At 41.4% G+C, this 140,978-nt stretch overlaps 10 protein-coding genes and 3 long non-coding RNA genes across 25 annotated transcripts; 6 read left to right on the forward strand and 7 right to left on the reverse strand.

Moving 5' to 3' along the window:
• The first annotated feature begins 3,356 nt into the window (after window positions 1-3,356).
• LOC116695147 (uncharacterized) lies at window positions 3,357-11,476 on the forward strand. Its single transcript, XR_004333363.1, has 3 exons — window positions 3,357-3,447; window positions 7,082-7,084; window positions 11,449-11,476. It is a non-coding gene; the product is annotated as an uncharacterized LOC116695147 (long non-coding RNA).
• On the reverse strand, window positions 3,705-9,979 carry lpla (lipoprotein lipase a). Its single transcript, XM_032525212.1, has 10 exons — window positions 9,727-9,979; window positions 8,609-8,814; window positions 7,872-8,051; window positions 7,143-7,254; window positions 6,143-6,385; window positions 5,391-5,633; window positions 4,595-4,715; window positions 4,144-4,326; window positions 3,919-4,026; window positions 3,705-3,801 (listed from the first exon to the last, which is right to left on the reverse strand). Exons 1-10 carry the CDS (start codon window positions 9,824-9,826, stop codon window positions 3,750-3,752), a joined length of 1,548 nt encoding a protein of 515 aa, XP_032381103.1. The 5' UTR covers window positions 9,827-9,979; the 3' UTR covers window positions 3,705-3,749.
• An 8,022-nt stretch (window positions 11,477-19,498) lies between the features above and the next one.
• safb (scaffold attachment factor B) lies at window positions 19,499-31,231 on the reverse strand. Its single transcript, XM_032525205.1, is given in 22 exon segments — window positions 19,499-20,231; window positions 20,385-20,439; window positions 20,698-20,756; window positions 20,860-20,939; window positions 21,203-21,380; window positions 21,613-21,809; window positions 22,059-22,167; window positions 23,791-23,933; window positions 24,147-24,226; window positions 24,342-24,382; window positions 24,637-24,725; window positions 25,418-25,567; window positions 25,732-25,838; window positions 25,930-25,973; window positions 26,333-26,771; window positions 27,586-27,625; window positions 27,720-27,779; window positions 29,036-29,110; window positions 29,112-29,243; window positions 29,400-29,464; window positions 30,522-30,618; window positions 30,931-31,231. Coding segments are annotated over 22 exon segments (2,511 nt in total). The 5' UTR covers window positions 31,084-31,231; the 3' UTR covers window positions 19,499-20,113.
• Window positions 31,232-31,513: 282 nt separating this feature from the next.
• Window positions 31,514-41,240, reverse strand: malt2 (MALT paracaspase 2). 2 transcript variants are annotated; one of them, XM_032525206.1, is made up of 17 exons: window positions 40,992-41,240; window positions 40,376-40,546; window positions 39,939-40,105; window positions 38,102-38,232; window positions 37,860-38,016; window positions 37,580-37,767; window positions 37,188-37,284; window positions 36,352-36,402; window positions 35,890-35,982; window positions 35,567-35,770; window positions 35,070-35,247; window positions 34,884-34,958; window positions 34,634-34,761; window positions 33,151-33,300; window positions 32,859-33,016; window positions 32,521-32,658; window positions 31,514-32,257 (listed from the first exon to the last, which is right to left on the reverse strand). In XM_032525206.1, the coding sequence occupies exons 2-17, from the start codon at window positions 40,516-40,518 to the stop codon at window positions 31,826-31,828; spliced, it is 2,490 nt and encodes an 829-aa protein (XP_032381097.1). In that variant the 5' UTR covers window positions 40,519-40,546; window positions 40,992-41,240; the 3' UTR covers window positions 31,514-31,825. The 2 variants fall into 2 exon arrangements, with proteins under 2 accessions (XP_032381097.1, XP_032381098.1); XM_032525207.1 differs by having other exon boundaries at window positions 31,826-32,257; window positions 38,102-38,226.
• LOC116695150 (uncharacterized) lies at window positions 38,963-39,930 on the reverse strand. Its single transcript, XR_004333366.1, has 2 exons — window positions 39,518-39,930; window positions 38,963-39,438 (listed from the first exon to the last, which is right to left on the reverse strand). It is a non-coding gene; the product is annotated as an uncharacterized LOC116695150 (long non-coding RNA).
• A 145-nt stretch (window positions 41,241-41,385) lies between the features above and the next one.
• Window positions 41,386-43,538, reverse strand: mrpl54 (mitochondrial ribosomal protein L54). Its single transcript, XM_032525230.1, has 3 exons — window positions 43,288-43,538; window positions 42,821-42,977; window positions 41,386-42,210 (listed from the first exon to the last, which is right to left on the reverse strand). Exons 1-3 carry the CDS (start codon window positions 43,412-43,414, stop codon window positions 42,078-42,080), a joined length of 417 nt encoding a protein of 138 aa, XP_032381121.1. The 5' UTR covers window positions 43,415-43,538; the 3' UTR covers window positions 41,386-42,077.
• Window positions 43,517-46,241, forward strand: fam32a (family with sequence similarity 32 member A). 2 transcript variants are annotated; one of them, XM_032525235.1, is made up of 4 exons: window positions 43,517-43,763; window positions 44,225-44,366; window positions 45,801-45,854; window positions 46,014-46,241. In XM_032525235.1, the coding sequence occupies exons 1-4, from the start codon at window positions 43,690-43,692 to the stop codon at window positions 46,080-46,082; spliced, it is 339 nt and encodes a 112-aa protein (XP_032381126.1). In that variant the 5' UTR covers window positions 43,517-43,689; the 3' UTR covers window positions 46,083-46,241. The 2 variants fall into 2 exon arrangements, with proteins under 2 accessions (XP_032381126.1, XP_032381127.1); XM_032525236.1 differs by having other exon boundaries at window positions 43,621-43,764; window positions 44,229-44,366.
• Window positions 46,242-46,344: 103 nt separating this feature from the next.
• fh (fumarate hydratase) lies at window positions 46,345-48,471 on the reverse strand. Its single transcript, XM_032525214.1, has one exon. It carries the CDS (start codon window positions 48,405-48,407, stop codon window positions 46,908-46,910), a length of 1,500 nt encoding a protein of 499 aa, XP_032381105.1. The 5' UTR covers window positions 48,408-48,471; the 3' UTR covers window positions 46,345-46,907.
• A 903-nt stretch (window positions 48,472-49,374) lies between these two features.
• On the forward strand, window positions 49,375-58,209 carry hdgfl2 (HDGF like 2). Of its 3 annotated transcripts, none has more exons than XM_032525217.1 (17): window positions 49,375-49,642; window positions 50,134-50,210; window positions 51,156-51,297; window positions 51,576-51,611; window positions 51,770-51,949; window positions 52,767-52,889; window positions 53,597-53,665; window positions 53,788-53,968; window positions 54,118-54,202; window positions 54,537-54,825; window positions 54,947-55,092; window positions 55,324-55,378; window positions 55,565-55,635; window positions 55,738-55,839; window positions 56,444-56,600; window positions 56,700-56,817; window positions 57,048-58,209. In XM_032525217.1, the coding sequence occupies exons 1-11, from the start codon at window positions 49,571-49,573 to the stop codon at window positions 55,082-55,084; spliced, it is 1,392 nt and encodes a 463-aa protein (XP_032381108.1). In that variant the 5' UTR covers window positions 49,375-49,570; the 3' UTR covers window positions 55,085-55,092; window positions 55,324-55,378; window positions 55,565-55,635; window positions 55,738-55,839; window positions 56,444-56,600; window positions 56,700-56,817; window positions 57,048-58,209. The 3 variants fall into 3 exon arrangements, with proteins under 3 accessions (XP_032381108.1, XP_032381107.1, XP_032381109.1); XM_032525216.1 differs by having other exon boundaries at window positions 54,947-55,080; window positions 55,320-55,378; XM_032525218.1 differs by lacking the exon at window positions 51,576-51,611 and having other exon boundaries at window positions 54,947-55,080; window positions 55,320-55,378.
• A 395-nt stretch (window positions 58,210-58,604) lies between these two features.
• Window positions 58,605-93,081, forward strand: ap3d1 (adaptor related protein complex 3 subunit delta 1). 9 transcript variants are annotated; one of them, XM_032525196.1, is made up of 35 exons: window positions 58,605-58,939; window positions 62,089-62,184; window positions 62,931-63,011; window positions 63,382-63,462; window positions 63,588-63,695; window positions 63,910-64,039; window positions 64,605-64,744; window positions 65,465-65,538; window positions 65,662-65,711; window positions 65,892-65,941; window positions 66,319-66,391; window positions 67,811-67,956; window positions 68,748-68,896; window positions 69,013-69,243; window positions 70,247-70,478; window positions 70,665-70,810; window positions 71,015-71,156; window positions 71,862-71,933; window positions 72,669-72,744; window positions 73,000-73,214; window positions 73,642-73,715; window positions 74,024-74,047; window positions 75,415-75,583; window positions 75,830-75,979; window positions 76,420-76,473; window positions 78,515-78,625; window positions 78,886-79,041; window positions 79,388-79,435; window positions 79,917-79,937; window positions 80,318-80,507; window positions 80,734-80,822; window positions 89,202-89,287; window positions 89,767-89,888; window positions 90,118-90,197; window positions 90,403-93,081. In XM_032525196.1, exons 1-35 carry the CDS (start codon window positions 58,844-58,846, stop codon window positions 90,496-90,498), a joined length of 3,858 nt encoding a protein of 1,285 aa, XP_032381087.1. In that variant the 5' UTR covers window positions 58,605-58,843; the 3' UTR covers window positions 90,499-93,081. The 9 variants fall into 9 exon arrangements, with proteins under 9 accessions (XP_032381087.1, XP_032381088.1, XP_032381090.1 ...); XM_032525197.1 differs by having other exon boundaries at window positions 73,015-73,214; XM_032525199.1 differs by having other exon boundaries at window positions 66,319-66,367.
• Window positions 93,082-94,047: 966 nt separating this feature from the next.
• cdc34a (cell division cycle 34 homolog (S. cerevisiae) a) lies at window positions 94,048-110,221 on the forward strand. Its single transcript, XM_032525227.1, has 5 exons — window positions 94,048-94,519; window positions 104,138-104,224; window positions 105,031-105,128; window positions 108,451-108,585; window positions 108,724-110,221. Exons 1-5 carry the CDS (start codon window positions 94,337-94,339, stop codon window positions 108,944-108,946), a joined length of 726 nt encoding a protein of 241 aa, XP_032381118.1. The 5' UTR covers window positions 94,048-94,336; the 3' UTR covers window positions 108,947-110,221.
• A 7,852-nt stretch (window positions 110,222-118,073) lies between these two features.
• Window positions 118,074-139,258, reverse strand: LOC116695148 (uncharacterized). Its single transcript, XR_004333364.1, has 3 exons — window positions 139,207-139,258; window positions 137,357-137,358; window positions 118,074-118,153 (listed from the first exon to the last, which is right to left on the reverse strand). It is a non-coding gene; the product is annotated as an uncharacterized LOC116695148 (long non-coding RNA).
• LOC116695134 (C2 calcium-dependent domain-containing protein 4C) lies at window positions 118,796-123,937 on the forward strand. The gene is made up of 2 exons (XM_032525220.1): window positions 118,796-118,933; window positions 119,915-123,937. The coding sequence occupies exon 2, from the start codon at window positions 119,971-119,973 to the stop codon at window positions 121,213-121,215; it is 1,245 nt and encodes a 414-aa protein (XP_032381111.1). The 5' UTR covers window positions 118,796-118,933; window positions 119,915-119,970; the 3' UTR covers window positions 121,216-123,937.
• Window positions 139,259-140,978: the final 1,720 nt, after the last annotated feature.

A 140,978-nucleotide genomic window follows, 5' to 3' on the forward strand; every position in this document is an offset into this window, starting at 1 on the left:
CTACTATTAAACTTAGACTTGGACTTAGAAAACCTTAATGTCCCCGACTGGCAATTTGTTGTACAGTGCAGGCATATTGACACATAATCCACAACACAAACATTGAACCAGATATCAACAGCACCATTTATCTCTTACATAACATACACACATCAATAAATAGAATAGAGTAAAAGGAGTATATTGCACAATGTCATAAATAAATAAAACTATGATGTATGTGGGCTTAAAGTGGATTCAGATGTTGGCTGATAATATATAATAATATATAATACATTACATTACATGTCATTTAGCAGACTCTTTTATCCAAAGCGACTTACAATTGCTACATATCAGAGGTTGCACGCCTCTGGAGCAACTAGGAGGTAAGTGTCTTGCTCAGGGACACATTGGTTATATAATAATAATACAGATATCCCTGTAAGTATAGTTACACATACGAGCAATGTATCCTCTGCATTTAACCCATCTTAACTTGCAGTGGGCAGCAGTGCTAACCACTGCGCCTGGTTGACAATAACCTTTGTGTTTGACGAGCACAACTTTTAGTACAGGCCATGAGGGACAGGTAGTACAATATCAACAGCAACTTATTTAAAGACACGCTGTTGGTCTTTTTATCACTTGTGGCCCACAAGTGGTAAAAAGGCCAACAGTGTAATGCACAAGTTGTGGCATTGCAGAGTGATAGTTTGATTAGCGGCCTTCCTATATTGTTGGTACAGACTAGTACACAGTGTGCACACAAGCTGCGTAGTGAAAGCAGCACATCAGCAGATTGTCTAACTGCTGTTGTAGTTAAGGGCGGTCCTACTAAGCAGTGTCTGAACGTGATGCGTTTAGGCCCAAAATGCAGGTCACTCATGTTCAAACTCAGAGCCCAATACACAACTGTTGTGGTTATACACTTTGGGTGCAGCTATGTGCATCAAGTGCGAGTGAAACATGAGCTGCCTGTGTAAACAGCTGTTTTGATTGAAATAAAAACAAATCCGTTCCATCACACGTGTGTGAGATGTGTAGACAAGCAGTCACATGTAAAAAACAGTAACATGCAACTGTTACCACGTCACTGTTCTGTGGTAGCTCAATGTCAAAGTATGAACTGGTCATTAGTTTTAAGATTATATTTGAGGCGCTGCAACTAACAACACATCCTTAGTCATTGAGATTCATCCCTTAAGGATGGGGGATCTGTGACACAAATGAATTAGGATAGCATCCAATTGGTGGATTAAAATTCTCACTGCAACCAACTGACACTGCCAGCCTTTAAACCATGACAATGGTGTGGCTAAAGAATAATGGCAAGAAATGCATTAAACAAGTTTCTCAGACCTTAAAGATACATTCTCTAGTGCACTGTGTGAAAATGTTGGTTCACAATAAAAACTTTACACGTCGTACCTTTAACTTAAGATGCTCAGTGTGGTTTTTTAGTTGTGTGTGATTTTATTTGTGCTTTCTTTTGTTTTTGAGATAATTCATGCATGTACAATTTCAGAACAAGACTCTTGTATAGTAACATCTAATAAAACTCTCTAGGTGCACACCTGGTGCAAATAAACTCTACGCCATTTAAAACAGAATCATAATAAAACAAATGGGCCTGCAGTGTACTGTTTATAAATGTTATTGTAAATAGACTGTATTTATATAGTGCTTTTCTAGTCTTAACAACTACTCAGGAACCATTCACCATTCACACACATTCATACACTGTGGCCAAGGCTGCCGTATGAGGTGCCACCTGCTCATCAGATAAACATTCACACACATTTACACTCCGATGGCGCAGCATCGGGAGCCATTTGGGGTTCAGTGTCTTGCCCAAGGACACTTCGGCATTGAACTGCAAGGCCAACTTTCCAATTGGTAGGCGACCGCTCTTACTACCTGAGCCACACCTGCTCAGGCGGTAAGAGTGTGTATTTACTGCGATTAATTCAAGGCATACGAGGCAACCATGCAGTTTGCATTGACACCGATTGAAGTAGAGTGAATTTTTGCATCAATAAACATACAATACTTTTTTTGATTACCAAAATTGGCATCATATGGTGTATTGTTTAATATTAAGCACATTAAAAGCTTTTTTTATTGATGTTTTATTTTTTCACGTTACCCTTCGGTAGATTTACCACTTTGTCAGTCTGAATCAAGGTGGATCCTTCAGAGGGATCAGCGGTCATCACTAATATTTAAATATATTTTCACCTGCTCTTTAAATCAATAACCTGCTACCACGCAGATGTTTTTTTATATCTGATTGACATTAGAGAGAGATACATGTGCAAGTTTATGGCCATGTTTATGTATGTTCCAGGTAGAGTGACACCCTTATCAATGCGGGTCCACAATCCTTTGACGATTTAATGATTTAGCTAGTCTCTAAAAGGAACTGAAGCAGTCAGGATAATAGGAATGTGTGGTTTATCTCTTTATTGAACCTTCCAGGGCTCTTTGTTTATACATTGCACTGCAGTTCAGTTCATAAAAGTAAAAGCACTGAAGTTGGTATGGAGACCAATTTGATTGATCTTTCCAGAGCTGTGTGCATAAAATCACATAACGCTTCATTTAGTTAAAAAAAATTAAAAAAAATACAGACGAAAATGGAAGCCTTTCAAAATATATTACAACTTACTATACAAATATATAAATGTACGTTCAATAAATACAATATAAAGTATTCTTGAGCTGTATTATGGCTATCATGTAGGCCAGTCTATCACAAATTACCAAGGCCTGCATGATTATTTTTAGTAATTTTGTAATCTTTGACCTTTCAAAATAAGGGCATGTTGGAGCTTAATCAATGAGGTAAACTGTTGCAGGTAATCCACTTCGACCCATTCATGAACTGATAAAAGGAGCACCTAGCCATTACTGGATTTACAAGTGACTTCAGTTCACTTTCATGAAATAAAATCCCCAAGCTAAACAATGCATATCCCTGTTGGATCTCAATCTCAACATCTAAATGGCTGCAGGGGACAGGGAGTCTTTTAAAGTGACCAGTGGCACAATAACCAAAATACAATACAAGAACAAGCAAGGCTTCAAGAGATCAGATATTAACACATTACTCATGTTCAAAAACATATATATAATACTGATTATAAAAGGTATTTACAAAGACCGCTGTGATTCTCCGTACAGTAGACAGTTAATACTTCTTTGGTCCCTGTCGATTGTTAGCTTTTAGTGGTTCGGTAAAGACAAGCATTAGCAACAAAATAATAATTGTGCACATTTGAAACAAAGAAGAAAACAAGAAGATGTGCCTAAATTATTATTATTATCACTCTGAATCTTTTATCCATCAACAATAATCCAAGTTCACGCACCACTTCAGGGGTTCAAAATACATCAGAATCAGTACAAACAGTACATGTGGGCTACAAGAGCATAAACAAATGATTATATAGACATGCAGCAAAAGTTAAATGTGAGAACATCATCACAAAGAAAAACTGCAACATTTTTCAATGGCAGATTATGCGGAGAGACAGGAGAGAGCTAGTGAGCAGACTAATTTCCAGCACTGTGGATGAGGTTGTGTTGGTTGCACTGAAAGTTGAAGTGATGAAACACAACAGAAGGAAAATCAGAAAAACAAAAACAGCATTGAGTACATGTCCAGTTACTTGCAAAGGCTTTCCCAGTGTTGCTGTGTACTGTCCATCTTTGGCTATGTATGTAGAGATGGATGCTGTGTGCATGATGTGTATTCAAGTGCAACTTCAAGCACTGTTCTGCCCAAAAAGACTGCCCTGCATTTTCATCTTGTGCATCCTGTCGAAAAGAAGACAACAGTGAACAGGAGAGCTTCTGCTTCTGATGAAACAGGATTTCCAAATGCATCAATTAATAATTGACAATAAATAAAAAGGAAGCTTCGCCTCAACTTACAATTTCTCTTTACGGTTCATTTTGTCTTCTTTTGACTTGACAAAGACTCCATCTTCTCCTCCCCTGACGAGGTAGGCAAACTCTCCATCCTTTGCGCTGAAGACCACCCTGGAATCACACACACAGAAAAAAAGTCAAAAAATATTCCCAGTCTTAAGTGTCACGGGATCTCTTCCAAGTTTATTCTAGATAATCATATGTGTTTGATGGTGACCAAGAACGTACTTGGACTGGGTCTCCCCGGACTTAATGCGCAGCTTTCGGATATGGAACTTGGTATTGCCCCACCAGTCTGACCAGCTGAGGATTGTGTCCTTCTCCCAGCGCAGCTTCACAATCATCAAGTCTCCAATGTCCACATCGGTGGTGATGAGGAAGGACAAAGTGGCGTTACCGTTCAGGACCGGCCTGGGAAGAAAAGGGGAGAGCAACGGTCAAAGGTCAGCAGCATATAGAGTTGTCTGTCTTCAACATGAACGCAATGAAGATATCTGTGGTATGTGTGGTTGTGTGTGTTCATGCGTGTCACAAGTGCCTTTATGGTCTTTTTTTAGAGTCAGGAAATAACTGTTGCTGGCCATGTGTTGACTTTTTCTTATAATTTCCACATGCATGTCTGTGTTTTCTTTAGGTATTCACATGATGATAAAGAAATTGTACTGTTTAATTTGCGTACAGGACAAAGGAAATGTCCTCCTTCTCTCCATGGGTTCCATACAGAGAAATCTTCATTGGCTGCTCGGTAAAGCTCAGTGGTTCCTTGCTGAAGAAATGCACCTTCACTTGATAGTGGAAAACTACGAGAGAAGAAACAGACAGTTTACACTTTAAACACTCTCTCACAACTATACAAAACTTACTTACAGTTAGTTTAATAGAGTAAAAGCCCTTTTGTAACCTGCGACTGTGCTGCATCTAAAGATGGATTTGTGATAAATCCTGGTCGGTTACACCATCGCATAGCAAAGTTATTTCTATGGAACTATTTATTAAACATGCTGACTTGGTCCAAATTGTAATTCTTAAATAAATGTTTCCATTGACATCCCAAGCAGCGGTGTCGCATTACATTAGCATTCCCCAAGGAACTAAAATACCCATGACGTCTTCTTCCTGTGACTTCCTGAACGCTTGCTACTTTTTGTACACATTTTCAAGTGTGAGAGAACTCTGTGTGGTGTGTGTTTAGTGTATTTGTACCAGCACTGACTGTAATAATATTAACTCCAGCTCTAAGCAGCCATATCCACACTAAGTACACTCAACAGCAGTAGCTCACACGCTAAGGATTACTCCAATGAAGGTATGTGCATCAATTCTCAACCCCCACTAATCCTCAGTAAAGAACATAAACCCAGTCTAAACCCAGTCTTTTCTAAAGTAGTGTGTAGGTGTTTCTTATATTTTCTTGCACTGCACATGAAACAAAACCTACAAAAGCTTCTGTATGTGTTCTTCCTCTGTGTGTTTACCTTTGTAAGGCATCATTTCACGAGTCTTAAGGTACATCTTGACGCTGCGGGTCATGCGGACTTTGTTGATGTTGTAGCCCAGCTTGTTGCAGCGGTTCTTCCTGCAGCTGAGGCACAGACCCTTGTTGAAGGCCTCTCTGGAGTTGCAGCGGTAGGCCAAGCTCTGCTGCTGGGTGTTCAGCAGAGAGTCGATGAACAGATGGATCGAGCGCTCGTGGGAACATTTGACAAGCTGGTCCATATCTGCAGGACACAGAGTACAGAAGCTGTGAAACCTCCACATTGTCAGAGAAAATGTCTTCCTTGTGTAGCTTTTATGGCTCTAGGGTCAGTGTTGACCCAGATGGCATTTCTCACTCAGCTCTGCCATGCTCAGTTAAAACACTTCTGGTATGACTGGAAGCAAACCCTAACCTTAACCCATTTTAATTGAAAGCTTTGATAGACTCAAAATGTTTGTTGACACCGTGTAAAATTACACAAGCCTATCCTAGCGTTAAAAATCTTCTACCTAAATTTGAGCTATCATCACTTACACAAAAATGTTTGCACATTCCACGACACATGAGATAAATCCAAGGGCATGCATTGTCTATGAAAAAACACTCAGGGTGACTTACTGGCCACTGGAGTCTAATAATAAGGGTATATGCATGCTAACATGTGACAAGGTCATCTACTTTAGTTTAGAGTGTATGTATACATATAGGTATAGTAAGAAACAAACAATGAGAAGTATTTGGAGTACATACTTTGGAGGCCCTTGATGCCTTCCAATGCGATCCCCATCAATGTATTTGAGATATCGCAACCTGGCTGGAAAGTGCCTCCGTTGGGGTAAATGTCGATGTCGCCCACGGCTCTCTGGATGCCGATGCTGCGGCCCGGAGAGCCCCTGGTGTTGGTGTGTAGGACGTCCACAAACTGGGCATCGTCTCGGGATAGGGTGTTCTGGTTGTCTGCGTTCTCAAAGGTGGGACCAGCGGGATCCAGACCTAGAAAAAAAAGAGTGAGACAAAGGCCATTTCAGTGACACTTCAACTGTTGTGAATTAATTTTGTGCTGATTGCGTACAGTCCTCTGTAATGAAAGAGTGTTTAGATAATAATAGACACACATGAAAGCAGAAATAAATGTCTCTTGATTGATAATTATCTATGGATTGATTAAAAAACATTTATTGTGAAACAAGTGTTTCATTTGGGGTCTTTTCTCCGTGTGCAGCTCTGCACAATGTGAAGCCGTGATTGTGGACTCATAATGGGCTCCTGCTTCAGATCACAGTAAACAGATCATTGTTCTAAACAGGTCAGAGTGATTTCAAAGCTGTATAAACTCCATAGTGACAAATTGGGGGATAGGACTGGCTACATGCACACATACAATACGGGCCTGGAATGCAATGGCCGGGAGAATATGCTTCTGTGTGCTGTGTTGTTTTTTACAAGTAGGGCTTTTATTTTACGGTACATAACAGTACAGTACTAATTGGTTCATAGACTACATTTGGAGTGTGTATCAAATAAGAGAAAATGTGTTTAGCAACAACACTATAGGCTACACATCTTTGTAAATTTATTCATGGGATTTGAAAAAAAAGAAAAAGAAAACGATGTTACACACTTTACAGAAGGCAGATGAAAAATCCAACTACACAGACTCAAATTCCAGTTAAATATAATTATGCACAGGCTGTTTATCTGAGTGTAAAGTGAGCAGATGATGATCCATTGGTTAAGTTAACATTCTCACCTGTGATCCTGCTGATTTTATGTTCTGTAAGGTCTCCGGCAACTCCAGCCACATGTGCTCCCAGACTGTATCCGAGGAGATGAATCCTCTCCCAGGGCAGCTGCAGCTCTTTCTGAAAGGGAGGAGATGGATGAGATGTTGACATGCCTTAAAACAGTTTAAAATGAATCCTGCAGACTTGCTGGAGGGAGTAATACTAATACAATAGTAGGCTGTACCTGGAAAAGCACTGCAGCCCTCTGTTCAAATCTTAATGGAGTTTGGGACATAATCCAAGACAAGGATTCAGTCATGTAATTTTTATTCTAAGACAAAACTTGGAAACTTGGAAGTCACGCAAAGGACAAACAAATGAAAATATTTATGCCAAAAAAACCTTTCTGCCTTGATGTAACTCAAACAAAGTCTGCACTCCACTTAAATACTGAGTCTTGTTACTAATAATGTCGTGCTGTGAGCCACAGTCACAACACAACTTCTTAGGGCGTTTCAAATTATAACCAAAAGGAAAACATTTCAGCAGCAGCACCGCTGGATTCAAAAAGATTACATCATCACACACAAATTTGTCACAGATTCTCCGGCTGCTCTAATTTCTTTGCTGCCAGTTTAAGATTCTGGTGGATTCAATAGCAGTGGGACAAATCCACTAGAGAGGATATGGAGAATATGATCAAGCTGCTAGCAATTTGTTAGCCAGCTTGTATACTGTTTAATGAAAACACTCACTTGTATCCATGTAACAAACTTGGCCACGTCGCGGCCAACTAGTTTAGTGTAGGCTGCAGAGGTTGGGTAATGCTGGTTGGCACGGGTCAGCCAGTCCACCACGATCACATTGGCACTGGGCTCACGCTCATAGAGAGCCGACACCAGTTTGGGCACCCAGCTCTCAAACATCCCGGTCACCTATAGTAACACACACACATACATAGTCACACACATTTCAGGTCAGCTCCTGGATGGTGTGATTCATTCATGGCCATTCATGGCCTTAGCCCTCATTCTGTGTCCTGTGGTTGGAGAGACACCAAAGTGTCATTCGGTTTAATTCTTGTTGCATGCCTGGCCCTAAATGACTTTATAGGAAGAGAGAGCCGGCTCACTGCTGTCAGTCTGCCAGCTCTGAAATTTGCATTTATTGTTATTCATCTCACAATGGATGCTCATCAGTTTGGACTTGGCTCAACATTAATGATCAGTTTGTTGTCTATTTTTCATGCAACATTCCATTAAATGGCAAATTTTATGACTGGTATGTGTGGTATATCTCACTGCATCAGTATCAAAGCCATAGGGGCATTAAAAAAAACAAAATCTCAAAGACGGCCAAAACAAAACAGTGCCCATACACGTTGCACAAATAGGTACTTAATTAACAAATGATTCTTCCATAAGAATATCTGTGATTTTTAATATGATTTTCTTAAGTAACCTACGCTGGTGACAACTTTAGTTTAACATACCGTCCAGCCATGTATCACAATGAAGCTCTGTGTTTCTGTGTTGAATTCACACTCTTTGATTGTTTCTGGCCTGCCGGGCTCAATGTAGCACATGTCCTCATCTGGGATGTCCACAGTGCGCAGGGAGAACTTGGACACAATGTCAGTGTAGTCTGTGATCCATTCAGTAGTGGTCGGGAGGGGAGAAGCGGTGACTGTGGCGTTTACTGTCACAAGAAACACATATGCAGTATGCAGTAGATTAATGGTATGACAGAAATGTAGAGAACTGCATAAGGCACAAATCAGCCATTCTGACGAGAAAAAATGTAAATGTACGACATTATTATTACACTTTTCGGTTCTATGCATCTATGCAACAATCAGGCAGCAATTAAACAACAAAAAAAAGAGTTTTCATCACGAATTGATTTGCAGAAGACAAAATAAAAACACCAAAAATAACAAACTTGATCATGCCATTTACGGAACGTTGCTGCTGTTCTAATCCTATTGTGAACACCAATTACACTAGTGTGAGCCAGTGACCCGGTAGAGACATAGAGCATGGCAGTGTCGCCCCCTTTTGTCTCCACTGCATTTCTACCAGCATGAAAATAGCCTAATTTAAACCTCAAAGTGTTGTTAAGAGCCTGGGTTTTCTTAAGGGATTCCGTTCCATTGGTTAAAACTGGGGTAAAAACCTCTAAACTAATTACGTTCTTCCACTAAGTATAGTTTTGTAGTTTAATAATAATAAAAAAAAATGAAATGGTTTTAATTAGAGAAAGGTCATACAAAACCGTTCTAATTAAACAATAAATACTAGTATGTTTTTGTATTTTAACTTCGAATATAATGCAATTTCATTATATTTCAAAATACTGTCTTTTTTTTCTCTCTGTTCTTTGTCCAAACAAAAGGCCTGTAGCAGCCGCTTTTGATCATGCACACATGGACCTGAATGGTATGAAATCTGATGCAGACCTAGGCTGTGAAAGCGGGTTACTCCCGGTCAACACGGAGCAGCATGCATTAATTAACCTGCTTAATGATCGCTTCATTACAGATGCGGATAAATCATCAAAATCCTGTCCTGCCAAACACGGTATACTAACAAGTTGATGGGCTGCTCTTACCAAACCCAGTGGTGGTGAGTTCAGGGTCAGAAGAAAAAGTTGCAAAGATGTTTCCCAAACTTATCCAAACAGACAAAAAGCAGATATTATTTTTTCCCATATTATTGAGAATTTTTTTCTTTCTAAAATATCCTGAAAAAAAAGTTCTTTGGATGTCGTTGTATATCCAAGCGTAGGCTATATTGTAAAACACAGAATTGTATGGAGTTGCGGTTAAGGCGTAAAGTTTCTTACGGTCTGTTACTGTTGCCGCTCCAAGTCATCTTTATGGGTGGCTCATTTGAATATTCAAACATGATTGGCTGAAAGTTAGAGGGCGGAGTTTAAACTTTGCCCACTGTGATTCACTGAAGGGAAATTACTCACAAACTTATTCACAGAAAAGCTGACGTCCTGCAGCCCACAGGACTGGATCATTAGCATGCATTTAAACGATGTCATTATGTCAATTAGAAACTCAAATTAGAAACTCAAATTATCTTGTTAGATGTTTAAGAAATTGCAGGAGAGTTGCCTCAGATTTTAAGAAAGATTGTCATTGTGAAAATGTTTTGTTTTTTTCACAACTCATAACAAGCAAGAATTGATGTGGAAAAATAGTTTGCCAATAAGACAAAAGTAATAGCCCTCAATTGAAAATGTTACTCAATCAAAAATACGCAAGTATCATCACTGGAAAAACAGAAAAATGTCCCCTGTGATTGATATACTGTTACATATTGATGTGAAAGGGGCATTTTGATGTTGAAGTTTGTTATGGTGCTAATTTAGTTCTGTAGGGTAATATATGCCAATGCAACACATTTTTATAGGCTAATCATATTTTTCTGTGTAAAATCTTGATTTGTAAATAACAAGTTGCCTCTGTCAAAGTAGGCTAATGCAACAAAAAGTCAAATATGTTCCTTTAAGTTGTGAAGTAGACGGATAAAGTGGCACTGAAGGGAAATTCTCAAGTAAAGTGCAAGTACCTCATATTTGTGCTTAAGTATACAAGAATTAAGAAGTGAGTAATTAAGAATTCATGGTCCAGTTTACCTTATTTCACCCAAGGTCATTCAGTCAGTATCACTTCTCTCCAGGAGTCCTGGGTATATCAGACACAAACAGTAATAACACACAGTAATAACAGCACAGCTAATGAACGAAGTCTTGTAAATAATCAGTTAATTGATGTCATTGTGTGGCCAGTCAGAGGCCACTGATGCCAAGTCAGATGTGAGCATCTGAAACAGATGTTCTGAACAGTGTGGGTATGTTACAAAGCCCCCTCTTCCATTGGAGTCTGCAATTCAAAAACAATGACAAAGCCCAACTGGGTAACAAATGACACCACAATTTCTTGCCCCGTGTTGTCCGATTGGAAGCAAAAAGGAAGCTAGAATAATTCAAAATACAATAAATTGAGAAAAGCACATTCCTGTCTTACATCATGTCATGCTAAATGAAAACAAGATGTTAAGACACTGTGCATTCTTCATGGTGGCAATTAAACTGCCTTTGCAGCACTTTGAGGTACCAAAGAAACTCCAAAACTCCAGAAAAATCAAAGACACATGTAGGTTAAGAACAAGCAGAAATACGTCCGAGCCCACGTGTCTGAGTTTTATGAGAAATTTCATGCCCAAACACCTGCGTGAGAATGTTTTACACCTCTGTTTTATCTCAAAACTGAGGGCAACAAAAACAGGTCAACCTATAGCCTATATACTTTATTATCAGGATGAAATGTTCATGTTTTTAAATGTGATATACTTCATTTTCAGTTAATCAGTTCCCTCCCCCCCACCCTACCCCACCACCACCACCACCACCACCACTACCATTGTATTGTTTAATCTTCAGAGCTATTATTCTTCTAAAACCAGTAGAGAGAAACTCAATGAGATTTGGATTATGTTTCCACGTGCGGCGCGTGATTCAGAGTGAGGGCCACGTTGTTGAATGTATTCTGTGTTGCCTTAAAAAAAAAAAAAAAGCCTCCCCTGATAGGAATTTACTGTGCACAAAATATAGCTTCAACTGTGTAAGAAGCAAGAGAGGAGTTTATAAAAAAAAATCAAAAATCAAATGCAAATATCTTTTTCAAGTTGATTAAATATTGGCAAGCATGCTTTTTTGTGGATGTTAACTAGGGCCCAGGGTCTCCAAGAGCCCAAACAGAACATCAAGTTTAATGCTAAGTTTGGGTGGATAAAAAAAAAAAAACTGATTCACTTTCCTTCACGAATATTTTCTGCACTATTGCATCGTGTTGTCGTTAGTAATCAACTGCTGCTCTATATTTTGCTTCTCTAAATATAGCCCTCTGTTTCTTTTATCTTACATGTAGTGTGTATGTATGTTTAGTGTTTGTATGTATGTGAATGCCGGTGATTGTTAGGAAGGTGATGCTTAGGGCCGGACCAACAGGCCCAACCCAGTGATTACAGAGAAGAGCAACGCCTATCCCCGAGCCTGTGATCTCTGCATTCACTCAGTTACAGTATCTTGCCCCAAGGGAGACCCGCAGAGATAAACGACAGGGCAGAAATGTAATATCCTGTATGAGACACGCCCTGGCATGTTTTACATGTAATTATCAGCAAAAAGAGGATGAAGTGATGTAGAAGGAACACAGAGACGAAGGATGAGAGCAGGGGGCTGATCAGAGACAAAATGCAACAGTTTACAGCAATGACAGGTACACTGTGCAGCTGACAGCTGTTTTGGCTTCCAACCAGATCTGATATGGCCTAGTTCAATGTCATTCAGTCACTTTGAGCTCAAACTAATTTGTTTTTTATTCATTTATTCCTTTTTTATTTGTTAGGGACCACGTATGTGTTGCCGTTCCATGCATTGTACCAGAGTTAGCCTTAGTCTCATTTACATCTGCAGTCCCTAGGCAGGTCCCTGGCTTTGACATTGAGGAAATTAAAAGAATCACTGCAGAGAGAACATGTATTTCCTGCTAGTAATGAATTCCTTCACTTTCCTGTTGTGGCTTTTTCTTCTGGAGCCTTGCAAATCTAAATGACTGATTTGTTTCACATTCCTCTGTTGGCACTTCTAAGAGATTATGAGCTGAGCAGCGTTGAGCCACGCTGTGACTGTGACTTTGTAAATCTGCTGAAGGTTTGAGGTGGTGTTTACACTCCATCTGTTTCTTTATTTGTCTCTTTTTCTTTCTATTGCCTCCAGCAAGTTACATGTGTTTATTAATAGAGTAAACCACTGTAACAAACACAGGTGTGACTTAAATCTCACATAACAACAACACACAGTCAGTCAGGCTCACACGAAATACTTAGAAGGGGAATCTCATAAATGTGCATTTATGCAGTTGAGCACACACACACACTGGCTGACTTTTATGTTTACTGAGTGTTTCATGGTGAAATGAATACTTATGGGGCTTCATTTTGATATGGGGGCCAACTTCCATCTTTTCCTCTGTTCCTTAAACTGTATCATTCTCACATTGCACCCTGCGCAAGGCCAACCTGTCATTGGTTATCCTGACTTCAATGACCCTCATCACATCTTGTTCCTCTTCATCTTTGCACTCTTTGATAACCATTGTTGTCCAGACAACAGGAGTAAAAAAAACTCAGGGATTTGTTTTACATTTGTTGCATGAAAGCTAAAGAGAACGCTCTAATTAGCTAACACCAGAGTGCATTTTAGCTTTACTGCTGCCCATTCAAAATCCATTAGACGAGGGAAAAGATTTGCTGGGCAGGACAGACGGAAAGAAAGAAAGGCTCCTCAATGGGAGTTCAGTCTTTTATGAGCCTCCTACTAAAGACACATAAAGGTCATTAAAGAGCCACAGAAAGATTTGAATGTGTGAGGAAAGCAGTATTTTATTCCTCTATTCAAGGGTGACTTAAAGAGGTTGTGCTTGTGCCGGCAGTTTAACGAGGAAACTAGGGAGGGGAGGGGAGGGAGTGTTTGTACATGACGTTTGGGTGTTTAAATCTAACATACACAGAGAGAGTATCTTATTTGTATCCTGTGTACACTGTAAACTGTGTATGCCCTTATATGAACCTTTCAGTCCTCACTCCAGTAACTGAACCAGCTAGAACACTCTCCAGGGGAAATAATGTTTGTCAAAATGTAGAATTTAGGAGATCATAGATTATTAATATTACAGACTTTAAAAATGAAACATGTACACAAAGGTCCAAACTAACCAGTATTTTTGTTTTATTGGACATGCAAGAGTCTTGAATATTGAAAAAGCAGATAAAATCACTTCTGCGGCCTTGCTGTGAGCCATTTTTCTTTTTTTAGAGATAATGCCCATGAGAAGCCAAAAACATCAGCCTCCTCCTATATATAATGTTTGACATTTATAGTAATTTATTTAGATATATGAACCCTATGTCCATGTACAGATTCCAAACAAACTGATGATGGTATAGGGATGCAAGGCAATGCTTTGTGGGGCACTCTTTTGAAGAGAATTGCCTAAGCTTACGTCTCAAAATGAGAGACACTTTTCTTTTGCAGGGCCTTTTTTCCTCTATCAAACCCAGGGAAGTGATCTCAGTGAGGAGACTATAGTGCAGGGATCTTCAACAGGGGGTTCAGGACTCCTAGGGGGTCCTCAGAGTCAATGCAGGTGGGCCTCCAAATTATTGTTAATTTTCTAAAGTAGTTTTCAAAAGTCTTAACATAAATCCAACATATTATTAGCAAATATAAATCTCCACTGCTTACTGGCTTGTAGGTAAAATAGTCACTTAGGCCATCCACAGATGTGTGCCACATGTATGTTAAACATTAAAACATTATTTATAAAATCATGCCAACAATATTAGGCTATTCAAATAGCTTACTATTCTATGCAAAAAGGGTATGTATAAAGGTTTTAGGCCACCCTACAAGTTATTGTAGGTCCAGTTTAATATGCAACTTTACTTCATACAATATGTGTAATAGTGATAAATATACTATAATAGTGCTTAAAAAATGTTGAAGAACCCTGCTATAGTGTATCTGACTCTAGAAACACTACAGTACATGAAGGCTGGATGTATGGTAGGGTGACCTTATGGGATTGGCAGGAAGCCTTCTCCTTATATGGGGTTTGACATACATAATGTATATTTAGATATGAAACCTAAGTCCGTATGCAGATGCAAAACCCTAAGATGGCACAGTAACTTATCTAGTAACATTTTTGTTTGCCAGTTCAATAAGACACGCGCATGTTCGTACACCTTCAGCGTATGCATGTGCATGTAAGTACAGTATGTGCAGAGGGATAAGTACAAATAGCAACAAACCAATGCTCGTGCACACACACACACACACACAAGTTTCCTTCCTTTACTCTATTTTGCCAGTACACAAAAGGCTACATGCATGTGTGTGTGTGCAGTTCAGGACTGTGTGTAAACTAACAAAGTGTGGACACAGAGTGTAAATTGTAATTTCCCCATAGGGGATCAATAAACAGATTAAAATTAAAATTAAAATTAAAATTAAATCCATTGGTCATGGATGTATGTAAGTGTCCTTACAGTGATACGCACACATGAAGAAGGCATGCATTTATCAAGGTGGTGCAGGAGATGCACATCTAGTAGTTCTGGTTTCTCACTCACAGTTTCATGCCTGTAGATTACATAAGGGCTTTTGTACATGTGTGTTGGTGGTTTTATCTGTATGTTATGAGTGGAATGCAGCAGACCCAAAGCCTAAGTGAGTTCTATAGTTCATCCATGAAGGCAGCTGGTCATGCTGGCTTGTGTAAAGGGAGACGACTCGGAACACTGTTTGTGCAGAAGTGAGCACCAGTCTAGTCAGAACAGACTTTCTCAACTCACTGATGTCCCAACTCACAAAAAAAGAGATTTCATAAGTATTGGATTTCAACTGCTCCAGAAGAGGCCTGCGTCTGGCCTGTAGGCGCTGAGAGGGGGTTGCACGGTTCAATTTGTGCTGACTTTCCTGTTTAAATTATTTGAATCATTTTACAACCTTATCTTATCTGAAAATCAACTTCAAAATAAACATGCATTAATTATTGCACATCAAATACTGGGTAGGTAGTTATGTACTGTATTTGTGATATTACATGGGATTGGTCAATGAGTAAACTGATTTATGAAATCATCATTAAGTCATGTATTTTGTTAAAGAAAAAACCCAAATGAAAGACTGAGAGGACCAAACAAGATTTTTTTAAGGTCAGAAACATCAGAACATTTGGTGGCAGACTTTGCCCACAGGGTTTAGCATCCCTCTTACCTTATGTCTGACTCTCTTGACTCTGACAGGTCTTTGACAGCGATGAGCCATCTTGGCTCGGGTTTGGCCTTCGCTCACTTTTCATCAGTCTGTCTACCGTCTGAGCCTAATGTCTTTGGCAGGCAGGAAGCAGAGTTTGCATCATTCCTCTGGTGCCACTGCCCAGCAGTCTGGCACCATGTCTGGACAAATGATTGTGAGATGAAGGATTTCACCCATTATTTACTGTATATTTGTTTATATATTTGCATGACAAATAATTTCTCAAAACGTTTGTTGACAGAAACAGGGCAAACTAACAGAACTTAGATCCCACATATATATACTCCACTGGTGTTCTTAACTGCTTCTCTTTCTGCATTTATCTGGCCCACAACACTGAATCTCTGCAGACCTCCTTCTCCTCCCTGCAGCTCTTGCTGTTAATCGGAGCTTCAGTTCTGTTGAAAGATAATAAAGATGTTGTCTCAGCTTTGTTTTCCCTCAGCTGTCCAAGGAAGCTCCTGGTGGAGCCACCTGTGGTGGTCTCAGGTCTGGTGCCTTGCAGACTAACATATATGAGGAGTGTATGCACGTGAGTGCTTCATCAAATGCAAACAAGCAAGCCGAACATTACAACCCTGCCTCAGCTCCCCAGCTTGCAGTGTCTCACGTTCACATGCACTGCCTCTGACTCAGAGACTTGAACCAATGGAAGCGATGAAACACTGCAGAGCATCTTACTGAAAACCTGCTGTGTGATTTGATGTCACGTCCATCATGTTTGTCTGTAGGTGAGGCTCTGGCCCCTGCTGTAGTCATCACCTTCCCTGCCACCATAGCTCCACATATCACACAATTACATTACATTTCTTAAGATTAACCCTGTGATTATTTCTCTTATTCAATTTCTAAAACATCTCTGCTACATATTTGCAGCTATAGGCAATACGCGTGTGTTTCTGTGTAATAGATATACAGAGGAAGAAAGACGCTTTGCATGCGTGTGTGTGTGTGTGTGTGTGTGTGTGTGCATTCCTTTCACATTGACCTCATACACTTATAGCTGCCTTTAAGTGTATGTGTGTCCAGGGTGTGTGCCTTCTATAGCTCAGATCTTGTGTGCTCCTCTCCCCTGTAGCCATAGTCATGTTGATTTAAGCTGCTCATTCTACATCTGGTGGACAATTTGCAGTGCTAGTCACTGGCAAATGTCCTCATTCGTTTTCAGTTGTAGCACTATGCATGCAGTGACTGCAACCCTCAGTCCTCATGGTTGCTTGTAGTGTAGCATTTTGGTATTTCAACCGATTCTACAGTTACTGTCAATTAATACCATCTACATAATGCCCAAAGTGTAATTAGAAATGGCCAGTTCTGGCTTCTATTTATGGTTATATAACACCCTCTAGTGGGCAAAAAACAAAATGACGGAGGAGAATAGGGCAGACTTTAGAATCAAGAGTTTTATGAACCGATATCAAGATTGTATTCACCTCATGTTGTGACTGTGTTTCCACATTAAACAGCAAGATGGAGTGGACAGGTGTTCGACCAAGGTGTCAGTCAATGTTGCAAACTGACAGATGCACACATCTGAACCATGCTGCATAAAATATGTAAGGAGTATGCAGCAATAGCATTCCCCTACAGACACGTTTTCAGAGTTTGATCAAATTTACCATTATTTCTGAGGCTTAAATTAACACCCAAGTTTACAACCTGCTGTTGAATATTTCCCCAGTAATACATACACATTATGAGCAATCATTAACGCTTCATGACACATGAGCTGCAGTGTGCTGAAGGAGGAAAGTATCTGAGTGGAAAAGAGGAACTTCATTCATAGAAAAGGAACTTGGATCCAGTAATAGATAAGAACCAATGAAGTTAGAGTGAAGAAGGAGCTATATCTGGAAATCCAATTTAAGCCAACACTGACAGTTGGTCTACTCATGACTTATGAGTGTTATGTACAGAGGTCAAAATGACATCCTACAGTCAAGATCTTTTCCTGTTGCAAATGAACACCTGATATGCAATCCTAGACATGGTGCTCTTCTGCAAAGTTATAAGCAACACTGACACTTATTGAGGTGACTGTCCAGAGATGACGTTGTTAGACTCCAATCAGTTCCTCCAGCAGGCCACCCACAGGGTTTTCTGTTGCAGCCACTGGCTTTTCACCTCATTTCTTCAGTCTAGGCTGGAGGTCTACAAGTCATGCGAAATACATCCATCATCAGTGGACTTCCAAGTTGAGTAACTCTCCGTCTGCCATTTGGAAAGGTTTCAGGGCCCCAGAACAGCAGTCTGACTGCAAATGCCTGTATGTGGTCCTGGAAAAGGTAACAGAGTCAAAGCAGTGAGGTGGTTTCATTATTATTCTGTTTTAGTCAGAGGGAAACACCCTGTTATGTGTATCAGTCAGCAACAATATTCCTCATCTTGCACACTTTTAATCAGGTTTGAAACACACTATACACAGTAACTCATCCCTGGCCATGGCTACTTCTTTCTTTTGCAAGGTGTACACTAGGATCTCGGACCTGCGGAATGGGTCAACTATTGTTGCATTTCCATTTCAATGGAACTAGTTTTGACTGGGTCGTTAGTTGTTGAGTAACTGCATTTGTTGCTGTTTTACAAGTTACATTTTCATATTGCTGTATGCTCTTAAAAGTTATCTAAGTTGAAATGAAGGTTGTTAATTAGGGCTTGTTTGATCCAGGATCATTTGATTATTCCCAAAATCTCAATGCAGACATGTTTTGTAATTAATCTGTCCTCAAACAGCCCAAAATGGATTTGGTGAACAATTTTCCAAAGTATAAACAGAGTTTGAGTTGATCCGTTTGTACCAACTTGTTCAGATAGATTATTGAAGTCTCAGTTAACCACCAACTTGGGCTAAATTCTAAATATCATACTTTTAGTATGTACTGCAGTTGCCCTTATACATTTCGTACTGTTGCATGTGAGGATTGTGGACCAGAAATAGTCAGAAAAACAAACTGGCTTGCATACTGCAAAATCAGACTGGAGTAGGACAGCCTGGTATTTTTGGCATGCTGTATTTGACATAATATGTACAGAACTACTAAACCTTTTAACGACATATTAAATAGTATGCTAGTATAAGAATTAGAACTCAGGGAACCAAGTCAATAGAGCTCAGTGCATGTGCCAAGAATATAAAGTGTCCAACTTCTACACTGCATTTTTACAATAACTAAACTGTAATATATCTAGAAGCTCTAAAGGAAGGGTTGAAAATTAAATGGTTGCTTTAATGATTCATATCAGCGTATATACTTTAAAGTTAAGTTTTTGTGCACAATGTGAGCACCTGAAATTGACTTTTGAAAAATTGTTATGGCAATTTAAAACAAGCGTAAGGCAGGATTTGTTTCTGTAGCAAAAAGATTAATATTGACCCAGTGTATTTTACTACTGAGCTCCACTAGCTATTAGCAGCTGACATTCTCTGCTACGGACCAGAGGATGGCTTTGAAATGAACCAAACACAATCATCAAAAGAACAAAATTAAATACAACACTTTATGAACAAAAAAAAAAAAGACATTTGAGTTACAGATAATATAGGCTGAAACTTCATACATTAACTTTGAGATTTAGATTTTATAATCAATAGATTGTGAACACATACACACTCCTGGGGCATTTATTACCACTATCAACAATCACACAAGTCAAAAACTATAAACAAAAAAGCACCGGTTGAAATATAAAAAAAAAAGTCTAACAAGCATGGATAATCAGAATGTGACATTTACCTTAAAAACTGTTTCAGACACAAACTGAATACAGAGACTGATGTTAGGTCCATCAACCCAGATGTCTTTAAAACATCTGAATTCACAACACAGAACTCTGATGTGACTCTCCACCACAGACCAACATGCATTTACAACACATTCTTGGCAAGCAGTGTTATATAAACAAGGTAGGTTGGTCTGAATGATAAATGCAAGGTAGGAGATCACTACATCACACACAAAAAACAAACAAGAGAAGCGACCAGAAAAATAAGATTGGAGTTGTCAAAAAAGAATTCCTATTATTTTTAATTATTATTTACAAAACAAGATGGTCACATCCTTCCTGATACGACAGTTCCACTATTGTCTTCAGAGAGACATCAGTAGCGTCTGCCAAAAGCTCCACCCTGCAGCCCGCTGCCCTGCATCAGCTGGTTCTGTCTGTTGAGAGCTCCGGACAGGGACTGAGACGTTCCTGCATTCATGTAGCTTCCACGGCTGGGGACAACAACAAAAAACAGACACACGATGATGACAATATTGTTCCAACAAATAGAGCTGGCTGCTCTTGTGAGGTGAAAGTTTAAAAAAAAAAAAAAAAGGGAGAACATCAAAAATATGGCATAAATCCAGTCAATATTCACTACTCACCTTGCCATTCCTCCACGCGCCATGTGGCTCTGGCCGGGGATGGCACCGTCTCTACCTGGAACAAAAAAAGAAACTCAAAAAATTAGGTGCGTGGACCAGAGCAGCTCTACGTCTATATTGCCATTAAGTAGGATACCAACTAATTCCTGGACTTGTATTCCTGCTACTATAATTGTACAATCTGCCAGTCCAATCCTCAGAAGGTGAAACTACTTTACTTCAAAATGTACATAATGGTACCACGAAAAGAGTCGGGGTGACTAGTAGCGGTCATTACAAACTAACAATAAAGCACAAGTAACAACACACGTACTTTGCCATGTTCTGTCTCCATCTAGCTTCCGGCTAGAGTCCCAGTCTCGACCTCCTTCCCTAAAAGAAAAACATTAACTTTTTCCCCTTCTTTCAGAAAAAATGTCAGCTCTGGACACTATTTAGAAAACTGAAGCCAGTTCCAGCTCAGTAAGGTGCTCACCTGGGGTTAATGCGTTTGTCATAGCTCCCACTCCAGTCGCGGCCCTCTCTGCCATGTCTGTCTGATCGGTCTGAGAAGTGCTGAAAGAAAAAACACAAGAAAGTTAAAATTCACTCGTTCTGTGTTCCTGGACAGTTTATACATTGTTACTACGTAAATGTGGCAACCCAGTGAGTATTTATCCTTTCCATGTGCACTGGTATACGACTCAGTCACACACCACTACCATGACGATTTAGTTATCAGCCCTGCTCCTCCCATCATGAGGATGCATGCTTTAACAGTAAGAAGTGCGCAAGTTGCATCTAAACTTCAGTGAGAGACAAGGGTCAACAACTCTTACCGGACCATCTCTGTCTGCAGCAACGTTACGAGTGCTGTCCCGCCGGTCCATCATCATGTCGTCTTGGTAACGGCCCCGGTCTCTGTGGTCAAAGTCCTGATAACGTTCCTGACGACCAAAGTCTGAACGGCTATAACGATCATCAAGGGCCATGCGCTTTTCAGGCCAGTCATCTTTCCTAAAAGAGGAGTCGCAAAACCACATCCAGAATGAAGTATATCCACTGGGCTGCTCTGTGTCCAAATGATATACACAGTACATACAGAAGTACTGAAGCTCTCACCCTTGTTATTGATCTTAAGCACTTTAATAAAATAAGATGTCAATATTTAAATTAATGGGAAGCTAACTTAAATGAACCTCTGCCAAGCAATACTTGTATTTATCAATCATGTCCGTGATTTTTTTACCTGCCATCAACGTCATAAGGCCTCTTAACAGAGCGTCGGTCCTGTTCATAACGCAGCTGCTCCTGCTGTCGTCGCAGCTCATCACGCTCCCTGAGGATCCTTTCCTGCTCGCGCCGCCTCTCGTACTCTATACGAAGCCTTTCCCGCTCCAAGAACTGGCGCTCCATGCGGTCCGCGTCGAGGCGCTGCTTCTCAGCCTGGGAGTCAAAACATTCATGGGTTCAGTGAGATTATCAACAATAGACCAGTGAGAAAATAGGGTATATGAAAAGTGTGGAAAAATGTATAATAGGAAATACAGGGAAGCGTACTATTTTTTATTTCTATAGCTGTATTCAACGAGTTAAGATATGCAGCAGAGAAAAATATAATGCAGGGAAATGTGGACAGAAACATTAAGAGCAAAGCAGAGAGAGAAAGAAATCCCCTGTTGGAATGAGTAATACCTCCAGCCAGTTTCTCTTCCGGATCAAGTGTTTCCTCTCCTCTTTTTCTCGGAACAGACGGATTCGCTCGCGCTCACCACGTTCGGGGCGGTTGTCTCGGTCCCGGCTACTGAAAGAAAATGGAAATGATAAATCAATAAGCACCCACGTGTACGGTTTTGGAAGTATTGTATGGGTTGTAAATATAAGTTAATAGTGTCCAGTGTAAAATCATATTGTAAAAAATGCTACAATTTCTTCAGCCTTCAACAAGAAAGCATCTTTTCATTTTACAAAAAAGTAGGGATGTTGTAAAAAGCTGGGACGATTCCTTTTATTACTGGAGGAGCAGGTGGTTCGGGGCCTCTGGCTTTTTCAGCTATTGTGCAGTGGTGCCTTTTGCAGTTATCATGAGCCCTTAGAAGGTTGTACCTGAACGATGTTGTTAATGTAGTCTATAAGGAGGATGTGCTGAAATAAGATCAACATGGGTATTAATAAAGCCTTTATCTACCCAGATTGGCATAACACTGAAAATGACAATTTTTTAACCACATTATGACTAATTCAATTAAATGACAGCAGATGTATGCCTGGAACAATAACAAATTTCCGACTGGAGCAGGCGTCCATATATAGAGGTTTACTCTTCACCACAAAAAAATAATCTTAAAAAAAATAAAAAGGTTTAGAATGTCGGTGGGACAGTTTGAAGTCCTCTTGAGCATGCTGGTAAAGCAAGAGGAAGAGAAAATGGGGGAGAGATGAGTAGAAGCGAGTAAGGAAGTTCATGTACAGTAGCTAGAGTCTGCAGTTTTAGCACAAATAAATGCTGCAGCTCCTCAAGACCAACCGAGGTGTCTCGTTTCCCCGGCTACTGAGTGAAGGACGGGGGCTAGCTCTGGGGACTCCACCCAAAGCAAGAAAAGCTAACACTAAGTGCCCTATTTTAAAAAGGTCCCATGGCATGAAATTGTTTGTTTTTTTAACATCAATATGAGTTTCCCCAGCCTGCCTATGGTCCCCCAGTGGCTAGAAATGGTGATAGGTGTAAACAGAGCCCTGCGTATCCTGCTCTGCCTTTGAGAAAATTAAATAGGGTATTTAATAGGGTAGGAAGGGGTAGGAGTACATAAGTTTTAATTCTTCCTACTCCTTTTTGCACGTGTAAATAGAGGGTTTTAAGTACTGGAAATTATGGAGTTTTATTTTGTTGTTTAATTGTTTTTTATTACTATTTTTTTCTAATTTTATTTACATGTTAAAAATAAAGATGTCAATTATTTAAAGCTCAGATGAGCCAATCTGGAATCTTTACCACCCCTTTATTTGCTATGGCCGCCCAGAGAATTTGGCTTACCCACATGAGAGAGACATCATGCCTTTAAACAAGCAAAGTGGCAGTTGGTCAAGGCCACGCCCCCAGTCTCCCCCAAGCATACAGTAGTGTGTGCGCACTGTGCACGAGCCGATGCACATTTTACTAACACGCTGTTAAAAATGCATTTGCTATTTAAACGACAAGGGTGCTGGACGAAAAATTGACAACCGCGCCGGTCTTAATCTAGCAAAGACATTTGCGTCTGGCTTTGCGCTGCACTGGGTAAAAGATAAAGCTTGTTTATGGTTGTGTGGAGGCTCCACACAGAGACTTTACATATGCTACGGCGGTCGAGCACTGCTTAATATTATTTTACTAAGCCCTTTGGTGGGGTCAGATTTTGGTTTCTGGACCCCCTCGCATGATCCTTACTTGCATCTGCGTCTTTCCACCTCTCTGACCTCCCGCTCTCGTTGTCTCTGTCTCTCCCTCTCCCTCTGCTCCTTGATCTGGTCAAATGACAGGATGTCTTTTGTCTCCTTACTGGCTGACTTGCGGTCCCGACTCTTTGTGTCCTGCAGAAAGGAGAAAAGGAAAGAAAACGTTAAATAAAAAAATTTCAAGAAGAGTATCTAAATGTCAAAATAAAACTTGGCCAGCAGATTTGAATGAAAGTCTTGTTCATTTGGGTAGGATATGTATCCATCCTACATATTAATTGGAACCTTGTGTGCTGAGATCTAACCCTCTTGATTTTAGTGCCATCTTGTAAGGAAATGCTTACTTACTCGTTCCTTGCTTTTGGTTTTGACACTGATGACAGGCTCTCCTTTGGACTTGTCCATAACTACAGTCCTCTCATTTCGCCCTGTCAAACAAACACAATTGACATTGCCAAAAATATAAGTAAATGTTTCGGAGGTGCTCATTTTGGCAGCATTCACTTTATGTGTACAAGCTCAAAAGAATCCCACATTTCTCACCTTTGCCATCTTTACCTTCTCCCTCAGCCTTCTCATCAGATCTACAGAAAATAAAAACAGTGTGAACTGTATCAATAAAACATTTAAACAGTTACTTTTCTCCCATTTAGTTGATAGCTTGGCCACACACAAGGCTCGTAGCGCTGTGGTGGTAGGTTACCAATGAGGCATGCCGTGCTCAAAATGTAAGCACCCATGATATTTGAAAGACCACTGGAGCAAAATGCCGAGCTGGAGGGGAATTATTTAGTAAGTGGCTTTATGCAAGCATGCGGCAGCTTGTGAGCGGTCTTACTTGGAGTCGGTGGATTGTCTTCTGTCACTGCCAGACTTCTTGGGGTCATTCTTGTCTGCTGGCTTCTTCCCAGCTGGCTCATTTTTAGCCTACATGTTTTAAAACGGAAATGTGTTTGTTACTGAAATTTCACACTGATCATGACCATACAATAAAAATGAACAATAACCTCTTTTGTAGGTATCTAAATACTTTTTCTTTAGCTGAAGTTTTTTTCTCCTAAAAGATGCTGCAATTTTAAAAAAATGATAAATTATCAAATGTAACAATCACTCAAGTCTTACCGTGTCTAGTACAGGCTTTACAACAGACTTGAAGGATGACATTTACAAATACCAATTGGAGAGCCAAACACTTTGGATTACAACTGTACTGGAAATAAAGATTTAGGCTTTGTTTTCTTCCCCTGCTCTTATCTTAATGATCTACATGGTATGTACTGCTTAAGGCAACACAAACACTTTTATAGAGATTATAAATAGACTCATCTGGCTTGCCTAATGAGGTTTTCTTTTTCTGTATGGGTTTCTAATTAGGACTGAATGTAATGTGTAATTACATTCGTCTCCATCGAGGTAGTAACTATTTTTTTTTTTTTTTTAAGTCTCCCATTACAGCTGACAGAACTCAAACTTAAATTAAACAACAGAAAATGGAGACCTGCGTAAAAATGCTACAAAAGATTCCCATACCCATAAGGTGAAGCTGGGTGGAACCCCAATTATTAGACATCCAATGAAAGCACTACAATGAAGCAAAAAGCTCTTCCGCCAACACTCACCCGCTCCACAGAGATCATCCTGCCATGCAGCTCAGTCCTGTGAAGGTCGCTGATACACTTGGTGGCCTCCTCTGTGGATGACATAGTGACAAAACCATAGCAGCGAGCGCCGGGGCTCTTGGCGTTGGTCACCACCTTCGCTCCAACAACCTGCAGGAAACGGAGAGATAGAAAAGGGGAAGTGAGGACAAAGAGGTAGCGATGACCGGGGAATGGGAGATGAATTGTGAAATCCTCAATTTTAGATCAAATTGAAATAAATCTGTAAATCCAAGGCCGGTACCAATGGTGAGGGATAGTTTGCATGGACAAACCTTGCCATATTTGCTGAAGAGAGTCTTCAGATCAGTCGCTCTAGTAGTGGAAGACAGACCACTGACCCACAGATTCCTGCTACTGCCTGCTGCAGCACTTCCAGCGGCTACACACAAAAACGTAATAAATTAGAGAACGTGTATCCACTGGATTTGAAAAACCAGAACAGGGAAAAACAAAACACTTCATTCACTAACCCTTTTCATCTTTTGACTCAGTCTTGTCATCTTTCTCCTCAGCGCTAGAGACAAAGAAAAAAAGCAATAAACATCCAGCAGTGAGGATACCTGGTATCTTTCATTATACAGCTGTTTACACGCATGTGTTTTGTGGAATAATAACTGACAGGGTTCAGCCCATCATGTACCATTATGCAGTAATTTTAACAGTGAGGGAAATGGAACTACACCCTATGGCAATCCTAAGATATTACGTGTTAATGGTTAAAAGTGGAATAAGAGTGTAAAGAATGACAAATGAAAACAGACAAATGCACAGAACGTTTTTACCTCCAAAAGAGCATCCAAATTTTGCTAGCACAAAGGAGCCAATGCAACAGAGATAGCCATTTTGGTTTCTAGTAGACAGAAAGCAACAAACCTCTTTTTCTGATCATCGCCCTCTACAGAAGAGGACTCTTTCACTGTGGAGGCTGAATCCGCAGCAGCTTTCTCTTCTGTCTTCTCATCCTCCTCACCCTTCTTAGACCCCATTTCTGAATCAACAGTTTCACCCACAGCACCCTGTTCGCTTACACTAACAGCCTGCGAGCTTTCGTTTTCAGCATCAAATGTCTCTTCTGGGGCATTCTGTGCGTCCCCAACCTCTTTGGCGTCAGTCTCCACAACATCCTGGTCGCCCTGCACAACTTCCCGATCGCTCTCCACATCTCCAGAGGCAGCCGAGGCGGCCTTGGCACCGGTGTTGGACACATTATCTTCCCCTCCGGCGGTGGCAGCTTGCTCTTCTTCAGGGCTCGTCTCGTGGCGATCTTCGTTAAGTGGCTCAGATAAACAAGACCCGGCTACTTTGTCATTTTCTACGGATTTAACAGGAATAGAATGGCACAGAGTTTAATCACTTCTGAAACACAGCAATGGTTAACGAGGAACTGGCAAGGCCAGGATTAGGAACGTCATGACCACTGGCCTGTGCTCTTAGAACTATGTGTTAAAACGGTGAAGTAGACCCTAACGAGAGACTGGAAGGGAACCCAAAGGCTGGGGGACAACCAAGCAGCTTGTGCGGCTAACACTTTGGCTTATTTTTCAAGTCGAACCACTTCACTGTGTTCACCTGATCCAAAGCAGACAAAGAGTTCAGTGCTGAAGAGAGCCACAAGATCAGCAGTGCAGCAGCAGATTCTCGCTGCAGTCCATCTTCTTTCAGCCTTTGACTATGCCAGTGTCCATTCGTGATGACCAGAAGAAGTCTAGCTCAAGTCCAGCAATTTCATATCCAGCTGATTTCTGAGTCAAAGTCCTTAAAAAGTTGTAATAGTTGACGAGTCTTGATGGATCTTCTTTGTCTTGTTCTTCATGTGGCAACCTAGAAACACTGCAATCACCTGCAACAGCTCACACCTCCCTGACCATGACATACAATTGCTGCCAATGTGCATCTAATTGTTAACCACTTATTATATTACTGCCAGAACACAACTGGAAACGTAATCAATATTTGCCATCAACATTAATAAGTAGTGGTTAACCAAATTTCAACACAAAGACAGCAATCCCCTTTGGGCTTCCAGTCTCTCTTCCTGGTTGAAACTAAACAAAAGTGTTTGCATTCCAAACTCAACACTGTAAAAAGATGCCTCCACCTTCTGAATCAACCTTTTTCTACAGTACCTGTTTCTTTGTTTACGTCATCTGCATCTGGATCCTGAACCTAAAAGAAAAGAATGATGTATTAATGAATGTGACAGTTAGTGAAATTTGGTTTTTGCGTAGCTTATTGAGCTTTCTATGAAAAATGTACTTACCATACTGATTGATGAGCATGTCACGTGTTCATCCGTATCCAACATCCTGGACTCATCTATCTGTTACAATAGATAAAAAAGCAGTTGCATTAAAATGTCCAATACGTAATATATTTACTGTAATAAATCCAAAAATGACCCCAATGCATCATCAGATATTAAAGAAACATCCTAAGTTGAAATACTATATTTTCGGACAACAATGACAAATGCCAGGATTTTGTCCTTTTGAAATTTACGTTAACGGAATTTCTGGTTATGTTTTGGCCTGTGTGTTGGTATCAACTGCCCAGTTTGACAGCCAGTCCATGTTGCCTGTAAAAACTTAAACCCAGCACACTACAGCTGTAATGTTAGTACAGCCATGAAAGCAGCAAACAAACAGGATCAACTGAGATAGAATCTACCCAACTTAAAAACCTGGCATGTTTCTAACATGTTTTTGCATGACCAGAGACGTTACAAACTCCGGGTAAATACTGGAGATGTATTTTTAAAATGAGGACATAAAGCCCAAAAGAACACTGAGTTGGTTAATTTCAGGTAACGCATTAGATCCAGGCAAAATTTATCACAGCGAAAGGGGATGTGCATTTTGTCATTATAACATTTGCGCATTCACATTGAATTATATAGCTAGAGTAACTAAGTTGGTTAACCGCAAAAACAATTGCGACACAACCAGTAGAGTGATCCCGACTGGTCCTGGCTAACGCTAAAGCCAACCCTGCTAACTGCTAACGTTACAGGAGGACCAGGCAGGCCACGGCTGTTTATAACGTGTAGACTGTTCAGCAGTTGCAGCCGAGTTATTTTAAATCGGGAAGAGATGACCGTGAGTTTGAGGTGTGTTTAGCGATTGTTGCCATAATTCTAAGCCAATAAAGTGTGTTAAGTTGGGTGGAGAAGACGGCAAGGTAACATGTTATTTTTAGTGGTTCTTGCCGTAATTGTAAATGGAGTACAAAGCTGCGCATGAGCCCAGGCTTTTATGTCTGTCAACATAGCCAACATCTAACATTAGCTACTCGCTGTGCAGTGAATTAATGTCTGGATATGTGAGACAAGCATCTAGCAACATTGTTGTGGATGCTGCGGTCTCACTCTGGCAACCAACATGAACTTCAAGTCTGGGGAGGAGGGGCAAAGAAGACGACTCTCTCCAGTATTTTTGAATGTGTACTGCAGTAACTATTACACTGTAATTTATTTATTAAACACTAGTTGTCAGCATTACATATTGCACCTTTAATAGCTACCAGTTAAACAGACAAAAGATTAAAATGAGTAGACAAGTTTATAGTCTAGTTTCTCACCTCTGGACTTCTTGCTTCATCATCTGACTCAAGAGTCCTGTTGTTTTGCTCTTCATTCAACAGTGCATCTTCATCAGAAGTGAAAATCTGCAGTTTCATCCTCATCATCCTCAGCTGGTATACCATTGTCATTCTCGGTCTCATCCAGAACGTTCATGTCAAGGATGTCCATGTCCTGCATGTTCTCATTATAATCCTGAAGCTCCTCCTAAAAAAGAGAGAAAAAGGAATTTGCTGAAGAAGCGAGCTAAAATTAAACAGCAATATACAGAACTTTTCAGTCATTAAGGAGGGTACCCAAGTCGGCAAATGCATCATGCTACAGTATCGCTTCAACATGGTAAAATAGGTTTAGCAAACTCACATGGCCATCCTGGAAATCCTCATCGATTGTGTTGTCTTCTGGTTCATCAATCTCTTGCCTTGCATCTACAGAAAATATGTTTTATTTTAGACCAATGCGGCATTGGGGTGTCTTCTGGGTATTAATGGAAACTGTTGTCAGATTTTACAGGAGACAATCTTAATGCAATCCAATACAAGATATGGATCCTACATTTGTGTATCTTAAATGGTCGTGACTGTCATGTAAAGACTGCTTGCCCCATAATAATGTCATTACCAACTTCATCTTCCCAAATGACTAGTGCCTCTATAAAAGTCTCAAAACCAATTGGACATTTTAAGACTCATATGGTGGCATTTGTTGCAGTCAATGATAATCCTTCCATAGCACTATTACTCCACGCTCCGACCTGCCCTAGGAAGTATACATTGTACATTTTGCAGCAAATGGAAAATAAATACAGTGAAACATATGTTGCACTCATTTGACAGTATATTTATTTAATTTTAGTGGGAGATTGCTGGGAACGCTTGTAAGATAAGTATAAACATGCTATTCAGGAAACTCATAATCCAAATAGTCCATATTGAGGTTAGAAATCCATGAAGTGGGTGTAAACCAAGTTGCTGGTTTATTAGGTACACCTAGCAAAAACTGAGACAGTGCTAATACGTCAGCCCTGATTTAAATCCTACCATCTGTAGTTTATGCTTGCTTGGTGTTGTTTAATTGTATAGTATTACTGTCTGAATGTTATCCAACCTAACTTATCTCCAAAATCTTCATAACAACACATCCTTTTTAAAATATTCAATCCTTAATAAAGATATGATGGGACAAAATGATGTTCTGCACAACGGCAAACACTAATGGATAATTTAATGGTAAGGGACATGAATGGAAAGTAACTGCACAAAAATAATAGGCTCATCAGGTGACAGTCTCCTAAACTGTTCTGTTATTAAGATTGTAACAGTGCACAGTTAGGAAATACCACGAGGCCGACTAGCATATGCTATTTGGCAAGCAGATGAGTTCACAGTTTCGTTAGAAACGGACAGGCAGACCGTGTTTCGGATTGTACAGACATGCAGAAGATTATGTTGGTGGTGTCCCCATCGATTATTATGCAGCATTTACCTTTGGAAGGCCGTTTAGGTGTAACGTTAGGCTTCTTTGGGGTTGCCTCCGGAGCGACAATAATCTCATCTGGATTCCCACCCTCTTCCTCGATTGCCTGTTTGTGGCGATACGAACACATTAATAAACTGCACAAATTAGAAAGACTTCAAAGTTTAAAAAGAAGAAAAAAAAATCTACGTCAAATGTATAAAAAGATACGGAAACAATAGCGGTGAGCCGTTTGGCGTTACCGCTAGCTAACTAATTAGCACACAGTCAATGGGCCTAGTAAGCTAACGTTAACGTAGCTTTACATTGGAGTGACAGGCTACACTCAACTAGCCAGAAAATACAGGCTTTTGTAGCACTCGTATTAACCATATGCATGCATTGCCTTATGTTTAATAAGTGGACAGTAATAGGATACCTCTTTCAGACGCAGGGACAGCACGCTCTTGACGCCCGTGGTGTCCAGGTTTCGTTTCTTCAGTTCGGCCTTCAGATCGATAACTCTCAGCTCCGACAGCTTGCGGACCTCTGTACCCTCCGGAATCTTCACATCGGCGGATGGGTCAGCCATCGTCTTGTCCTTAAAGTTTCTCCTCAGCTTGGAATAAACCTTTAATGCAATGTATTTGACTGATGCTGCACTAGCTACGAGTGGAAGCAGCTGGCTTGCAAAACTGCTACAAAATGGAGGCCGTGGTGGGGAGCCGGTCAACGTTACTGCGCATGCGCGGTATAGCTGCAGAGCGTGCAGAGAGAAGAAATCCTGTTATCGTTACATCCATGGAGAAAGACTCCTCTCGAAATCAGAGGGAGAACTCCAGAAATCCCACATTCAGTAATAAAACTATTAAAAATAAAACATCCATTATTAAAACAGGAAAAACAAGAAACCTGGTCACGAACCACTTTCGACGTGTACCAATTAATGGATTTATTATTAAGAGTAACGTTACAAATGCGTGTGAAATAAAAAGTTACAAAAAACTGAACACAAACAACAGTTTAATACAATCTTACGGAAATGATTTATCATTCCTCCATTACAATCACATATTGAACTTGATCTGCAGTGTGTTTACTTTTTCAATGCATTATAATGCATCAAATTCTTATAAAAATCTTTATAAAACATTACAAAAGCTTAATACATAGTAAAGACTATGGTAAGAGTTGACCACATTCAATGACCTAAGTTCAGGGGCAGCTGTACGGAAACAGAAATTCACAGGCTTTTCTTACCATCTTTTCACTTCTCTTAAAGAATGTGCACTGATTTATCCTGTGTAATAGTCAAATCATACAATTCATACTGCTTAGTGAGAATGAAAATTGTACACGTCACTAAATTTGTAGTTTGTGTCATTTACTTGGCTGTGCGGCAAGCTTTTATTGGCAACTAAAGGTGGATGGACATCAAATAATTCAGGACTCTCCGTCTCCTCTGCAATATTGGCACTTCTGGATGAAGTTGGAGAGTCAGTGGTGGAGGACTCTCTGCTAGTTTGTGCATGATATGTCCACGCACATGAGGCTGAACCAACAGAGACAAAGGAGGAGCCCTCAGGAACGTTGAAGGAGTCAAGGCTGAGGGACGAGGAGGCAGAGCAGGCGCGAGGCGCTCGTGGCTCATGCAGGTTGAGTTTAGAGACGAGTGGTTTACCAACTGTCACTGGTTTCCTTTCCTGTATTTCGTCATCCATGTTGGAATAGGTGTAATGAAGGCAGATGGTGAATGTGAGCTCCCTCTATGAAAACAGTATAAAGCAAAGTTTTTATTATCTTACTTATAGACATTACGTTTAAATAGGTCAATAGATCAATGTAACACATTTATATTCTACTGTTAATTGTAGACTTAATGCCATCTTTTTCAAGTTAAAATGGTTGTGTAGTCTTATTCTTGACTGTGAAAAGTACTAATTTGTCTCCAGAGGGCACAATTACATTTACCAGGTTTCTCCTAGGACAGAAATAGAAGAATTAATTATGAGAATAACAAGGGTCTGACCCTGAGTCTCTGCAGACATCGAATGCGTGTGTACAGACTTGGGTCCTCCAGTGAAGGAAGCTCTTCCTTGATTAATAATAAACTGCCGGCTTCAAGCAGAGTCTCCTGGTTACTCTGTTTCAGATCAATGTCCACATCCTGCCAAAGTAACACACAGTAGATGTTTGCTTCAAGTATCCATAATAATTACACATTAATTCCCACTTCAAATATAGTGTATTTTTGAAACACTGAAGGAGTCAAGATCACAAGCATGTCAACTCATCACAGGCCAGAACAAAATGTCTTTTTGTGTCTTTGAAATCTCAAATCTTAATGTGTTATATCAGCTAACAAACCTCAGGGAAATCAGTAAGCTGAGCACAGCAGGAAACTATTTCTTTGGGCTTCTCAAGTATCCGAGTGTAGATGACCATGACGTTGGAGAACTCTGCAGCAAACCCAAGCTGAACCTTTACTCCACAGTCAAACTGCAGACAATGGCTCTTTGGCAGGACTATGAAAAAAGACCATTGAATTTAGGTATACTTTACTCTAAGACAAAACATGTTAATTTAATGGCAACCTTAAATAAAGTAATCTACAAACATGACAATAACTACAACTATATGACATCACAATATAAAATACCGTGAGCGACAGTCCACTGCAGGTTTCGAGCTGAATGGGATGCAGAGCACTCAGAGGTTTGTATCTGGTCGGTGAGGGAACGCCGCTCAGAAAGATTACTGCGGAGCTCCAGAGCCTGCCTCCCTCGTGTGATCTCACATCGACCCATGTCTGGTAAGGGTAAATAGATTACAATAAAGAAATTCAGAAAATGTCACGATTCAATTCAATATCGATTTTCGATTCAAAAAGGATTCTCGATTCAAAACAACTATTCACAGTATGTAAATGTAGCATCCGAGAGAAACAAATGGCGACACATTGTGCATACATACACACACAATAAGCATGCAGTTAACCTACACAGAACATATTTCCATATAATATCCTATTATGCATGTGGATTTGTTTGTTATTTGTTATTTGAACATCCTGTTGTGAAGTATCTGTATGTTGTGTGCGATGTCCGTAAGCTACTGGGACCTTGAATTTCCCCTTGGGGATCAATACAGTATCTATATATCTATTACGTGATTACAGTAGACATACAAAAAAAAGTAAAACAAAATTAAATATTAAAAATAATATGAACAGATTTTTGGAATTCTATGAATAGATTTTAGATTTTGAATCGGGATTTGAATATGAATTGATTTTTTTGCACACCCCTATTACAATATACATTATACAGTATACATTAATTAGTGCTGCTGAAAGGGTTTGAACCCAAAGAGTGTTGTCACAACAAGTGTCTCATCATCTGTCAATGCTATAATATGGTGGTATGTGGCCAGAGCTGCTCCAACATGCTCAAAATGTTTAACCGGCAAAGAGCAGCACAGCAGCATTTTTTGTCATATGTATTACGCTACCCATTATTTATCCATTATACACTTTTTCACACAAAAACTGTAGCAAACAATGGTTTTAAGTACTTACACGGTTAAACACAATGTTTCCCGCACATTCTTGTGCACCAGATGAAAAAAAGGAACTGTATTTATTTGCTGCCATCGTAGCAACCAGTACCAATGCTTTGCAATAGGATGTTTAATAAAGTTTTCATAGCAGGAGAATCACAGGGGAACCTAACAACAGTAATGATGGCTCTGCTCTATCTAGGTGTTACAGTGACCCGTGTCATTGAGCCAACACACACAATACCAGAGCCTTCAAGTGTGAAACATTTCAAACTATAAATGATAACACCACAGTGGTTGGTCAGGTAAAGTGATGATTACAGCTGTCAGCTTTCAGTGCAGTTTTAATGATACGGTAACATCAGATATAAGATTTAAGTAAATCACTAACAGTAAGCAGATGCAGAAGTGATCAGGCACATGTGTCTAATAATCAAAATACAAGCAAGCACACAAGCGATATAAAGGGCTATCTGACCTAATGACTTTGGCTACATAAGATCATCTCAAACATGAAAATATCAGGTGTAAAGAAGGTTTATTGCATGCACAGAGATCTCATACTTCACGTGTGCTCCACATACCTTCAGCCACTCGGTCTAGCATGACTGTGACCTTCTCATCTACACAAACTCTGCGTTTGAGGAAGTTTATGAAGATGCCATTTGACACATCTTCCCTCTTCACTTCATATGCTTCAGCGTCTACGCATCTAAACACAACAAGGAACACATAAGTGACACCTTTTATCCTAATGGCAGGGAGATTAATTCATAACACTGGATAAGGTGAGTTAAGACATAGTTTGAAAGTGAAGAGAATCAGCAAACTTACGTGGCATATCCAAACACTATATTTGCAGTCACCTTGAGCAGTCCTGGTTGAACAATGATGTCATCATTTAGGTTTCTAAAAAAAAAAAAACATTAGAAGCATAAATATGTGCAGCAGATGATCTAACCTCAATGTTTTAAAAAAAAAAAGCTGGTACATCAACTCTCATTCAAAACTCCTTCATACCTTTTGCGGCACATGTCCAGCAGCAATACATTAAGTCCAGTCTCTTTCTCCTGCATCCTGGTAAGTATATTCTGTACACACAAACAGTGCTCTGATGTGTAGGAGGCTGGCGCATCGATTGGAACCATGAAACTGTTGCCGTAATTCTCATAACCATGACCAGCAAAGTATAGCAAGCCTGTGGATGGAAGGATAAAGAAGTGTTATCACATTTGATGAAGTGTGTCACTAGCTTAAGTTGGTAAGAATGCTTGGTCTAGAGTTTTAGTCTTCCCAGCTTACTGCTTGTAAGAAATAATGTTTTAAATAAGTTTTGAGTTGGTTTTATACTATATTTTGTTTTGTTAAAAAAAAGCTTTATGCAGAGAAGAGTGGTACGTCCATTTCATTCATTATCATATAGAGCAGGCGTTCCGCCTGTGTTACAGTCTTTAAAGTTTGTACAACACACAACTTTGACCAAAGCAAATATATTTTCCAGATGGCAAAAGACCAACCGTAGACTCCTTTGTCCAGCAGCAAGAGGAACTCTGTAACAGCGCTGTGCATCTCCTGCCAGTTGAGGTCAAGCAGGGAAACCACCTTGAAGTCCATTTGTCTGAGCAGGTTAGACAACTCGTGGACGTCAGCGATGGGAGCACACAGCTGAGTGTGGTTGAGGTAGTTCATGTTGCCAATCAGGAGTGCAACTTTGTCTGTGGCTGTAGAGGGGAAGATAAGGCATCATAAAATAACTGTAAACCTAAAAACTCATCATTTTACAGTGTTTATTTTGATCCACAGATATTGTATTGTGTCTGACTATTTGCACAAAACTCACCATAGAAACCCCTGGCTGATGGGGGCGGATTGACCATCTGTTGTAGAGGATGTATTCCTGGTCTGCAAGTTGACCTTTGGACTTCCTGCGAGTCTGTCAACACCAATATGAAAATATATATTTACAATAAAAAAATTGTATGATTTTAATTTCTAATTTTTATTTCTACAGTGCTTGGTAACCACACATACTGTAAGGATTGACACACACATACATACATACACACACGCACACCACGACACACACACACACACACACACACACACACACACACCACACACACACACACACACACACACACACACACACACACGCAAGTGGATTAGCTGCTTTGACACCCACATTGTAAGTCTGTCATTGATGTACATACAATACTATGATGTAATGATGGGGAACAAAAATGAGTCTAGTTCCTGTATTCGCTCCTAAACATTCTATTATTGAATATATACATAACAATACCTGGACCACGATCAACTTCTACCCAGGAGCCATCAGTGATAGAACTGGGGCCTAAAAATAAAAGTGCAAAACAGGACGTTATTCACTGCACAGTACTGCACCTTTGCTCAAGTGTGACATTGAGCCTATAATGGCGTTTCTTCCATTACATGGTATCTCCTCAACTCGCCTCGCCTTGCCTTTTTTGCTTTTTCATTATGAAAAAAAGTATCTGGTACTAGCTAACAGGTACTTTTTTTAGAACCACCTCTGCCGAGGTTCCAAGCGAGCTGAGGCAATAGTTGACTTGAAAACCTGATTACTGATTAGTCGGAGAGAATCGTCACTAATCACTGCGTCATCATCGCTAGCGACAGACAGGGGTGTCCTGAAAACCCCCCACCATTTTTACATAGTTTAGCCAGCAGTGTTTTTATTTTTGCTCCCTCCAGCTTCTTTTTTTTTCAACAACATTTTTCTTCTGGCAACAGCCACATGCCGGGAAAACAACACACCTTCGACAATCTGTGTGTGTGTTGCATTAGGTTAGGTAGTGTCTTGCGGCGTCGCTATGACAACCAGCCACGCTCGCCTCACGCATGAAGCGGTACTGCAATGGAAAATGGCACCACGGCCGAGTTCGAGTTGAGCCGAGCTGAGTAGAGCTGGTACTAGCAGTGGGTAAGCGCCATTAATGTCAGACTTGATGCTTGTCTAACTATAGTTTACAAATTCCTGAAAAGTAGTACTATTCATACAATTATCATAACTGTTTTAAACATTTAAGACCTCTTTAATCTTTTACATTTATAATGTGACATTCTGAGTATAAAAAAATAAATACGCCTGGGTCTCACCAATGGTGACTGTTGCTGTGTCACTCCACGCTTCGTGATACAAATTGAACATTTTGCATCTGTACTGTCCTCTGTGTGCTGTGGTCACACACGGGATCTACAGGGAATACAAGGAGATCAAGTAAACACGCCATACTGATACGGAGAAGGACAATTAGTTAAATGTGTTTTGATGATAAAGGCTCGACACCTGCATTAGTTTGGCCTAACACATTTCCCCTTATATATGTCATACAAATACACTTCAATTTTTGTTCATAATATCACTTTCATGATGATAGCACAGGGGGTTTCTATTTCTTTCCTTGGTTGTAAATTGTTATCTCCTTTAATCCCAAAAAGTTTTTTATAACCCATCGTTAGTAGGTAAGCAGTTCACAGCAGACTCTTACCTTCAGTACACGCATCTTATGTTGTGTCATGGGCACCATGTTGTGGTACCACTCGTACTGCGCAGGAGGGTTGGCATCTGCATTGCACTCCAGGAAAAGAGTGTCGCCCTCAGACACAGCTTGGGACTGAGGCTGAAGGATGATAATCAGCCCACTCACTGCCCGTGAAAACAAACTGCTGCTGCCACCTAGGATGATAAGATTTACCATGACATTATATGACATGCCACGAAATGAAATAGAACAAGAGAAACAAGGAGACGAGAAGGAGGAGAGGTACCTGAACTAGGACCTGCAGACTGGACTAAGTGAACGTGAGCCCACTGGGAGAAGATAAAGTTTTCGCCATGGTGGACCCTACAGATATAGGGACCCTGGTGGACTGGGGCTAAAGGACACAGGACCAGCTCTGGTGTACTCCCTGTCTCATCCAAAATCTAAAACAAGAAAATAATCTGCCAATAACTAATTCATCATATAATTAATAATATTAATAATAATATTATACAAGGTTTGACTGACCTCCTCTCTGCCTCTGAACCACTGGTAGCTGAGTCCAGGGGGACCAAAGGCTATGCAGGTCAATACCACCCTGCCCCCCACTGTGGCCCACTGGGTCTGCGGCTGCACTGTGATCTGAATCTGCTCCGACTCTACCACACACACACACACACACACACACACACACACACACACACACCACACACACACACACACACACACACACACACACACACACACACACACACACACACACACACACACACACACACCACAGATATTTTCAATTCAATGTGAAGCATCAGAGGCACAGGCACTAACTTGTGAAAGCTGTATACAATGTACAGTAGGCGCTCCAGAGCAGTAAGTCGGACTCATTCCAGGTGAGGGTTGGCCTCCACCAGGGCTGCGCTTTGTCACTGATCCTGTTTGTAGTATTGATGGACAGGATATCGAGTCGTAGTCGGGGCGGGGAGGGGTTGCAGTTCGGTGGGCTCGGGATCTCATCGCTGCTTTTTGCGGATGATGTGGTCCTGATGGCGTCATCGGTCTGTGACCTTTAGCACTCACTGGATCGGTTCGCAGCCAAGTGGGAAGCGGCTGGGATGAGTATCAGCGCCTCTAAATCTGGGGCAATGGTTCTCAGCAGGAAACCGATGGAGTGCCTTCTTCAGGTAGGGAATGAGTCCTTAACCCAATTGAAGGAGTTTAAATACCTTGGGGTCTTGTTCACGAGTTAGGGGACAATGGAGCGGGAGATTGGTCAGAGAATCGGCGCAGCAGGGGCAATATTACATTCAATTGATCGCACCGTTGTGACGAAAAGAGAGCTGAGCCTGAAGGCAAAGCTCTCGATCTACCGGCCAGTTATCTTTCCTAGCCTCACCTATAGACATGAAGACTGGTTCATGACCGATAGAACAAGATCCAGGGTACAAGCGGACAAAATGGGTTTCCTCAGAAGAGGGCCTGGCGTCTCCCTTAGAGATAGGGTGAGAAGCACAGTCATCCGTGGTTTTCCAGGCACGTTCAGCTGGGAGGAGGCCTCGGGGAAGACCCAGGACTAGGTGGAGGGGTTATACCTCCAACCTGGCCTGAGAACGCCTTGGGATCCCCCAGTCGGAGCTGGTTAATGTGGCTCGGGAAAGGGAAGTTTTGGGTCCCCTACTGGAGCTGCTGCCCCCGCGACCCGAAACCGGATAAGCGGACAAAGATGGATGGATGGCTCCAAGGCTAGAGCCTTGCTTTTGTGCATGCTGCCTCATTGGTATGACTTACTGGGGCGTCTAAATTAAACTAAGCCATCACTATTGTTTTCAGTACACCTGTTATTTTGCTGCTGTAAGTCAATATGCAAACTAAGAAAAGTCTATTCACATATAAAGTACCAGTACCTCAACATTTACATGTAGCCTAAATGTGTTTGTACTTTTAAACTCTAATCAGAACATGGTGATTAAGGGTGCTGCAGTAATGGACGGTAAAAGAGACCAATTGTGTTTTTTTAACATTAAAGCATGTGAACATTTACTAGTAGACCCCCAAAGTAAAAATATGAACCAGGAAATGTGCATAATCTGTCTCCCACACACCCACACAATACTTAATCTGGAATTATGAACATGTGGTAAAGAAAACGTTTGGCATTAAAGCCAAATTTAGAGCAACAACTCACGTTCTACAGACAGATGCCAATATCTTTACCATAAAGATCAAGGGTTAGAAGTCTGAGCAAAGTATAAACCCTGCTGGCAAACAAACTCAAGCTTATTTCACGTCCCTAGATTTTTTTCAGTGAAAGAGGTATTTCCTGAAACATATGTCACATTTATGGCACCCCCAGTCACTTCTTTTATACCCGTGGTGGTGAGGTACTGCACAGCTTCCTGGTGGCCTATCTTCCTCAGGCAGTGGAGCAAGAAGTCCAGGGAGCAGGAACGATCAGCAAGCCGTGCCAGGAGAGTGCGTCCTGGGCTGCCTGCAGCGCTCAGCACCTGTAGTGAGCAGCTGGTCAGCTCACGCTCACTGGAAGAAAGGAGTTCAAAGGGCAGGGTTAGTCTTGTGGTGACCGTTTATAGGGGGGTGCCCAAATAACCAGCAGCAATGTGCAATGTGATGAAGGGCCAAAACCTGATCATAATGTCATACAACAAAGACAATCCTTGTACTACAACATTAAGTGTTAATATTCAAATTAGTTATTATGGTGGTGAAAAAAGTGTGGAAATAATTATAGTTATTATAAAATTATTATAGAATAGTGCGCTCTATTATGTGATGCATTCAATATCTCACCTGCAGCGGAATTTTGCCTGCTCGGACACAGCATTGGCTAGCTGCCTCCATCCGCAGGTGGAATTGTCCAACATCTTTGACAGCCTGTTCAGGACTTGTTCACTTAAAGTACCAATGCTCATTTTACACTCCTCCATCTTCATATGTGGTACCACTAACAAACCCAGAGATCTACCGGACAAACGGGAACATTAGAGGGACTTGGTGCAAAAGCCTTTCCCCGACAGAAAGTAATGAGTGCCTACATGCCCACAGTGCTTTGATTGTTAAATGAATCTCCCACATGTTCGCCCACACGGCTGCAGTAACTTTACGCCTATAAAACTACAGGTTGTAAACACCAGCTCGGGTCTATTTAATGAAAATGGGTGGCTCGGATGGAAATGCGCCTGCAAATGAACTGTAACCATATAGACAGATAAAGTAGATTGTAACGCGCGGCAGATGTTAATCTGAATCAGGAAATAAAACAAGTAACGGCGAAGCTGGAAAACGTAACGACAAACATTATTCAGACCAAAACATCGCGATGATTAATACTGCGCTGCCGCTTCCGCCATTAACATACTAGCGTTAGCTAGCTATAACATTAATCAAAGTCGTGAAGAAAACTTACCGACTTTACAAGGAGTACAGACCGGTGACCAAATCCATTTGTGTAGAAAGAGGAACGAGTGCCTTTGCATAAAGCTGCCCGACGCATGTTTCACCCTATCAGCCTTCCAATCTTACGTGATTTACTGAGTTCCCCAGATCTGCTTGTCATTTCGGTTCCTCATTTCTGTCATCCTCGGTCGTCTGATCTTGATCATTTGCATGAAGCGTTGTCATAGCGACATCATTTTTACTGAAGCCATTTTTTTTTTTTTACAGAAAGACCAACCTTTTATAGTTTTCACTGATTTATAAAGTATTAGTTAATTATTTGGGTCAGTCATTAACTACTGTAACTTTTGCTAGCTACCGTTGTTGATTATTAAAGAAATAATTAAAAGGCAACGTTTACAGGATATGGACGAAGTCCTTATTTATTTATAATGAGTTTACAATAACAACAAAAAGAACACCATTTGTGGAAATATGAGCAGGCCATTTCCCTTCACATATGGATTAAAAACAAAAACATAAATGGGAACAAATTAATTCATAGCAATGCAGTATCCCTGAACAAAATAGGCAGCCGTATAAAACTACCTTTCTGAAACTGAAAAAAACCAACTTCACCACAAGGTCCACTAATCTTTGAAATTTGAATGTCTACAATTTCATGAAAACTGACCAAATACCTTCTGCTGAAGAAGAAGCCTGTCTTACAACTGAAAGCTCCGTAACAATACTAAATGGAACTAGTGGTGAGGTTGTTTTGCCACCTACTGTTTCCAATTTCAAGAATGATTATGATGTATGACGTTTTTGTTGAGACTGTTTCGTTATTGAGGCCTTAATCTGGTTGTGGGTTTTGACCCATTACATTGTGAGTGTTTAATTAACGTTTAATTCACCTATTTTCAACATAACCATCAATGAGATTTCTTATAGCTTTAAATTATTGTCAAGAGAGGGCCATTGAATATGCTGCTCATGACATTTCATTCAGCAAGCTGAACTCTAGCTCTGAATATACACCATGTCAAGTAATTCAGTCCACAGAGTCGGAAACAACAACCCCCCCGGTAGAAGCCCTCTGTCAGTCCAGTTAGGCTTAAAACTTCTTCCCTTTATGTAGTTTGTTGAAACGCCAAATGTTTTCCTTCCTCAGGCGCTTCCAGTATTCCCAGGTTTCTGACTCCAGCTCGTGCAGCTTTTTTGGCGTTCCCAGGTTCAACTGGAATAACCTGAGTGAAAGATAAAAAAGAGAGGCGAATCAGATCAGTGGAGACACATCAGAATTACTTATTGGCCAAGCATGTTTAGACATACAGGGATTTTGATGTAATAAGTTACACTCAGTCACCTTTTTATGTCAATAACTCTCTGACACAGTCTAAAAAAAACTGAACATTACAAGCAAATACTGTATTTACTTATCAATGTATCCTTACACTGTAATATATTATCAATCTAGAGCACCTAGACAATTTGTGATATCCTGAATTTTTCAGAATACCATTCACTTACCAAAACATCAAACTTGGGCTGCATTTAGTATGTGTAGGTGCAGAGAGCATAGAGAGAATGGTAATGGTGAAGCGCATCAAGTGATGCCTAAATAGTTTTGAATCTACTTACATAAATGTGAACAGAAGAGTACAGAAGACAAGTACAGAAAGCACTTTCTACTATAGAAGGACACTTTTACTTGTTCATTATTTAACAGCTTTTTTCAGAAGATATCCTGAAAATGAGGGGAAAAGATTTGACAAACGGCAGACAAAGTTCTAAATTATGAGAGAAAGCAATAAAAAAAAAATAGCAGAAAAAAAAAAGAAATGTGCATGCACTCACCACTCTGGATATTGCTCCAAAGGCTTCAGCTGGGGGTCTTCTCCTTGTTTGAGGATGTTGACCCCAACTGCATAAGAAGTAAGTCTGACAGGGTCTTTACACACCTCTGGACCCTTGAACTCTTCTTTCACCATGCCTTTACCTTTCCCTTTGGCCACTGCAAAGACACATTTGCAATGTTTACATCACTAGTGACATGTTGATTGTGATTAAGGTCACTACTTGATTGAAAATAGAAAAATAAGCCACCGATATTTTGTGTTAATAATAATGGTTTAATGGCGTATACAGACACTTGGGATTTAAAACAAGTATCCCACCATTTATTTTCCACTTTCACTCACACACAGTGGAGAAAACTAAACGCGCCAGCTCTACTCGATGTATGTGTCTCATACATACTACAGTTAATAACAACTGGCACTGAAGAACATTGCGAATAAAGATAGTAAGTCTTCTTTACTCACCAACTTTCTTAGCATAGCCACAGGTCTGTATTCTGTTTAATACGTTCGTCCTGCTTAGCGACGTTGTAGCGTTGGTTGTGATGCATTTTGTTAACGTGACTATCCTAAATAAACTGTACCCTGACATTTTACTGTATGCTAGCTAAAAACGAAGCCTACCATGCTACAGTTTGACCAAAGAGTGACATTCAGTCCCTTCAACTTCCGTTTTGTGCTTTGTGTTTGACTCTGTGAAAATGAGCTACTGCTCCTGTCTGGCCGGGAAGATACACTGCGAGACGAGTGGTGCCGTCGAGTCATTTCGCTCCAATCCGACAGGTGGCAGCTCAGCTGCAGGTAAGCCGAGCACCGTAATAACAAAGTAGAAGAAGACGATTGAGAGCTTCTGGCAGCTTCTCGAAAATGTCTGAGTACGCTGCGGCCCAGAAGAGTACCCTGAAATTAAAAGGTGTGGGAGCCATTTCAGCAGGAAAAAAGTAAGTCTTTTGCCATTTGGTATATTGCTTACAAGAGACGGTGCGTTTTAATCCACACAAATTCTTTAATACAGTGTCGCAACTGTTAAAAGTGCTTGGTATTCAGGCAAGGCTAATTTTAGCATGTATGCTAATCCAATCGAAAAACAATGTTACGTTACGTGTAACGTTACTGAGATTATGTAAATACAATAAAGTCATATTTGGGCGAATTAATTGTCCAACTAGCATTGTGCAGTGAAAACCACTGATTTCATTTGTGCCCTCAAAACTGTACATGGTGACAATACGAGTGTTAGTTATGGCTAAAAACATTAGCTAGGTAGGTAACGTTAAGTTAGCCAACGTTAGTCATGTTCAAGTGTGATAATTTTCCTCTGACCTGCCTGTTGTAAGCCAGTTGTTGGCCTGACAAGCCGCTCATAAGCTAACTAGTCATTCATTACATATCTTTTTTTCAGGAAAAAGAAGAAGGATAAAGAGAGTAAGCATCGCTTGGAGCAGGTCGCGACCAGTCAAAACGATGAGGAGGAAAAAACCAAAGCATATGTTGACAAAAGGACACCTGCTCAAATTGCCTTTGACAAAATGCAAGAGAAGAGGGTAAGTTATGGTTCTCCAGCATTGAAGAGATTCAGTGATTGATCAAGAATTTGAGGCAGAGATTCAATACTTAAATGCCATACAACTCGGTGCAAGTTACTAGGAATTTGCTTCAGTGTGCTCATGACAGGACATCAACAAAGGCGACACAAAAAACAACAATATAGAGCATATTTATACACATACAGTATCCCACACGGGATCACACTTGACACAGGCAGATAAAAAAGGGCACGCCGCTCACCATATATCTGGATGATAGTCCAGGAGGCTTGAGTGATAAATGTCAGGTTAAAGTGATATGGTGCATAGGGATGCAGAGTGCAAATCCACAAACTTTACTATAAATACATAAAATAAAACTAGTATGGGGGGCATAAAAATAAACAGAAGGGTATTGTAAAAACAGTGGAAAGAGATGTGCAAATCGGACAGTCTTGCTAGGAGAACCTTTTTCCATTAGGTACTGGTTAATGGATGGAGAGCTGTTTAGAGATTTAATGGCTCTGCACTATATGCTGACGTAGCTAATAAAAGACATTTTAGGCTGTAAAGGTCACATTTAGCAGAAGGTATCTATTTACTAAATTATCCAAAACCTCTGGCCGTTGCTGTCTGTTTGGTCACCACTGCCATAAGTCTTTACCACTATCAGCCACAATGTAATCGTAGTATTGTGTGATACTTTATGACAAAAGCCAGCATTAAGAAAACCATCATCACCAATTGTCAGATGCACAAAATGGGTTTTTTGTAAGCACAAACAACACTTGCCTAGAATTGTATTCTTACAAAAACTTAAATCCAAAAGACCTTTTTTTGGAAACTTTCCCCGCATCCAGTGTGACAAATAAAGATGTTGCGCACTTAGCTTCACAACCAGTAATGCTGCAGATTATTAACTTAAGCGCTGTTTTGAACTTTCCCCTTCAACCAAAGGGCTGATTACATTGGAAATACAGCTAACATTCAACATACACATTAAGTTTGGGTAAGGTAAATTATTTTTATTAGTCTTCACATCATATATTGACAACATTTATTAGCCATTTTCTACCCAAACTACAAAGTTCATTGAAACAGTGGGTTGGGGGGAGCATACACATGGTGAAGCAACATAACATTTACTGCTCAAAAACTATGGATAATGTTTCTAAATATAAAACATTATGTTTAGAATATAACCAGCTATAACAAACAGTTGCAGTCATTGCATAGCCTTAAGGCAGTTTTAGCATGTGACTTATTGCTAAAAGTGTGATATTTTCAAAGACCCCAGCAGTGTTCACTCACAAAGGAGTCCATGTCGAGGTTTTAATAGTGATGTGTTTCTGGAGGTATTTACAGTGTGCCTCAACTGACCGGGATTAATGTGTATTTTTTTTTTTAAGGTTTATTTTGCATTAATTTCTCTCTCTCTCTTTTTCCATGAAGCAAATGGAGAGGATTTTGAACAAAGCATCAAAGACACACAAACTTAGAGTCGAGGTAAGTCCTGTCAGATTTGGCATGGAACTATTCAGTCCAACTTGTTAATTCAGTGAAATATGCATTAGGACATATACATTGCAGTTGAAATGATTTTATATTTATAAACCGAGAAAAGGAAAAAAAACAATGTATCTTCTATTGTTTGTTGATTTGCAGGATTTCAATCGCCACCTGGACACCCTGACCGAGCATTATGATATTCCGAAGGTCAGCTGGACCAAATAGAAGAGGAGTAAATGCTATTTTTTTTTTTTTTTTTCACCACTTCATGTTCAGTAGTCTTGCACATCACATTTGTTTGCTTGTTTTAACATTCCCTCTATTGGCCTTCAATCATTATGTTTTAAATCTTGGTTGGACAATAAAGGACTTAGTTAACTTGTATCTATGTTTCTTTATCTTGCATTGCATACCTCCTTGTGATTTGACAACATAGCATATCAGCTATACATTTAATGTGTGTGTAAACAATATGACAATATGCTGGAACTGGAATATACTTGTTTTTAATGAATATATATTAACTGGCAGCAGAAATGGCACACATACTGTTCTGTAACCAGAACGTACAAGGTACAGTAGCCCATGCTGAATTATTTGGGATGGCACTGAGCATCTGAACTACGCTGAAGGTACCAACTAGTAGTCAAAAAGTATTTAAGACTTACCAAAACTAAAAAGTTGTATTGATTATAAAACACTTACATGGAACAACTACTTTTGACACTTTTGGCAGTAAAATAGTATGATGTTCGTGTGACAAACCTGGGTTGAGTAGCATCTTGAAATACATTTTTGTATCAATCAAATGGGAGGATTTACGGTTTTTACACATTTATCACAGTAAATATAAAAACCACCAGTTTGTAAAACACAGTAAGAAGCAGCATCAAACAATGGCAAAGCATTCTCAAACTTTATTATGAGATGTTCAGGATTCAGAGAATGTTTATTTCATACAGTTTCACCTCTTTGAATTGGAAATAGTCTCTTTGCTCAAGCTGGGAAATGGATTTTCTTTGCTTTGTAGTGTTTCTTGTGTTGTCAGAGTTACTTTGGCCCCAGCATTTCACTTGGCTTCACCCACTGGTCAAACTGCTCCTCGGTCAGGTAGCCCAGCTCCACAGCCACGGCCTTCAGCGTGGAGCCCTTCTTGTGAGCCGTCTTGGCGATGGTGGCTGCTTTGTCGTAACCGATGTGTGGGTTGAGAGCGGTGACCAACATGAGAGACTCATTCATGAGCTTGTTGATCCTCTCTGTGTTGGCCTCGATGCCCACCACACAGTTGTCGGTGAAGGAGACAGCTGCGTCTCCGAGTAGCTGAGCTGAGTTCAGCACATTCTTGATCATCATAGGTTTGAAGACGTTGAGCTCAAAGTGTCCGTTGCTGCCTCCGATGGTGACGGCTACGTTGTTTCCCATTACCTGAGCTGCAACCATGGTCATGGCCTCACACTGGGTGGGGTTCACCTTGCCTGGCATGATGCTGCTTCCTGGTTCATTCTCTGGCAGGACGAGCTCTCCCAGGCCTGAGCGGGGTCCTGACCCCAAGAATCGGATGTCGTTGGCAATCTTCATCATGCTGACAGCCACGGTGTTCAGAGCTCCACTCAGCTCCACCAGAGCATCGTGGGCTGCCAGAGCTTCAAACTTGTTGGGAGCGGTCACAAACGGCAGGCCTGTGAGAGAGGCAACAGTAGAAGCTACTTTCTCAGCAAAGCCAATGCGGGTGTTGAGTCCTGTCCCTACTGCTGTGCCTCCTGCCGCCAGCTCATACACCCTGGGCATGGCAGCCTTTACTCTCTCAATGCTGTATTTAACCTGCTGGACATAACCGCTGAACTCCTGTCCGAGCGAGAGCGGAACAGCATCCTGAGTGTGTGTGCGACCAATCTTGATGATATCTTTGAACTCTTCAGATTTGGCAGCCAGAGCGCTGTGCAGCTTCTGCAGGCCGGGCAGCAGGACGTGGTGGACCTCTGTGGCTGCAGCAATATGCATGGCAGTGGGAAAGGTGTCATTGGAGCTCTGACTTTTATTGACATGATCGTTAGGGTGGACAGGATCCTTGGAGCCTAGTTCTCCTCCTAGGATCTCAATAGCTCTGTTGCTGATTACCTCGTTGACGTTCATGTTGCTTTGAGTCCCAGATCCAGTCTGCCACACCACCAGAGGGAAATGATCGTCTAGTTTACCAGCTGAAACCTCATCTGCAGCCTGGATGATTGCATCGGCTATCTTAGGGTCGAGGCCGTACTCCTTGTTAACCTCAGCAGCCGCTCTCTTCAGAACACCAAAGGCCTTGATCACTTGGATTGGCATTCTCTCACTTGGTCCCCCTATCTTGAAGTTCATGGTGGATCTGACAGTCTGGGCACCGTAGTACTTGTCAGCTGGGACCTTGAGCTCACCAAACGTGTCCCGCTCGATCCTGTACTCTGAAGCGGCCATTCTGGACGTGCAGATGAGGAGTTTAGAGTTGACGTTAACTCTTTGCAAAGCCCGGAGGTTGCAGTTAAACTGCTGGACGCGTCTCAGAGACCGAAACATGGCTTCTCATTAGAGGTGAATCCGGGGGGAGGTCAACGCAGTCTTCCACTTTGTGATCTGTCATTGGGTGAAAAGGAAACTGATCGTGAGTCAGCCAATGGCGAGGTAAGAGAGGCGGGACTTCCGCTGTGGCTCTCGTATCGAATAGAAATGATCAGGCTGCTTCATCCGGATCAGTGAAGCATCGCACAACATTACAGGTTTGTACTTCCGGTATACAAGCGAAGGATAATTTACTGTGTAGAATAAAAGTCCTTAACCTACCTAATTTATATTAATAAAAGTCAACAGCAATTTAACAATACATGTAATCAGGGTTAAAAATTAGCACCATTTACCAGCCAAATGCTGGTAAAATATGCAAGTGGTTGGTAGCTTCACTCACCAGCCAAAAAAAGGTGGCTGGTAAACTTTAAACATTCACAAGCCATTTGATTGGTGGAAAAAGTTCATTTTGAACCCTGCATGTAATTTATCCAACAGCCCAACGTTTAAAGAAATATTTGACATTTCCGACATATGGAGTTTGTCATATTGGCATAGAAACATATAAGGTCATCTGCAATGTCTTGAAAGCCATGTTTTTAGTTACATGCTATGTGCCCATATTTGTTTCTATTTCTTTACTTGTGTATAATTTTGTATAAACTACATAAAGTTGTTTGGGGGCATTTCTAATGTGATGGGGTTGTATAATGTGATGTGTGTAATGACAATGAAACACATGGAAGTTGATTATATTTGATATATTATAGTTGATATATTTACCCCCTGTTACACACTGTACTGTAAATGGGCCCAGCTGGGTACAGTAACCTAACCAAAAAAAAAAGGATTAGATCAGATTATTTGATAAAGACATATTGCATTTTTATATGAATGCAAAAACGATTTTTCACTTAATTACAATGATTTTGTACAGCGTAGAAAGTCCTTTATTTTGAAGAGTAAGAACGTTATTTCACCGGAAGTGTTTTGAACGTTGTTGCTATCTTCCCTCCGCCGTCTCTTCTCGCGGTAACGTTAGTGTACTGTTAGCTTACTAGCTAACCCCATCGTTTCCAGGTTTCGTGTCGACCTGAAAAAAAGCAAACGAAGAGAGACACCGAAAGGCTACGCAGCCGAATACCTTTTAAACCCAGGCTGCACTGAGGAGCGGGACAATGCCACACAACTTCCAGCCCGGAGATCTGGTCTTCGCTAAAATGAAGGGGTACCCCCACTGGCCAGCCAGGGTAAGCAAGTAACGTTAGCAGCAGCCGGAGGGGCGGAGGGGATGAGCTACTCTGCATGGGACGCCGGAGAAGGTTCTCTGCGTATCCTCGACACTGTCCAACATGAATAACGTTACCTATCATACACATAGCTACATAACTTCATGTTTTATTGTGCTGACAGGTTGTGCTTTAGGCCCACAGTCAGTGTACGAGCAGCGTAATTTGCATGAGATGTTGTTGGCCTAAGTTAATCTGAATGGAAATTTACAGCAGCGAAGCTAACCTTATATTGGAAATGACGTTTGAGATCACTGCAATATTTCTAGATAAGAAGCCCTTTCCTCAATTAAAAAATACCCCCTATACATACTATTTTCCATAAGTTAATAGTCTGCCATGTTTTGTTTTCCAGAAATAACCAACATAAATTCATGCTACCATCAGGTTTGAGTCCCAGATTTTTTTTCTTAGCCACTTGGTGTTCACTTGAAAGTCTTGCTTGTTTACAGATCGAAGATGTGGCTGATGGAGCAGTGAAACCACCTCCGAATAAAATCCCAATTTTCTTCTTTGGGACACACGAAACGTGAGTACACTCAGTGCAGTATTGTAAGTAACGTTACTGGATTACTTTAAAGCCGATGGTTTGGCGTCAAACTGGAATTCTCTACAGAATGATTGAATGGGTTGTATACATATTTTCCAATTCAATAAAATGTATGAAAACAATTAGACAATATGAAGTTAGTCAGGTGAAGGTGATCTGTCTCCTTAGTTGATTGTGTATGGCTCTTGATTCTTCTTTTTTCCCATGTTATTGTACGCATTGGTTGTTAATTAACTGTAATTGACATGTCATCTATTTCTATTGTTTATTTACATTTTGAGTAAGGGCCAGGCAACATCTTATTTGGCTCTTTTTGGTCATGGAATGTGTAAATAGACTTGTGTTTTGATTATGAATGGCTTTTTTTTCTGGAGTTGTGCAGTACCATGAGCGGGACAAATTAAATAAAAATGAATTACCAGTTGTTAGAGAAAGCAGTTACTGGTACATACACAGCAGTTTGAACTTAAATGACTGCAAATGCAGTTTTATCCATATAAAAGGAGCAAATTTGGTTGAAATTCCTTAACTCCAGTTTTTTTTTTTTGTAATGCCTAGTTAAACTGGCTGTGCCGACTTGAAATTCCATTGACTCATATGTTTGTTTAAATGATATCCTCTTTGAGAGAAATAGTGTGAGACACAAACACACACCTCACTTATTTTGTCTCACACATTTGCTGATTCTTAAACTTTTCTTAAGGTCCACTGTTAAACATTGACCCGTGTCAGTCTCTGTGTGCAGAATGTTTGACAACATGGCACCTGCAGTATATTAATCCATCACTAGGTGGCACAGTATGTTGTTCTAAAGTCTTAAATCTGAGCATATCTAATGTCAACCTGTTTAATGACAACACTGGGGTGGTTTTAAGTAAGTAGCTGAATTGTTCTCATGTTCATGTATCTCTTGCTGTTTCACAGAGCATTCCTTGCAGCGAAGGATCTTTTTGCCTATGAAAAGTACAGCGAACGCTATGGAAAGCCTAACAAAAGGAAGGGGTTTAATGAAGGTTTATGGGAGATCCAGAACAATCCACATGCCTCCTACAGTGCCCCGCCTGTAGTAAGTTACCCCGAAATCAGACACACATCCATGACTCAACATAACCTCGTACTCTTAAAAATACTGTCAATGTTTTCATGTGAAGTTAACTTTAGGTGTCAAACCCGAAGTTTTTTTTCTAATCGTTTATGCTCATTTGATGCTTATTAAACTCATTTATGTGATTTTCATTTTAAGAACTTGCTAGTAACTTTTGAAGCACTTTGAATGACCTGATTGTTGAAAGGTGGTTTACAAATTAACTTTCCGTATCTTGTCTTTTGATTATAATGCTGCAGTTCACACTAGGGTGTCCTGATGCCCAGCAGTTTAAGGTGTGACGCTTCCTGCAACATCTATTTTTCAATTGTAACCAGGGAACGTTTCTGCATCTCTGTCCCCATGTTCCATTTCACTGTCAAAGGTGAACTGCAGAGGAAAGGTAAAATATCTCCCAATTTGTATTAATCTTCTCATCACGGTTCGTCTGCAGCCAGCCAGCTCATCCGACAGCGAGGTCAACAATGCCGGAGGAGGAAGTGATGAGGATGACGATGAGGAAGAAGCCCCAGTGCCTCAGAAAGTTGACTCGGCAAGTGAGGTTGACTCTGATTCTGGGAGTGAAGACCAAGGAAAGGGAGGAGGAGTGAAGCGAAAGCCACCACCTGTTAAGGTAATTGACGTTTAATTTCACTGTCGGTGGTAAATAAAAAAAATAAAAAATCAATGCTGTAACTAAACAACATGTATTAGTGATTTGGCTAAAAAAAATTAACTCATTAAATAATTAACTCATTAGAGCACACTTCATTCATTCATATTTATTATACAGGAAAGTTAGAAAAAGTAAAACTACATTACAATGTAAAAACGGGCCTGACTCAGTTTAAAAACTGGTTTTCAGCAGGTTCCTGTTCTGCGGAAACATAAAACTTGGTACAGCACGTCAGGACAGACATTAATACAAGACATCGATATGGAAAGATAAATTTTGACAGCCAAAACAACAATACAGTTACTTAAGGACAAAGACATTTATACAAGAAATCAACTGGGCTAGACAGATACGGACAGTGCAAACAAGGCTACCTACTATGTTGTTGAGCTGGACATAAAATGTCATTCTTGCTCACAATTATGGGTACAAGAGGGCGTCGCTTGGCACAATACACAACCAAGTAGTGTGACAAGTTCCACTGGTTACCATAACAATTAGCAATGCTTATGTTAAATCTGCTTATCTTTTATAGAATAAAAACAGGAGGTTGCTAAAAATTAGTAGTTACTGGTAGCTTCATTTTTTTGTATTAGGAGTTGTCATCACAACAAAAGTAATCATGACTAATGGAGCTCATCTGCATGGCTTGAGCGCTAGTGTGACCGTGCAGATGGTTTGGCTGAAACAGTGTTGCATATGGAAAAAGAGCGACAGTGACATAGCTGATAATTGTTTGGTTGTTTTATTTGACTCAATGTGTTTTCTATTTAAGCGGGCTCCCCCTCCAAAAAAGGCTCGCGGCTCATCCAGTGACCGAGATGAAGGGGAGAGTGGATCCCCCTCTGATTCAGAACCCACACCTTCAGAGTCTGAGTCCGGCAAGAACAGTGACCAGGTAATTACACGCACAGATACACACAACATGGTATGATTGTTGGGTGAAACTAAACAGTATATCGATATTATATCGATATATGAGGCTAGATATTATCTTAAATGTTGGATATCGATTATTATATATATATATATATATATATATATATATTATATAAATATGTGTGTGTATATGTATGTATGTGTGTGTGTATATGTATATATGTGTTATATATATATATATATATATATATATATGTGTGTGTATATGTGTATATATGTGTGTGTGTATATATATATGTGTGTATATATATATATGTGTATATGTGTGTGTGTGTGTGTGTGTGTGTATATATATATATATATATATATATATATATATATATATACACACACACACATGTGTGTATATGTATATGTGACCCGTCTTGTCTTTTCCTGTTTTTAAAGTATGCTTTACGTTAGAGTGATGTCATTTTCCAAACACACCAGACTGTTTTAGATGTTGCTATATTTTGCCTTTACCCACATAGTTATTATATCAACATAACTGATGGTTATTTATCAAAAATCTCATTGTGTGCATATTTTGTGAAAGCACCAATAGTCAACCCTACAATATCGCCACATTATCGATATCAAGGTATTTGGTCAAAAATATTGTGATATTTGATTTTCACCATATTGCCCGGCTCTACTATAAATGACTAATTTGTTTTCTTTCAACAGGATTTTACTCCAGAGAAGAAGTCTGGTGGACGAGCTGGAAAGAAAGCAGGAGGCAGAGGGAAGAAAAAGGTGAACCATCAGCCCCCTTGCACATGAAAAAATTATTTAAGATTTGTTTTTTTCATAGCAGCTTGTGATTTTATCCTTTTTATGTCCCGACTCTATCCCCTTTTTTCTCTGTAATGTTGCAGAAGGCTACGTCTGCATCGGACTCAGACTCGGGATCAGGGTCAGAGAAGAAAGTAGTTGACAGCGACTCAGAGGACCAGAAGCCTAGGCCAGCTTTGTCTGGCTCTGAATCCCGATCTGGCTCAAAGTCTGAATCCGACTCAGATCCACCTCCCCGGAAAGGCCCACAGGCACGCAAGAAAGGTGTGGGTTCAGTCTTGTTTAAGATCGGAGCGATCAGTTTCATCCGAAATTCTAGAGATGAATGTTGTTTGATATTAAAGGAAATATTTCATGCCCTTTGATTTGCTTATGTAAATGTGCCCAATGCTTATTCTTACACCCACCCACAGAGAAGCCCCCACCAAAGCCTCGTGCACGGAAAGCCAAACCCGCCCCGGCAAAACGAGCACCTTCATCCTCTTCAGACAGCGATAGGTCAGTCAAGTCAAATTTATTTATATAGTTCGATATCACCAATTAGCCTTAAGGGGCTTTACAATCTGTACAGCACACAACTGTTCTTGAAGGACAAAAAAGGAGGAAAATGGAAGAAACCTCAGGAAAAGCAACTGAACGGGAATGACTCTCCCAGGACAGACAGAGGTGCAATAGATGTCATGTGCACAGAATAACCAGGCTGCTCTACAGATTTCCTGTTTGTTTCCTGTTGCACCACATATTCAATACCGTATTGTGATGTCTGAAGTCCAAACCAGCTTGTTGTGAAAAGGCAGCATAATGGTTGCAATGTGTTTTTTATTTTTTACAGTGACAGTGACACTGACCGCATCAGTGATTGGAAGAAACGAGATGAGGAACGCAGACGAGAGCTTGAGGAGCGCCGGAAAAAGGAAGAGGCAGAGGAGCTCCGCAGGCTACGTGAGAGAGAGAAGGAAGAAGATGAGCAAAAGAAAAAAGACAAAGATAAGGCTAAAAAAGGGAGCGACAGTGACAGCAGCAGCTCAGACGGAGGTGTAGATGATCACCCCTTGAAGAAGTCCAAGAAACCCCCTCCACCCCCAATCCCTGCACCCTCGGACTCGGATTCTCCAACTGAGGTACAATCACTTGCTAAAAAAATATGTCGCGTTACATTTTGCTTTATTCAAAGTAGTCAGACTGCAGGTGACTCTGGGTCCCATTGACACATGTGACACCTTGTGCTTTTCCCATCTAAAGGCTAAGAAGTCATCCAAGAAGCCTGACAACCAGAAGAAGGCAAGAATAAAGAAAGAGAAGGAAAGGAAAGAAAGAAAAGAGAAAGAGCTGAAAGAGAAGAAAGCCAGACGGTCAGAAGAGAAGTCCAGGGCAAGGTGAGTGCACAATGGGGAAACAGACTACGTATTTCAAACCTCTTAAAATTGAATGTACACAGATCAAGTTTTCTCTCTCTCCCCCTCTCTCTCCTCTCTCTCCCCTCTCCCTCTCCCCCTCTCCTCTCTCCTCCCTCTCCCTCTCCCTCCTTTTCTCCCTCTCCCCCCCCCCCTTCCCACCTCCCCTTCCCCTTTTCTTCTCTCTCTCTCTCTCTCTCTCCTCCTTTCCCCTCTCTCTCGTCTGCCTGAAAACCCAGACGCAAACCGAGAGGCCGCCAGAGAAAATAGAAAAAGAAGGGTCAGTGTCTCATACATACAGTCAGTCAATTTATTCACTCCAGCTGATTAGCAATCTTTTCTCAGTGGAAATGTATTTGCATACACTAAAACTGCAACAGGTAGACCGATCAATTCAGTTGATTGTTTTTGTGAGGTAATAATTCGGTACAGAATATTGACTGTTACATGGTGTGTCCATGTGCAGAGCCATCGCCAGAAGAAAAGCTACAGAAACTTCACACTGATATAAAGTTTGCACTGAAAGTGGACAACCCAGTAAGTGACATCTATGATTTTAATAACATACAATTTGCCCATCTTTCTGTGTTTTTTATGCCAGCGTGAAAGCTGAAATTGTATGAATTTGTGTGTTATTAGGACATAGACCGGTGTCTACAAGCCCTGGATGAACTTGCAGCGGTGCCTGTCACCAGCCAGATCCTCCATAAGAATGCTGAAGTTATTGCAACACTAAAAAAGGTGCATTTTTTTGGTCTATTATTGACCTTAATTCTCAATAACTCAGCTTGCACTAATACATGCTAACCCACTATTAAAATAATGGAAATAAATATAGATGACGTGCTGTCGTAATTTAAACTAAAATTTACTTTTTGTTGTAACTTATTGCATTAATCATAATATAACAGTGTTATTTTCCAACAATTACACTTGACAAAGGGGGGGGGGGTTCTCTGGAGGTTAACAGTTGCTTTCCGGAGTATTGATGATTATTGGATAATGCACTAATTCACTGCTTAATGCTGCTTCTCTTAGAAATAAAATGTAAGCAGAAACACCAAGACATTATAGTTGTCCATGTCTTATGTGTTTTTTTTAATTTTTTTAATAACTTCATATAGAAATGGGGTTACTTTACTTTTCTAGTTTCATTGATTAGATTCATATTATTTATACACTCAAATGTGTATTTACAAGATGTTGAATATCCTATGTCAGCCTACCTCGTTGTTTCTAATAATCAGGGTACTGTACTGTATTTTTCTCATTTAAATGATATCCATCTATTTGCAACTTCTTTCATGTGTATTTCTTTTTCTTTTTTATTTAATGGACAATATAGATTCGGCGGTACAAAGCCAGCAATGCAGTCATGGAAAAAGCTAGTGAAGTCTACAACAAGTTAAAACTTCGCTTTGTGGGAAAGCCGGAGGGGGCAGCTAAACCTCAAACAGAGGACAAGGAACCAGAAGATGATGAGAAGAAGAGACAAAACACAGGTAAAATATCACACCTTGGATCTTGCCTCCATCTGGGTTTGATATTACCCCGATTTTGTTTTGCATTTTTTCTTATTTTTATCTTTTTCCATTATCTAGACTCCACTCCAGTGAACGGGGAATCGGAACAGAAAAAAGATAATATGAAGGTGGAAGAAAATCCCAAATCTCCTGCCCATGAGGAGAATAATGATGACACTGCTTCAAGTCCAATCAGGTAAACATCCCATGTGAAGTAATATACAATACATTTCTGCTCTACTTGTAATTGGCACAGGCTACTAACCTTGGAAAGATGCCATATTTAGTTTTAAGCAAAACCATTGTACAGCTTTGCTCAGAGCTTTGTGTCAAAGTGGGACCGATTTGCTAACCGTGACAAAGCAAATGTGAGCAACTATTCTTTAATATACAAGTAATCCTAATTGGAGCAAACTTTCTGTTTAGACGGAGTCCAGACAGCCCGGCTGAACAACAGCTTCACTCATATGAAGGAGCAGACAACTCCATCTCCGCAGAGATGGAACCACCTGCTGTAGAAAGTTGAAAGACCCTAAACCACCACTGCAGTGGACCAAGTGCTAAAGATGGTGGCCTGTTTGTTTGGCGTCGTACAGTGCTCCAACATTGCAACACACACCCAGCATTTCCTACAGTATCTGTTACGTCAATGTCGATGTTTTGGACATTTTGTACTATAACGATATCAAACCAGAAGGCCCTGTTGCTCAAACCAGTTGGTCCATTATTTATCACAGCAAAAAGGAAAGCTTATTAGTGTGATAGTTTGTGGCGCTGCGCGAACTCCTTTTACTTCTGAAAATGTACTTTTTCTTTTATACAACACTCAGCCCGTCCTGGATCTTCACCCTGTACTTCTGCTACTGGCTACTTTGTTCTTTCTACCACATGAACTCTTACTTTGGTCTTTCATACCGTATGTATATTGAATGATTACATTTTTAGCACTTCTAACCTTAAATTAGGCTGGGGTAATATGAGATGAAACTTCAATGATTCTCGTGGGAAAATGGAGCCATGCCGTTAATTTTTTTTCGCTTGGAAGATTTGGTGCATCCCTTACATCTGTTTGCTTCATTTTTTATAAAGCCTACAAAACATCAAAAAGGCTTCTTGTCTGTGTGTATGACATTGTGAGAGTGGTAAAGTACTATTGTGAGTCTTTTATGTTAAGTATTTTTTTTAAATTACCTGGTCTTGATCCAGATAATCCAGTCTGAAATGTAAAGCCATTAATTGAGTCACTTAAAACTGTTTTACAACTGAAGTCAACCTACTTTTTTATAGCCTTGTTTGCAAATATTTGCATTTACAGTTTTGTCTAAAACAACAATTGCTGTGGAGTTGCACCTTTACACCCTGCGCTCTCGTCTCCCCATAGTGTCTGCTTTTAGTAACTCGTGTAATACATGGAGAAAAAAAATGTACAGATTGAAAACTGCCCTTAAAAGCTATTGAGTTCTCATGTAGCTGCAGCCTATTTTGACATTTTCCTGTAATATGCATACAACAGGTGTTTTTAGTGCTATGTAAATTGGTAAAACATTTCTATCACTTAGTTGAGACTTGAATAAAAATCTCAGCATGGTGTTGTTTCTATCTCATTTCTTGGGTGTAAAACTTAATTTTATTTGCTATGCTTGTGTTAAAGAGTGTTTTACCAACTGCATCAGCATATGATTGGTTCTTTGTAGGTTTCTGGTAATAAAGTGATAGTTCAGACATTCTTTTTATGCAACATACTCCACTGCTGTTACATACTCTACTGACTGTAGGCTTGTTAATGACTGGTTAACATGTCATGGGTCTCATTCACAAAAGTTGCCAATATTATGTGGAATTCTAGCACAAACTTTGGACTGAAAGTGTCTTTTTTTCAATTCTACTGTATCAAAAAACAGTTTGCTATTCTGAACGGAGGGACTAGACCTTTAAATCCACTGATTCCATATGAGAGTCTCGCATAATACTCAAGTCAGCTGACTTAAGACGCCATTTTGTCAGCCATTTCCTACACTGAGCCATTGCCAGCGTCTCTGCACAATATAGGACGCCCCGTCTGCACTCAGCTTCATCTACCCGGGCTTGGCAAACAGCGGCGGACCCTGCACATACGGTACCCGGGTGGATGAGAGACAGTCTAGAGGGTCGGTCAGTACCCACTAGACCTCTGGAAGGCGTTTGGCCCCGCAACTCAGAAGCGGTACAAGTCACAGGCAGACATGGCTTTGAAGATTGTCAAAGGGAGCATCGATCGGATGTTCGATAAAAATCTCCAGGATTTAGTACGTGGCATTAGAAACCACAAGGAAGATGAGGTAAAACCACCAACGAGCAAACACTGTCACCTGGAACATTTTAAAACTCGTATACATGAATGTGTTTGACTTAACACACATTGTCATTACCGTTATCGCTGACCAGCTAACGTTAGCTAACGCTGGTTAGGTAATTTAACGCAAGGTAGGCTGACCAGCTAACGTTAGCTTACAGTCACTCAAAACAGTTCTTTTCAGCGGCTAGCTAATACTAATTTAACGTTTGTTAAATGACAAGTTAAGGAATGCATGTTGGTGGTAACTTTGTATTAACATTACAAGTCAGGGTTTAAGTAAGGCGGCGTAATGAAGAGTTGTTAGTGACAGCTAGCAAACCTAACATTAGCTAGCTAGCTAACAGACAGAGGAAGCAGCTTGATAGATAATCACAAGGGGAGATTACTCTTAGGCATAACGGTACAAGAGAGTACTAATAATGTGAACAGTCTTACAATTATGCAGCTACCGCTAACTAGACAATGATCGGCCTTTAGTGACTGATTCAATTTGGGAGAAGTATCCAGAGGTCTTCAATCTGCCAGATATGTCACTTATTTTAGTTGACTGTCTGATACCATGCTCTGATTACATGGGCAAAGGACAGAGTGTGAAAGAGCCATAGCCTGTCAATCTGCTTAACTTTGAGTTTAATAATGCAGATGTGACCATTCTGGATGTTGATTTATAATGGCGTATTATATAAATTCGTAAAGTCATTTGAAATGGGTCAGCTAGCAGCTCGTTTTGAATACCCCATCAGTGGTTGAAGGTGATGTCATCCCTGTCACAGCTCTGTGGTGATGACAGACTCATCATATCACCAGGAGATGGAGTTGGGTGGGATGGGCCGTTAGAGGGCACTGTTTGGGGCGGCCACGTTTCCATCTCTCACATCAGCCTGCACTTATAAGCTCTGTGTTGGCTGTGTCTAACCTTGTTTCTGGTGTAAAAGTGCTATGTCAGGTAGTTGGAGGGGGTGGGTATAAGGCAGGATCCTTGGGTTGTTGTTGCACAGAGCTGCGGTGGTACTGTGTACACCTGTCTCGAGCTGTAGTTCAGGTGTGAAATGTAGAGGTAGTGTGTCTAACCAGAGGGCAGCTTTTGGATTTTGTTTTTGGACTTTTTTCAACGTGGCAGATTTGTCCTACTTATTATCTCACCTGAAAACCTATTTACAAGCAGGGGCTAAACCACCACACCTAATCAGCTGTATACACATTTTGCTTGGATATTATGTCATCTATATTTGTCTTAATGTTTTTGGTAATCAAGCATGTAGATCAACTATAATGTTCGAGGCTATCAATGCTTGATCTCTGGATTCAGTGTATGGGCTATGTTCACCATCTGTAACCCAACCTGTACAGCCTAGATAAGGTGGTGGTTGCCCAGTCAACAGTGGACAGTTTGCTGAAATATTAATATGCCGTGAGTGTGCGGGCAAGCCCGAGTGTCTGTTGACTTTTTCCTGGCCAGCCCACAGTTTGTTTTTCCCGTGTGTGCTAAGTCCTCGTACAGTTCATTCATTCATTCATTTACTCTCCCTCCCACGCCTTTGGAACAGCAGGCCTATTGTAGAAAGGTGTGAGGATGTCCTAAGTCTAATTCTGTGAAATTGCCACTCAGAATTGTAAGCATATTTGTAATTGACGTCTGTTTTAAAAAAAATAAAATTAAAAAAAATTTAGCACTAGCCCTCTGAGCCTACTCATGTTTTGCTTGGAAGCTATAGGCCTTTCAGTTGATCTCTAGCTCAGTCTGCATCGTTGGCTGAAATAGTATGTCCTTGTTGGCCCTTTGACAACTATTTCAGTTATTTCAATGGGGTTCTGAACCAGTCATTGAAGACGAGTGTGATGCAGAAGCACCGTGTGTGTCTGGTGATCTTGTGTGGAATCCCTCCCTGCCTGCCCTACAGTCCTGGTAGCCACAGTTACTCCAGGAGCAACAGCCGAGCTCAGTCTCCCCCCCCCCCCTTCTGTCACTGTGCTGTCTCATGACTGCACACACATGACCAGCACACACTCAGACTCTTTACTGCTACATGTGTATGGGTTTTTGCAAGGTTGCTGCTCAACAATGTTTGACTGATTGCTCTATCTAGAGGTCTAACTGAACTTGCCCTCCACTGTTTAATGAAATGTTCCAATTTGGCTCTCTCTATTTCAGAAAATCTAGTGTATTATAACATTATTATAACTTCAGCTTTTTTATCATTCATAGGATTGGGCTCATTGATTATGTCGTCATAGACAAGTGAGTGTCAGTATTGTTCATCGAGGAAGAAAATGTTCTTGGTTTACAAGCCAAAGTCACATGCCGTATTTCAACTGCAACTTGACTTGGAACAGGGCCTCAAAAATGATGTATTACAGTAGTAGGGCTGAACAATGAATTGTTTTCTAATCAAAATCGCAGTTTAAAAGAATCTGATAAGCTAATCTTAAGACTGCAATTAAGCAAATATGAAATATATATAGTTGAATGTTTGGTGTTGCATTTGATTTATTTTTATTCCTCTTTTAATTATTATATTTATTCTTTTATTAAATAAGGTAAATGCTGGAATAAAGTTACATATCCCAGATTGTTTCATAGAAATGTCTTATTTCCAGTGGATCAATTCATTAGTTTTTTTATTACTTTTATTTAACCTGATTGTAGAAGGTGCAATATGTAGCTGAAAACAAAAATTGCAACTCGAATAATAATCTCTCAGGAAAATCGCAAATAGATTTTTTTATTTTTATTTTTCTCCAAAATTGTTCAGCCCTATACAGTAGTCAGAAACTGGCTAGCACAACCGTGGAGCACACAAGTCATTTATTGATGACTTTAGATTTGGCATAACTGCATCCAACACCAGTGGCTTGTGACTGTTTGATTGACTTAAAGAAAAAGAAATTTGACTGATGCCAGAAGCATATTAAGAGATAAAGCCAGTATTGTGACTTTATAATGTCTAGGATACGTTTTCAAACTTGCCTGACTTGATTTGACCTAGGACTTGCAAAACAATCATTCAGCTCCACCTCTGCTGGCTGGCAGCAAACAGGATTTTTTTTTATTTTGTTCCTGGTGCTTGGTGCCAGCCTCCCACATCTAAATGATCTGGTTTCTGTTTGTCCTCTTCCATTGTCTGCCCTCAGGCCAAGTACATCTCCACATGCATCGATGAGATCAAACAGGAGCTCAAGCAGGACAACATCGCTGTCAAAGCCAATGCTGTGTGCAAGCTCACCTACGTAAGATCTCTCAACACCCTCCACAGAATCACTGACTCTTTCTGCCTTGATACATAGGCACTGATACGCATACAGTAATACACCTGTGTGTAATACACATACACCATCATTGTTTGGCTCTTAGTGTAAGCCTATTTGTGTTTCTTTGACCAGAGTCTCATTATTTTTATAGTACTATCAGGGTAATTCATTTTATTTATATATATTCAACCCAGGATTAACAAAAAGAAAACTAACCAAACAGATAAGATTGAATTCTAATACAAACTTAATAACTATGTGGTTTGTAATATGACCCTAAAGCAAGTAAGAAATATAATTGTATTTATGTATATATTCTGTCTTAAGTTAACCTTAACGCCAGCAAGGGAAGATTTGGTTTGGCGCAGGCATTGATTTTGGTGCCTTTCAATATGCTCAAACTGTTTCATACAGCAATGTTGTGTTGACAATGCTTACAATCTCAATTTCTGCCGCACACAGACTTTGTTCTTTGTATATTATGTATTTTTATTCAAAAAGCATTATGCTGAATAGGAAACCCATTGTTTTGCATTTTTTATAAAAACCAGTACAACTACATACTGTGTATGATTTCTGTTAAAATAAAAGCGCTCTTTCTTTTTAGCTTTCAGCTCGAATCATTTAGCCTCTCTGTGCTCCACGGGGACAGCCCGGAATGGACCCCCTCTTCTCTTTTTATTCACCTGTATCCCTTGCTGTCTCTTTTCTTTTCTGTGTTACAGCTTCAGATGCTGGGCTATGATGTCAGCTGGGCCGCTTTTAACATCGTTGAAGTCATGAGCTCCTCCAAGTTCACATACAAGGTACGATTGGAATATAATCTGACGTCGTGGAAATGCAGAACAGTTAACCTTGTCACTTCCTGGATTAAAGGTCATGATGTAGTGACTGTGGCGTACGCCCAAGTATAGATTTCTCAGGAAATAATTGTTGAAATACAGTCACTCTCACAAACGGTCCTTTTCTGTAGCATTTAAGTTTATTTAGCCACATAGAAACTCACCCAAAAAAAGCACAAGGAATAGTCACTTTGCACTGTATAGGTACATCTCCATGGAACTGTTGCAGGTTGGTAATTGTTAGAATAGCACTGTACTGAAATATAAAGTGTGTAGTTACAGTGAAAATGCAACACAGCATGTCATTCTTTCTGCTCGGTTTTTCTTGCTCCAGAGGATTGGCTACCTGGCGGCCTCGCAGTGCTTTCACGAGAGCACTGATGTCATCATGCTGACAACCAATCAGATCCGAAAGGTCAGTGGTGTTCTTCTGTGTGCTCTATGAATGTCTCTTGACAGTAATTAATTCCTCAGCCAACCTTATTCTGTCCTGCCGACTATTCCTTTTAGTAATTTCCTTTTCTTCTTTTTCTTTCCCAGGATCTCAGCAGTCCCAACCAGTATGACACAGGTGTTGCCCTCACTGGCCTCTCTTGTTTTGTGACCCCTGACTTGGCGCGGGACCTGGCCAATGACATCATGACACTGGTGAGTCATGGGGAGTATGTCAAGAGGTTTACAAACAAGGATTTGTGCTCTTTAGTATTTCTTTCCGGCTACAGTTAATTTCCTCTCGTTAGCTCCTGCCATGGCTTTATTTACCTCTGAACTTTGCAGTCAAGAAGAGGAGTTATTTAATTTTCCAGCTTGAACACCACTGTCTATTTTACTTTTTTTTTTTTTTTTTCTCTCTCCTACTTAGATGTCACACACTAAACCCTACATCAGAAAGAAAGCGGTGTTGATCATGTACAAGGTGTTTCTGAAATACCCAGAGTCCCTGCGACCTGCTTTCCCCAGGCTCAAGGAGAAGCTGGAGGACCCAGACCCAGGTATCAGGAAAGACACTGCATTCAGTCTGTTACGCAGGAAGCTTGTGCTTTGTCACCCGAACCCTATAAATTATTCATCATTTAAGAATATGAGATTAAGAAAGGCTCATTTGTTATACTGTCACTGCCAGGGCTGTCTGGCAATATTCAACAACTCACAAGACTATTTCTGTTGCAAAGACAAAAACATCTCGCAGGACATTTATCTGGTTTTATGGCATGTGAGCTGTCCCACTTATTTAATGTACATCAGTGAGACAGTATTTACTGTTCTCTAAGACATTTCTGCACACGTTTTTATGAAAAAAGAATTTGACAAAAATATGTTTACACTTACTGTCACTTGTCATACTGCAAAGCTTTTATACATTAACATGTTTTTCTTTGCCTGTGTTATGCTATATTATTGTACATCATTGTTTTTTAGTCAAACTTAATTCACTCTAAGACCAATAAACACACAAATTCCATTTTATTTTTTATTTTAGTATGTTTAATGTATTAAGTTTAATTACTTTTATTCATATTACTTTTAATTTTCCGATCATCTTTGTTCCTCTTTTAGGTGTCCAGTCTGCAGCAGTAAATGTGATCTGTGAGCTGGCTCGGAGAAATCCCAAGAACTACCTGTCTCTGGCCCCACTCTTCTTCAAACTCATGACCTCCTCTACTAATAACTGGGTTCTCATTAAGATCATCAAGCTGGTACGTCAGCAGGATACAGGGGACGTGCCTCTTGAAGAGGTTATGGATTGGTGTAGAAATATTCCATGTGGTCTTATATTGCTGCCATGCTATTATTACTAGTTACTATTGTTCTGATACCGATACCAGTATCGAAAATGCCTCCGACGCTGATAAAATGCTGGTATCGGTGTCTGCAAGTATACAAGTCTATGCACCGATCCGATACAATGTAATTTAGCCCCCGAAAAAAAAACAACGTAAAAGTTAATTAATTTACTGTAGTACAGTAATTTACTGTAATATTACAGTAAATTACTGTATATAATAAAAAAGATCTATGCCATTCAATCCTATCTATTTCTATCTCTACTTATTACCATGGATAAACAGCAACATACCAGTTAATGTGCACCACCGCAGTATTGTACCAATCATACAGGAATATTTCCATCATAGAAGAGGAAGTGATACTAGTTTCTCCACCAGTATTGGCCTCAATTGACCAAATCACAGTGAAGACACATGATGGGTTGCATTGCTTAGCAAGTTGTATTTATGTAAACAGAACCACCACTTTCTTTAAAGTAACAAGTTCACATCCCTTCTCTTACAGTTGTTACATGTCAAATACAAGTAAATTAGGGCACATTTTCACATAACTCCTTGAATCCATCAATGTTTATGAAAAGATAGTTTTAATTCTGCTGTGTCATGGCACTCTATGCATATGTTTTACAGTTTGGTGCACTCACACCACTGGAGCCACGGTTGGGGAAGAAGCTGATCGAACCTCTGACAAACTTAATCCACAGGTGAGATTAGATCCCTTAATCCAAAATTTTTACACAAATGGTAAAAGTAGTGTGATCTGACGTGTATATCAATAATAATCTGCACTCTCTCTCTGTTTCTTACCCTGTCCTCCTCTCTCACAGTACCTCTGCCATGTCTCTGCTGTATGAATGTGTCAACACTGTGATTGCAGGTCAGTCAATGTGTGCAATGTAGTGGTATCATTCAGTTTGACATGTGCTTTTGCTCTTATTCAGTCATTTAAAAAAAAAAAGTTACATCCACATCTTGAAACCTTATTCATTTATTTATTCTCACATGTTAAATTCATATTCAGCTCTAATTGTTTTTTTTTTTTCATCCTAAATTGCAGTGTTGATTTCCTTGTCTTCTGGGATGCCTAACCACAGTGCTAGTATCCAGGTAAGCCTCTCTGAGGTCCACTCCATCTGCACATTCTTGTGGTTAATTTGGTCATAACCCTTTCCACCCCCGTGGATCCACAATACATGCTTTCACCATTTTCCTTTCTGTTTGCAAGTCTGTCTGTTCAAACCTATTGGCAACTATTCAACTTAAAACACGATAGCAGGACTCATCAAAGCTGTTTTTCCCCTTGTTTTCAGTTGTGACTGTCAATCATGCATGATTTTCACCATTGAATATAAGCCCCATTTCCCCCACTCTTGTTTGTCCCATTTATGTGTTTTTGAAGTGTGAGGAGTCTGATGTGGAGAGGTGTTAATGGATCTCCCACCCCCTCCCCACCCCTTTTCTCTTGCTCTCTTTCTTTCTTTCAGCTCTGTGTGCAGAAACTGCGAATCCTGATAGAAGACTCGGACCAGAACTGTGAGCCCTCTGTCAATGCCTGCAGTGTGTCATTTTCTCATTGTCTGCGTGTTTCTGACTATGGAACAGTCCACCCTCTTAGATGACAACAACGTAGACCCCCTGACTCTGGATAACTCGAACATTATTACAGTCCCTCTCTCAATTAGAATACCTTTTTCATTTAAGGCACTACCACTTGAACACCCAAATCCCATGATTGACACAGAAAGTGATCAACCTACTGCAGGGTTTTCCTGGTTTGTTGCTTTAATTTGAAAGGGATAACTTTTCCAGTTTGCCATTCTCAGACATAGGGCTTGACTCTGTATATACACTCCCAGTTGGAGATGAGAATACTGCATCCAGCCATTCGAGTTATCTGGACACCCATACATAGATAGTTTTGTGCATGGAGTAGATTATAGACCTCTGATGTTTTATAGAGCAGACTGTGAACCTGTGCTTTTAGGTTTTGTTTAGTATTTTACCATACCTTATAGTCATGCTTTAGGTATAACACTTTCCTAAAGTAAAGAAGGTGAAAGGCCAGACCTTCCCTGGATCGTGAAGATACTTAGCTGGTAGAATCAGTAGGTAAAAATAGGGCTGTGGTCCCCCGTCATTTCTGCAATGTATTTACTGCAGTAACCAGCCTCACATTACCCACAAGGTCACTACGCACACACTTATTGATCCAAGAACTTGAGAGGCATTTGTCTCTGCCAAATTAGTTGATAGAATAAAAGGCCATGATTCAGCAGATTTCTAAATCTTTAAAAATCAGTTTGATGAATAGGAAGAGCAGCAGGAATTTGACAAGAGGAAAAAGCAAAACAAAACTACTGTGTCCAGTGTGTATGTATGTATGTATGTATGTGTGTGTGTGTTGTACACTGTATGTGTATGTCCTTTCCATTGTATGTTTTGTGTTCCTTTCCTTTGTGTTATCTTGTTTGTGTCATTTCTATATGTTTTTTTTTATATAGATTATTCCATGGAAGATAACACAACAGTAAATTGTTCATATTATATTTACGTGTAAATATTTTCTAAATGCAGCCAGCTAGGCCTTATAGAGTGACTAGATGTAGGGAAGTGCAGTAGGTAGGTAGTAGTAGTAAGTGTAATGAACATTTTTTTAAACAAATAGTCCAGTTTCAAAAGAGTTCTCTGTCCTCTGGAAACTGTGGATCTTTTTCTAAAGACAGGTTTATATATGGTAGGAACTTGAAAAGGAAAGTGTAATAAAAGCATACTTTGCTGTAAATGTAGAGAATAATGTCAGCTCATAGAAGTACTGTGTGTGTGTGTGTATATATGTATGTGTATATATATATATATATATATATATATATAAATATATATATAATATATGTATTAGTTTTTAGTTGCTAGGGTGAGAAATAAGGGTAAAAGCATGTCTTTTTTTGAAATACGTTAAGGCCATTTTTGTTTTTGTAGTGAAGTACCTGGGCCTGCTGGCAATGTCAAAGATCCTAAAGACCCACCCCAAGTCAGTGCAGTCTCATAAGGACCTCATCCTCCAGTGTCTGGATGACAAGGATGAGTCCATTCGCCTGAGAGCTCTGGATCTGCTCTATGGCATGGTATGAAGCAAAGACATTTGTTTTACATCAACATTTTTCAGTTAATTCTCATCTTAATTACCTACTCACAATGTAGTGCCGGATAATCTCGATTTTATTTTTGCCATAAGTAAATGCAGAGTTACCTGGTATAGGTTATCAGGAAATGGTACTATTCCTGGCTACAATAGTTGACATATTGTGTAGAAACTTCTGCAGGTGGTGTAAACTCCATACCAGTTGTTGTGTGATATATTTTGTCCAGGGGTGTCACGATTTTATTTTAAATGGACCTACTTGCTCACACCCAAAGAAAAAAAAAGGCTGGTAGCAAGAAGCTAATGACAGGAGAACGTTAGCTTACCGGTAGCCTGCAGCTTGACTTTTCCAGACACCATGGCCACTAAGAAGCATGTGGGCTCCGACGAGGCTCCATGGTTCAACCATGTCACTTTGTCAACTTAATGGTGCATTCAATTGCACTTTTTCATTTTGAAAAACTTAAACTGTTGTTGCAAAGTATTCTTCTACCATCTCATTGCTCTTAATGTGGCATTGCTGTCCCTGTAAAAAAATTTAAAATGAAAAGTAAATTAACCTTAAAATTGAATCGTAACACCTCTAATTATGTCACATGGAAATATTCTGTGATTCATTCACAGTATAATAATTGCATAGTCAATTGTGCCCTCTTAGTTTAAAGCTGTTTTGAGGACATTTTGTCCCTCTCTGCCTAGACCAACTGATCTTTTAAAGATTTACATTCATGCAATTAAATGAGACAGTTTTTGAACTGGTGTCTGCTCTCCCAGGTATCCAAAAAGAACTTGATGGAGATTGTAAAGAAGCTGATGCTGCATGTGGACAAAGCAGAAGGAACCACCTACAGAGATGAACTGCTCACTAAGATCATCGACATCTGCAGCCAGAGCAACTACCAGTACATTACCAACTTTGAATGGTCAGTTACTCCACACCAGCATTGTCTTATATTTCACTTCATATTTTGTTAATGTTTCATTTATTTCCCCTCCTATGACATATATTTAACCACAGCTCTTAATATCTGCTTAACAGGTACATCAGTATCCTGGTGGAGCTGACCCGATTAGAAGGCACACGCCATGGCCACCTCATTGCCTCTCAGATGCTGGATGTGGCCATTCGGGTCAAAGCCATCCGGGTCTTTGCTGTTGCCCAGATGGCCACTCTGTTGGACAACGCCCACCTGTTGACCGGCAATGTGCAGCGAAAGGGCATCTGTGAAGTGTTGTATGCCGCTGCCTGGATCTGCGGTGAATTCTCAGAGTATGTTGATTTATCTCATCGCGATGTTTCACCCCTATACACACTGGTATAGGGGTGAAACCACTCTTCAGCACACAGTTATTGACAGTTGAACCCAATAGAGAAGGTAAACTTGAAGTAAGTCAACAACTGTGCACAACAATGTCAGGACTGTATTATGATGATAATAAGATATCCCAAGACCCCAGTATCCTGTAACAATGAATCCATAGGGAGAAGACTTGACAGCTTGGTTCAGATACTGTGCTTCCCACCTCTGTGTTTCCTTCCTCTTTTATCATCATTAAGATCGGCTATCGGCCCCGATGTAGACAAAATAGCTAGATTGGGGATTGGAAAAATGAACAGAATCATGGGCCGATACAGTTTTTTTTTTTTTTTCCCGTCACAGCACATCCTACGTCATTCGTCAGCAGCACGCGTGTTGCATGCTGGAAGAGATGAGTTAACCATTAAGCAACGTGGAGCAAGCCAGAGTTGGCTGTATGGAGATAGTTCACGCTCGCCACACCAACTAGTATGTTGGCTGTTTGCAATGTATGCAAAGTAAATGTTTCAAGGAGTGGTGGTAGTTCTGCAAAGTACAATACTACCAATTTAATCAAGCACATCCAAAAGCATCATTCACCAATCTATTATTTTGTCTTAGTTAGGAAAGTAATGTTTAGTTAGGAAAGTCTGGTGCCTTTAGTCTCTTCTACATGGTGGAAGGAGTTTATAAGGTGGAAGGCATACAGTTTACTATTGATTCAACAACAGTATCGGATTGGTATCGGGTATTGACAGATACACAAAGCCCTGGCATCAGTATCAGGACTGAAAAAGTCTGATTGGTGAATCCCTAATCGATACATGACACAATCTTTCGTTTTCATCACTGCAATGGTAATTTGTGTCTTTAAATTAGTTTCTGAAATAACATCAATATCATCCCGGAAATTACATAAGTAGTTCAATGTAGTTTTTAATCAGGCCTTTCTCTTAATCCACCTCCTCTCCGTAGACACTTGGACAACCCGACGCAGACGCTAGAGGCTATGCTGCGGCCCAAGGTGGCCACCCTACCGGGCCACATCCAGGCAGTGTATGTGCAGAACGCAGCCAAGCTGTTTGCCACCATCCTGAAGAGCCAGGAGGGAAACACGGACAGCACAGCAGCGCAGGAAACCAGCCAGCTGATGATAGACAGGCTTCCTCTGTTTGTCCAGAGCGCCAACCTGGAGGTGCAGGAGAGGGTAAGAGAGAGATGCATATACTACAGTCAGAACTGTTTTTTTGCCCAAACCTTAACACAGATTCTTACTTTTTACCCTTTGACCTTTGGCATCATATACTGTACCACACAAGGTTAGTTACTACTTACAAATCTGGTAATTGACTGCTAATCTCCCTGTCTGCCTCACCTTCTGTCATGTCCTCAGGCGTCTTGCATCCTTCAGCTGGTCAAGTACATCCAGAAACTGCAACAGAAGGATGTAGAAATAGCGGAGGAAGTCATTGCTCTGTTCGCTGGAGAACTCAACCCTGTTGCCCCCAAGGCACAGAAGAAAGTGCCTGTTCCTGAAGGGTGAGTTGACTCAGTACATAAGGAACACACACACACGTTGGAAAAGGTCCTTAGATATTATTACAATAATATAATATTACATAGTTTGACAGTAAAACCCATAGCACTTGTTCATAGCATTGTGATCTACCAGCAAGATTAGCTAAAGCCTGTATGTCTCCGTGAAGCTGGACCAGTGAAGTGTAACGGAGTTTGTTTGTTCAGTCTGGACTTGGATGCCTGGATCAACGAGCCTCCATCTGAGAGTGAGTCTGAGGATGAGCAGCCCAGGGCTATTTTTGCCAAGGAGGAGCCCAAACACTCCCGCCCCCGGCACACAGAGGTAGACGAGAAGGAACTGGCGAAGGTGAGCGTGCGTGCGCGCGTGTGTGTGTGTGTGTGTGTGTGTGTGTGTGCCTACTGTAAATTGTATACAACTTTCACAAGTTAGTGCCTGTGCCTTTGATGCTCCACATTGAAATGCAAATACCTGTGCTGTTTCTGCGTGTGTGTATATTAGTGCTGTCAAACGATTAAAATATTTAATCGCATTAATGTCATACTCGCAATTAATCACACAATTTTTATCTATTCTAAATGTCCCTTGATTTCTTTAACGCTTGGAGCAAAAAATCTCTCACACAATGTAACACTGTCCATCAATAGAAGGGCCATCAAGTGGTATTTCAGACTGGATTCTCTGCGATGATAGCTCAGTTCACAACGACAAAACACACAGATCACTTTGGTCTTGTCAATGGAACATTTGGCAACTTTAAAAAGTTCATCATCCATTTTGCAAGCCCAAACGGCTCGTGTGCGGCGTGCCTGTTGTTAAGTTTCCAGTCTAGAAAATCACCACTTGTAACAAATAGTCATGACATTTATATATGATGCAAACATTAGTTTGTCAGTCTACACATGATCATGCTGTCCTAACAATATTGACTTTTTCTGAGTTCTACTGTGAATCTAACTTCCCAAGTGGATCCTCTCTCTCATGCCAAACTAGGGGAGACTGTGCCTTAATTGATTAATTCATGCACCTGTTTTTTCTTCACCCTTCTGCCAGAGGAGAGAAGCCAGAAAGCAGGAGCAAGCCAACAACCCGTTCTACATCAAGTCCTCCCCGTCCTCTCAGAAGGTGTGCTTACCTAGTCATCATCACTCAGCTTTTTACATGTCTGTTGAATCCAGTCTGTTGTCGTAAGTAATAGTTACAGTATATTAAATCCATGCAGTTAGACTTGAGTATAAAATGTTTATCTAGTCATGTTTGAAATAGTCTGACCTAGGGCTTGGCAATATATCGACATCTTTATATGAGGCTAGATAAACTCTTAAATTTTGACAAAAGTGTTGCCTTTTCTTGGTTTTAAAGGCTGCATTACACAAAAGTGATGTAATTTTCTAAACTTACCAAACTTACTAGCTGTTTTTATTATTTGCCTTTACGCACTTTGTCATTGTATCCACATTATTGGTAATTATTAATCAAAACTCATTGTGTTAATATTGTGTGAAATCACCAGCCCAACAATATTGGCATCGCTGCGTTTGGTCAAAAATATCTAATAGCTTTAGTCTGACTTCCCGGATGTAGACTGGGAATAAGCCTGCCATCAGTCAGCTATTTTGGCCGGCATTCTCTCCGCTGTCTATTTTTCAAGTGCACTGTTGCTGGATCCGGGGCTTAGCGCCGCCCCGGACGATTGTGATTGTTTTTGTTTTAAATGCAAACAAGCCAGAGCTTTGATTTCTCAATGGCAGAATTATAATAGGTGCTTCCAGACCTTTCTCTAGCCCTGACACAGCACCCTGGACTTAGGTCTGGCTATGTGAGACTATTTTTTTTTAAATGAATGTCTCCTCTCTGTAGGTGTACCAGGAGGCCCCCGGAGTGGAGCACATCCCTGTCGTGCAGATTGACCTCAGCGTGCCTCTTAAAGTCCCAGGTAGCCCAAACTGTTTTAACACTACCGCAAACACTTCTTTCAAAATCTCAACTCTCAAAATTATTTACTTTATTATTTATTATATACTTTACTGCTATTGTATTAGAGGTTATGCTACAATTTAATTAAAATAGTCAAGGTTCAGGTTCAAAATAATGCTGTTTGTCTTGGTTCTCTTACGTTTTTTGCGTCATCCGCAGATGTTTCTTTTTATGTTTGTCTATTTAATAAAATATGAAATAATACATATTGCAGTCTTCTGTCCCACAGGTCTGCCCATGTCTGACCAGTACGTAAAACTGGAAGAGGAGCGTCGGCAGAAAGACAAAGCAGAGAAGAAGAAGAAAGAGAAGAAGAAGAGGAAAGAAAAGCGCAGCGGCCGGGGGAAGAGACATGATTCAGGCCCAGAGAGTGAGGAGGACATCACGCCTGCGCACATGGTCGACATTGTTACCGAGGAGATGCCAGAGGTATGTTGAAGCTGTGTAAACAACACAATGAGTTTTGAATTGACAGGCATCATGACTCATAGTAATAAAAGACATTTGATTTCAGTGTAATTCTGTGCGTTAGACATTATCAGTCATTTCTACTCTACATAAGACTGGAAAAGCGAAAGATGTAGCCGTTTTCCTCTCTGATTATATTGTAATGCTGTTTACAAATTACTGAGTTTATTATTGACCAAAGCACAATTACATACAGAAACTGTATGAATGTGGACATTTATCTGAGTCAGAATAAAATACCACAATCGTTTGCTTTGTTTATTGGGCTTTCATCTCAGAGACTGGAGTCAATATGTCAGCAGATCGCATTTTATGTGTTGTTGATGTATATTTATTTACAAAGTTATTCACTCTGTTTTATTGATTTCATGCCCTCTCATTACTTCAGAATGCCTTACCCAGTGATGATGATGACAAAGATCCCAATGACCCTCATAAAGCCCTGGACATCGACCTGGACAAGTGAGTCCACAGCATTTAGATGTACTGTATATGTACTCTACATATAGTCAGACATACATAAATGTAAAAAAAAAAAAAAAATGTAGAGCTTAGGGACACTGTTTTGTTGTTCAGTTGAATCTTGTATGGCTTTTTTTTAAATCTGGTTATTTTCTCAGCCTGATTATTTCCTGACCTTCCTGGCTGTAGTGTCACAGCCGATGTGACTCTACCCTTTCCCTCCTCCAACTCGTTCTCATTGCATTCTGCTTTCTGCTTCCTCTTTTCTATGCCTACATACACCCATTACTGCCTCTTTGTGTGGGCAGCTTGATGGAAATGGCTGGGCGCAGGTGAGTACTGTAGCACCCCAGCCACAGGACCTGGGCTCCGACTGTACATGGATTGCCTTAAAATCTTAAAATAGCTGTCTTGCTCCTCTCACTAACATAGCTCTCCTTTTTTATTCCGCATTTGGAGTTTGCAGTACCTGCTCCCTCTTTATGCTCTTCTTTCCTAGTTTTTCAATATATATCCTTCCCTTTTCTCTTACCCTGCTTCCTTTAAAACAAATACTTCTATAAGCTTGACAATATCAGCAGCATATCACTCTATTTCCATACAAGCTATTGTATGATTTCTCTGGCCTTCAAAGTAAAAGAATTAGCAAGAATTGCTGTATCTTTTTGAAAAGAGTTGCATTGTTTCATAGTAAACAAAAATAAACAAGATAATTTTTAGCTGGCTGCTGCTGATGTTCTCATGAATTGATCTTTCACCAGCTGTCCTTCTGGAATAGGCTCCTAAAAGCATATTGGCTATTTTTATTTTATTTTATATTTTTTATATTTTAGAGAAGACCATCAGCATCAATTTGCTTCATGTCTCCAAATTTTCACGGCTGTTTTTCAAATGGATACTTCTCCATACTTGCCCTAATAACAAGCACATGTGCCCTGAGACCAATGCTATGATTTACAGTTGATCGTGTCCCATTGTTTTTATTAGTATGAGGTTAAACTCATTTTTAAGACTAAGAAATTAAGAAGAGTAGAGATTGGGCAGGAGTAATTGAAAACACCTGGAGGAAACTCTTTAGAACATTCCTGACATGGATTTCTTGTACTGAACACTTTTCTTCCTATATAATAAAAAAAAAAGAAGAAATAAAACAATTTAAGGTAAAACCAAAATAATAAGTACATCCTGCAAACTAAGTAAAGCTAAACTGAAAGTAAAAGCTCAAGCATTATTACCCAGGGCTAATGGCAGTGTGTTATGCCTTTTTATGGAGAATAACCAGCAGGGGGCTGCAGTGTATTTGGTTATTGCTTTAAAGGGTCGGCTTGGGGAAATAAACTTCGACTCAGTCATCTCTTAACAGTTCAATATGGAGGAATTTATTTGTGCAGTTTCTGGCTGTCTGGGGAAGTTATAGTGCTTCTAGCTCTGCCAGAGGAATGGCTTAACTCATCGCTTTAAAAGAGACCTGGCTGCTCCACAGTGCAGAATATGTGCCTGAATACGGTGGATTGCTGCACACTACAACCCTTGTTCACCTTTTCTAACAGAGAACAGAATACTTACTAAAAAAAAAAATACTTGAAGTTATAAAATATTTTTCAGACGATGGCACTAACTCCAGGCGGACAATAATCGCCTCATAAGTCCTCATCTGAACAAGGTCTAAATGTGTGTCTGTGCACTTTTGTTTTTCCAGGCCACTTGCCGACAGCGAGAAGCTGCCAGTCAGGTCGCACCGTGCAGCAGAGGTTCTCAAAAGCCCAGCTCAAGATGGAGACGCAGAGAGTGCCGTGTCACAGGAGACCAAGAAGAAGAGCAGCAAAGAAAAAAGAGAGAAAAAGAAGGATAAAGACAGGGATAGGAAGGTGAGGGTAACATGTGTACAGGATTATTCTCCCCCTATCTCCTGCAAACCACACTCCCCTCATTCTGTCTAGCAGCTGAAACTGCTTCTTAAAACCAGCAGATCAGATTTATGGAGCGGTTTGAGCGAGGGGCGGGGAAAACTAGAAGAAGCTGTCAACAATCATGACGTGATGAGTCGGAGGTTGTGGTTCTTAACCTTGTTGTGACACAGAGCTGAATTTATTCTCCTGTTTTTCTTTTTGCAGAAGAGCAAAGAAGACAAGAAGAAGAAGAAGAAGAAACACAAATCTGAAGAAAAGGGGGAGGATCTTCTCGGAGGACAGGAAGACGGGCCTGTGGGCCAATCAGAAGAAACCAGTGAGGTGGCTGCACAGCCCACCTCTACCACTGCTGAGGTGTGTCATTACAAAAGGGTGGAGCAAGCCCGTTTCCTACCTAGCAACAGAGTTTATATCCAAGATATGATTTGACCCAGAATCCTGATTTTTTTTTTTTTTTTTTAATAATCTGGTAAAATAATTCCTAATGAAAAATATTACTAAATATAAAGTATACAGTTTCTGCTAAAAGGTTACATGCATACAGATATATTTGATCATTTTCATTAACTCAACCCTTCCATTGCTTCCTCCCAGCCTGTGTTTCAATCAGCTTTAGAGATCAAGTATCAGTTTCCATGTAGCTGACTGCGCAGGCTCTGGCCAAATACTTGATTTATTCATGAAATAGAACAGTGTAATCTCTGTATCCATTTTCATGAATAGTAGATACAGAACCTGTTTGGCCCTCAACCCTCTCACCTCCTCGCACTCCTCTCCCTCCCTCCCTCTTCTAGGTTTCGGATCTGGATTTCTGGCTCTCAAACGCTCCAGTGCCCTCTAACACCCAGGTTGAGTCGCCCCCCTCTTTCTCTCTTTCTTTCTCTCACTCCTCCCTTCATCTCTCCAGTTTATACGTTCTTCTTTCTTGACTCCATGTTTTATTGATCTACCTCATGTTTTGCCATATGTTCTCCCTCTATGGTTTCTTAATTTGGATCAGTTGTTTTTTCACATCTTCAGCACCTTACCTTTTTTGACACGACTCTCTGTCTTTCACAGGTCACATAACACTTTCCTCTCTCATTCTACAGCTTTGTTTCCTCTGTTTTCCAGCATGTGTGTCTGTGTACACAGTATGTGTGCATTTGTTTCACAGTGCCAGTAGTTCTGTCTCTCCCTCAGCATTTGTTTTGCTCACTGGGTGTTGTGTCGGTCTTGAGTTCCACACAGATGTTGTCGTTGTTGTTGTTGTTGATGTTGGTGTTGTTGTGGTGACCGATGACCAGAGGTTCTCTGGAATGTGGCCTGGAGTTATTTCATTTTGTTCCTGTAGACCGCTAGCTTGTAAACATTGATGTAAACAATTCAAGATTTAAGATATTCAAAAAAAATCTTCTTTGCAGATGTTTTTAAGAGGAAGGAAATACATTGACACGTTTGTTGGACCTCAAGGATTCACTCTACTTTTGTTACAAGAAAACTTCACAGGGCGTCTTTAACTTGCTCTTATCTAATAATTCACAACATTAAAGGAGAATTCCGGTCGATTCCAACACGTAGCTCTGTAAATTTTGAGTGCTGTCAGTAGAGAGAAAACCAAAACCAATCAGTGCTGCCTACACCGTGTTATCCTCCTGCTACAGTTAGCGCCCAACAGGCTTAAACAGGGCAAGTTTTAAATGTTTTTTAGCCTCTTAACATGTTCAAAATGTCATTGAAAGTGCCTACCCATGTGAAGTGATTCCTTCCGTGTAAGCACAGTGAATCTGACTGCTGTAGATGTGGAAAAAAATGCATAAAGTTGTGCTAATTTGTATCATAGTGTAGACAGCACCAATTGATTTTGTCTTTCTCTCTACTGACGGTACTCCAAATTTACAACAACAGAGCTACATGTTGAAATTCACTAGAATTGTCCTTTAAAATAACGGCATTATTTAACTTTTTAATAGTTTTAATGAACAATGCCATTAAAAGTTGCAGAAATCCACTCTATCTTCGGAGAGAGCCATGCTAGCTATTTCTCCCTTCTTTTCAGTCTTCATGCTAAGCTAATCTCACAGACTGCTAATTCGTCTCAATAATGAACAGATAGATATAAGCGTGGTATCAATTTTCTTATCTAAATCTATAAAGTGAATAAGGGTATTTCCCAAAATGTGACACTATTGCTTTAACCATACCCGATAGCTTGTGACATTAAAACATACGTTGGCACAGACTTTTTGTACCTTCCATACCTTCTCATCTGGAGAAATTTGGTATGTGAAAACCAGGTCCGTCATGCTTTCTAACTTTGGTTTTGAGGAATTCTGTTTTAGATCATGTGCCCTACTGACCTAGAAACACTACCCTACACACATGCATGTTTTTGTGGAAGACTTTTTTTTTTTTTTTTTTTTTATCACAGTAGCATAAGAGATTTTGGTCAATTAGGAGCTTCCAATAGGATATATATATGTAGGCTGTCACAAGGATCTGGTAATTCAGGCACTTTAATCTGTTGGCAGCAGCCTGTGTGGCTGGGTAGCACAGTTGCAGAAACAATTCAAATCAAAATATGCCTACAGACAAAACCTACTTTGGGGTTTCTTAAGCAGGCACATTTGTGGTTCAGCTCATTTGGCTGGTTAGTATTCTTGCATGTTGTGATGCACTTGGTTTTGAAAATCAGGTTTATGTTTTGTAGTATCACAGAGCTTGTAGGTTGCAGCTCTATCACAAATGACTTTTTTTTTTTTTTTTTTTAATGAATGATTGAACTCCCTAACTTTACTTAACCTCTATTAACCCAGAAATGACAAACACTGCTGTATGGGTAACATGCTATGGTTTCTCACTGCTCATGCCTTTGTGAATTTTTGTTGTGGTGTGTGTGTGTGCTAACAGGAAGCAGCAACCGTAGCAGCAGCAGAAGCAGCCCCCGTGTCTGAGTTGGCCTCTGGCACGGCGCCAGACTCCGAGCCTGATGAGCCCAAAGACACAGAGACGGAGGAGACTGTGAGTCACCACGCGATAATTGCAAATTAGAAAGTTTGTCCGCTGTGCTAGAGATTCCAGTTCACAGTGACCTGACAGGATGCAGCACACTGGCAGCTCTTATTCTCACACGTTTGTCTAAATGATGTACCACAGAACGGCCAGTTTTTATGTGGTCTCAGGAGGAGTATATCTACCGGTAACCATGTTTCATTACCAATTCAACCTTTAGAACTTCTAATACTATTTCTCCATCTTCCTTGTGGGTTTTGGATGATAAGAAGTCCTCCAAACACAAGAAGAAGAAGCAGAAAAAGGAGAAGGAAGAGAAGGAGAAGAAAAAGAAGAAGAAACATCATCACCATCATCACCACAGCGACGGAGGTGGAGAGGAGTCGGTGCAGAATGGCACTGTGGAAGAGGAAGAGCCTCTGCCGGTCAGTGTTTGTCATCAGCCTGAACTCAACCGGGGGTGTGATAAAAAAATTCAGCACACTTTCCTTACAGCATGTTTTAATTTTATTCTTTGAGGGAAGAAGACAAGTCACAAGTGACTGACTTCAAAGACACAAATAACTTAATGCTGCATTTAAGCAGTATAATTATCATTCTGATCTATGCCTCTTAGTTCCCCTGTTTAAACCTCCTGACTGCTGCACGCACGCACGTACGCACGCACACACACACACACAAACACACAGTGTATGAACCAGTTCCTGTTGCCTAGTTGGCATACATTGCCAGAGAATGCCTGATCTCACCTGAGCTCTTCTCTCCTTTCAGCCCATGTCCAATTACTGCCTGCTGGCGGAGAACTCCTACATCAAGATGGTGAGTGATGGCGAGCTGCTGCTGAAGAAAGGGACTTTTACTACTGGGCTCAGACAATTCTGTTTTTTGCTCATCATTCTAAATCCACTATTTTGGGCCTCATCTGGGCTGTAATAACATTTTAATTCACTAATTTAATTTATGATTTCTAATGCCATATTCATGCCCCCCCCCTCCCCCAAACAGTCAGTGTCAGATAATGGTAGGCATTCTTTATCAACCTGACTTAATCATGTCAACATGGAGGGATGATGAAAAGATTTGCACTAGACAAGGGTTTGCTTGACAGATTTTGGATGGACAACTTGAGGATGTTAGATCATCTGATTGACCTCATTTGATGTTTTCCCTTAATTGATCCGTTGTCATGTTGTCGATACTAGTGTGAAAGTTATCTAAAACAGTAGCAGGAAAAAAAAAAAAGAAGAAGAAAAAAATCAACGTATGCAGATCCTCTTCTTTTCTCTCTGTCTCTTTAAAGATGATGGAGGATGCTGATCAGGTACTGGAGTAAAGTTCTGTCAGTGACAGAACATTATTAAATCTCTTTACTAGATGTGTTTCTCTCTGTTCTTGTTGCTCTTCACGGCCTGGCCCACGGGGCAGACTGCGTCAATGTTTCCTGGAATGATTCTGTCTTTGTGGATTTGTCCTTGGGCTCAGACTGGTTTCTTGGAAACAGCGGTGTGTGCTGCGGTGTGTGTGATCGGTGTTGGCTTTATGATCCGATTTGCTGTGTTTACTATGTTGTATCTAAATAATCGTCGCTCAGTGAATTACAAGATGGCAAGGCAGCTCGAGTATGAACGGTAGTTCCTCGTGCAAATCTATTTCTTTCATTAATAAAAATTAATTTTCTATTCAAATTTGTCACCCACCAAGGTTAACGACATCCAGGGGAACCTGCAGGATGGCAGTCAGGTGGTGGTGTCTGTTATATTCGAGAACAAGTGTGACAGCTTCCTCAAATCCATGGAGTTCAACGTCCTGGACTCTCTCAACTCCAAACTGCAGAGGCCAGAGGGGTCGGGTCCACATGACGGCCTCACCGTCCCCTTCCAACTTCCACCTGGTCAGTGACTATCTGCAAAATGCATGCCTGTAATAGAAGAGTTGGATTTCCCTAACAATGCACATATACAAGATACAGTTTTTGTGCTATGGGGGTGGTCATTGCGTTCACTCTAGTGTTCTAAAGTGGTGCATACCTCCCATTGTAATTCCCCTCAATCTATTTCAAACCTCACACAAGTTTTAAGTCTGATTACTTAGCCGTGAGCTTTTCTTTTGTGCTTCAGGGGTGTCCAATGAGGCGCGATTTGTCTTCACCATGCAGAGCATCATAATGCCACAGAAACTGAAGGGAACCCTCACCTTCATAGTAAAGGTGTGAAGAAACACACACACACACACACACACACACACACACACACACACACACACCACACACCCCACCACAACCTAACAATGCCAGCAAGTGGATTAGCTGCTTTGACACCCACAATGTAAGTCTTTCATTGATTGTTTTGGTATCATACAGTATTTGAAACCAGTCAATGCTTCCATAAAGTGTTGTTAAATTGTTCATGTTTACTTTTTAAATGTTCTGATAGTCCCCATTTTTTTTCAGCATTATGTATTTTGCTGCTGCCACGCTCAACATGTCAAACATAAATCAGCATGTTGAATATTGCGAAGTTTTGTTGAAGTAATTCCCATTGTTAGAGTCCACTTGTGTAATGACCATTTTGAGGGCAGCAGGGTGGTGTAGTAGTGGAGAAGCTGTGTACTTCAGCGAGACAAGGAATCCAAACCAGCTCCAGGTTCTCATTCATAGCATTCGTTTCGATGTCTCACTATGGGATACGCCTCCCTGCGTATTCCTCAGAAGCATTTATCTCATTACGCCAATCCTGATTGGCTGTGATCGAGTGTCCGCGTCACGTGGGTCCATCCCCTTAAATAGCTTACGCTACGACGCGGACACCATTCTAAAACCTCTTCTCGCTTCGAAGCATATCTCAGTCGTGCAGGCTAGCTAGCTAAACTGTCCACAGACCGGAGCCATCCTAGCTAACTTTCTCCGTCGCCGGGCGCTAGCTGCCTTCGACACGACTCTTCGGTCTCACCACAGACTGGAGCGTTATCCCCTAGCCGTTTCACGGTAAGGCTATTTCTGCGCGTTAGCACACCAGCTACTGCTCAGTATCTTCGCGTTTAGCACTCCTGCTAACGAAGAGTCTTCTGACGTCCCTCACACCAGAGGACACGAAGACTCAGGGGCTCGACTTTGCCATTGTGGTAACAAAATTTCGAGCAGGGACACACACCAGTCTGCTCTTGTTGCCTCGGGCTGGAACACGCCCGCCTGGCCGTTGAAGCCCCTGGTTCGTGCAGGCATTGTGCCTGCTTTACCATGAAGAGCCTTCGCCGACGGCTAGCGCGCCAAGCTAGCTTGTCGGGGAAGGACCCATACCTGCCCAACACCAATTTGCCGGCCGGCAATGAGGTGTCTGGTGCGGAGGCCGTACCGGGGGCCCCTTTCCCCAGTGGGGCTCACAGCGGGACGGGCCCGGGGGGCCCCGCCGCGGAGGGACGTACTCGAGCTGGACTACAGGACGAGGACTCTCGGGCTCCTTATCAGGGGAAATGACGGGGAGGGAGTTTGAAAGGTTCACCCCCTCCGGCCCGGGGCGGGCAAACCTAAATTCTGTGTCGCCCGGAGACGGAGGGGGAAAGGTTACCAGTTTCCCCCCTTCCCCCCATTTGGACATGCGGGAAAGTGTGTAAACGCGCTGGTCCAGGAAAAAACCCCGGGCCCCGGCGGTCGTGGTGGAGCCCACCGATCACCTATGAGGGGAAAAATTGGCCCCTGACCGAGGTGGGCAAAAACGCAAACTTCCATTTTTTTCCGAACTCGGGAAAGGGGTACCCTCTTCGGGGAAACCCCCCCTTTCAGGGAAAGACCCCGATTAAAGGGAGCTTCCCCCCTGATTTTTGGGGCCCATGGAGAATTTGGGAAATTCCCCATCCCCCCGATGGAGCCGTGGTTGAAACCCAAAATAACCCGCGGGTGACTGGGGGCAACCTCAGGGCCCCCCACACTGCCGTCGAGGCGGACCTTTTTTCCACCCGGGCCTGGAGAGGGGGGCCGTTTTAAAAGGGGCAGCTTTAGCGGAAGAGCTCAAAAAATGTTCCCCATGCTCACCGGTCCCAAGCGGACTGGGTGAGGACTGGTCCCCAAACCAGAGCCTGCTTTGGGGGGAAGGAGAAAACCTGTGATAAAGGACATTTTCCCGGGGGCAGCCTTTTCGTCCAGGCCACAGGAAAATTATGGGGCTAAGGGTTTTTAACGGGAAAGGGCTAGAGGTAAAACCGGGGAAAAACCCGGGCCCTGCCAGGGGAAAAAAAGGGCCTTTTTTGGGACGGCCCCCGCCCCGGAGGGGGGTCTTCGGCCCCGGGCCTCTGCCTTAAATTTCAGCAGGGTGTGAGGCGAAGGGAAGGGGGACAAGTTTCTTAAACCCTTTCCCCTCCCTGGGGAAGGGGCGAGCCCCCCCCCGCCTCCGCCCGCGCCAGTTTTCTCTCAAGCTGTCTCGGGTCTCTCATTTTAAAAGTCCCCAACGGGCCAGCCCCCCACCCCCCGCCCAGCGCCCCCCCCCCGCGAAGCGGAGGGAGGGGCCCAGAAAAGCCCCTTTGGCAGACGCCTGCCCCCCCGGGAAAAGCCAGCCCAGGCAGCTTTTCAGGGGGTTAAAAAAGAAAGGGGGGTTTTGGGAAAACCGGTTTCCCCCCAACTGGTCGGGGCGGGGAACCCCCCCTTTCACCCCCCCAACGTTTTCTTTTTCGTAAGTGTGATGCCCCCACGCCCCCCCGTTTTTGGCGCGCTTTTTCCCAAAGGGGCCCCGCTTTCCCCCCCAAAGGGGAAAAGGGGGAATTTTGGTTGCGGCGATGGCAGGCCCTCCCCCCCCCAAACCCCCTAAGCACACCTCACTGGGGTTCCCAACAAAAATTAAAGCATTTTCCCTGTCGCCCCAGAATAAGGTCGGGGCAAAATTAAAAAATTTTTGGAACAAAAAACCCCAATAAGGGCTCAGGGGCTTCACCGCCCCCGAGAGGACCACGGCCCCCTCGAGACCTTTAGGCCAAACCGACCCCGGTCAGTGCAAAAACCACTCGCCCCTGCCCTTGCCGACCAGGGGTTCTTTCCCGGGGTCCCCCATAGATGGCCTTTAAAGCTCAGATAAGGGCCCCGAGTGAAGGGAAACTTTGGGGGCTGCCACTCCTCTCTTTATCAAGAGAGAAAATGGACGGGCTTCACAAATTCCCTGGGTACTGAACCAAAAATTATTTTCGGGGCTACAGGCTTAAATTTGCTTTTTACCCCCCCTCGTTTCTGGGGCTTTCCCTGGTACACGGGCCCGGGGGGGGAGTCACTGGGGTTTCTCCCCGGAGGAATTATCTCGCGGGTTAGAAAGGAGAGCGAAGGTTTTCCCCCCCCGACCCTGAGCGGACGGCTTTTACTCCAGGTATTTTTTTGTCCCAAAACGGGGGGGGAAAGGGAAATTTCGCCCTATCCTGGCCCTCGGGCTTGAACAAATCCCTCCAAAAAATACAAATTCGGGTTTCTAAATAAAGGGTCTCTGTTCGTTGGGGCCCCCGGGGGAAAACTGGTTTTCCCCGTTGCCCGATTAAAGACGCGTATTTCCATATTGGGACCCTACCTCCGCACGGGAAATTCGGAGGTTCGCTTTTGGGTGCCCCTGTTACGAGAAACGGGAGGGGTTTCCCTTCGGTCTGTCTTTTGGCCCGGGGTTTTGGGGAGGTGTCCCGAAGCACGTAGCCCCGTTAAGGGGGCCCCAGGGTCTCCGTCTGGCAAAATTTAGGGGAGATTGGCTCCTTTTGGCCATCGGGCAAAATTCGGTGACGCAAACGCGATCCCCCTCCCCCTCTGACCAATCTGGGTTTTAAATAAACACAGAGAAATTTGGGGCTTTCCCCATTGAAAATAAAATTTCGGGGGCTATCTCGGGACCCCTTTTTCCTTCACACCCGCCTGTCGGCGGGGGAGAGGGGGGGAGGGTTTCAGGGTTGTCTCGCGCATTTTCGGATTTCGGGGTCCTTTTTGCTTTCAATTGTTTGATTTCGGGGTTTTTGGCGGGGGCCCTATTCGGGTTGATCCCACTGGGCCCCCTGTTTATGATTTTTTTCCACTTTGGGGGTTACCTCCCTCAGGCTGGATCCTGTCCCTAAATGGCGCAACGGGAGGGAAAGGGTTCTGTGGAGTGCGGAATGGCCTGCGCCCTGGGGGCCCACCCGGGCTTTCTTGGCCAGGGAGTAGCCTTGGCCCCCCCCCTGGTCGGAAGGTTTCACCACGGAAGGGGACCTTTGGGCGGGGGGGGAACCCCAGGAGGGCCGTTTTTGGAGGGGCGTTTGGGGCGAGGCCCGGGCCGTGGGAAACATTTTCCCTCGGCCCGGGCGGGTTTCTGGGCCCTGGGGCTTTTCCTGCCGTTTCCCCAAGGAAAACCATTTTTCTGGTGAAACAAAAACACGACAACGGTAGCCTATAAAAACCCTTTAAGGGGGGTTTTTCTTTTTCCCGTCGGTACACACGCGGGAACGAAAAGGGGAAAAGTGGACAGCGGGCACCTGCTTTCTCTGAGAGGGACACTTCCCCGGGGCTCCTAAACCCACGGTGCGGATTTGCTGGCCCAAAGGGCCGCCCCCCGTAGGGGCCAAGGGGGGGAACTCGCCCCCGGGCCTTTGTGGGGCAGGTGTGGACGCGTATGGGCGGGCCGAAGGGACCTGTTTGAAATCGAAAGCCCTTTGCCCCAAGGTCCGCTGTTTTTCTCAATACCGTTCCAAACCCCCTCTCGGGGGGTTGGACGCGCTCGGCACGCGGGCCGCCCGCTCCCCTGTACGTTTCCAAACCCCCTCTGGCTCTAAACCCCCAATCTATCCAGGGTGAGAGGGGCACCAGTGCGGGAAGGGATTTTTAATTAGCTCCCACATTTTGGCCCAAACCCGATGCCTGGGCGGGCGGAGTTTTATTGCTCCTTTGCGGACACCCTTTAAACTCCCACTACCCCCGGGACATGCTGCCCCAGGCGGGGGGGAAATTTTTTCCCCCCCAAACCCAGAGCGTCTGGCGCTATGGGTTTCCCCCCGTGAGGGGGCCCTTTTAAAAAACAGTGGGGGTTTCCCACAAGGGTTTAACCCCTACAGAGTGCCGGGGCTTTCCCCACCAGCCCCGGTAGGAACTGTAAGTGGGGGGTTTTTTTGGGGGGGTGGTTTTCAGGGGGGACATGCCTCTTTTCAGTGCCTTTTTGGCGCAATTTTGTCATTTTTGCAGATTGTTTGGCAAACATAAACCCTTTTCTCCACCATAAAGGTGTCCCGTTTTGCCATTGCAGCTTTCATTTTGGGGTTTGATTTTAAAAAACAGGGGCCAACACCCTTTGGGGTTTGCCGTTTTTTTAAAGGGTCCCACGACGGCTGCTCCCTTTTTTCCAACCCTTAAACCCCCAAGGGGAAACCGGGCGGGGGTGTTGGAGGGCTTGCTACCCCCCCTTTTAAAACCAAATGGGGGGGGTTGGGCCCTAACCCATTTTTCCCTTTAAAGGGACGTGCTGCTGCGGGCCCCTTGGGTTCCCAAAGGGGGTTTTTGGGCGCTTAAATGGCTTTTTTGTCATCCTTCATGAAACCATTTCCCCCCCGGGGGCGGTTCAGGGTGTTTTGAAAATAATCCTGCCTTTGTCCCCAAAGGTGGTTGGCTCATGCCTCCCCATTGCCCCTTTTGGCGTTCTTTTCCCCCCCCTTTCTCTTCCCTCAGGGGGAAAAGGGGGTTTTGAAACGCGCTGGGGGCCATTTTCGTGCTCTGCATTTTTCCCAGGGGCAGGACTGTTTTTTTCGACGGAGTGACGCCGCTTTTTGGGTCCTGGGCTACCCCCCACGGGGGAAAACCCTGTCCCAAAGAAAACGGCTGCCCTCGGGGGTTTTTGGGGGAACCATTGCTCTGGTTACACTTTCGGGTGTCCCGGCCCCCAGGGCTGCGTGCCCCCCAAAACTCGCCCCCTTCCCTGCCTGGGGGCCGAAATTTTAGAGGGGGTTTCAACCCGGGAAAAATTTTGGGCCCGCAGCAGGCGGGTTTCACCTCCCCTTTTTTTGGGTTTTTTATAGACGGGAAAGTCTCTGCGCCGAGCGGCAAGCGGGGGGCAGTCTTGGGAAAGGGACCAAATCGCGGAGGGGAAGCTTTTGAACCGGAGTGCCGGGGGTTTTCTGAATAAGCTTGTTGGCAAAAAGGGGAGTCTCCAACCCATTTTGAGACATCGAAACAAACATGAATGAGAACTTTAGGTTCTTGGGGAACCCCGGTTTGAGTGCATGAGTGGTGTCGCACCAGCCCAACCCTTTTTCCCGGGCAAAGCGAGAAAAATTTGCTTTTTTGGAAGGGTGTCGGGGGTGTACCCGTAATTTTTAAAGGGGGAGGGAAACCCCGAAAACCGGGCACTCGTAAACCAGCCAATCGGGATTGGCGAAATTTGAAATAAAAGGGTTCTGGGGGAATACGCAGGGAGGGGGGTTCCCCAAATAGTGGAATCCACTCATGTACTCAAAACCCGGGGTTCGCAAGTAACCAAAATTTTCATTTTGGAAATTTCCCCCTTCCCCCCAGATCTCTCTACGGGGTTTTCGGGCCCCAATCTTTGTTGTTTGTTGTTATTGATTATCTGTTGCTTATTTCCACAAAATGAGGACTCCTCCATAATGGAAACGGAACTTTAAACTCCCACTTTCCCTGCACTCCTCCCAAACCCCACTACTCCCTACAGGTTGGTTTTTACTTTTCCCTACCAGTTACCACCCAAAATTAAAAAATTAGAAAAAAAAAAACTACTCCCAATTTTTAAAATTATTTGGGGGTCCTGAAAACGCCCTTAAAATAAAGGAAAAAGCAGTAAGGTATTAAATTTTTCCCTAAGGATGGTTAAAAAAAAGTGTCAAATTAAAGGGGGTTTTTCTCCTCGGGGAAATTGGGTGGTTTCAGTACTTTCCTGTCAACCTGCCATTTTTTTTTAATTTTTCCCGGTGTAGTATTTAAAAATGAAGATTTAAGGGGGGGCCCACAAAACCAAAGTCAGGGGTTTTCCTGAAACCCCAACTCTACCCGGGGGTGAGGAGCACCAGTGCAGGATTTTTATAGCTCCAATGGCCCGCGAGCACTGGCGGCGGAGATTTATTTTCCTTTGCGGAAGCCGTGGAAACTCCCCTACCAGGGAAATGGGTCCCAGGGGGGGGGGACAATCTTTCCCCCCGCACCCGGGGTTTGGGGGCGCTAGGTTTGGCCGGGTGGTGCAAAAAAAACACACGGGCTCCCAAGGTGATTAACACATTCAGGTCCAGGGTTTCCCTCCACCAGATCCTGTTGATGTAATGGGGGTTTTGAGGAGGGGTGTTCGGGGGGGGGACATTTCTTTTCATCCCCTTTTTGGCGCATTTTTTTTTTTGCAGATTTGGTGCAAAAAAAAACCTTCCACCAAAAGGGGTTCCCCGGTGCCATGAGCTTGCATGGGGGTTTGGGGTAAAAAAGCGGGCCAAACCCTTTTTGGTTTCCCGTTTTATGAAGGGGCACGACGGCGTTTCCCTTTTTTCAACCCGTTGCCCCCAAAAGGGCCCCCTGGGGTGGTGGGGATGGGCTTGCTCCCCCCCTTTTGAACACGGGGGAGGTTGACCAAAAACACTGCTTTAAAGACGGGGTTTGCTGGGCCTTGGGCGTCGAAAAAAACGGGTTGGCGACTTATGGTTTTTGTCTCCGATGCACTCTTTTGCCCCGGGGCGTGTCGGGGTTTTATTGAAACCTAATCCGCCTTTTCCCCAAGGGGTGGCTAGTTCCCCATTGACTTTTGGCTCTGTCCCCCCTTTCTCTTCCAGGAACGGGGTTGCACGCGCTGTGCCCATTCGGGCTCTGACTTTTACAGGGACAGGACTGCGGTTTTTCCCGGGACGGAGTGCCCACCTTTTGTGTCCTGGGTACCCCCCAAAGGGAAAAACCCTGTGAAAAGAAAGGCTGTCTTTGGGTTTGTGGAATCCATTGTTGGTTTACACGGTCAGGGGTGTGGCCCACAGGGCCTGGTGTCACCCAATCCGGCCTGCTCCCCCGGGGCCTTTTTTGGGGGCTTTTTAACCAGGATTGTGCAGCAGCATGTGGTCTTCCCTCTCACTTTTGTTCGGTTTTTTTAAGATGGGCTCTGGCCGAGCGTGGCAGGCATAGGGGGCATGACCATCGCGGACGGACCCTTGCTACCTGGTCCCCGGTGGTTTGAGATAGTTGCTGGAAAGGGGGAGTCCCCTACCCTAGTGAGACACAAAACGAATGTAGGAAGGAACTTGGTTTACCGACCCTTTCTCGAGAGTGAGTGAATGTTCACCAGACAACCCTTCTTGCTGGGGCGAAGCGAGAAGAGGTGCTTATTTGGAATGGTGTCCGCGTCGTAGCGTAAGCTATTTAAGGGGGATGGACCCACGTGACGCGGACACTCGATCACCAGCCAATCAGGATTGGCGTAATGAGATAAATGCTTCTGAGGAATACGCAGGGAGGCGTATCCCATAGTGAGACATCTCACTCATGCTACTCTGAGAACCGGGGTTACGCAAGTAACCTAAAGTTTCATTTTGGTAACTTCCCCTTCCCCCAGATCTCTCTACAGGTCTGCAGGCCAAATCTTTGTTAGTTTGTTAGTTATTGATTATCTGTTGCTTATTTCCACAGAATGAGGACTCCTCCACTCATGAGAAACTGGACTTTAAACTGCACTTTACCTGCACCTCCTACCTAATCACTACTCCCTGCTACAGGTTGGTGTTTTACGTTTCCTACCATGTTACAACCCACATTATAAAATTAGAAAAACTACATACTGCCAATTTCTTACATTATTTAGGGGGTCCTGAGAACAGTCATTAAAATAAAGGTAAAGCAGTAGGAGTATTGACAGTTTTGCCTAAGGATGGTACTAGAAAAAAGTGTCAAATGTAAATGTGTCATCCTCTGGGCAGTAGGAATAGGTTCAGTACATTTCATGTCAACCTGCACAGTTTTTATTTAGATTTTCTGTGTAGTATTTGAAATGTATGATTTAAGGGTGGCACTAAACAAAGTCAGCGGGTCACTGAAAACCTTCCAATGTATCGCCTTGGCATGATTTATATCCACAGCAAATATAATACAAGTTTGGTGGGGTAGGGGTTAAGTGTCTGAGTTGTCTTAGTGCTTTGTCATGCTTTTGTTAAGAAGAAATTAAAAATCTTGAGTTTCGTTTGTTTTGTTTGGCCAGTGATGCGTTTGCAAAGCTGCTTGAGTCGGGCGACCTGAAGTGCAGTTCTGTCAAACTGGAGGGAGTCGTCATGCCCTTCCACCACCTACTGGCCAGGATCTGCTTCCGCCACCATTTCTCTGGTACGTAAACACACCAGGCCGTGTAATATTTGTCTCAAGTGACAGACTTTTGCCCTCAAACTTTAAGGTGCCAGATGAGTATGGTGTTCAACATACAGAATTCAGCAGTACAGTGTTTGTGTTTAGGTTTAACCATGTAGTGTACAAGAAAGGTAATTGGATCGTACAATTGCATGCAGTTGTTCTGAGTGTTTCCAACACTTGTGTTCTTTTTGTTTTGTTGGGTTAGTTGTGGAGCGGATCGACTCCTGTGCCTCAATGTACAGCAGGTCTATCCAGGACCACCATGTCTGTCTGCTGGTCAAAACTGTGAGTACACCAATAAAGTGTGTGTGTGGTGTGTGTGTGGTGTGTGTGTGTGTGTGTGTGTGTGTGTGTGTGTGTGTGTGTGTGTGTGTGGTGTGTGTGTGTGTGTGTGTGGTGTGTGTGTGTGTGTGTGTGTGTGTGTGTGTGTGTGTTAAATGGCCTTTCAGATTGTGACTTGATTCTTTCTCTCTTCCCCCCCCCCCCCCAGTCCGGTCAGACAGTGTCCATTGACGCTAAATGTGACGAGCCGACGCTGCTTGGGAATGTGCTGGATGAGATCAAGCAGACCTTCTCTCAGTGCTGATTGTGTCCAACAGCCCCAGGGTGCCCCTTCCCCCTTCATGCCACCCCCTCCCTCGCTGAAACACAACATAATCATGTTACGAAAACACTGCGGCTGGCACCTCCAGTCTCGTTCTATTTATTAGTCCTCAGATTCGCAAGATTTCTATCCCCTTTTTCTTCTTCAGTGTCCCACCATTTTTCCCGCTGCACTCTGAACTCTGTGATCACTCCCTGGCACTTGGTGTTGTTTTACAGACTCACTGTGTGTACATGTGCCGTCTTCTCTGCGCACTTTCATCTTTACTTCCTGGTTTTCGAACCCCCAACAGCTACCATGTTCCTCCCTGACTCTATACTGAGCGCCTGTTTCTGGATGCCCTGCGTCCTCTGCTCTTTCCTGTGTACCTCTCATGTTATGTAATGTTGACAACTGAACTGTTGCTGTTGATGGTTGAATTGTGATTTTACTGTTTTGAAGGTTTTGTCTTTGGTTTGTTTTTGTTTGTTTTTATCTCTTTTTTTTGTGGTATGAAACTGCGCCTTTTGTCTCGCGCCCTTTTTTCTCCCCACTAAACATAAGTGTGCGTGCTGCTCAGCTTTGTAGGCCTGGAAAAAAACCTGCGACTGACTCTTTCTCAGACTGGTCCTAGCTGAAACAATGGGGACTCTCACCCGCTTTCACCCCCCACTGACCTGAACACCAGATACTGAGCTCCTGCAGTGTGAACAGCAGAGATGAAACCACATGTAAGGCATGGGTTTTAAACTTCTTTCAGAGCTGTTGCCCTACTTGCCTTTTGTCTCAGAGCAGATCTCCTAGTGTTAGTTCAACACAATCCTAGTGTGGCACTACGGGTGATTTGTACAGTAGATCAGGGGTTTTGCTCTGTGCCTTAGCTGTGCAGTCTGACCTACTCCAGCGCTTCATGAGTCTTGTAGAGCCCCACTTCCCTCCCCAGTATATCTGCTCCCAGTTCAACTGTGCTAAACTGCAATTTGACCCCTCTCCTCCCAAAAAACTACCAACATATCATTCCTTTCACAAATCAAAGATTAATTTGAAGTCAGAAGAGATTGAAAACTCCAGAGTGTAAGTGTAATGTGAGATTTCTATTTCACCACAGGACAGTTTGCTGTCAGGCCACTGCCACCTTTTATCAGCTTCTTCTTTAACTCATATATGTTGGTTAGTTGTATGGAGGATGTTCTATTACTGTAATACACAGAACGATACTGTTATTTCTATGAAACCTTTGTGGTACCTCACCATGTGGTCAAGTTAATGAAGGAATAATCTGGCATCAAGAGAGCTGCCCATGTTACATCACTGCCCTGACTCACTTCTCTGGAAAGTCAAAGGACTTAGGAACAACAAAGTTACACTATCAACTTGTCTTTGATTTTAAAACCTTCATTCAGGTTGCAAGTTGTTTTCTCTGTAAGCAGAGACTGGTAAGTGGTCAGTGGTTTTAGGTTCCCTTTCAATCAGTGTTAGGCAATGTGGCTTCCAATGTAGGGGAGCCTCCACAGTGTCAACAGCAAAGTGAAGTTGTGTCTGTCTTTGTGTGAAATTGTGTGAGACATTTACACCTGTGCCACTTTGACGTTTGCATCACAGTCGCTGCACCCAGGTTGGCTGACACCCAGTTGGCATGTACCCAGATAAACCCCAATGTTTCTTTTCCTTTTAGTAACTGCCTTGCCACTTTCTTGTACATTGACATGTTATGATAAAATGAATGGCCATTTTTTTTTCTTTTTCTTTTTTTTTTAAAGAAATGGCTGCCTCTTGGAACTTTCTCAGAGGTACTTTTTAGTTTGTCATTCTGTCTGAAATCACCACCTGGTCCAGCACGACTTAAAACCTTGTAGTAGCAAGATAAAAACTGACTTGGTAGTGTCTCAAATCACAAATACTGGTAAGGCCCTCATGTCTGTCTGCTATTGTAGATAAGGACTATGATAATGATGTCTGTGACCTAAAGATCAGGTCAGCCATTCCGCGAGATCTTCTGTCTAGTATTAGAGCGGCTGTATTCCAAGAATGGCAATAGAAAATAAGTATATCTGTAATTCCTGTTCCTGATATAAAAGAAACTGGAATGGAAAAAAAAACTCCCCTAATCATACATTGTCCTGATTCTGATCATTTTACTGTGCATATTTGATTAAAATTTGTATATTGCATGATTAGGAATGTACACTTTTTATTTCCCTTTTATTTCTGTTCCATTGACATGCTTACACAAAGAAAAACTTGCCATTCCATTTTGTCCTTTTTCTTTATAGTTTTTTTATGAAGTTTACTTGATTATTCTCTATTTTTGATGGTATTGTGTTTTTATCTATTCTAAGTTCAGACAAATAAAAAAAGTGATATCATTGAATGTTTTAAATTATTAAACACAGGGGAAGGGAGGGGAGTAATATTCAGTGTCATGACAGTGACGGCATGGGGCTCTGAATAATTTGAGTAGAAAAGGTCATTTGAAGCAGTGTACTGAGAGGCAACCCACTCTGTCTTAATTCTCTAATGGTTCAGTTGTGAGTTATTTTACCAAGTTTGGCTTGTGACATTTAAATATACTCTCGTATGACTCTGGAAAGTCCTGTATTTTTATTTCTCCATATTCCATTATCAAGCTGTACAATGTAAAATGTTTTAAAGGGTACAACATAAATGATCTACATTCCCTTTAAAGAAAGTCCACCCAAATTAAAAAATAAAGGCTGTAAGAAGCTGCTGTAGTGTCTTATTTGTTACAGTGAACTGGTAAACACCCATATTATTTATTATAAATGTATTATCTGGAATATATGTATAGATTTAATTATTATAAACATAAAGACTATTAGTGGCACAAACAATTGAGTATGTGACCGATACAGCTTCTTGTATTGCTTTGAACTTCAATTCCCAGAAAACTTTGCATGACAGAAGTAGAAGAGGCACATTTACTGACTGACAGCGAGCAGCTGAGTTTAGTAAAGTTCAACTAATAATGCCGAAGGTTTTGGGTTTATTTAGAAGTTGTTTCTTTACTTTGAACGTAAATGTTGCTCAGCCGACCCTCTTTCATGTGTAATTGCAACGCACCCGAAGGAGGAGACATGCTAGCTTTTGTTAGCATCACTGTCACAGGCATACGTTTCCCGTGTTCACTTTCAAAATAAAAGCCCCCACTCAAATCTTTAAAGCGTCAACGTGTACGCGAAATGTCTGCTGAGCTGTCATACTCGTTTCTTTTTTGTTTTTGATCCGGGAAGGGTCACTGAGAGCAAGCCTGTCTTTTGCAGGAACTCCCTGGTCGCATTCACTCAGTTAGCTACACATTCATACCCGAAAGCTCCTTTGTACACTGTACAACCACAGTCTGATTGATTTTTATAACAGGTTCATTTTAAATGCATAGCGTTGAACATAGTTGACCAAGGGATTAAGTAGGTATAGAAACTAAAAATCCTGAAAACTAGCTACTGATTCATTCGAAACAAACTTGGGAACGTTGAGATAATTAGGGCCTTTATTTCGAAAGATGTAACCGGAAATGAAATAAATACTGTGTCTAACTTTAAAACAGTAGGTTTGATGGTCGTTAATAACTAGCTAGGACTCCCCGGGATTGTTCACAACAGAGGAAGCCACACCAGCCCTGACCAAATAAAGACCCGTCGCGATTTTTAGATCCTGTTTTGAAACCATACTAACGGAAACTAACGTTAACGCGTTCCTGTGCGAAGGGCTTCGTTCTTCTCCTGATAACAGCTAACGTTATTGTTTGTACCGAGCTAGCTTTGTCCTTTGCAGTCACAGCTGTGGTGTGTTGTTGATATATTTATACAAATCGTTGTGGAATATGGCTCAGCATGGACATCATGTAGCCAGTTCCCAAAAAGCACTAATGCTGGAGATGAAAAGTCTCCAGGATGAGCCAGTCGAAGGGTTCAAAATAACTTTGGTGGACGAGTCGGACATGTACAACTGGGAAGTAGCGATATTCGGACCCCCAAATACGCACTACGAGGGTGGTTATTTTAAGGTGAGTAGCTAATGTTAGCTAGCTGTCGATCTATTGTTCTTGAGCTGGCAGATTTAGCCTACATTTAACTAACTTACTCACAGAGGACAGCCCATGGGTTAACCTTAGCCTCCAAGCAACCGTCCTCAACAACAGCAGGTAAGGTTACAGTTAATAACATTAACTTAGCTAGCTAATTAGCTAGCAGTTGTTTCCTGTTTAATTGTGATTAAACAGTCTCCCCTTCTTTGTTAAACTTTTAATCGACTAGCTACACTCAATCATGATTATTACCTTTTACCGTCGCCAGCTTGAACACAAAAACTTTTTTTTCCTGTGGCTTGTTTTCCTTATAATAGAGATTCATTGAGGTCCCATAATAGTGACAGTCAGTGCATGATCTTGTTTGACAGACTGTGTTAACATGAAAGTAGAGCTGCAAAGATTAATCGATTAGTTGATGACTATTAAATTAATGGCCAACTCTTCTCGGTTTGAGTAATTTTTTGAACAAAAAAAGTTTAAATTCTCTGATTCCAGCTTCTTAAATGTGAAGAATTTTATATATTATAATATATATATGTATGTATGTGTGTGTGTGTGGTGTGGTGTGTGTATATGTGTGTGTGTGTGTGTGTGTGTGTGTGTGTGTGATATTGTGTGTGTATAGTGATATATGTGTGTGTAATGATATATGTGTGTGTATATTGTATATATATGTGTGTGTGTGTATATATGTATATATATGTGTGTGTGTATATATGTATATATTGTGTGTGTGTGTATATATGTTATATATGTGTGTGTGTATATATGTATATTGTGTGTGTATATATGTATATGTATTGTGTGTATATATATGTATATATGTATATGTGTGTGTATATATGTATATATGTATATGTGTGTATATATATGTATATATGTATATGTGTGTGTATAATATGTATATATATATGTGTGTGTATATATGTGTGTGTGTGTGTGTATATATGTGTAATATATGTGTGTGTGTGTGTATATATGTGTATATATGTATGTATTATATATATAAGTGTGTGTATATATATGTGTGTGTATATATATATATATATGTGTGTATATATATATGTATATATATATATATGTGAAATATATATGTGTATATATATATATATATATATATTTGTGTGTGTTATATATATATGTGTGTGTGTGTGTATATATGTGTGGTATATATATATATATATATATATATATAATATATATATATATATAGAGGAGAGATATATGTATGTGTGTACTGTATGTGTCAGACATAGCATAACTACCTCAAGCTTTTAATGTTCCCATGATTAGCCAAGCTCATCATCTATAATTAACTCATTCAATCATTTCCTTTTGTGTTTTACTTTACAAATCAACAACCCTATCTTGAATAGGCCTTTTTGTTTGTATATTCAAATGAACTAAATCCATAAGGTATGGTCACCTTGCTTTTGAAAATGTAGCTATACAGCCCCAATCTTAGCTTGCCCAATTTTTGGTAACTTGTCATAAGCCATTTAATTTGTTTTCTAGCTCACTTCCACCCTTGAGAGTACAGATGTGTTGGTTTCACAGATCTGTTTTCCTGTTTCTTAGTATTTGTGTCATTGACAGAGAGGGTTGGCCGTTTACAAAGCCTCCACTAACAGGACTGAATTGTGAAACTGAAAAAAAAGCACTTGATACTTGTTTGTAAGATCTTTTTAGAGTGACAGGAATGTAAGCTCTACTTATTTTCATGGCACCATAGCTGTGACCATTGACCTCCTCAAGTATGTAGGTATCGCGAAGGAGAATTAGAACACCGTCACTGTTCACTACTAGTTGTTTGTACTGATTTGCCCTGAAAGTTGGAGCTACAGTACCATATTTTAAACTCACTTTGAAGTGCCACTCAAAGGCACACACCTACATTGTAAAAATAGACTAGCATTACATTTGCTGCCATAGAGAGCCCTCTGTTGATTTGACTCAAACTTAAATGAGTGTGTGTAAAAATCAACTTCAGGTAAACACTGAGGGGATTGTTGCTCAATCCAAGTCCTATGCTAATGTGGTTATTCATCCTATAAAGCACTTTGATTTATTACTTTGTCTGGCAAAGTCAAATAAACCCCTGTTAAAGCTGCTTCAAAATTGCCCTAGATAGTTGTTTGATTGGACATCAAAAAAAAAATAATGAGCTGTGATTATGGTGGCATAATGGTTCTGTCTTTCTGAGAAAAAGACAAGAATAATGTAGGTCAGGGCTCTAATAGAACATTTAAATGTGCCTTTGAAGGAGTTAAAAAACAACAACAACAAACTCAAATTGTGCATGGTCTCTTTTATAAGGGCTTTTTGTTGTGGGCTCATAATGCTAAATCCTGCACACTTTATTATTAATATGTGTTCTATTAGGGCTGAGCAATATAGAGAAAATCAAAAATCACGATATTTTTGACCAAATACCTCAATATCGATACCGCAACTATTTTGTAGTTTTTACTATTTGTGCTTTCACAAAATATTTACACATTGAGATTTTTGATAAATATTCATCAGTAATGTGAATATGATGACTAAGTGAGTAAAGGCAAATCATAGAACAGTTAACAGTCTAAGTTCAGAAAATTACATAATTTTACTGTAATGCAGCCTTTATTACCAGGAAAAGACACCTCTTATGCCATATGATGATATCCAAAATCTAAGACAATATCTAGTCTCATATCCCAATATTGATATAATATCGATATATTGCCCAGCTCTATGTTCCATATGCATGAGCTGTTAAGCCCACTGTGTTCAGATTATCCAGCATATTGTGACTGCTCTGTTTGTAAACCCATCACTTCGGTGCTTTGTTGTTCCAGTCGTTGAGAAGCTTGTCCATTTTGCCTCTGGTATATTTCAAGCCTGTGTGAACACAAGCAGAGGGCCCCCGCCAGGCTACCGTAGACGGTGTTCTGTCCGTATCCGTGTGGGTGCTGTGTACAGGAATCCTTTGTCGGGCCAGGAATGCACAGCCTGGCTGTGAAATCCACCGCATGGTTGTGACTCATTGTTCTCCGCTGGGTTTCCATCCAACCAGTTTGCTATATTCAAACAAAAAAGAAGAAGAAAAAAACAACAACCCTTTTTTTCTGCTCCAGGTTATTGAAACAAACAGTCATGACATGCTTCAGCTGCATGTTCATCTGAAACGGCAATTAACGGCGTCATACGAAACCTGGCTGAGTCAGCTATTTATTTCACATGTGTTGCTCTCAAAGAGTCACACCATGGTGAAGACATTATGACTGCAGGCATACAGTGGACTGAGACATACTGAAATGTCATTCAAACAACATTAGATAACTGTCCTGCATCCACAAAACATATGTAAACAGTGCCATATCATGATACATTGTTGGTCTCACAATAGGCCCCTGTGTTGTGTGTTGGTGTGTGTGTGTGGTGTGTGTGTGTGTGTGTGTGTTGTGTGTGTGGTGTGGTGTGTGTGTGTGTGGGTGTGTGTGGTGTGTGTGGTGTGTGTGTGTGTGTGGTGTGTGGGTGTGGGGGGGGGTCTAGGTATAGCTACATTTGTGGGGACCAAAAATTGTGAAAACAGTATATTTATGGGGACCTGAGTGCTTTGTGGGGACCAAAATGCTGGTCCCCATACCGTTAAAGGGCTTTTTGAGGACTAAGACTTGGTTTTAGGAGTAGGGTTAGGTTATGGTTAGGGTGAGGGTGAGGGTTAGGCATTTAGGTTTGATGGTTAAGGTTAGGGTAAGGGGCTAGGGAATGCATTATGTCAATTACTGGTCCCCACAAAGATAGGCAGACACAACTCTGTGTGTGTGTGTGTCATGTGAAGTATCCCTCCAGGCTCTGAGTGTCTGATGATCCTGGCAAAGGGCCAGTCAGCCCCATACATGAAGCAGTTTAGTTTGTGTACGGTAAAATATGTTCGTCTGTGGTTTAAATATGAAAACTGTAGTGCAAATGGGGGCATCTTGATCAACTGTAGTATTGACATTAATGGAAAGTTTTTGGTCCATCACAACTGTTGATCGTGTCTCATAATCATGACCAAAACATGAAAACTGTGTTAGCCATTTTCTATCTCTGTGTAGATCTGGTTCCTAACAGTTTCTCTCCGTTCTTTTTCCCATTCTCTTTAACATCTCTGTCTTCTTTTCTCGTATTTTCTCAACACGGGGGAAGTCTTACAAAATCAAGAAGTGAGACCTCTGTGTTTTTCTGAAATGAAAAAGTTTTCAACATGTCATCTGGGGAAATGATGACAAGCGCAGTCCGTGCTGCAATGATTGATTGAAAGAAAGATGTTTGTCTCTAAAGTGTTTCATTTGCAGAGGAGCCCCTTGTTTTTGCAGTCTCACAATTAGTGAGTGCTTGCAGTTTTGTCTGATACGGCGATCCTCTCCTGTATGGTGGAGTAACATAAAACACAAAACCCACTTTCTGTTCTCTCCATGTTGATGAGTTTATTTAGTTAATAAAACAACAAGGATGGCCATAATAACATGTGCGGGTCCATCAACTCTACTTGGGAACTACCACTTTGCTTTTTCTGTGACACCAGAGTCTGTCAGTTCCCATTTGGCAGGTTTGACCTGTTCCTGCTCCGTTTGGTGTTGTGTACCAGAACAGCAAAAGAAAAGGCACTGTGCTTTATAACTGTAAGGTCATGGTCACTGTGATAGTTAACAGAAACTATGCTGTGTGTGTAGTGACTGCACTGCTGTGAAAAAGCAGCTGGGATCTGTGAAATTGGATGGCTGGCCGTGTTTGAAGTGCTGCTGTGTCAGCACCTGGCATCTTTGTCGTTTTTTGTTGCATGAAATTATGACGTAATCGGGATCTCTGCAACTCAACGTATACCGTGGAACAGAACCTCTTTCACATCTCAGTCATGTGGTGACCTCGAGTGGTTAACTAAACACTGACAGACCACTTCTTCACAGCTAGCATGAAAAGGAGGGGTGTTGCTCTTTGCTTTTGGCTTGTCTGTCTTTTTCAGCTCAAGACGATCCATTGACACTGAGTTCTGTTAAGCAGCTGACTGTGTGCCTTCCTCTTTTTCCTCCGCGGGGGTATTCATCATCATTTGTACCAGCTCCATGTTAGCCTTGCAGTAGCAGTGGAGAGGAGGGTACCAGCAAGAGGACCCAGCCCGGCTGCAGAGGGCTTGGCCGAGCCTGGCTGAGCTGCCGGAGTCATGTTTCCCCCCCCCCCCTCTGGCTGTGTCACAGAGAAATGAGAGCAGGGCAGAGGAAAGAAGAGGGAATACAGAAACTGCCAGATCAAGAGCAGACAGAGTCTTTCCTTCTAGCCTTTCCTTTTTGAAAGGAGAGCCTGCTGTGAATAGAGGTGAGCATGAGGCCCCAGTAGACCGGTTATATGTCCCCCTGAAGCCCTGGCCATGTGTTCTTTTTCTCTTCCTGTATGGGGCCACCAGTGTGGTGATCATACCTGTGAAACATATCTGTAAAGGCTGTTTGTTTGAAATTGTAAAGGTGTTGCGACCACCTTAGAAGAATCCGTTTGGAACATAACTTCAGCTTTTGACCCTTTTATCTTCTCCTCAACGTGCTCTTCTTGTGCTAAGTCAATGAGACAGAGGCCTGCTGGGTACAGACATGAAAAGTGTGTGTGTGTGTGTGTGTGTGTGTGTGTGTGTGTGTGTGTGATTGTGTGTGTGTGATTGTGTGTGCGAGAAGGTTAGGACCTTTTTCCTCGTCATTCAGTGCGAGTGTTGGGTGGGTGTGTGAGGAGAAGGTCTGTAGAGAAGGCAAAGAGGTGCTCAGGGAGAACAGAATGATTTGTTCTGTTCAGGGTCTTTGCGCTGACCTGGTTTACTTTGCCTCGCTGTCACTTTCCGCAGGCTGGGCACGTTCACTCTCGTTCCCGTTCTCTCTTCAAGGCTTCAAGCTTTTTTAGCCAACAGTCCAAGAAAGATTTCCGCAGAAAGATTAAATTGATCTTGTACTGTTTTCTCAGCAACGAGCCTTTCATGAGTCCTTTTTTCTTTCTTTTTTTACGTGTTTGGCAGGAAATTGGCTGCTCTTCAAACGAGCTGTTCAGGTTTACTTAACTTTTTGGATGCTGTTAATTTTGTGCTCTATACAATTATGAGTCATGACATGCATGCTGTCAGCTGTAGCATGTTGCAGCAAGTGTACTGAGGCTGAGCACTTAGTGATGGGCAGAGGTCTTCTCTGAGCTTGTATATCTGAAGCAAAAAGTCCTTCCCAGTAGGGGAGACACACTGAGATGGGAGAGAGCCGGTGTTGTACAGTGATGGCTCTTATGTGAGTATATAATAGGGATGTGAATTGATCTATTCAATACATGAGTTGATCCCTGGAAACTAAAAAGAGAAAGGTAATATTGTTGGCCTTCTAAGAGCCAGCTGCATTGCTTTTGTTCCTCCTTGTGTTTCTTGTCTTCTGTCTGCGTGGTGCTGATGAGATGGGAGACAAATGAGCCAAACAAGCAGTCTGTCTGTGTTTAGGCCGGCTCTGTGGCCACTTGTTTGTGGCATTGTGTTACAAGGGATATGGTTTTAAAGCTTCCTGCTAAGCTGCATTGTGAAATCATGCTCTTACCATCTAAAGGGATCAATGTGCATGCTTATCCTTAATGCACATCGCCACCTTCCTGATGTACTTGCATTCCGACTTGCAATCACAACTTGGTTGTGATTAGGGCTGCACAATATAGTCACTGAGATATCAACTGGTGCAATAAACACATTGCGAAAGGATGCGGCGTATTGCAAAAGACACTCCGAGGTTTTAGTGGTAGTTGAAAGAAAATATCAGTAGAAAAAGACACTTTCAAATGTAACTGTAATTTTTTTCAGTTGTTTGTTCAATAGTTATTTTATTGGTTTACATTTATACAAATAATAAGGATTAATATACACGTAATCAATAAAAGATGTGATGGAGAGATGCAAAAAAAACCTCAGAGTGGCTTAATCTGAGCACTCTCCAGTGCATATTCCACAAAAAAATAAACTAAAATACTGAAAAGAAAAGTGTTGGAAATGATAACCTTTTCATTTTGTTTTATATTCAACAAGCAAAACAATTTGTTGGATTTTCCCAGAATATTGAAAGCATCAGAACTGCAGAACTATGTACATTTTAATATTGGTTTATCGCAGATATAGTAATGTTATTGCAATATTCAACGTTATCACATTGCATATTTTCCTCATATTGTGAGGAGCCCTAAATGTGATGAATAAAGCCATTTATTGGAAAGAGTTGATGCATAGGTCTCAAAGCAAAGTACTAGATACCAAGTGGGATACATTTTTAATTCAAATATTTAAAGCTATAGTGCGTAGGTTCTGTCTCCCCATGAGGGATTCTCAGTAATGACAACAACACTGTCATTGCATCCAGCAAGCCTTTGGTGATCGTGCACCACCCTCGCCCCTCCCCCACGCAGTTACTTCCTAGCCAAGGACGACACGGAGGATTATTAAAACCTTTTGGACTCTTCAGAACAGGTAACTATCTTCGCTCAAGCTTCTGCGTGCAAAAGTTGCCGGACTACACCATTTTGTTAACATGAGAAATACAGAGTTTTGCGGAGCTAATAGTATTAATTAGCCTTAACTTAACTTATTTGGCAATGGCTTGAATGTAACGGAAGTCCATTATTATAAAAAAAACTTCCTATCCTATGTAATGAAAGCAGCAATGCGGAGTTGTTGGTACCGTTTCCCTGTGTCACCACAGAGCCGGTTGCTCTGGTTTGCTTTTCACAATTGGACAAAGTGGCTTTTTTTTTTTTTTTTTCAATGTCCGATGGATTTTTTTTTTGACATCATAGATATCAAAGAAATAAAATTATTTAAATGACAGCTGAATGGATAGACAGTTATTTGCCAAAGGAATTCAGTTTGACGGGAAAACAAAACTCATAAAAATGCCAGAAAATGAAAGACGCCAAGCTGCTGAAGAGCGTTTTAATCACACTGTTTTGTTGGAAAATCCAACCTGGGAGACAAACAAACATAAACCACTTTACCCACTGGGAGTGTTGGTGCAGCGTTACGTTCAGCTGAATGCCCTCTAGGTCGCTGTTACACCATTTCCATTCCATTTTGAATAGGACCACAGTCCATGTCCAACTGACTGTGGGCAGATGTGGAGGCAGGGAAGTTTCCCAAATGTACAAGATTAGATTATCTTTGGCTACTTTTCAGGCAATAGACAGATATTATCTTGATGCTGATATTGTTTTGGAAGACAAATCAAGCTCTCGCTGCTGTTCCCTGGCCCTCTTCTTCCTCCCCCCCCTCCTGACTGGCTGCTGTTGGTTGCACTGTTGCCAGCATGTATTGTGTACAACGCTGGTCTGAACCCTGCACTCTGAAGGGCCGCTAATTTTCTAGCAGGGTCAGTCCGACCCGGGGATTTTTATTTTTTTCCCTACAAGCAGCATTCCCTCAGGACTGTGTCAGTGTTTCCTCTCTGCTCTGATTTTATATGGTGAGAGCAGGTTTATTCTGCAAATCCGGATCACTCAAGACACCAAATACTAAAAAATGTGGCACTTGTATGGAAAGTCAGGTCACTGACACACTGTAAAGGTAACAGACAATCAAATGGTTTAAATTCTACTGTCTGTTGCACGCAAAGAGGGATAATACCTTTATGTTAAGCATGAGTATTATATAAAGCACAACCCCTTTTATTCCAAGTAAAATCCCCCCTGCCTCCTCCCACCACCACTCCAACACCTCCCTGCTCCCATGCACCCGCTCCCCCTGCCTCCCGCTTGTCTGTTCATTGTGACGAGGACCAGCTGACCATGCCAAATCAGCACATGTGAGCAAGTGTGTGGATGTTTATATGACAGGGGGGGGATCAGCAGAAGGTTTCATGCTGTGAGTGACGTGCGTGTGTGTAATCAGTGTAGTCAGTGTGTCTCCCACCGTCCCACCCATGGCACGCATAATGGAGAAAGTTGTCCATGCATAGTAGCATTTATAGAGTGTGTGGGTGTGGTTTCAGTGCATATAATAGCAGAACATGGGTGTGAGTAGTGGATTGTCTTTGGTTGCAGTGACAGCTGGAGAGGACAAACCCCCACAATGTCTTTATATCAGCGGCCCCCCTCACCCATTGGTGTATCTTTAAGCTCAACACACTCGGCAGCTGAATGCACTGCCTCCCTCCCTCCCTCCCTCCCTCCCTCCCTCTCTCCACACCGTATTACATTACACTGTCATTAGCTCCTCCATGCTCAGCCACCTTTGTAGGGTTTGCATGACTCTACAACTACTATTTATAGGTTTCTTTCAATCACGTATTGATGCAGATCAGCATGATTGTGGAGATCTTCATTCTGCGTGTGTGTGTGTGTATGCGTGCTTGGGCACGCATGTTTTTTGGGATTTCGTAACAAAAGTATATGTTATTCAATACACACTATAGGTTTTCTATAGTAACGTTGCTCTTTTAAGCTAAGGGGTGGAAATGGTTCTCCCAAACAGCAATAGTTCAGAGCAAAGTAGTCATGACTTGTCTGTTGGCAAAGAGAGAAGTGTAGGTAACCTGCCCACCTTTCACAATCCTGATCTGTGTCTTCTCTCGCCCTCAGGCTCGGATCAAGTTCCCCGTCGACTACCCGTACTCTCCACCTGCTTTCCGCTTCCTCACCAAAATGTGGCATCCCAACATTTATGAGGTAATTGTGACCAGTATGAATTAGGAATGGACCGATACTGGTTTTTCAAGGCCTGTACTGATTATTAGTAGTTAATCAAATCGTTAACCGTTCGAAAATGAAAACCTTTAAGTCAAAATTAGGATTTTGGAATGTTACAAACTCTAACATAAAACTTTGTTTAGATGCTTTAAGCAATTCAAGTTTGTTGTCATATGCACCTTAGTACAGAGTACCACAGCAATGAAATACAATATGTCTTTTGCACTCTCTCAGCCCCAGTCAATAGTAACAGTTATAAATAACATAGCATTTAAAATCTTTAAAAACATGGAGCATAACCAGCACAGTAGACATAGTGACTAAGTTCAAACCACTTATTTAATAAATGAGAAACGTACAACATAATACACAGTAAAAAAGACAGTCAGGTAGTGTTGTGGGACTCAGTGGTGAGTGAATCCGAAGCAGAGGGACAGACACAGAGCTGTGGCGGAGCCAAAGTAGAGCACAACTGAATTAACTTTATCGGTTTTTAGGCAAATAAAACACTGATACAGATCATCTGCAAACTGCCTCCTATAAATGCTTGGGAAAAACATACAGGAGCTTCCCATAGGCTTTAATACACCTGTGAGCTAGTGTCATATTTGTAGGGTGCATATGAGGATAAGATAACACTAGATCCTGGTAAAACTCAAATCTTTTTGGAATTTTTAAATGTTTATTTTAGACAAATTATAGAAAAGTGTCCAGTCCTATTTTCTCATGTTTAACTGTAGCTGAGGAACTATTGAACGTGCTGAGGTATTCTCTCGTGTCCCTAGAACGGTGATGTATGCATCTCTATCCTGCACCCACCAGTGGACGACCCACAGAGCGGAGAGTTGCCTTCAGAGAGGTGGAACCCCACACAGAACGTCAGGTACACTACGAAATGTTCTCAATTCCGTCTTTCTTTATTTTTTTTTTTTTTTTTCATTTTTATAAACCTTTATTTATCCAAGTAAGTCAACTTGAGATTTGCAACAACAACCTGTCAAATTCACAGTTACACATTCATCCCTGGAAGCTATCACAATCTGATCTGCTGGCAATTGCGCAGCTCCATTGGAGCGATTAGGTTAAGGGCCTTGCTCAAGGGCCCCTCAGTGGTGGTGGTGAGGGAGGAACAAGCTTTCCCCTCCAGGACACAAGCTCGCTTCTTTAACCTTTAGGCTTCAGTCCTAGTTTAACATGAACGGAAATGTCAAACAAGGTTACAGTTTGTCCAGTCGCTCACAGCTGCCTCCTTAAATGTAATTATTTGAATCAACAACAGTCAATCTCTTAGCCAATTTGTCAAATGGTGATGTTTTTTCCTCCTCTCACTGTCCACATTCCTGCATTTGACATGTGGAGAGCAAAGATCAGATAGTCAAGGCTGAAATCAACCCAATCAAGTTCCCATCACGCATTAACTCAACCCGCTAATCTTAATGTTGGGAAGTCCTATTGTAGTTGGGTCATAATGTTGCGATTTTATTGTTGGTATTGTTATTGTGGTGGTGTTTTAATGCTGTGCAATTGTATTTTTATTGTAGTGTTGTCCTTGCGTTGTGGCTTTTATTGTTGCTTTGGAGTTTTAATGTTGTGGGTTTTGTCGTCGTTGTGGTGGTGTTTTATTCTTGTGAAATCTTCTTTTTTTTTTTATGCTTCAGTGTTAGATTTCCCTTCTAACAGAGATGTTATTCTCTGTTTCCTGCTCCGGGGCTACAAATGAAAAGTAGCTTACAGCTCAGTTCGATACTGCTAAGGAGCTGCGCGGTTTCCTGCTCAAATAAACAAATAATGGCATGTTAATAAATTAATTAATCAGGATTACAGACATGGATTTCCAAGAGCTTTGCACCTCAATGCCATGTCAAAGAATTACCCTACTTCTAATGTCCACGTTTTCCCCATTGTCTTCTTGTACACCAATCAATACAGACTAAAGGCTTCAGGTATCATGCACGTGTTTGTGCAGCTTGGATCCCATTTCTTACAAATTGCTGGAACTAAGCATTTCTGGACTTTACCCTTCCAGCTCCAGCAATTTTTTGGATTTTTCTACCTAGCAGGATTTAGATGTGGCATGAGTTCAACTTGCAAAAACTTTCTGTAGTTTTCTTCTTTTGGGCTATTGTCATCTGCTAATATAGCTGATAGCATTAGCTGTTTAAATATCTTCCTCCAGATCATGGCTGTTTAAAAATACTGATGTGAGGGTTAGACCTGACAAACCCAAACACATCGTGCACCCGGTGCATTGCAGCACAAAGACCGACTCAAGTGTCTTTGCTATTTTAAAACCAACGCAGTTGTTAATTTCCCGTCCTGCACCCACATCATTTAAATAGCAAATGCACTTGCACCCATGGGAGTGTTGGTCTTACAGGGAGGTGTGTTCAGGTGCATTCTTGGCGTATTGCTATCTTGAGGCAGCGGGAAGTGATTGCGCCACTTACCAACAAAAACACACACTTGCATAAGATTAAAAATATTACGTTGCAAATCCGCCATCATAATAGCAATGCACCAAGGTACAAACACGCCTGGCTTTTAAAGGGAATGGGAGATGACACTCTGATTGGTTTATTGCATGTTATTGCAACACAACTATGAATTAATAAAGACACTAAGTACAACCCTTTTGAACCATGCGCACCGACCTTTTTTTTCTGCCGCACCTGCGCCATGCGCTTCATGCCACGCTCTTAGACCGTTAAAATAGGGCCCAATGTGTCCAAGTTTGTCCCCCTTTTGTTGCGTATTTCAGATTATGCAATATCTAGGAGCAGCTAAACTATTATTATAGATTTTAGTGATTTATATTAGGTAGGACAGTTGTTTAAGATCTTCTCAAACTTTCAAACATGAAGTATAATTAATTAGGTTTGGGTACAGAAATCTGACAAAATGGTACCGGCCCCAAAACAGCAGGTATCTATCATGAAAAATGACAACACAGATTTCGGTGCCTCATTTTGGTGCCTGTGCGACTCTCTGGCTCTCCAAAACTGATTTTAGAGGCAACAGAAGCATGACGTTAGTTGCCAGACCTTCCTCCACAGCGCTCGGAAGAAGGTCTGGCTAGTCCACACAACATTCTGGGGTAGGAGAAAAACGTGCTCTGATTTATTTCAATTTCCTCGCGGGAGTCATCCCAAAAGAATTAATAAAGAAAAGTCTAAGTCTGTTGGCATACGCTGTTGAAGTTTACAACTACTGGATCTGCCCAGAACCACTCTGGATCTTCCATAACCAATCACTGTTTGGCCATGATGTCGGGGGTGTTCGGGAGAACTGAAAGGCTTCGCTCACATCTTTCACCGCCGCCATTACGGAACAACAACTCAAACTAGTAGCGCATGACCTCAACTCCATCGTTCTCAGCCACTCCCTCTGTTTCCTGATTGGACCGGTTAAAATTTGACCGGAGAAAACCCAACAAATATACCGTAAACCCAGAAGTAGTAATGAATTAAAATTGAGCAGAAGTACGTAGGAGGGCGGAGCCAGGCTAATCTTTGACATCAGTAGGGGACATCTGGCAGAATTGAGGGACATCCTGCAAAACCTCCTGCAGCACTGGAACCATCTCGTAAATGAAACATTGTTGATAAAGACTAGTTAACACTACACTTGGCAGCAGGTACTGTCAGCCTAACGTTAGCTAGTAGCTGGCTTAAACATGGTAAAAATGCTGAAAGCTAAACGGTGCAGGCTTTATTTACACACAGGTACACATACAGACACCAACTTTCATTGGTAGATATAACTGTGTCCCCAGTAACGGGCCCTCTGTAGCCTCTGAGCTGATGAGGGCCCACTACACCTGTTTCACCGGCTCTATTGCTGCAGTCTGAACTAAACTTCAATGATCACAAAAACAAAATCAGTCCCACATACATAAGTACAAGTTGATTCAGCTGAGTCAAAGAAAGTATAAATACTAATGTCAGTATCTGTTCTAATGAACAGCTGCTCTTGGAGCTCAATTCAACAGATGACAGCAGAGACAAATGGATGTTGTGATGTTTAGCAGGCTGGTTGTCTGACCCTAACCTTCATCTCTCCCCCTCTCTTTCTCTCTTTGTCCATGTGTCCTTCTTTTCTTTCATTCTTTCCATTTCCGTTATCAATGTCTCATCTTACCTCCATCTTCCCTCCTGTATTGCGTTCCTGTATTTGAATCTCGCTCCACTCTCTGACCTCTCTTTCAGGACCATCCTGCTCAGTGTGATCTCTTTGCTGAACGAGCCCAACACTTTCTCCCCGGCCAACGTGGATGCATCCGTCATGTACCGCAAGTGGAGGGACAGCAAGGGCAAGGACAGAGAATACATCGAGATCATCAGGTACCAAGAAGAAAAACAACAGCTGACACACAGCACCCTGGGAGCTCGTCCGTGCTGCAGGTACAGACTACCGGCACTCAAGCTGTGCGTGGCCTCATCTGCTTTTTTGTTTTTCTCTTCTGGCTTTCGTCCTCACAGGAAGCAGGTGGTGGCTACAAAAGCTGAAGCAGAGCGGGACGGCGTCAAGGTTCCCGTCACGTTGGACGAGTACTGCGTCCGCACCCAAGTCCCGCCCACAGACGACGGCTCCAACCTCTTGTACGACGATTACTACGACGACGAGGAACTGGAGGAAGAGGACGAGGACGACAACGAGGACTGTTGCTATGACGACGATGACTCAGGCACCGAGGATTCCTGACCATGCCTACCCATGATGTCTCCCTCTCGTCCCTGACCAGTCCCCGGCCTCACCCCCTCGCCGTACACACACACACACACACCTCCCTTCCTTGTCATGGACTGAACTTTAACTCCCTGCCCCCGTCTTCCTCCTGAATCAACACCCCCCCCCCCCCCACACACACACACTGTCCACCTTCTGTCACATGTGCAGTCACAGTATGCACACTAAAACCTGATGCATCAAAGAGAAGAAAGCTACAGAGTTGTTTTTGTTTTGTTTCTTACATGTTACATTATCATTTTTTTTCATTTGGCGTCTGAGTAGAGGTTACACACGATGCGCACACACACAGTAGCACAACTTACAGATAGTACATCCGTTTGTCTGCGCTGGTAACTAAAAAAAACAAAAAGCGTTTTAGCTCCAAGATCCGTTCCTTCTTCTGGCTTTGAGTGGAACAAAGTGTGTCAGATGACCAAGTTTCTTGTAGAAAACTTGGAACGCTCGCACCTTTTTATCTGACATTGTCAGCAGGGTGGAATATAACGTCACAGGTCAGATCAGAGTAAAACAAGCAGGGAGCATTTGCAAAGTAGGCTAATTTAGAAAGATTGGCGGTGTGTGTTGTGTGTGTGTGTGTGTGTGTGTGTGTGTGTGTGTGTGTGTGTGTGTGTGTGTGTGTGTGTGTGTGTGTGTGTGTGGTGTGTGTGTGTGGTGTGTGTGTGTGTGTGGTGTGTGTGTGGTGTGTGGTGTGTTTGAAAAGCTGAATCACGTCTGTCTGTGAGCCATGTGTGTGACTTCTGGTTTAGCGAGCTGTTTGAAGCCGTGCCGTGCTTCTCCTCTGACCTTTCTTGAGCACCAAGGCCTGTGCTGCACCAAACAGGCAAGTTATCCGTTTCAAAAAAAGAAGAAAAAAAAGCTGTTCACACTCCCTTGTGCCTTCCCTCACTCCCTGAAATCACAGATCTGAATGACTGGATGGGCCTGCCTCGGCCGAGGGAGATATTCAAGCTCACAAGGTCTCAGGTGGGGAGACTGTGCAAACGGCGCCCTCCTGATGGAACAAACGTATTAATAGATTAGTCAGATTTGTCCATGGCCTGAGTGAGAAAGGTGTAAGATCCAACAGCTGAACTGAAGACTGGAATGTAGATCAGAATTACACAATCGTCCTCTCGACTGCCACGCAGCCTTCAACATATAAGCACGTGCTACTAGTGGCCTGGATGCATTAACAAACAGCTAGCTGAGCCTGCTGCTGCTCCTAACAATCCAATGTACTGTATTGAAGAAGAAAAAACAACCTATGCAGTCAGTGCTTGAATCTACTTAATATGCAGTGCTTTAAATGTGGCAGTAAAGCTGAGCCTTTTCAACAGTCCGACCTGAACTCCAGCTTGAGTTTTACAACCTGTAAGGGCTTTGGACTCACTATGTCCTTGGTTAGAGATGGACATGTGTATTTGTGACTGTCTTTTTATGTTCATCGGTGGTTTGTTATTCTAATTTAGAGTAGCACAAGTCTCCAGAGCGAGCGTGATATTGAACACCAGCCTTTACCAGAGCTTGCCCCCTAGTGGTGGCTCTGTGTACTGGCTTCTCCCCCCCCCCCCTTTCCCCTGAAATGCTCTACTGGGCCGCAGCCATCTTGACTCACCTGAATCAATGAACCCTGTTACCTCAGATGAGATCAGGTAGCAGTGTGAGTGATTCAGAAGAATGAAAATGGCCTGATGAACATGCAGACGGACTTGGGGGGGGGGGGGGTTGTTCAGTCTGCACTGTCAGATGGCCCACTTCGTTTCTTCTCTCCTAACTGCCAGGAGAGTTTGTTGCACACTTTAGACCCATCCAACAGTATTTCCGATGAAATTCCTAACATCGCTGTAACCATGTCTCCGCTGTGTGGTGTGTGAACATTTGCCGACCGTTTATAAGATGTCCTGGAAGCGTGGAGAAGAAGCAGAAATGGGAAGGAATGGGGGATAGAGTTGATCTTTGAGCATGAACAGGAGAATGTTGTTCTTCACTAGCATGCTGTAATGATGTGTTTGTGGTTTTAGATCAGCTATAAGGGTCGGGGGGGGGGTGTCCAAAGACAATGGTCTTATACTCAATTTTATCTAAAACTGTTGCATTGTGAATGGGCTGACGGTTGTTTTGTTTTTTTTGGGTGGGGGGGGCTTCTTTTACTGTTTTGATGTAGTCTTTTATTTCCAAATTGTGGTGCGAGCTGCAATGTTTTCTGTAATATATGTATTAAGTGCTGCGAATATTGACCCGCTTGTTAAAAACCCAGGATTGTTCATGGAAGAATGCAACTAAATATACCAACTTATTATACACAAATATCATAGCAGCAGAAAACTTGTGCAGAACCAAAATTGACACAGCACACTACACAGTAATTGTTCCAGCCGTCTATCAAGCCCAGAATGGTCAGAAGTGAGTTATCAATACTCAGTGATTGACCGATTTCCATCACACAACCTACGAATGATCCTTTTTGGGGTTTGGGGTGAATGGAATTTCATTTTTTTTTTTGTCAAACTACTGTTACTTTTATCGTCTTTCTTCCCCACTCGCCCCTCAGTTCTCTGAGCTCTGATTGGTGGCAGCATCACTGAGGGTAAAACCCAGCAAATAGAAAACTACAAGAACCTCAGGAAAAAAACAACTAACAAACAAAACAAATCCTTTTCCAGCTGAGTGAACCTGACCCCGGGGAGTCTCACTTTTTGGCTTCAAAGGACCGTTTACAATCTCTACCTTGATATGCACATGTGGATATTGGACGATCACTTGATGTTTGTTTTTTTCTTGTTTATATTTTCTTTTTTTCTTATGGTTTGTAAATCTATTTAAAATCTGAAATAAAGATCTTTATTAGAAATTGACTGTTTTTTTTATTGAGGTTTGGGGGTAAATGGTTGACTTGAGTTTTAAAAGCCTTATCGTCCCATTTCTGTGTTCTCTTGTAGACACTTAAAATGACGTGAATGAATGGGACTCGGAGCTATCTCTGTAAGCCTATACTTTCACTTAATGAATGTCTTTTTTTTATTTTTATTTTATATATAAATCTTTTAGTAACCAACCATGGGAACAAAGTGCATGATGAGTTGTGTTCCCTGTAGTCACCCTGCTGGACTCCGAGGGTGGTGGAGATTTTAAAGGATTTCCTGACGCTTTCCATGATTTCTTTTATTAGAAGTGGGAAGTTTGGAAATTACTTTTTTAAATGGACATGGTTTCTTTTACCCTCGTCTTCTGTTACCTTTTTCACTCTAAACATGTGAAGACACGTAAGACATTTCTGTACGTTCTGTCGATTGCTGTTCACAAAATGCACGCGAATCCTCTCTCAGAAGCCTCTCTGTGTCAACGTGGTAACCATATCTGCTGAACGTCAACATGTTGGTATTGTCACTGTGAGTGTTTGCATTTTAATTTGTGGTGTAGCCTCACAGCTGCTAGCATATCTGTGGACTCTTGTCAGATTAAGAATGGTGCTGGTCTATGAGGCATTACATGCAACTGGACTACACTTAGCAGAAGTAAGGGTGCTGAAATATGGACAAGGAACAGTTGTGAGAAGGCTTTATTTTCATAAGATTATTTTTTGGGGCTTTTCCCTTTGACAGTGGATAGGCATGAAGAGAGAAGGGGGATGACACGCAGCAAAAGGCTGCAGGTCGGATTTGAACCTGGGCCGCTGCAGGACTCAGCCATCAAGGGGCGAACGCCCTTACTGGGGGAGCTAGGGGCTCCCCCCAGTTGTGACGAATCTGCCTTTGTAGTCTGGGTATACTGTAGGGAGACAGGATTGTCTTTTTATGTCATACTGACTTGTAACTGTTTGGTATATTGATGTATCTTTACATACAGTAAAGACAGTCTATACATTATAGTTTTTGGTAAACACCATTTCACTGTAATGGTCTCCATTGAAAAATACTGGAATGCAATAATTCAGTGTTGGGGAACGATGGATAAGTATGGTCGTAACACAGGAGTGTAATTACCAAATATCAGACATAAAAGTAACCTGATGTGCTCCTGAGTTGAACGAGTCCAGGAATTATGCTTTTGATTGATCACATTATGGAGCAGGTTATATTACAAGAAACATCTTAATGGTGATCTAAAAGCAGCTCTAACAGTCCCAGCATTCTGCGATAAGCAAACTATTACACTATAATAAATGAATAAATAGAAATTGGCTATTCACAAATCCCACAGATGAGGAAACTTCAAATTAAATCCTCATGTCTAATGCCGCAGAAGTTTTCCCATGCTTCTTACATCTTTCCTGATGTAATTAATAAGTAGATTAAATGAGATTGATGATTTCCACTCTATGGGTATTCAACCCTTCTGATTCTTTCTTTGCATTTGAAGCATGAAGAATGAAAGAAATCCTTTCATCCATATTTGTGATATGCACAATGAATTGTCTCAATGTTCAGTGGATACGTGGATTTATTTATTTGATTTAGTTTCAGGTTTATTTATCAGGGCCAATGCACACTAATAGGAGGTCACCCTCAAACGAGATAAAACAATTAAAGCAATAAAACCATGACTTTTTTTTAGCCTAGGTGAAATATTTCTAAATAGTATTACACACTTCACTCTGTTTGCACTCCATTTTTTTTATGGAGAAATTGATCAGAATCAAGTCACAGGAAGTAGACTTTCATTTAACGTACATACATTAATTGCTGTTGACAATAAAATTACAATCCTCCTCCTGTCTGACATATTTACTGTCTTGTCTTTGCAACTTTACTGGAGACAGAAATTAGTGTTTTGTTTCACTTGCAGATAGTATTTTTGGTTGATCCAACTTATTGGGCAATGCAGATATTTTCAAGAAATGAATGAAGGTTCCTGCCACTGTCTTTTCTTTCAGGTGCCTTTAGAAATGAATGTGATCCTGCAAGAACACAGGTAAGATGTTCTTGCCTAAATAACTAAATAACTAGTTTGATGTTTATGTTTGATTTTGTGACAGCTTCATGCCTCTAGGGGGCAGCAACAGCTTGTTTCTTGTTACATTTCAGCTGTTTGCGGTCTGTAAGAAGCCAAAGGTAAATCATAGATGTCAAAACAGTCTCTCATGTGAGTGTAATTTTTATAGTTTTTTGATTAAAAAATGTGTGTTTCTCTTCTTTTTTCAGCTCAAACGTTTGGGATTCTGCAATCATCACCAACATTTAAGTTTAAGCCCACAATGTTGTCATGCATTTGTTCTCCCATAGGGGGCGCTGCCATCCCCTTAAAGATACAGACATTAGAGAGTAAGTAATAAGAGCCATATATTCCACCCTCTCATATGAAAGTGCTAAAGTATCCTCTTGTTCATTTCCACTTTTCTCATCATCCTCTGCGACTTTGTAGATAGACTGCCAGTGTAACTCACATGTGGTTCTCTCATATGCTGCTCCTGCGCATGAGTTATAGACCTAAGGTTTATTATCTCCACTCTCATTTCCTTCTGGTTAAGTGGACCCACTTATGGCAGTAATCTGGAATATGAAAATCATCAATCTGTGAAATGCCATGAAGGAAGTTTTACCTCTCAAAAAGCTGATCAATTTACTGAATGCTGGTGTTTTCTGTGTGTGTGTGTGTGTGTGTGTGTGTGTTGTGTGTGTGTGTTTGTGTGTGTGTGTGTGTGTGTGTGTGTGTGTGTGTGGTGTGGGAGAGAATTGCAAGCCAGTATAATTGCAGCACGCTGTGTATAGCGACAGGATTATGTTACATCTCAACAACGTGGGGTGTGTGGTGTGTGTGTGTGTGTGTGTGTGTGTGTGTGTGTGTGTGTGGTGGTGTGTGTGTGTGTGTGTGTGTGTGTTCTTTCCATGTATTTTTTTGCATCCTATTAACTCTGCCTTGAGCTCCCAGGTCATCCCATCTGTCTCCCCCCCACAGAGCTATACCTAGTCCATCAAATTTGTTTCCTGTGGCGACAGGTCTGACATTTTGCCCTGCGTGTGTTCAATCCAAATGCCAGTTCAGCGGACCGGAATGAGTAAGACACTGAAATGATCCTGGCATTTGCAGCATTGCTCTTCTCTCTCAGTGGTTTCTTTCGTACAGTGAAATGGAATACTCTGTTTAAACTGCAGGGAATAAGCCTGGATCAGAGCCAGATGTTAGCCTACAACCCGCCGGCCCCTCTCGCACTGGGACCTTATGTCCCCTCCTCCAGCTGGCGGTTTGGCAGCAGATCGCCGTGCTTCAGCCGAGTCAGAGGCCCTTGGTGACCTGAGGAGAGCTGGGCGTCCCGAGGAACGAGCGAACTGGGTGAACAGACCGGAGAACGGAGGAAATGTGAAATGATAGAGGATGAGAACAGAGAAGGGGGGAGGGGCGATCCATGTGTCAGGATGTGAGATGTCTCCAAAGCAACAGAAGTTGTGTTGGAAGTGGGTTGGCAGGAAGGAGAAGGACGGATGGCAACAGCACACCAGAAGAGAGAGTGGGGTAAAAGTGGACCCTGTGACGCCTCAACATAATGACTGGCCGTGTGTGTGTGTGTTAAGAGTCAATGCACACGTGCACAAACCTGGAGGGGCACTAGACCTCCTGCAGAGCTCAGTCTGACAGTCTTGTTTCTGCATACCGGCCGCAACTCGCACACTTCCTGTCCTTCCAGGGATCCAGTCAGGAAAATTCACAGGCAACACCACAGTAGGCCTATATAATGTAATTAAATTAGCTCCACATTTACAAGAGGCAACATTACAAATATGTACTAAACATATGAATCCATCAATAATTATAATCTAATTACATACATGATTCTGAAGTATGTGGTGATGTAATAAAGCTACTTTGACTTTTAGTACTTTAAGTATATTTGATGCTAATACTTTTGTACAGTACTTAAGTGAAAGTTTGAATGCAGGCCATTTACTTGTAACGGAGTCTTTCTACGCTATGGTATTGCTACTTTGACTTAAGTAAAAGATCTGACTGGTAGTCACACCTGTCTATCCACTGAGACAGCAAGCATGTTCAGCCACACATAAACACTTCTGTATGCACCGAGGAACAGCACTTCTGTACTTTTGGGTGTGTAATAGCCTCAGTGTTCTTCACATTGTGAGGCTGACAGAGATGTAGGGTCCGGTCCCCTTAATGAGCGCAGAACAGACACATTAACCTTTTCTCATGCCGTCCTCGCCACAGATGCTGAATATTCAGACGCTTGTGTACCGATCTCATTATTTTGTAAAGGAAGCTGTTAACAGTGTGAGCACGGAGTACTATGACATTGAAATGGTCCTCAGCAGATATTGTTTCCATTTCAATAAACTTACACATGTTTTGTGTACTTCTGTTGAATTTAGAAGGTAGTATTTTTTTCTTTTTCAACAATTAAGGGGCTGTATCCTGTAAAAAACACTTCAGGTTCTGTGGTCAAGTGTAGTGATGACACATTGATTAATTTATCAGTCACTAGGCTAAATATTCATCTCCATCTGTTTTGATAGTCAATTAAGACATTTGTCAAATATTTCCTTTTTATATACAGTACATATATACACACATACGTATATACTGTATATACACACATATGTGTATATACTGTATGTGTATATGTGTGTGTGTGTATATATCTGTGTGTATATTATATATACACACAGTATATACACACACATATATATGTGTATCTTTGTATGTCTTGTATTACATAGAATGTACACTAATGTTAACATCTACATAAATGATCATCAAAAACTAAGAAACATCTCATACAGACCGAATGTCAATGCACATGTTTTGAATCACTGTAATTTTCAATTGTTTAGAGTGTCAAGCTGTCAACCACACAAAACAAACAATTTAAAGATGTCAACTAGAGCTCTTGAAAATTGGGATGTGCATTTCACTGTTTTTTACTAACATCTGCAACCAATAATGAAAATTTGTTCAGGTGCACCGGTAAGTCAACTGATCTAGTAAATCGTGGTCGAGTCTTGGGGCAGCCTGAAGTGCATAATTATCACGGTTTGACAAACCTTTTAAAACATGTTTTGCTTGACAAGTGTGACAGGTCTATGTTATGCTGAATGAGCCCTGCCCAGGCTTCAGATGGCAGCAGTGGGTGAGGGTTCAAATGTGCCTCTGCAATCTATATGGTAAGTGGCTCTTTTCAGAGGTTGATTACGTCAGAGGATAAACTCTGAGGAGACCTCGGAAGGCAAAAATGTGTAATTATCTCCACTGCTTTACATGCATACTGAGTCTGTGTCCTCGTTTACTTTCATTACCTTGTTGAGAATGTGCACTATGGCCACATCAGAAACAAAAGAACACAGATATATCCTAAAGTTACAATTACAAAAGTAGTGCATCAACCAAGGGTAATAAATTAGGGGAACTATGACAAATTCATTTCTTCATGTAGGTCAAAAGGCTCCACTGTGTTAAGACTGATAAAGGAACTGAAGGCTGATCTTATTGCCATGACATTTGGAACAAATATTAATGCCCCTCTCTGGATGAATTTCAATAACTCTGATGATCCTCTGTCTGTTCATTGTGGCGCCATCAGGCCCATTTTTAATTTGTCCAATACTCTGATTTATAACCAAATATCTACCTAACTTTTGACATCAGCCTCAGCTCTACTGTGTTTTGTGATTAATACATTTTCCTAACTTTACTTTGTTGCTTATGGAATCAAGAACACAATGTAGTAGAGAAATGCTTCAGATTTGATACTACATTTCCCTGGGCTATAAAAAAAAGTTTAACATTAATCTTATCTTCCATCTGAGTGAGGCAGAGCCGGGCAAAGCTGACACCTCTTCCAGGCTTATTCACATAAACTGTTTTAATCAGCGGGTTGTCAAGCTTTTGTTGCCACTGTCCTCGCTGTCACCGGATATTTACTCTCACAGCGGAAATCTGTACATTTTTAAATCCCTTCCTGTCAAATCAATGCAGCGCTGTAATTGGCTCTATGCAACTGATCTTTGATAAAACAGCGGCCTGTCCCTCTCAGTCCGCAGGTTACTTGACTTAAAACCAAGCAATCTGGACAAATAAAGGTCTGTCAGCAGGGCCCTTCCTATTTTAGACTGACAAATGTATTAGTTGCCATAGCAAAGTTTCCAGGGAAACCGATGGATGGTGTTTTAAGTCTCCAACGTCTCCCTCCAGGCAGCGTTGCGACCATTGACTTCAAGGCACCTAACCATAACCCTACCCTAACCCTAACCCTAACCCTAACCATAACCATAACCATTGCCTAACTTGAAACCAAAAGACAGACAGAGGAAAGCAGAGAAAAAACTAAATTGAGTTAAACCATACAGGTGCATATGCTCCACGCAGCATTGTCTGCTCAGCTGCATGTGCTTTTCCAAGTCAAACTGTCTTAATATACATAATGATTTCCTGACACTCAAAAGCTGTGTGTTGTCGGTGCCATAGTGTGTCTTTTTTGATGAGTTTTGAGTTAAAAAAACAACAAAGTGTCACGTCTCTTCTTCACTTTAATGGTGTTCATGTCTTTAGGAGAAAGCTTGATTTTAAAGAGAGAATTTCATGTTATGCTGAATGATTGAGATGCAATAGAGTTAAATCAATTAAAATATATTAAGAAAACAAGTTGAGTAAAGCAGAGTGGCAGTGATGTCCTTATTCTATTATGTCGTTATTATATTAAGTATGCTACACGACAAATATTCCCATAAAACATCATGAGATGGAGCTGTGACTGTCCTGGTTAAAAATGTTAAACCCACCTGGAATATTCATCCGCCTCTGGTATGGATCCAGTGTGTTTTCGGGTTAGTTTTGCTGGGAAACACGGAAGCGCACAGTTTGATCTCATTGGTCAGCTGCAGCCCAGTGCCGTTAATAAAACGCACACAGGACAACAGGAGCTCCGGAGCTGAGACTGGGAGTGCGCAGAGCAGCGCCGCGGAGCGCACAGGCTTACCCGGGGACAAGACACCTGTTACTGACGGAGCAAGTGCGGTGAGTAGCCTATATTATTATTATTATTTTTTTTTTTTGCAGACAGAAGCAGTGTGTTACCCTCAGACTACACGAAGACAACGGGTTTGAGAGGTTTTGGAAAACGGACTGGTGCGCAACCGGAGGAAGCATCGCACCTGTTGAATTGCTTGTAACTTTTATTAAATATTTTTCTTCAACTTTTATACATTTAACTATCAGGTTTTTGGTTTTAGCCAATTGGATTAATTAATCCTAGAAACATTATTATTATTATTATTATTATTATTATTATTATTATTATTATTATTATTATTATTTAAATCGCAAAATCGACAATACATTTTTTTCTCTCTTTCTTATCTCCACCTGGCCTAATATAGTTGAAGTAAAAGCCAGAATTAGATCTGTTTTTTGTTAGTTAAAAGAAAAAAATGCAAACGATAAGGGGCCATAAATATTTAATGTCAATACAACACAAATGTAAATGATACAATAAAGAATGTGACTTCAAATTTGGTCCTTTAAAATAAAAACAAATAGTACCCTTTGTTGTCAGTCAATTCCTAGACTGACTGTATTTCCACCACCAATCAATGAAGCCTCTGCTGTCTAACACAAGTATGCCTGTTTCATTCTTTGTAAATATTGTGTATCATATATTTGTCTGTTCAAAGACTTCACTCTTCTGCCTGCCTATTGATTCTACGTGTTGGCTGTTAGTTCCCTTGCCCTAAAATGCAATAAGCCAAGGAAATGAACTGCAATTCAAGGGAGAGTTTTTCTTAAATAACTACAGCGTCTGTAGTCAATAGCTCCAAAAGTTTAGTATGCTGTAGTGCAATATTTCCTTCTTTTTTTTAATTAGTTTTAATTGTTTTGATGCTTAAGGCTTATCTGCATCATCAGAGCTACACCAGGTGTTATTTTTATCTCTCTGCTCCCTGTAGAGTAACCATCCTCTGATCATTTATCCCTTCCCCCGTGTGTTATTAATTGCAGACAAACCTGACTGCATCTACATCACACGCCCACTCACCCCACTGTCTTGTGGGACCATGTGGGTTCTTGATAAGATCCGTGGGTCGGTGGAGACCGGCGTGCTGCGTCAGGGGGAAAACGGAGACAAGAAAGGCGCCGCCTACAGCAACGTTCTCACCCCTGACAAGATCCCAGACTTTTTCATTCCTCCAAAGCTGGTCAGTGGCCCCCCAGAACCTGACATTCACAATGTAAAGCCCAAAGAAGGACTCCAACCCTCAACTTCAGAGCAAATTATCGGTAGTGGGAAGAAGATCAGCAGCCCAAGAAGTCCACGCCTGGTATCCAAGATCGCAGGAGACACCAAAAACTTGCTGAGAGCAGCCAACCGGCACATTATTCAGATAGAGAGTGCCGATGATGTTGGAGACACCAATGCAGACCCTGGGTCGCAGACAGCAATGTCCCTGCCTTACGTACCCAAGACTCAAACACCTTATGGCTTTGCAACCCTGAAGGAAAGCCCCCACACTCGCCGTAAAGAGTCACTTTTCCACTGCGAAGTTACCAGTCCTGTCACCTCCCCAAACACCCAGAGGAAGACCCAGGGGAGAAGCAGCGAAGGGGGAAACCACCTGAACCCAGGTGACTTCAACACTTCTCACATGAATCCGTATCGGTACTTCAGCGGAGGGGAAAGTGACACCTGCTCGTCAGCTGAGTCCTCTCCCTTCAGCTCTCCCCTGCTCTCCCGCTCCGCCTCCCTGCTCAAGATCTTCACCCATGAGACACAAGCCAAAGTCGGGAAAGTCAAGCGGACGTTCGCTCGCCACAGCTCCCTCTCCACCGATGAGTGCAGCTCTGCTGAGCCCAGCCCCAACATCCAGCGACGGCTCCACGTGCCCTCATTGCACGGTGCCGGAGCGTCGGACCACGGGCTCCATCGGGAGCACACCATCAACCTCCACAAAGGCGGGACGGTGAGGATCAGCGCCAATTACGACTCCAGCACCTCCCGTCTGCTCATCCGGGTCCTGGTGGCGGAGAGTCTTTACGACAAGCACTTTGACATCAAGAGCATTAACTGCTGTGTGTCTGTCTACCTGAACCCGGGCAAGCTGCAGAAGCAAAGGAGCAACATCATCAAGAACAGCCGCAACCCAGTCTTTAACGAAGACTTCTTCTTTGACTCCATAAGCTTGCTTCAGGTGAAGAACCTGTTAGTGAAGTTCAAGGTGGTCAACAAAGGCACCAGCCTCAAGAGGGACACCCTGCTGGGAGAGCGAGAGGTGCCATTACCCAAGCTGCTCTCAGAGGTTTAAAGCCACAGGGCCCGGAGGTCAAAGGGAGGCAAAAAAATCAAGGATTGAAACTTAAATTAGATGCTTGCACTGGTTTCTATTTGAACTGCTCTTTTTATTCCCGTAGACGAAAACGATGAACATTACAATGAAGGTGGAGGTAATGAAATATTTTCCTAGAAGGAAAGTGAGGCTTTTTTTCCCTTTTATTTGAGATCTAAAAATGTCGAAAATTTACATTTTGATGTAGCATACGTGAATGGATGAAGGATTTATAGTGGTCAAGGCTTGCCTGGTTCCTTTTTCCCAATAATGATAGCTCATTAAACCAAGCCGGCACCAACAGCAACCGATGAATTCAACAGTTGAAAGGTTTTTTTCTGGACAGCCAACTTCCCGGTCAGGTTCAAAGGTTTGACAACACCTGGTCATCAGCCTGTCTCGGTATCCTTGCCTGGACTGTGTTCGCCATCATGGTTTTATTATTGAAATGTGACATAAATCCACAGCAGCACAGGATGTGATTCTACATTACCTACATCGTGTGTTCCGCACAAAGATGCTTTTGTAAATCAGTGCTTTGAAGTGGCAATACATTCTAATGTGCAAATGACCCTTTGATCCCAGTTGCCATGGCCCACTCCTACAGAGGAGGGCGAGGGACAAACAGACAAGCCACAATAGCCACATTTACATGCACATCAAAAATGCAAAGTCCTATGAATGCCATTATCCGATTATATCTGTCTAGGTATATTGTTAATAACACAAAGTAGAACTGCAGTAACGTGCTGCCAAAATCGCAACATTTTGTCTGTAATTTAGTACATTTGAATGTTAAAGTAAAAGGTGTAGTGTTGAAGTTTCTCTTAAACAACTAAAAATAATAATAATTATTTAATATGTACTTAATTGCTGTTTGGTTAAAATCCCTTGAGCCTTTTGAAGGACGTGTTTTGGACGTTCCAGCTGCAGTGTGTCAGGCATGCCCCTATCCAGTGTGGACACCTTGATTAAATCCTGTGCAACTAGGCAACAAGCTCTCGACACATCTTCACTCTGCATTCAGACCCGTTGGCGATACCTCTGTGTTATTCTGCACAGATTCTCAATTCCAAGAACAACTCAGACGAATGTTTTTAGTCGGTAACACAGCTTCAGTCAAATCTGTCTTACTAACAGTTGTTTTGATGTTGCACCTAAAGAATAGCCTTTAACAAATTCCACTGCTTTTTGGTTCATTTTGACAGCGGTGGGACAAAAATCAAGACGATTAAAAGTCACACTTTTACACTGTGTAATCAAATTAAACACATCCGTCATGTAAGCAGAATAGTCCTCAATTTATGCAACCAGGCTGCTGCTTTTGTAAAAGAATTGGCAGTGGACAAATACATGCATGTCAATTTATTAAATGTCTCATATAAGAAGAACAGAGCACCTGCATGGCATGAATATATCACTGACATACCGATGTTTGCATGACATGCTCAAAGTTTTATGAAACCCGAAAGCCTTACTGTGTGCGTGTGTGTGTCTGTGTGTGTCTGTGTGTGTGTGTGTGTGTGTGTGTGTGTGTGTGATAGAGAGGAGAGAGAAAGAGTATGTGTGCTTTGATTAGCATGAGATTTTATCCAAAGTAGTTGATTTTCTATGTAAGACATGTAGGTATTTTGTTAAAATGCTTTGAATGTGTTGAAACGTGTGTTGGATTTGTACTGTTTATAACTACATTACATTACTAGTTTCTACAATTGTCAGCACAATGCCAATTATGCACCAACGAGTGAGCAGTGCTGATGAGAGGCGTTTTATTATGTCTGTTTTAACTTTAATGAAGCCCAGGGGGAAGAGGTGGAAATGTCAAAATTGAAATAAGAAATACAATACTGTGTTTTGATGTGAACAGCAGTTCTTGCCTCGGAGAAGAGCGACTACAGTCCGAGGCATCAGAGTGATGCTAATTACTGAGGTGTCGTACACACTGCCCCACTTTACTTCTGAGAGGATTACTCTCACCTGGTGTTTGTAGCTCACTTGTAGCACTGTTCTTGATGTGCTCTATATCCGTTATATACAGTGACACTGCTGGTTGGCTTTGTTATAGTGTGAAAGTCAGTAAACTGTTGTAACCCCTGTTGCAAACATACAGTGCCTGCTTGTAGAGTTATTGTATTTTCTACTGAAGCTTCCTAAATTGTACTAAGCCCTGTTGTTACCAATCCCTTTCTGAGGGTTCTTCAAGCATGATTAACATACTTCAGTAGTGTCAGTAATAACTTTCAGTGGATTCATATTGTGCAGTGGTGGGTCGCCTTGTGCTCTGATTCTAGATGAGGATTTGCTGCTGACACAAATGTTTAAAATAATACATCTGAAACATAGGCAATGTGTTCTGCAAACTTTGTCCTATTTTTTTTAACTGACTAATTTCTTTTACTGTTTTCATGATGCTTATCATTTAATAGAAATGCAGGAGGAAAAAAACAATAAACAATTATACTACTTCAAGCCAAGACTTGTTACAGATTCATATTCTGCAAATGGTGGAAAGTTGGGCCACGTGTCTGAATAGAACCTTATAGCATATCTGAAGATATCTGAAAACAGTTACACTTTTGCGCTTTAAAAAAAAAAATCTTTGACTTTCTTTCTTTTGCCTAAAGATTACAAATCTTTAACAAGCAACCAATGTTGCATTCCTGTCTCTGAATGGTTTCAGAAAAGGCAGAAACCAAAGACATTTAACAACAGCACCACAAATTTTCACTTTTTGCTGTCATGAGCAAGGGACTTATTGAATTAGTTAGTGCACTTTGTATTGCTTTTGTGGTGGATTGTGAGCCCAGCTGGAGGATAAGGGTGGGAGTCAAAAGACGCCTCCCAATACGATATCATCACAATACTTATGTCACGAGACATTATTATTGCGATTTTAAACATATTGCGATATTCTGCGGTATATTGCAATTTATTACCTTTTTTCCAACTTCTACTTTTTCCCAATTTCAAATTATGAAACTTATGAAACTTTGTCAACATCTGTTTTATATAACAAGATACATTTCTTAGTTTGTTCATCTCACTTCAAATTTTATTGCTGTAAAATCGCATTGTCAAGCAAGTAAACTGACCAACTCACACGTATATTATAAAAGATCGATACTGTATAGATTTCTTCCCGCTCTCCTACTAGAGGCTTCTATCTAACATCAATATATTGGTCATGAAGCAGTGATAAAACCACTTAAATGCATTTTTGAGGTAGTCATAAAACGTTTTTTTGTTTTCCTAAAATGTAAACACACTAACTCAAAGTTATTGGATAGATTAAAAATGTGAAGATAACTTGCTACCTTATTCCTAAAAAGGGGTTATTCTCTGTTTTTATTTCTACTTTCATTAGTCAAAGTAAGTTTAGTGTCCTGCTATCATTAGCATGTTAGCCCTAGCATCAATTTAAAGTGTAGCTAAAACTAAAGGAAAATTTATGTGGTTGATTTCACGGAATGGGTAAACCTTGATTTTTTGCCAAGAATTAAATGAGAATATACCACCCTCAACTCTGTAAGCTACGTAAATACTGAGCTAGAGCCAGCAGGTGATAAAATTAGCTTAGCGTAAAGATGGAAGACATCGTGAAACAGCTAGCTTAGCTGATTCAGAAGTAAGTGAAAACAATACGCCTACCAGTCCCTCTAAAGCTGATTAATTAATGTGTTATATTGCAGTTTTTAATTTCAACACAAAACAAAATGTAACAATGATAAATTGTGGTTCTATGGGGAGTTGCGTGCTAGTAGCAACCAGCGTCGTGACTTAGCAAACTATTCTTTTAAAAGTGACATACAGAAGTCTTAGACAATATTGACCTGTTGGTGGTGCTAAATTAAATGTCAGGTGACCACTAAAAGCTTTGAGGATCATGAATATGTGTACCAAATGTTATGGCAATTCATTCAATAAACCGCACCACACTCGGATCACGCGGATTGTGTGGTTAAAAACAAGGTTGGTTAATTTGGTTGACTTTTGTTTGATCCACAGAGGATAACTTTTTATTTAGCCTGCTGGTGGAAATCAGTCCTTGTATGCCTGCACTCAATAGCTGTTTAATTAAACAAAGGGTAGAAAGGCCTGACTGATGACATTTAAAATGAGAATTGAGTAAAGTGCGAGTACTTGTGTGTGTTTGTGTATGTGTGCGTGTGCATTAGAAAGAGACGGAGATTGAGAGTGGTGGTCAACTTTGTTGAATATGCTGTACATACCGTATGCTGAAGTGTCCCTCAAGTCTTCCTGTCTTGACAGGTTCTCTCTGAAAAATGAAACTGAAAAGTGCCCGTCCGTTACTTGATACTGAAATCTTTAATTTCTTTCTGATGGAAGCTGGTTTCCATGTGCAGTTGCTGTTCTGTTTGTTTGTTCTTGTTGTGACTGGTCAGTAAAGGTAGAAACCTTTTTATTGTAATGCTACAACCACTGCTGTGTTAATGGATGTGAAAAACTTTAATTAAAGGAAAAGTTCCCCAACATATCTGCTTATGTTGTTATTGATTTACAGTTCATCAGTGCACCTACCTAGATGAGGTGATGATATTTGTGTCAATAAAGTACAGTAAAAAGTAGAAAATATTTTTTTAAACTTTTTTGCTTTTAAAGCTTTTGTAGAGGTTTCTACAGTGGCATGTTAGCCACTGCAATGCCTATCCAAATTTACAGGAATGAAATGAATCCAAATGTTTGTTACTACATTGATTATGATGTGTTCCAATTTTTTTTTGTATGTTTATTTCTTTTTCTATGAATATAAGCAGTATTACTGTTTCAGGGTACTTTTCATCAGATGTGGGCAGATGGTAGTCAGCTGCTCGGCTTGCTCGATAGCTTGCTCGATAGCTTGCTTGATAACTTGCTCGATAGCTTGTTAGCTTCGCTATGTTCCACAACTCATAATGTTATCTTACCAGGTATGTTTTATCCAGGGTCTTTTTGTCAGCCAAGAAGCAAAAGAAAGAAGAAACAGAACAAAAAAAACAGACAAACAGGAGAAAAACCTATTGCTTGTGTGAGTAAATGTGCATCCTGGTACCAAACACACAGGCATTCAGCAAGACGTCACTTACAGACTTTGGGGTGAATATTTCTAATAATAACATGTTCACAGTCTTATACTTCAACAGTTTTACGACAGACTTTTTCTCAATTGCTAAATTATCAACATCATATGTGTAATTCATGGCTCAATTCCAACAGGATCAATAAAGTATTTGTCTCTCCCCAATTACTAACGTACATATTTTTCCTGAAATAAGGCCCCATGGTTCCAAAAAATCATGAACAGACATTAACAAGAAATTACATTATGCAATACCAGTTAAAACAATAAGTTACAGCAATGGATAAAAACAAATTAAAAGAAGTAAAAAGAAAAAGAAATTACGACAAAACAAATATGGTTTATCCTACTGGTAACATCAGAGGATGCAAATTAAGTGGTTTTATTGCGCCTGCTAAAAGATACATTTAAATGATTTTCACTCAGAGATTTAATATCACCGCTCTTACGGAAACCTTTTTTTATTGGGTAGTATCACTGGCAATTTAGTTTATTTCTGCTAGACACAATAAAAATGTCTAGAGGTGCCAACTTTTGTCCGCCTATAATGTTATTGGTCACCTTTATCAGCTTATTCAATTAGGTTTCCAAACCAAGACCAAATCCTAAAACACACTATAAGATAGCTATAAGATAGTGTCATCAATCAAGACATTATTAAGACATTAAGAATAACAGATTGCATCTGTATTTATTTGTTGATAAGCTCACATCAATAATCGTTCCAAGTTACTTTAAGGTACTTGCTTTAACTTGTAACGGTTAAAAGTGTAAAAGTGTAAAGTGCAGGTTAGCTTTTTAGTGTTTAAATTGAGGCAACTATGCAGACATTTACCATGAATAAGAGATGAAGATGTGCTTGACTTTGAGTAAATTCCCAACATTTTCTGTCAGGATTGCATCACCTCACCTCATCTCATCTCATCTCTGCTCTGCCTCTGTCCTTTCTGTCTTTCTAATTACTTGATTCACCACAGTAATGTGACACTGTCCCTCCCTCAGACTAACCCCCAAATTTTGTTAATGACGTCTTCCCACTTTAAATCCCATATCTAACAGAGTTTTCAGCCCTCCAGTCCTTTTTGGCCGCTGTCCCTCTTCTTATTAACACCAAACCCAAACGGCGATATTAAACATCTCATCTCTGCCATGCTGTCTGTAATTAGCAGGTACTGCACCATCACCATTAGCCTCAGGGAGGAGTCAGTCTTGGAGCTGCATGTTTGGAGAGGAAGTGCGTAGGAGGCCTATGGAGATATGAGCAAACACACCAGGGAAACGGTAATGACTGCTGCCAATGTCACATATTCTATGCCTCTGCATGTTTATTTGTCCTTTTCAAGTAGCTCAAATGCAGCTCAAATGTATAAAGTGAAACTAGTCGCGTGTATTAAATCTGCAGTTTCTTTTAGCGTTACAGAAACCTTCAGGGTCTTTAAGCTTGTTGTTTTGGTTTTAATGCCCATGATTTTAAAGTTTTATTTTACTCTTACTGCTCTCATCAACATCGTTTAAAAAAAAAAAGAGTAACTTAATGTGTAAAAGTAAATGTGTTTACAGCTTGTTCCACTTCCACCAAGTGTTAAAACAAGATTCTACAGCCATCCAGTCTGTGAGGCTATACTTTAGGATGAGCAGAGCTTTGAGCTAAATCAGAAGACAAACTTTGTGTTCCATTTGTACTCAGAAGTCAGAATTTCGGAGTTCTAAGTCAGAAACACAGAAGTTGGATTTCTGAGGTGGGAAGTCGGAGAACCTCACAGTACCAGCCCAGAGCAAGCCAACCTCGTAATCCATGGCTGCTCTGTGCATCAACAGTAGTGAAAGCTGTAGTAATAGACAACTTATTAGCACATCTGCTTTCTTTGTGTCTTATTAAATGATTCTTAAACAGTGAGCTACTGTCCAACGTCTACCTGTGAACATATTGTTAAGGTGTTTTTATGCACAAAAAACAGTCTAATGCGTTGTTATCAATTGATATTGCAAACAATGGCTAACCTGATTATGGCCAACCCCACAGTGAAATCCACCTTGTTTGGAAATGCATTCAACTCAGGTGCAACGTCATTCCCGGCTCCAGCTTCGAGTTCTGAGTTAAATGGAACGCATTAAAAGCATTAAGCAGGTGTTTGTTTACCATATTCACCTTTTAGCATAGCGTGTTAGCATGCTAACATTAGCTAATTAGCAATAAACACAAACTACAGCTGATGCTGATGGGAATGCCATTGGGTTTGCAGGTACTTAATCATAAACCTATTAACATATAAGTATCAAGCATGGTGAAATTGTTTTAATGCAGTTAGATGAAAAGACTAGCTAGACGAAAAGACAGAGGATCACCAAATTCAGTGATTCTTTTACAACAATTTCTGTGCTAAATATCAGGCACACAGCCACTAAAGTTGTTGCGATATTTCAGTCTACTCTGGACTACAGTACAGAACCCGGAAGCGTGCACGCACGCCTTCAAGGGGTAAGCCTCTCTCCACAACGCGTACCTCCTATGGCGCCAGATTGATGCTACAAGCCATCACCTGCCGTTAGCATTCCATTGACTGTCATTCATTTTGACGTCACTTTGACAGCAAAAAACTTTACATCTGAAGCGTTTAAAGACTCTATTTGTCTTTTGAACATTTATAAAGAAACATTACAATGTATAAAAGGCTCCATTACCTTGTACCTCTCGTTATGGCTCCGTAGCAGATGTTTTTGTAACAATAGGCTAACGACTGTGTCATATCCACGCGACTTACTGTTGCTTAGTACTACTGTACTTGACTTAAGATTTGAGTCTCATGCTCAGATTTAAACGGTTTATGGCCTAACATGTCATACTGAAATTTGTGAAATAATAAACAATAACAAAAGATGGAAATCATTTCAAAACGTTTCAGCTATCTATGATTGTTTAATTGCTAACGTAAAGCACAAAACGCCATTCAACTGACATCCTTTGTTATGTTTGATTGCTAGCTTGTAGCTAAGCTAGCAGTCATGTCAGAAACCATCCATCCATCCATCTTCATCCGCTTATCCGGTATCGGGTCGCGGGGGCAGCAGCTCCAGTAGGGGACCCCAAACTTCCCTTTCCCGAGCCACATTAACCAGCTCCGACTGGGGGATCCCGAGGCGTTCCCAGGCCAGGTTGGAGAAATAATCCCTCCACCTAGTCCTGGGTCTTCCCCGAGGTCTCCTCCCAGCTGGACGTGCCTGGAACACCTCCCTAGGGAGGCGCCCAGGAGGCATCCTTACCAGATGCCCGAACCACCTCAACTGGCTCCTTTCAACGCGAAGGAGCAGCGGCTCTACTCTGAGCTCCTCTCGGATGACTGAGCTTCTCACCCTATCTCTAAGGGAGACGCCAGCCACCCTCCTGAGGAAACCCATTTCGGCCGCTTGTACCCATGTCAGAAACGTTTTAGCTATATATGATTGTTTGATTGCTAACGTTAGCTCAAAATGCCATTCAACTGACAGCCTTTCTTGTGTTCGATTGCTAACTTCGTTAAGTAGGTCCATTTTTATTATGTATTGATATCTCAAAAGTCTCTCGTTAGCATCTTGTGGGCTACTAGTTGCAAAGTGACGCATGCGTGACTCAAATCTGCACTTGACTCACATCGGGGAGTGACACATCCAGAGCAGCGGGATCTGTTGGGCCATTTCTTTAACTGTCTATCTGTGCGTTTTTTGGCTTTAATCAGCTCGAGGCGTGTCACCTGTTGGTTTACAAAGAGCTAGCTAGCAATGCCCACTGGGAAGCGAATATTTTTTAGATTGGCTAGCAAGTAGTTAGTAATGTTCAAAATAAAGCAAAACGTTTCAAAATATGAGTTTCTTTTAATCTCCAAGGAAAACATTGTGAGAACAGATAAAAAGCTCCTTACTCTAGCTACGTCTCTTAAAGAGCATCGCGGTTGTGGCTGTTCTGGATTTTAACTGTGTGGACGGTTGTCAAGTTCAGCCGTGAAAGATTTAAGTTTACCAGACACCTCGTTGTTGTGAAACTGCGACATCGATCTAACGTTACTAACCAGTAAGGCAGATCATTTATTGTTTTGAGATTGTGTGACATGATGTAACAGAACTGCATTTTTTGTAGCTAGCTAACTTGCCAAACACAGCCAACGTTAACCCAGTAACGTTGACGTAAGCTAGCTACATGTTTGGTTTTTAAGGGACGTCGTGCCATAATATTCACCTCCGTTGTGAGATTTGTTTTTCTGTATTCGTGAGAAAGCAGATAACTTTGTCTTGAAGAAGAAAAAAAATAACGTTATAGCCTCAGTGTCAGTCACGACGCTGAAGTTGGCTTCCAATTCGGCAGTTAAGGGGAAATACAAGGGAAACTTCAAAGCTGAAGTTAGCTTCCGATTCCCAGCCTCCGATTCCGCAGGGAACCATAACTTAGCTAGCTGCTTATTGACTAATCCTATTTGATCCCATTATACCTAGACTTACCAAATCTGGACTAAATTATCCATGAGAGGCTAAAGATTCTTAAAAACATAGTTTCAGATTTGTCAAAGCTTTATTCTATTTGTGAAAATGCAATAAAAAGAGATTTTACTGGGTTTTTTTCCATACACATTGGACTAGGTCCAGATCCAAAACCACTGTACCCAGACTTGTCAAACATTTTGACTATTTATAATTCAGGATCCCACACAAAGAGACTCATACAGATCCTCTTCGTTCCCAATTCATCGACACACAAAAACACTATTAGATTTCCTGTGCCAGCTGCTCACAAGACTATGCCACTGCCTACACCCGCTTACTGTGGCGACAAGAAAATGTTTTCCAATATCCCTCATCTGCCGTTCTTCATTTCCATCCTCTGCCGGATGTCTCTCCCAGCTTGTAAATTGATTTATTATGCTGTCCTCCTGAGTAGGGTGGAGGATGGGGGGGGGGGAAACAAAGTGGATGCTAGGGGACTGGGAGAATGGGTGCAGGTTCTGGGTGTGACGTGGCAGCAACAATGAAAACCTGTACTCTGTAGGGCAAATTAAGATTGGCTCAATTTCTAGCGCCTGCTTCCTTGAATTGAGGGAGGGAAGGTTTAGGGCTGTAATTGGCTTTGGGATTACTATGGCAACCACAGAGCAGAGTAGTTCGCTGAGTAAAGGAATTGTGTGTGTGTGTGTGTGTGTGTGTGCGCGTGTGTAAATTGCAATCCAGTATCATTGCCGCACGCTGTGTATGGCCTCAGGATTGTCATATCTCAACAAACATGCTCCACAAACAAATTTTATCATTTCACATGTGCAGATATCGCTCTTCGTGCAGAAATTCAACAATTGAGTGACCAGGCATGTGCGAGCGTGAAACTTAACATAGGCAAAGAATGGCGCATGCGTGCATTACACAGAGCAGCCACCACGCACCCGCAAGCGTCTGCAGTGTTACTATAGCGCCAGGAGCAGAGGAGGGCATACACGCTCTTGCAGGTAAACTCTGCTCGCAAAGTTAATTTCTGCCTGAAAGAAACTGACTTTTGACATTTTAATGGTGGAAACCAATGAGGCACTGGCCCTCCCCTGGTTACTTTCAAGGCAATCCCACCACCACGAACCTCCTTAGTTTAACTCGATTGACAGCTTTCATTCAGGAAGCTTGGAGTTGTTGTGGCTGAAGAACAGTTTTTCTGTCGTTACTGCAATATAGCAGTCTGGCTTTCACCAGACCAAGCCAAGCTCAATAAATTTGAGATTGAGCTTTGGTCTGGGGAGTCTGCTCTGTATTTTCTTTGCACAAGAAGCGTGACCAACAGGCATAGTTCAAAATGACTTTGTACGCAATTGGATAGTCCTTCAACCAATCACATCAAAGATCCGGGTGACGTGAAAGCGACAGCGGCATCAACGGGTTGCTGCGCTTCGGTGGCGTTCGGTGGCCACTATGTTGAATGTAAACAAGAAGCTGCTTGGTCGCTTCTCTATCGTCATGGTGTTATACCCACCAATAGCGCACCAGGTAGATAAGCCAGTTGGTGATTGGTTCCCGCAAAATTGTGAACTGAAGCAAGAGAATTAAACGTGCAGGTTTCCAGACCGAGCTGCAGGGCGAAGTCATATTGCCGGCATAGTGGGCGGGGTTTACCCAGTCTTACAATGTAGCGTAAATAAAGGAATATAGGCTGTGTTTCTCATCCATAAAGTGATCACATTAACGTTCATACTGTACACCACGTCATGAATGATTACTGCTGTTTCTGGAATAATCAGTCTGCTGTCCAGGCGCACAGCCAGGGTGCAATTTGTGAAAAAAGCAGAGGTGACGTTTTTCCCTTTCAATACCATGGGTAGTGCCACTTGGCCAGCAGTGCCAAAAAAATTAATTGTGACTTTAATATGCAATAAAAAGTGAGCTGATATGAAATAGCACAATGTGATGTCAACATAAAACACAAGGAGTGGAGTTTACTTCGCGGCAGAAACAAAATACTTTAACCCAGGAAACGCTTGTTCCTCGGGAGTGTTTAATTACAATCTTTTTTTTTCTACATCTAGTTGTTTTAGTGCCTGACTTAACTGTCATCCTCATGGCTCCTGTAAGGACCATCATCTGGCGGTGTATGTAGCCGGGTTGCAGCCGGGTTGTGGCTAAACATTAGGGATGAGCAAGTACAGCATTATCTGTATCTGTATCTGTATCTGTATCTGTTTACCACATGAACTATCTGTATCCGTATCTGTACTCGGACTAGGCGGGGCCTAACCCGGAAGTGGACGGAATTTAACCCGAAAGTGGGTTGGGTTGTCTTGAAATGGGCGGGGCTTTAACCAGTATGTTATTTAAGCATGCAATTGATATGAGTTGATCAGAAATTGTTATATGTATTGCTGATTAGAAAACTAAACAGCTACCGCTGTGGCTGGCTTCCTGGAGCTCTGGAGCGAATAAATACAACATTAATATACCTCAGACTATGTTTTTGTGCAGTTGAGTCACCTTGTTTCCATGTAGGAGGTCCGGACTTTTGCACAGTACTGTGTATATTTTATTATATTATCTTACATTTGTTTTGTATGTTGACTATATGTTGCTAGTAAACAGCTCTTAATGTAAATGGGGCTACTGTACATTACAAAGTCTAAACAGTAAATCAGTAATAATGGCTTTCTTTTAAAAGGCTGATTTCCCCCAAAACAATTTGCTTAATAATTTTGAGGTTTGACAGGCATGACAACATTTAGGCTTAGTGAAATGTCAGCTACAATCATGTGTTAATTCAGTCCTTTATCACCACAGTCAGACATGCAAAGAGTTTAATACAGTCACACTGGCCCTCATTTAAGATAATATCAGAAGATGTTATTGGTTGTATAATTGAAATATTAACTGATAAAGGTGAGGCATTAGGCTATATTGAAACAAAAGAGTCCATAGTCATTGTGATTTCCCACCTTTTTCATTTACCTTAACATTGCTGTAGTGATGGAGGAGGTGCAATGATTGAAAATATTGTATGCATTTGTCTTCCCTGATTTGTCACTGATAAAGGACAGGAAAAGGCCACCTATTGATTTGAACAGAAAAACAATAAACTGGGTGAAAGGAAATGACAGCAGTTTCATTAACTAGTAATCAACATTCTGTAGACAGGGCTTCTTTCCTTCCTAATATCTTGTTATATTAAGATGATATTGAGGTACTTTTCTGCAGCAAATTATTCATCTCTTCCAACAGAGTGTCAACATCCTTAACAAAATCACAAGTGATTCTTTCTTCTTCATATGTCTTTCCTTTTCACAGCTTTACGGGGAAAAAAAAACAATATCCCATATTTCAATTTTAAAAGGTTTGTTTGGTATTCTACAAAAAAGGGTTGCACAACAAGATATGAATTGTAGTGCCTTTTTGATACACAAGGAAAGAAAAAAAACGAAAACAATTACTAATTTAAAAATCCATCTTGCATTTGACTCCAAAATCACCACTCTTATGTCTGTAGTATAAATGAAGCTACTGCCAGTAGTAGGGTAGCTTAGCTTAGCACACAGGCTAATGTTTGACACCATAAACCTTCAGCACCCTCCAGAGTTTCTATGGGATTGAGGTCTGGAGACTGGCTAGGCCACACCAGGACCTTAATGCGCTTCTTCTTGAGCAACTCCTTTGTTGCCTTGGCAGTGTGTTTTGGGTCATTGTCATGCTGGAATACCCATCCACGACCCATTTTCAATGCCCTGGATGAGGGAAGGAGGTTCTCACCCGAGATTTGACGGTACATGGCCCGTCCATGATCTGTAACACGTAAACGGAGTATCCCCATACACTGGTGCTGATCTCAAAGCCTTAAAAAGTCTGAACGCTTACCAATTCTTTGTAAGTTCTTTGAAGCCAAAATTGTGATTCAAATTTGATTAATTGTGCAGCCCTAATCAGTAGTAACCATACATAATTGTAACGTCTAGCCATCTTCTTATCCGGGATTATATTTGCTGTGTAGCCTATGTTAAGATTTGACCAGTGGATATTACGACGCGATGGGCAGCAGCTACCGAGCAGTCCAAAGCTAGCTGCAGCTAGCTGGTCGGCTAGGCTAGCCGGGGTAGGGCCTCCGCAGACCTGCATTTAACTCATTTTTTTTGGCCTTTTTAAAGCTAGTTTCTGTGCCATGTCATCTTTGATTTAACCAATTTTTTTTGTATGTGTGTTAAGGTAAATGAACAAGGGAACGGCTTTTTTTATTTTTTGTGGTGTGTTGGTCAGTGAGTGACCAACAATAGTTAGCTGTGGGTGGGTCATTATCGGGTTGACCTGTTGGAACAGCTGGTTAGCACGGCAGCTAGCTGGTTGAGGATACTTTTTTTAAATTATCACTATTATTATTATTATTATTATTATTATTTATCAGTCATTTTAAACAGAAAGGCAATACATACACGTGCTTGTGGAGGTGAGTATTACCAACAGATTGTATGTGAGAACACGAATGAACACGTACGCGTTTGGCTTGCCTCCGTCTACAGCATAGCTCTTCTGCCGTCTGTCATGGCGTTCATAATTTGCGTGAGTAGAGCATGCCATCACGTGCAAAGGGTCTACAGCAGAAATCCTGCCTGGCCCGTGTAAACATCAGAGTTAAACCAAGGAAAAGGTTAGGGTTAAGAAGGTTAAGAAGACCTCCAACTAGCAAGACCATCTCTGAAGCAATCTCATGACTACGAGACGCTCATCAGGATAGGGATGGAGAAATCATCTTACCATTATCCTGCTGACTCTGCTAGGCTGGCTGGTTCGGGTTTTCAAATGTAAACAGAGAGGAAAACGTAAAAATGGCTGTCAGCTTTAAGCTATGACTATGAACTTGACTACGTGGATAAGCAACACCATCTTGCTATCAGAGGACAGCACTGAGGCAAGCGTGGAGGAATTTAACACAGACTGGGATGTCTCTGGTGGACATCCTGCTAGCCAGTTTGCAGCCGTTGGTGAGCTGAGTGGCCTCTGTGCCTCCCTCTGTTTCCAGCAGGATGTTGAGAGCCGTGAAGTCCTTGAGACTTTGCTGGATCCTGGAGTTCTGGTGCGGGGTGCCATTTGGCAGGGTAACTCTTTTTCTGTGTGTCGATGTGATGGCCACATTCTGCTTCATGATCAAGGTACGGGAGCTGATGGGAAAGCATTTCTTTGGAATTGTACTTCATACGATTTCATGGGACTAATAGAAATTGATTGTTGGATGTCACACGAAGCATTGTTTGTCCAGATTTATCAGACCTGATAAGAGGTGGGGAAAAAATGTGTCTGTTACAGATTAGATGGCATATCTTGAGGTTGCCATGGTGACTGGTAGGCAGCAGACACCTGTGAATTATCATTAGCGCTACAGCACTAGGATCTTAATTAGAGACGCAGGGAGAGAGCAGAACGGCCGTGCATTTTACTGGCCCTTTATCAAACTACTGCTTCATAAAATCAAAGAGAATTTGCTTTCAAATGAGCAGGTGTCATACAGAGAGGGGGAGAGATGATTATATTTCCACAAACTGGTTGGTTTGAACGTAATCTGGTCCACAGGGCAATTTATGCAGATTTAGGGGTGAATAGCCTGTTGGGGCTGCTCCCCAAGCAGGAGTTTTTAAATGTAAGCCTGCCCACATCTGCTCTATTCAGTTTTCTGGATGACGGCAATGGAAACCTAATACATATAACGTTATTTTAATGCTGCAAATTGGATTGCTCCATCAGAGTTAATTGAACAAATGCGTGCAGTGACAATAAAGATCATTAGCATCTCTAATCTCACAGTTACTTCTGAAGAAAGTTTTTAATTTGTGGTTTTTGACTCACCAGTGCTAGACTTACTTCCACAGGCAGTTTGATCAATTACTTATAGCTTACCTGTTCTGACCCCACCTACTTGCGTATATTTCTCATTTCGTGACCTGAAGCTGGTCTTGACTTGTCTCAGATGAAAAAAAAATTGATTTCAGATGCTTTAATAATGCCTTACTTCCTTAATTTGTATAACTCCGCCTGTTTTAAATAAAGGCAACAGAGGTTGTTAAAACCCTGAAAATATCTGTTATATCCAGCTCATTCCTGCTGATGATTCAGAACAATTTTGCAGAAATTTCTTTCAGTTTTTTATTTTAATTTTAACATGACTCATGTCATTGATTTCTGAATTTAATTAAGTCTTGCTGATCTCGCTACAGTTTTATACCGTAAAAGCTCTCATTTGCTCAAAGTACCTCTAGAGAGTGCTGTGAATGTGGTACTCATTGTGATTCAGAACCAAAATACAATATAACATGTCTGTGTCATCTTCCCCTGATAAATTATTCATCCTTATTATTGTTAACATTTAATGATCTGCATCATCTGGCCACCAGGTAGCTAGTTCAAGTTAGAGATTCTTTACCTCCTGTAGACAAACAAGAGGTTTGAGGCGTGAGAATGAAGTAAACACTTAGCTTTAGACTTGAGCAAACAATTAATTGTCTTATATTATTGCCTTATTAGTTAATTGGGTTGTGTAGCAGGAAATGTCAGATTGGTGCCTCTTATTCTGCCCGTCACATCTTTTAATGAGCGAGCAAAGGAGGGTTTTAAATTGACATGAAAGCTCCTGCGGAGAAGGTTTTCATGGAAACTCTGGAGGGTGCTTATTGAGAAAGTTAATGTTCCAGGCAAAGTAGAAGGAGCTCTGTTTTTTTTGCAAACAGCATAAAGACACACTGCATGCACCATTTTATATCTTTAAATCCTTTCAAAGATTGATAATGTTTAATTGCAACAGTAATGCTTTATCTCTTAATAGCAGCTGGTGGATTTTTTAAATGTAGTCTGTGTAAATGTGGAATTTGTAGAAATTGTGGATAGTAATAGTTTTGAATTGAACAGTGCATAATACTGCATGAGATTAATGTTTCCTTCAACTGAATGGAAGAAAGCAGGGCTAATTCTTTAATTTCTGCATGGATCAGATGTACTTCTGAATACAAACTGTACTTGACTGTATGTAGATGAATGCCTTAGTTTGATGATGTTGATCATGTACAATCAAAATGAGAACTTTATCTTTTATTAAAGGAGTCAAACACAATATGCAGGCATCCATTGGGCTAGACTCCCAGCACCTAATTTATCTTCACTGCCCTGCCAGACAGCACAATGCTTTTACTCAATGTCAGTTTTTATTGCCGTGTTGCATGCAGGGAACAACACTACCAAAGAAAATGTCTTATGTATTCATTCTTTGGGTGCAGCCGAACACAACCTATTTTCCCATTCCACATTTGTCTACACTGTCTATGTATATACTGTGTGTGTGTTTGTGTGTGTGTATATATTAAAATATATATATATATATATATATATATATATATATATTTTTTTTTTAAAGATCTTTTTAGTTTTTTTCCTTTTTTTATTTTAGAACAGCTGATGAGAGACAGGAAATGGGGGAGAGAGAGGGGTTATGACATGCACCTAAGGGCCTCAGGTCAGATTCGAAACCTGGGGAGCGCGCTCTACCAGGTGAGCTTTAGGCCGCCCTGTCCACATATTTCTGTGAAACGTGTTAACTGTTGACTTAGTGTGTGTGTGCTCTCACTAGTCTGGGCAACTGGGTGTGGCAGTTTAGTGATGTTTGCAGAGTTCATAGAGAGAGAGAGAGAGGTGTAGTGGTAAAAAAAGAGGTGGGTAAATTATAAATTCTGTGATCAGGTGGATCAGGACGCGATCGCCAATAAGGTGGGCCACGGCATACCGGTGTATCCTGATGACATTGCTATAGGTCATATAGGTCATTTATCCCTGGTTGTTCCCTCATTAGGTCACACAATCAGTATTCAGTTTATACAATTAGCCACTATCTTACGTAGAAAAACTACATTACCCACACTCCTAAGCGTAACAGCAACGTTTCTGATTGGTCCAACTCGCTGTTACCATAGAAACGTTTACCGTACCCGCGAAACCGCAACAGCTAGAGCGACAACAATAACTAGCTAGCTGACTAGCAAAGGGAGCTTCTTGTCACTAACTTTCAGTGGCCAGAGAATGAAATAACATCCAGTTATTTATCAGACAATATATCCTGAATTTCACTAATGGGAAAAAGTAGCTAGGTGACCTGCAACTTCCTGTCTGAAAGGGGTAGGCTAACCTAATCAGTGCCGTGGCTTTTTGAGTCAGTGGCATGAATCTGCCATTAACCAAATTAACCTCAAAAACATTAAGTTGAGTCCTGTTTTCCGAGCTCACTCACTTTGGGCTTCTTTCTGAGACCGTTTGCTGGCATCAGGAGGAAGGCTGCTGTCTTGGCGGCGCTTAAAAAAAGTCTGCTGCTTCCTGCTTGATGTTTAAAGCCCCCAACGTCGCCTTGCAGGCAGCGCTGCGACCGTGACTTCAAGGCAACCAACCACTGCCCAATCGTAGTACCTTCCAGGCAGCGCTGCCTGGAAGGCGATGTTGGGGACAACACACACCAAACACCGCAAGAGATTGGTCAACACTTACAGTAATGCAGCGCAATGTGATAAACTTAGGTTTGACAACCTATGAAACTAATAATGAACAATATGAAACTAAAACGACATAAGCTTAATTTAGAATGACTTTTGGACGATAGGCTATTCAGAGGTGGATAAACGCACTTTGGAGGTGGGTAAACGCCATTTCCAAATTTTGAGAGGTGCATAAACGGCGTTTACGTGCGTTTAGCCTCCACAACATCACTGGTTACGTCAGAAAAAAAAAATCCCTGTTCAGGACTAACAATCCAAAGCAACAATTCTACTGTATCCGGGATTAGGAACGTTAGCGAGTCTGTCATCTGTGTTTCTGGCCTAAAGCCTGTTTCTATAGTAAGCATCTAATTAGAGTTACTGTACGTTGGAGCAAATACAATTTTAATAACATTTCAACTTATAATATTGTGCAATAATACACTAAGAGTGTCTAGTTCTACACTGTGACACATGAACAATGCGGTTTCTTTATATTGCTAACCAACTACACACTGTTGAAAAGCACTCATCTTTAATATGCTTTGCCATAATACAAAAATAGTTCAAATTGTAGAAAATTCCTCAGATTGTTCACATGCACAGAAATATTTTGCAGATACACACACATGCTGTTGGACTTTTTTTTTTATATTTCACCAAACAAATCAGTGCAACATATGCACAGCAGATATATTTACATTGGGCTGAATAAAGATATGCTCAGAAAAAAAACAGTAAACTGAAAAAGAAAATTGCAAAAAAATGTGTAGAAAAAAAGAGTCAACAAAAATAATTAGGCCGCACAGCTGGGTCTTCATTGTTGTTGTGACCAAAAGGCACTCACCTGTGGTCTTTTCATAGTGCTTACTTCCTGACTGAGATGGTAACAATTAACCATTGAGGTGTTTGGCCAGGTGACACATATATTGGCCAATCAGCTCATGTAGTGTCATTTGGAATGGCAGTGTTTTGAAATGGCAAACTTTGTCACATTGTTGTGTCTTATGCAGAGAACTGCGTTCAGTGCATTTAAAAAGTGCCATTTTAAATTGCAAAAGGTGGGTAAAGCAGAAAATGTGTTTACTTAGTTTTTCTCTGTGTGAGTTTAAATAGTGCTATTCATGTAATTTTAGTGTGTTACTAATTGGGAAAAAAAACGGTGTAACACATACGCGGTCTGAGGGAGAAACTGCAGCGTACAATTGCCTGATTTATACAAAGTTATAACATTTGTCAGTGATGTTTAAAAAGGCAGCACATTACACCTCAGTGTTGATGTGTGCTTAAACTGACAGGCTAAAAACAGCCAGGGAAAGATGATTAGGAGTTGTAGCTAAATGAGGGGATAATATGAGGCCCAGATGCTGGGAGTGTGATTACCACAACAAAGAGACTAATTGAGGGAGCAATAGTGAATAGACTTTTATCATCTGAGATTGACACGCATGACGTATGGCATATTCACATTCACACTCGGACACACTCTTTTTGCCTCTAAATAAAGTCTAGGCAGGCACTCAAGGACAGAAAATAGAAAAGAGTATGGTGATAATAATTGTTTGCATTTATTTGTCTCACCCAGTGCGATGTGGAGACGTGAAGAGTGAACATAACAAACCCATTGAGACGTTTCCCGGCTGTTATGTATCTCCAGTCTCCACTCTGGTTGCATGTCACCTCTGAGTTGT

This window comes from Etheostoma spectabile, chromosome 9, assembly GCF_008692095.1.
Source record: "Etheostoma spectabile isolate EspeVRDwgs_2016 chromosome 9, UIUC_Espe_1.0, whole genome shotgun sequence".
NCBI classification, from domain to species: Eukaryota; Metazoa; Chordata; class Actinopteri; order Perciformes; family Percidae; genus Etheostoma; species Etheostoma spectabile.

Bases quoted from the DNA above. Each gene is read 5' to 3' on its own strand.
- ap3d1 (XM_032525196.1), top strand. From the start codon at position 58,844: ATGGCTTTGAAGATTGTCAAAGGGAGCATCGATCGGATGTTCGATAAA. The intron at 64,040-64,604 runs GTATCAGGAAAG...TTCCTCTTTTAG, and splicing joins GCTGGAGGACCCAGACCCAG to GTGTCCAGTCTGCAGCAGTA. The intron at 80,823-89,201 runs GTGTGAAGAAAC...TTATTTCCACAG, and splicing joins CCCTCACCTTCATAGTAAAG to AATGAGGACTCCTCCACTCA.
- malt2 (XM_032525206.1), bottom strand. From the start codon at position 40,518: ATGAAGATGGAGGAGTGTAAAATGAGCATTGGTACTTTAAGTGAACAA. The intron at 35,983-36,351 runs GTATTGTTATGT...TGGTGTTGACAG, and splicing joins AGAAGTTGATCGTGGTCCAG to ACTCGCAGGAAGTCCAAAGG. The intron at 34,762-34,883 runs GTAAGTTTGCTG...TGTTGTGTTTAG, and splicing joins ATAGTGTTTGGATATGCCAC to ATGCGTAGACGCTGAAGCAT.
- mrpl54 (XM_032525230.1), bottom strand. From the start codon at position 43,414: ATGTCAGGGTACAGTTTATTTAGGATAGTCACGTTAACAAAATGCATC. The intron at 42,978-43,287 runs GTGAGTAAAGAA...GTGTCTTTGCAG, and splicing joins TGGCTATGCTAAGAAAGTTG to TGGCCAAAGGGAAAGGTAAA. The intron at 42,211-42,820 runs GTGAGTGCATGC...TCTTTCACTCAG, and splicing joins TTGGAGCAATATCCAGAGTG to GTTATTCCAGTTGAACCTGG.
- fh (XM_032525214.1), bottom strand. From the start codon at position 48,407: ATGTTTCGGTCTCTGAGACGCGTCCAGCAGTTTAACTGCAACCTCCGG.
- cdc34a (XM_032525227.1), top strand. From the start codon at position 94,337: ATGGCTCAGCATGGACATCATGTAGCCAGTTCCCAAAAAGCACTAATG. The intron at 105,129-108,450 runs GTACACTACGAA...CCTCTCTTTCAG, and splicing joins AACCCCACACAGAACGTCAG to GACCATCCTGCTCAGTGTGA. The intron at 108,586-108,723 runs GTACCAAGAAGA...TCGTCCTCACAG, and splicing joins GAATACATCGAGATCATCAG to GAAGCAGGTGGTGGCTACAA.
- lpla (XM_032525212.1), bottom strand. From the start codon at position 9,826: ATGGGAAAAAATAATATCTGCTTTTTGTCTGTTTGGATAAGTTTGGGA. The intron at 8,815-9,726 runs GTAAGAGCAGCC...TTCTTGTGACAG, and splicing joins ACTCACCACCACTGGGTTTG to TAAACGCCACAGTCACCGCT. The intron at 4,027-4,143 runs GTACGTTCTTGG...GTGTGATTCCAG, and splicing joins TCCGGGGAGACCCAGTCCAA to GGTGGTCTTCAGCGCAAAGG.
- fam32a (XM_032525235.1), top strand. From the start codon at position 43,690: ATGTCTGAGTACGCTGCGGCCCAGAAGAGTACCCTGAAATTAAAAGGT. The intron at 44,367-45,800 runs GTAAGTTATGGT...TTTTCCATGAAG, and splicing joins ACAAAATGCAAGAGAAGAGG to CAAATGGAGAGGATTTTGAA. The intron at 45,855-46,013 runs GTAAGTCCTGTC...GTTGATTTGCAG, and splicing joins CACACAAACTTAGAGTCGAG to GATTTCAATCGCCACCTGGA.
- hdgfl2 (XM_032525216.1), top strand. From the start codon at position 49,571: ATGCCACACAACTTCCAGCCCGGAGATCTGGTCTTCGCTAAAATGAAG. The intron at 51,612-51,769 runs GTGTGACGCTTC...GTTCGTCTGCAG, and splicing joins CTGATGCCCAGCAGTTTAAG to CCAGCCAGCTCATCCGACAG. The intron at 51,950-52,766 runs GTAATTGACGTT...TTTCTATTTAAG, and splicing joins GAAAGCCACCACCTGTTAAG to CGGGCTCCCCCTCCAAAAAA.
- LOC116695134 (XM_032525220.1), top strand. From the start codon at position 119,971: ATGTGGGTTCTTGATAAGATCCGTGGGTCGGTGGAGACCGGCGTGCTG.